This window comes from Electrona antarctica (assembly GCF_951216825.1).
Source record: "Electrona antarctica genome assembly, chromosome: 14".
Classification (NCBI taxonomy): Eukaryota; Metazoa; Chordata; class Actinopteri; order Myctophiformes; family Myctophidae; genus Electrona; species Electrona antarctica.
The window spans coordinates 39,399,217-39,543,395 of record NC_136795.1 but is presented as its reverse complement, the minus strand read 5'-3'; the positions used below and the strand labels follow the sequence as shown (position 1 = coordinate 39,543,395).

Sequence of the window (144,179 nt, the reverse complement as noted above, 5' to 3'; positions counted from 1 at the left end):
TGATGACCTCTCCCCCGGGGACTACGTCAGCACCACTCGTCGCCCCTTCGACGACCTGGATGCCATGGAAATACAGGAGCACCAGCAAGCCAGGGCTCCTGTCCCCCCGCCTCCTGTACCCCCCATGGATGACTCCAATATTTACGAGATATACAGGAAGGCTAGTGCACGTTGTAACCACACATGGCCTAAGTCAACTGTCAAGGTACTACCATGGGAAGGCAGGACTGATGAGTCCGCCCCCCCCCCTGCACCTAGAAGACAGAAGCTCCCTATGGCACAGGGCTTCGAGGAGGCCATGATGCACGCCTGGGACGAACCCCTCCTGAAGGTGGATTTTCCCAAGGCCAGCGCCAAGGGGCCCAACGACATACCAGATAAACAAACCCTCGCCATAGACTTCATGCCAGCTATGGACAAGGCTATAGCGGCCTACCTGGCCAACCCTGCAGCTCCTAGAGTGGATCACCACGTAAAGGAACCGCAGCTCCTGTCCAGCAGCGTGAGGGAAGCCTCAAAACTGAACAAGTGGCAGTATGCACACATGTCATTCGTGGCGAAGGCCCTCAATGCAGGAGCACTTCTCCAGGGTTCCATGAAGAGCCTCCTCATTGAGATGGGACAGAAGTCCATTAAAGTCCTGGCCGAGTTACGCCGCCTGAATCACGAGATGGCCACCCTCCAGAGGGACTCCACTCTCCACAACGCCAAGGCAATGGCATGTTCCATCCTCCAGGAGAGATGGCGTTGGGTCGATCAGACCAGCGCCATCTCCCTGGAGACAAAGAAAGAGTTTGTGGCTGGAAATATCCACCCAGACAGTATGTTTAAGGACGCTCTGGCCAAGATGTCAGAGACCATCCAACAGCTCGAGTCCTCCACCAAGACGATGAAGGCGCTCGAACCGCTGGCCAACCAGGCCGCCCCGGTAGGCCGCCCCAAGGCTAAGAAGGCACCCTGGAAGGCCAAGACCGATGACAAACCCAGGTCCCAGGACCGGAGCGGAGATAGACAGCGACAGCCTGCAGGCCGAGGCAGAGCAGACCGCCGCACCTCTCCGCCGCCCTACAAGGCCAGGAGCGCTCCCAGAGGCCGAGGCCAGGGGAAGCGCAAATGACCTGCCCGGGCCGGGTCATCTTCCCCACCACACTCAGAGTTCAAGGCCAGAGGTGGGGATCACAGATCTCACCTCAGAGCCTGCGCTGAAGCGCTTAAGGGGGCCTGTACACAGTGCTGTGAGCACCGTTGTACAGACCCCGAAAATTGTTATGTGCAATTCACATGTGTATGTTTTTCCACGTTGTTCAATAAAGAAAACAAAAAAACAAAAAACACAAAAAACAATAAAACCAACTCTGAAGGGCATAGGCCCAGTGGGAAAGATAACCCACACTGTGACAGGCCAAAAACTCCACGCCAATTTTTTCCAAACTCAATACCGAAAAAATTCACTAGAGGGAGACATTTCACACAAAGTAAGTCTTCCCCTAGGCAGGCCATGCACCACGCTGACAAGCACAGGGAACCCTTTGTCACGTCATCTGTCACAATGGCGGATATCCGGGGCTTCCCCGTGGATAATCCGTACAATTCAGACAGGATACAGGCTACAGTTCGCCTCGAAACCGCCCACTTCCAGGAAAATTATTTTCTCAGAAGCGAGCGGGCAAAAGGCCGCCATTCTGCAAGAGGAAATCAATTCATTAATGCAGAAAGGCGCCATCACAGAGGTGGCCCTCGACCAATCAATGAACGGTTTTTACTCCCGCTATTTCTTGGTAAAGAAAAAGGGGGGCGGACTCCGTCCCATTCTAGACCTGAGGGCATTGAATCGTCACTTAAAAAAGCTGCGATTCAAAATGCTTACTCCACCAGTCCTCCTACGCCTAATTCGCGAAGGGGACTGGTTTACGTCAATAGACCTGCAAGACGCATATTTCCACATTCCGATTTACCCGCCGCACAGAAAATTTCTGCGCTTCGGGTTCAGAGGAAAAGTGTACGAGTACACAGTCCTTCCCTTCGGAATGTCACTGAGTCCCAGAGTCTTCATAAAGTGCACCGCGGCAGCTATCGCTCCGCTCCGACAGCAAGGGATCCGTCTCGCTACATACGTAGACGACTGGATCCTACTTGCAGACTCTCCACGAGAAGCACTGTCGCACACACATCGTGTGCTCAGCCACCTCGACTCGCTTGGGTTTATAATAAACCACGAGAAGAGCATGCTTATGCCAACACAGTCAATAGACTCTATAGGCATAACACTGAACTCAATCTCTTACACGGCCCGCCTGAGCCAAGAGAGAATAGACGCAACACTGCAGTGCGTGGCGTCATTCAAAAGGGGACGCTCGATTCCTTTTCATGCATGCCTCCGGATGGCGGGGTTAATGGCCTCTGCGGTCTATTTAATCCGCCTAGCAAGGCTACATATGAGACCTTTCCAACGATGGATAGGCTCTCTACATGTACCAATGCACCGTCGGCACCAGAAGGTAACAGTAACATCACAATGCATACTAGCCCTTCAATGGTGGTCAGACAGGAAAACCCTCTCAGAGGGCGTCCCCATGGGAAAGCCTCTGATCAGGAAAGTCATCACTACAGACGCCAGCATGACAGGCTGGGGAGCCACGATGGAAGGACTCACAGCCAGAGGTTTATGGTTGGGGCCACTACGTGCCCTTCACATAAATTACTTAGAGCTCATGGCAGTCTTCCTCGCCCTGAAACACTTCGAGCAGCGCATCCTGGGTTGCCATGTCCTAGTCAGGACAGACAACACCACGGCCATGTGCTACATCAACAGACAAGGTGGACTCAGGTCCCCTCGTCTTCATCAACTGGCTCAGAAACTGATCCTGTGGTGCAACACACGCGTCCTCTCAATAGTAGCGTGTCACGTCCCAGGTCTTCTGAACACAGGGGCAGACCTGCTGTCCAGAGGACCTCTCCGCTACTCAGACTGGTCACTACACCCTCATGCAGTGGCCCAGGTCTGGAGCAGGTTTGGGAAATCCAAGGTGGATCTCTTTGCCACAGAGGAGAACACGAAGTGTCCCCTCTTCTTCGCAATCAGGGGACCATCAACGTTGGGGCTAGACGCTCTGTCACACCAATGGCCCAAAACCCTTCTCTACGCCTTTCCCCCGCTATCCCTCATCAGCCCCACTCTGGACAGAGTGAGGACTCAGGGTCTGAAGGTGCTCCTAATAGCCCCGTCATGGGGGGTCTGGAGGTCGGAAATAACCCCTCTCCTCTACGACCAGCCGTGGAGAATTCCCCTTCGAGCGGATCTCCTCTCTCAAGCGAGGGGGGAGATCTTCCACCCTCACCCCCAGGACCTAGACCTATGGGTCTGGCCCGTCAAAGGGTGATGTTGACTGCCGTGGGTCTACCTCCGAACGTAATCGAAACGATTCAGAAAGGCAGAGCCCAGTCAACAAGGGACCGTTACGACACAGCCTGGCGCGTCTTCGAGCATTGGTGCTCACGAAGACCAGACCAAACAGTCCCCTACCAGGCCTCAGTGATCGACGTCCTGTCATTCCTGCAGGAGCTCCTAGACAACGGTCTAGGCCTCTCCTCAGTCAAGGTCCATTTGGCGGCAATCTCTGCCTGCCACCCAGGCTTTGATAACCAGACGGTGTGGAAGCACCCGCTGGTAAAACAATTCATGAAGGGTGTACGCAGGGAACATAGGACATGCAGATCCCTCGTTCCCTCGTGGGATTTGTCCCTGGTTCTAAAGGCGCTGGCTACAGCACCCTTTGAACCACTACAAACCGTGAGCCTCAAGCTCCTAACCCTGAAGGTGGCTCTCCTGATCGCACTCACGACAGCAAAAAGGGTCAGCGACCTACATGCGCTCTCGATCTCTCCAGACTGCATGAGGTTCGATGAGGGGTCGACCAAGGTCACCCTAAAGGCAAACCCCGCCTTCATTCCCAAAAATGCTCTCTCAGTGTGTGTGCCAGTGAACCTACAGGCTTTCCATCCCCCGCCGTTCTCCTCTGACGAAGACAGCAGGCTTAATTGCCTCTGCCCAGTCAGAGCTTTACGCATATACGCGGATAGACTGGCTCCCTTCAGACAAGGAAGCCAACTCTTTGTGTCCTGGGGTGCCAGGACCAAAGGAAAGCCCGTCACGAAGGTCACTATCTCTAACTGGATAGTGGAAGCCATCCGTCTGGCCTACACTAGCCAAGGCGTGGATTCCCCTCAAGCCCTGAGGGCCCACTCCACAAGAGGTGTGGCAGCTTCCTGGGCACTCTACAAGGGTGTCTCCATTCAGGAAGTCTGCACAGCAGCAAGCTGGTCTACACCCTCGACTTTCGCCACATACTATAACCTAGATGTGGCAGCGCCTTCGCTAGCGCACGCGGTCTTGGGGGCCGCTGCTCAGTAAGGCATCAGGGCAGCATAGCGCTGCCTCCTGCTCTCCACAAGGACTAGGTTCTGGACCCAAAAGGGTCCGAGCCCCTCCCAAAAGGTTTACCTGGGACCCACTGGAAGTTCAGGTCACGGGAGTTCATAAAGTCCCATAAACGAAAGGTATTTCGTGAAATTTCTATATAATACAACGTTAAAGGTTACTTTAGTAACCACGGTTGTATATATAAATTGAACGAAATACCTTTCGTGGAACGCCCTTCTGTTCTCTAAAGCAGAAGAAAAGTTCCGAATGAGGGCTGACGTAGCCACGCAGGTATCTATACGGGATAGGCGTGGCTTCCTACGTCACCCTTAGAGCCCAGGACAGCGAAAATTCTAGAATTTTCTGTCCTGGGAGTACATAAAATAATGTTCTGCAGCTAGGTTTTGAAGGAAACCTACCCATAAACGAAAGGTATTTCGTTCAATTTATATATACAACCGTGGTTACTAAAGTAACCTTTAACGTTCCTGTTCCTTCTGAGTGCAGAGATGACCTGATGTGTTTGTAATGGGGGGTAGGATTGTTGTGTAGTGGCGAAGTTCTGTTTGAATTTATGGTGTAGTGGTTGGAGAGTATGTGAGAATGTAGTTATTAATGGGACTAGTGTTGTAGTGGTAGAGGAGCCGGTGGACTGTATAGAGTGAGAAGAAGAGTTGGAGAAGGGAGGACATAGAGGAGAGGGTAATGCGTGGGCCCCGTCCAGGTCCGTCCCTGTCCCCGCGCCAGAGAGAGGCCTCTGCTCCTGTTGCATGCTCTGATGTTGCTGGGGAGGAAAGCTAGGGCTGAGGTTAGGGTTAGAATTAGGGGTGGGAGGGTTAGGGGTGGGCGGCAGAGTGTTTGTGGAGAGTGACTGGGTGGGGGAGAGAGAGGCCAGGGCATTGCTCCTGATTGTACGCAAGAACCTCTTGCTGTAGCCTCTCCTTCTGAGGACTGTGAAAAGTGTCTGTGTGGCTTGATTAAAATGTTCCCTATTGGATGAAATCCTGAAAAACCGAATGATTTGTGATTTGATGATTCCTGCAAAGGTGTGCTTTGGGTGGTAGCTGTGTTTATGGAGTAGTGCGTGTGTGTCTGTGTCCTTAAAATATATTTTTGTCAGTAGTCGTTTATGTGTATGATCTATTGTATGAAAAAATACGGTGGTGTCCAGGAAGTTAATCTCTGTTGGATGAATGATGTGTTTGATGGTTATGGAAGCATGGTGTGTGTTCAAAATCTGTAAAAATGCATCAAACTGTTGTAAGGTGTGTGGCCAGAGCCCTATGATGTCATCTAAAAATCTGAAATACATGGTGGGTTGTAGTGGACACTTTGCCAAGGCCTCTCTCTCCCACTCACTCATGTAGATGTTGGCATAAGCGGGTGCAAATTTCTTGCCCATAGCCGTGCCCTCCATCTGTAAGTAGTGTTTGTTATTAAAGGTGAAATCATTGCAATTGAGACTGAGTTCTAATAGTTGTAAAATGGCATTGTCTGGTCTAGTGTTGTCCGGGTGTGTCTGGAAAAGATTTCTAACTGCCTGTAAACCAGTGGCTGTATGTATGTTGGTGTAAAGGCTGTCAATGTCTATGGTGAAAATGTATGTGTGTGGTGGCACGGCTATGGGCTTGATTTTTTCTAGGAAATCATATGTGTCTCTTAAATAACTGGCGTGTATAGTGGAGAGGGGGTTGAGGAAGTGGTCTATGTATTGTATGTATGTATGTATGTATGTATGTATGTATGTATGTATGTATGTATGTATGTATGTATGTATGTATGTATGTATGTATTTGGTTAAAATGGGTAAGGTTTTAAAAAAAGGCAAAAGCATGCTCTGTTGCACTGGCCTAAAAGTGGGTCCTCTAAAACTGCTTCAACTTCTGAAAATGTGTTTGGTTCATTAGCCACCAGATGGCATACCTTAAGTATGTATGTCTGTATGTCTGTATGTATGTATGTATTTAAAAGGGGGGCTTTTTTGTAAAATCCCAGCCTACAATACCTTCATATATTTAAAATCCAATGTAAGGTTACCAGTGAAGGGCAACCTGCCTATTCACTGGGGACTATGCACAATGCACATTACCATAATCCCACATGGCAGCAATGAGCCACCGTACATGTGTATGTATGTATGTATGTATGTATGTATGTATGTATGTATGTATGTATGTATGTATGTATGTATGTATGTATGTATGTATGTATGTATGTATGTATGTATGTATGTATGTATGTATGTATTTGGTTAAAATGGGTAAGGTTTTAAAAAAGGCAAAAGCATGCTCTGTTGCACTGGCCTAAAAGTGGGTCCTCTAAAACTGCTTCAACTTCTGAGAATGTGTGTTTGGTTCATTAGCCACCAGATGGCATACCTTATAAGTATGTATGTATGTCTGTCTGTATGTCTGTATGTATTTAAAAGGGGGGCTTTTTTGTAAAATCCCAGCCTACAATACCTTAATATATTTAAAATCCAAAGTAAGGTTACCAGTGAAGGGCAACCTGCCTATTCACTGGGGACTATGCAAGGCAGAGGCGTCCACCCCCCTGAGTCCAAGTTAGACTAGACCGCATACCTAACGTATGTATGTATGTATGTATGTATGTATGTATGTATGTATGTATGTATGTATGTATGTATGTATGTATGTATGTATGTATGTATGTATGTATGTATGTATGTATGTATGTATTTGGTTAAAATGGGTAAGGTTTTAAAAAAGGCAAATGTATGTATGTATGTATGTATGTATGAATGATATGTTGATCTATTGATCTGTTCTTTTAACAGAACAAGCAGATGCGAGACCCCTGAAACGCACTTCGAGTCAAGAAATATTCAAACCTGATAGTAAGTAAATGATTCAAAACCGGTATTTATTTTTTTACAATGAAGTGACACAGCAGATGGAGCAAAGTCAAGCTGATACATTTTGAGTACCTAACTGCAGTAAGACAGACTTTAAAACTCACATAAAATATAATATCTTACGATATCTAATTGTCTCCGCCAGGCCGGATGGCCAAAGGCTGGAGACTATGTTTTTGCACCTTGCATGTGTCTGTCCATCCTTCCATCTGTGAACAGCTTAATCTGTTGGACCGATCGGCTCGCAGCAGGTCAAACAAAAACCATTGCCCCATTTTTCAAATTTGCCTCATTGTGGCGCTATAACAGGCCTTTTCACGTTTTGGCCTATAACCTTTGAATATGTATATTTCCCTGGATGTCTTGCATTTGGACGCAACTCCCCACAGGGGAGGCCTTGTGTCAGATTAGGTTTTCTGCCATTTCACGTTTTCTTAAAAAGACACATTTAGCTAAAACTCTCTAAAAAATAAAACACACATATCACTAGACATTCTCTGAATTAAATCAAGATCTATCTGTCAGATCAGATGTTTCTGATTCCATTCCGACTACAATTGTCTTTTAAAGTTTGCGGGAGGGGCCTGTTTTTCACAAAATGGCACAAATCATGAATGCAGTCCGATTGAGGTGAAACTAGAAAAAGTGCCCCTCGAGGCACAGGTCTCCACCAGGCCAGGTCAGGTTGTGGCCTCCTGGTGGCGCTATAATAGGCCAATGTGAAAAGGGTGCCATTTGTTCTTACACCATTGATGGCAATTGGATGATTTGAGGTATTTTGTTCCAAAAATGTGTTTTGCAAAAATCCACCTGTTGGTGGCGCTATAACAGGCCAATGTGAAAAGGGTGGGATATATTCCTCAGCCTAGTAGGAAAGTCTGTGAAAGATTTCACGTAAATTGCATGCTGCGTTAATGATTTGAGGCGTTTTGTTTCAAAAGGGCCAATCCTGCAAACTTTGAAAGCCTATGTTAGCCAATTAGGATGGAATATGAAATATCGGACAGATCCATCTTGAACACATGACTATAGAGATAGTGTGTAATGATTTGCGGGATTTTTGGACAGAATCTGGAGGAGTACTATCAAAAAATGTGTTTTTCAAAAGTCGGCCTCCTGGTGGCGCTATAACAGGCCGTTCTAGAAATTCGGGCAGAGGTTCATCGTTGGCATCCAGGGAGTGTGTGTGCAAAATCTGGAATCGACCGGGTTAACGGTGCCGGAGATTAGCTGTTCACAGATGGACGGACGGACACACGGACGGACACACGGACGGACGGATGGAGTGCAAAACATACTCTCTCCCCATGCCTTCGGCCTGGTGGAGACAACTATGCATGTACTGTATGCTCCCATTAGCCCAAGGAAGATCGGGCATCAAATGTTTCAGGTCAATGCCTCATGGTGGTGCTCTAACAGCTTTCAACATATCCCTGGGTAGGCAACCTGGCTGGTTCTGTGCTCACAGTATGCTGTATCCAGAAATAATTTATCTGAGAAAGCCAATTATGTATTTTCTTCTATGAAATTTGAGCCATATCTGTTTAAACCATTCCGTTTTTAAATTAGGAATTATTCTGTTTCAGTGAGGATTGCTCTGCTGGGGAATAACTACCCTAAAAGAAGTCACATAGGCAACACTATACTGGGACGATTGGCGTTCGATACTAAGTATAATCAATCCCACTGTGAGAGAGCCAGAGGACGCATAGAGGGGAGAGCCATAACTGTTATCAACACCCCAAATCTGCTACAGCCCAACATTTCTAATGAAACAGTTGCAAAAGAAATCGAAAGCTGTGTGACGTTGTCTGCCCCTGGACCTCATGTATTCCTACTGGTGCTGCAATCTGAAGACTTCCATGAACAAGAAAGACTCAGGTTACAAGACATCCTCAAAAACATCAGCAAGGACTCGTTTGATCACTCAACAGTGATAGTTTTAACAAGCAAACGTGGCCGACGCCGTGCAGTAGAGAACCCGTACATATCTGAAACAGTTCAACAATGTAGGAACGGGAAAATAAATCCAGCTGATCACCATGTCCAGGGTAAACTGTTAGCACAGTTAGACAAAGTCATGGAGTTGAACAACGGACGACACATCAACTGTGATAAAGAGGACATACCTATGGACATTAAAGGAGCAGCATGGGATTATACTAAATTCATTGGTAGGTGCATCAATTCAACATATCGGTACTGTACTTTTCTGTGTATAAGGAAGGCTTGATTTAACTTGTTTTGTGCTTCTATAAATTCAGGTCCAACCAGCTCAGCATCCTCAAACACTAAAAGGAGTAAAAGCCAAGGTCAGTAAATATGTAATCATAACCATTTAACTTAAACAGTTGTATTACACATATGATTTGTGTATTCTATCGCAATAGTTTTATCATTAAGAAAAAAATGCTCTGAAGAGTATAATGAGATTACTATGATGTCCACTATTTGACATGGTATAACATAATGTGTTATTGCACCTAAACTTTCATTAACTTCATACTGGAAAATGTTATGAAACTCATTCAATTGATCCTATTTATATTTACAGAGTCTGAACTCAGAATTGTGCTGCTGTTCGGAACTGCCGAAGAACAGAATGTCCTTTGTAACTTCATTTTAGAGAAAGAGGATATTTCAAAGAAAAACAAACTGGCAAACTGGACAGCCTGTCAATCAACATGCAAGTCAATTACAGTGGTGGAGACACCAGACATCTCCACCTTAACGGTTGTCACCTTGCAGGATGAGATGAAAAAGTGGATGTCTCTTTGCCCTCCTGGGCCAAATGTATTCATGCTCTTACTGAATCCATCTGAGTTCACAGAAGAAAACAGACGCAACTTGATGTTCATAATGAACGTGATCAGCCCAGATGCCATGAAGCTTTCTTTGGTAATCACACCGCCAAGCTATGTAGCAAACAAGGCTGATCCTCTCTTCCATGTCATAAACAAATGTGGAGGAAGGCCGCATATAATGCAAACCATGGATGACAATTGCCATATGTTCCTAATGATGAACATAGAAAACATGTTAAAAGAGAACAGAGGAGGACATTTTACTTATGATGAAGGGACAGTTTCTGTGAACTCAAACCCCGCACTGAACATGGTTCTTTGTGGAAGGCGTGGAGCTGGGAAGACATCAGCAGCTGAAGCCATTCTGGGAAACAGCAGATTTGGCCCACCTGCCAGCCCTACAGAGTGTGTGAGGACGCAGGCAGATGTGAGGGGCCGTTGGGTAACTCTGGTGGAGCTACCTGCCTTGAATGGAACATCTCATGAGGAACTGAAGCGCCACACATTCAGTTGTGTCTCGCTCTGTGGTGCTGAGGGCATCCATGCCTTCCTTCTGGTTGTACCCGTGGGACCTCTCACTGACGAAGACAAGACAGAGCTACAGACCATCCAGGATGTGTTCACTTCTCAAGTGAAACACTTTTTCATGGTTCTGTTCACTGTAGAGTCAGATCCCTCTGCTCCCGCTGTTTCCAGTTTTCTCAAAGAAAACAAGGACATCCAAGAGTTCTGTGAAAGCTTTGGAAGTCAATACATTGTCCTGAACATTAAGGACAAAGAGCAAATCCCTGCACTGTTGGAGACTGTGGAAAGGATCAAAGCTGTTGGACCCAAAAGCTTCACAATGGAGACTTTTATTAAGGCACAGATGGATGAACTTCAGGATTTAAAAAAGAAGAGTCATGTGATTGGTAAGTATTTGACAGATGTCCTAAGTCTTTGATAGTGATTCAATGCTCTGCACTTGATGAAGGGGCAGCACTATCAAAGCTTCACTGTGATGGTGGATGTCCCTTCATGGTTTAAAATATTACCAAGGAATAATTATTAGTATATATTATTACCGGTATTATTATTATTATTATTATTACCCTTATTATTATTATTTCTTTTTTAGCAGGTGATGATGAATACCAGGCCAAAGAGAACATCAGACTGGTGCTAATAGGGAAAACTGGCAGTGGAAAGAGTTCATCAGGAAACACAATACTGGATAAGGATAAGGATAAGGATAAATTTGTGTCCAAATCCAGTGCGAAATCTGTCACCAAGTGTTGCCAGAAAGCCTGTGGTGAAGTTGATGGTTATCCTGTTGAAGTGGTCGATACCCCTGGCCTGTTTGACACAACCCTGACCCCTGAAGACGTGGAACAGGAGATGGTGAAATGCATCAGTGTTCTGGCCCCAGGACCTCATGTCCTGCTTCTGGTGTTGGCAATAGGGAGACACACACCAGAGGAGAAAGAGTCACTGCAGTTAATCCAGAGAGCATTTGGGAAGAAATCAAAAGAGTTCACCATGATTCTTTTCACTAGAGGAGATGATCTAGAGCATGACAAGCAGTCCATTGATGACTACATTGAAGAAAGTTGCGATGACTCATTCAAGAAAATGATCAAAGACTGTGGGAAAAGATACCATGTCTTCAATAACCATGATGTGAAAAACCGCAAGCAAGTCAACGAGCTGCTAGCAAAAGTCAGAACAATGGTGACGAAAAATGGTGGGGACTGTTACACAACACTGATGTTCCAAGAGGCAGAGGAAGCCATACGTGAAGCGGTGCAGAAGATTCTGAAGGACAAGGAAGAGGAGATGCAGCAAGAGAGAGAACGCCTAGCAATAAAGCACAAAGAAGAGATGCAGGCAATGATAAGACGTTTGGAAGAGGAGAATGATCGGGAAAGAGAACTTAGGGCTATCCAACTCAAGGAAAAAGAGGACCACATTAACAAAGAGAGAATGGACAGAAAGAAAGAGCAGGACGCCAGGGAAGAGGAAGACAGGATCAAACTGGTGGAGGAGCAAAAACAAAGGCAGGAATGGAAACAAAAAATTGAAGACATGAACAAAAAAGTGAAATTGGGATCACAAGAAAAGGAGAAAGTTGACAGAATACTGGAGATGAACAGACGACAGATGAACGAAGAACGAGAGGCTTGGGAGTTGGTGAAAAAACAGATGTGGGAGAAAAGGTACAAGGAGGACAATCAGAGGCGAGAGGAAGAGCGGTTAAGACTTGAAAAGCTGCAGGATGACTATAAACAGGAGAAGGAGAATGATGCGAAGAAAAGAATAGAAGAGGATCGCATCAGGAGAGAGCAGGAGGATAAGGAGCGTAAAGAGTTGCAGCAGATCTACAAGAAAAAACTGGATGACACGCAGAGAAACTATGAAGAGGAAGCCAGGAAGCAAGCAGAACATTTCAATGAGTTCAGAAGGAAATACACCAAGGACTTTACAGCTCTGATGGAGAAGCATGATGAGGAGATGATAGACCTCAGGAGGAAGCACGGGAAACAAAGCACAGAGCAAGACCAGGATCATGGCAGAGAGTATAGCCTCCTCAAAGAACTATCTGACCACAAACAAAATGTGCTAAAAGAAGATATGGAGCATTTGAAAAAAAGACAAGACACAGCCATTAATGACTTGAGAGAGAGTTACAAAAAGAAGTGCACAATCCTCTGATATCGGTAGCTAATGATAGCTTCTCAGGCAATATGTAAATACTGTATTTACATTTAGACAGCTAAATTGTTTTGTATGGGAGTGTGATTTCATGTACCACCCAGAGGGTGCAACACACTAACAGTATATGTCTTCTTTGAGATAAAGGCATCCTGGCTGTAATTGTTGACCTGCACATTCATTTTTGCAAGACATGTCAATCTTGTTTCTAAACATGAATACAAACAGCTTTCTACTAAAATACTGTGATCAACGACTGTGGGAAAGACTATTCAACAACTATGATGAGAACAACCACCGGCAAGTCAACGAGCTGCTGGCAAAAGTCACAAGAATGGTGAAGAAAAATGGTGGAGGCAGTTACACAACAGATTTCTTCCAAAGAGGCGGCATACGTCAAGAGGTGGAGACGATTTTGAAGGAAAAGGAAGAGGAGATGCAGCAAGAAGAAGAAACCATGAAGAAGATGCAAGCAATGACGAGACGATTGGAGGAGCAGAGATCTGAAATTGGATGGGAGAGTGACCTTAATGAAAAGGAGGACTATGTTAAAGGGTTAGTTCAGATTTTTGGACTTCAAGCTGTAGGAAATACATAAAAAATACATGAATCCATATTTCAATCCACAAAACTAGCATAATTTGTATTAAACTATTTTGCAACTTTCGGTCAACTTGGAACCTTCTGTCACATGGAACCCTCAGATCAAGGCCTCCTATGTGTTATTTTTGACCAGCACATTAATTTTGCCAAAGATATCACAAACACAAACAGCTGTTGAATGCATTAGTCAGCAGCTTCTAAAAACTCATCTTCACAAACTTTGTACTATATTGCATGAGTGCCTTGTTAACTGTATTGATGTGAATCTAATCATAATGGTTATTCTTATTTGAGCTGTATCTTGTATGTTGTGATTTGTTTTTTTTATGTATGTTTAATGTTTAAATGTGCCCATATTGTTTGTTACTTCTGTGATGAGGGAATACCATGCACTGGCCCCCTAAAAATGCCTACGACCTTGTTTATACTTATTATACTTATTTCTTACATTTGTGAAAATGACCAGCACAACCTTGTCTATTTTTTTAAATATGTTTTTGTTTCACATTTGAGATTCTCGCTTGCCTTGACCAGCATCTCCCACACTGGTGTATGGATGTACGAGTGCTTTCCAATTGAATGAAGGCTTCAAGAGCTGAAACGTCTGTGTTTTCACTTTTTTCTGTTCTAAATAAAATGATCATAAGTTATTTGAAGCCTCTATGGACCTGCTTTTGTATCATTATGTATCACTCAAATGTGTATTGGTTTATCACATTCAAAGATCATACGCATTTAATGTTTTTTTATTTGCACAATTTGGACAACATGTGGATCAAATAACAAATAGGGCTCCAAGTAATTAAATAAATGCTTCCATCTGCCATATTGAGTAGCCTGGGAGACAGGCGGTTAGTTTTTTACATATTGAGTGATATATGCCACCATGAATAAATGACTCGTATCACTGGAGATTGTTTCAAAACATATATAAGATATAATATATAAGAAAATACAAATGCAAAATAAAAATAAATAATCCTGCCCAAACAAAGTAGTGATTAATGTAATATTTTCCCAATTTAATTTATTTCTTACAACAGGATCATTATTGTTCAGGAAAACACACTGGGAGACATTGTGGTTGTGGGACAGGCCCAAGCAAGTTTATGCAGCTGATGTCTCATGGATTGCTGTAGTAGGCTATTATTGTCCGGCAGAAACCTTGTATCTCCATATTTCAATTCATATACATATTATATTTCATCAATAGTGTCACACAAAAGTAGCTAAAATAGCTCTCACAGTCACAACGCAAGCTCACAGATCTTGTAATATTTTGGCTATAGTTTAGAAAAATGTGAAAATGGTTTTGTGTGTCAGTGGGTTTTACATATACATTCAGCAAATTCAAAGGATTCTTTTTTCCTTTTTTTTTTACCGATGGCTTAATATGCTCATTGCTCACCCTGGGTCAAATCCGGCGATCTCGTAACTGTCCCCACCAGGTATTCCTAAATGTAACTTCAGTAAAATAAGCCTATAAATACTTATTACCTTATTCCAAAATGTAACCTCAGTAAAAGTATTCCTAAACCTAACCTTATTCCTAACCTTAATCTCAGTAAAAAAAATAATAATACAAGAGCCGCTCTGAGGGCGAGCGCTCGGCTAACAAAATGGGGGGATTGTGTTGTTTTGGACATACAAAACTCGACAGCGATGATATGTAAAATAAATAGATGATCCCTCGGATCCTTGACCTATTATTGGTTTGCATTTTTTTAATTCAAGAGTCATAATTCTTAATAAATAGTAGGCTACACCCTCCCCACCCAATGGCAGGCAGGCACACGCTGTTAAAGTACAGAGCTAAGCTTCCTTTATTTTTTGACGATGAGTTCTCAGATTGGTCTTATGGTTACTGTTCCTAAAGCATTGTAAACCTGCATATAGCCTCAGTGTGCTCTGTGCAGCTTTAGTGAACATACAGTATGTGAGTCTCACACACACACACACACACACACACACACACACACACACACACACCCCGAATGAATGATAACACAGCCCTACATGGCACAGCATGAAAATGGTCTTTTCCCTGCAGAACTACTCACTAGATCTACTGCAATGTAGATACTCTGTTAGAAGTAGAAGTCCCGTATACAAAATGTACTTGAGTAAAAGTATAAAAGTATCAGCATCAAAGTCAGGGGTCATTACATTTTTGCCATAGACATACAAAATGAGTAGACAATAATCTTACCAGAAACACATAAAGAGCTAGCCCTGAATGAACATAACAGGTCTGTAACTCTGAGTGTTAAGGGGGTCCTTGCAAATAAAACATTTGAGAACCACCAGTTGGACTCCTAATGTGACATAGTGTTATATCATACAACACACATATTCTATGGTATCCCATATTTAACCCATTAAATGTATGATTGCACACTCATCCGGACTATCCCACCAGACACCAGTCCCAGCTCCATTGTTCTGACTTCTGAGATCAGAGGGATCAATGTCACATTGGCACAAATTGTTATTATGTAACAAACAAAAAAATAAATCAATAATATAAAAGTGACTTGTAGCTAACATTTTCAAATAATTGTTGTGAAGTAAAAAGTACAACATTTTCCTCTGATGTAATAGATTAGAAATGAAATATATTTCACTATAGTCAGAAGAAACACACCATTGAGAAGGTTTAAGGGATTTATTGACAATGAATAAATTCATAAATGAATGAATTAATTAATGAAATCAGGTGTGTAGGTTCCGGGGGGGAGGGGGAGGGGGGGTGGGGGGTCGTATGGCGTTCGTCTTACAGTGCGCATAGACGGTCGCCCCCCAGCAGGAACCTGAGAAATGGGGGAGAAAGTAGGAGAGAAGAGAGTTTGTTATAATTGTTTGTTCTGCTTTAGCAATGTGAAAGTAGTGCTGATAAAGCTCCTTTGAGGGGAGCAGGGAAAGGAGCTATACTATGGAGATGAATGGGGTGGAGGTGGGATGCAAAAGCCTGTAGGAAAGTGGCTTGTGTGCGACGCAGTGAGGCGGGCGAAACATGGAGGATTCTGGGTGGTAAAGGGCAGGTATAAATAGGTACTGATTGGCGTGGAGGGCGGAGGGCGGAGGGCGGAGAGCGACGTGAAGGGCAGGGTCAAATATGTGTTTCCACACCTCCTAAACATTTGTTGTTCCAACTCCATTTTAAAAGATATAAAGTAAATTGAATTGATTGATTGATTGATTGATTAATTGATTGATTGATTGATTGATTGATTGATTGATTGATTGATTGATTGATTGATTGACGGATGTCGGGCCGGAACATCCGTCAGATGTATTTCCCCATATACAATATTCTTTCGACCAATCACAACACTTGTTTCATTCACGGAGATGTAAACAGATTTGTAAAGCGTCAACGTCATTTCCTTGAGCGGTACTTCCGCCCAAAAAAAAGTATACCGTCTACAGCGTAGGTCTTGTCCAGCGGGCCTCAGAATTGTACTCAAGTACAGTACTTGGATAAACGTAGCCTACTTACTACATAGCTGTCCCACGTACCACTGCCTCCAGGCTTAATTTTCAGCCAACTCGCCTCTCTGCCTGCATGCACATCCGTGGAATCAACATAACACCATCCATCAGTACACAGCACATTAAGGGTAATCCTACCCCACGCTGGCCTGCAGTGACAACTCATGAAAACCACACTCCCTCCTGGCTGAATGAACTGGAAGCCAACCTGCAGGTATCCTCAATGCACCTGCTCTTAGCAAGAGGCTGGAAACTTGAACCTAAACGCAGACCATGAAAGTGAGCCTGTATGCAGTGGTGGAAAAAGTACTCACATTTTCACATGGGTAAAAGTATTAACACTGCAACGTAGAAACACTGTTAAAGGTCTCAAAATGTACTTGAATAAAAAAGTATTGGCATCAAAATATAGGTAAAGTACCAAAAGTAAAAGTACTATACTCATTATGCAGATCTACAAGCTCACAGTGCATCGCTTCGCATCACTGAGCTTGTAGATATAGGCAAATTTCAAATAGTCCTTGTAAATATATAGGGCTGACAGACTGATCTTGTGAAACAGATTGGTTTTAAAAAAAAGAACTTGAAACTGCATAAAAAAACAAAAACAAAAAAAACATTGTAAAAAAAAAAAGCATTGTAAAATTGAAAATATTGTCCAAGGTTTATTGCAGGAAAGGAAAGTCAAATTATAATTTATGCTGACTACCTAAGTGTATTCGTTTTATACTTACTCTATAATTATTGTTGCCTTGTGATGTGCTTAGAGAGAAATAGCATTATTGGACATTTCACAGAAAGGGGGATGTGATGATCATGATCATTATCTATTATCTTTAACCACAAGGTGTCAGTGTCTGTAGTAGTGTGTCAGTAGTGAAATCCATATAAGGGCACACAGAGACAGGAAGTCAGATCAGATAGAGTTCATGTCAAGGACAAACCTTTGTATAACTGTTTGATTGAATAAAGAAGCCTTGGAGTCAAAGTACTTGGTCATCATTGAATCAACAAACAGCACAAAGTGGTTAATGTATGTTTTCGTTATAATAATCCAAATTTACAAAGTAACTAGTAACTAAAGTTCTCAAATAATTGTAGTGGAGTAAAAAGTGTAATATTTGCCTCTGAGATGTAGTGGATAAGTATAAATTATAAAAAAAAATTGACATACTTTAATAAAGTAAAAGTACATCAAAATTGTACTTAACAGTACTTAAGTAAATGTACTATCCACCACTACCCGAGTGGAAGTAGAACCAGCTGACTAACAGACAGAACGGTCGATAGGTCAGAGTAAAGTTGACCAAAGAGTCAATTAACCCTAACCGATAGATTACTCACTCATTCATCTATCGTGAATCTTCTAATCACAATCCAAGTCAAGATAGTCAGAATAATTAACACTAACAAGTGAAACAATCAGCCAAAGTCTTAAATAGTCCAGGAAGCTTATTGTGTCATCCTTAACAAGAAGTGCTTGTAAAAGAAATCAGAGCCATGGAAAACAGCGTTTCCAAGTTTACATAAACAAGCCTCGGGACCTTTTCACTTCACTTAGCGGAGAATAAACCTGTGATTTGAAGTTGATAGTGAACCGTGAACAACTGAGTCACAGAGAGAATGTGAGTGAGGTCAGCCAACATCTGCTCCCAGCTGCCAGGAGGCTCTCCCAGCTGTGAGCGAGGAGTAGAGAGGATGATCTGACTTTGATATCTTTATTGCTAATAAAACTAAATACATTGTCACACCATTATCAAAAGGATAGCCAGCGGCTTATTTCCATTGCTGTCTTTTAGATTATTATGTTGTGTTGACTTGCATGATGTGATGCATGTGTATGTTTGTAATTGCACGGCCAAAGCTGCCAAAAGTGTCCATATCACAGTTGTACAGGTAAAATATAGTGCTTTCTAACATCAGATATTGACAAGCCTTTTCTACAAAACTGTACAACTAAAAGGTTTTTTTTAGAAAGGTCCAAAAACACATGTGCCACAAGATACTGTATATAGGTGTGTGAGCACAGCAGCCGTACTGCGTACGGCTGCGTACTGAGCATTATGCACCCACAGGTGCAGGAAATGAGTCTGGGTGACGTGCCTTCCACAAGGTTCGACCTCCCGTTAGTTCGACCGGATTAAGGTTGGTGAGGGATGCGTTGCTCCCGTGCTTGCAGTTATGTTTAGGTTAGAGCTAGAGATAGGGTTAGTAATGGTCGATCTGCCTGGGCCGTGGCTCAGCGGTCCAGGCACCTTGGCTGGTAATCCAGTCTGGCAGTGTGCCGCGGGTTCGACTCCCGATCCCGACGGCCTTTACTGCATGTCATCCCCCCACCATTTCCCCTTTTCTCTCCCCACGCCTGATGACACATGATCCAACCAAGTTGCCTGTTTGAGTGTCTGAGCCAACATCATCAGGATGAATTTGTGTACATTCATTGCACTTGAGCTTTGTTCAGACGGTCGTAGGCAGATCAGTTTGTGTCTCAAGTCTTAGCTAGGACTGACTGTCCACGCTCTTATTTGCAACTCATTCGTTAATGCAGGCATCAGAGACCTAATAATGCATTGGTTGCTGAACCTGCTGTGGTAACGACGTGAAGACATATATACCACAGGTGTGAGTAATGCTTTAGTTTATACTTTGTCATTATGGCAGCGTTGCTTTCTGAGAATAGCCGATGTACAAGCTCTCAACGCGTTGCGATGCTTGTAGATCATCTATTCTCGGTGTACAAGCTCTCAACGCGTTGCGATGGTTGTAGATCATCTATTCTCGGTGAGCAACACAAGTAAAATCTGCCTTCACTGTCTGCGCATCCAGACTGATACTGATCTTTAGAAATCAGATTGTAGTTGAACTACAAACCACCTTGGTTGGAATGTGGTTCAAATCTGAAATCTGTTTCCATGGCATTGCATAGCATGGCATGGCGTGGCATGGCATATGGCGTGACATATGGCGTTGGCATGGCATGGTATAATGGCTGCCCTCTTCAGACTTGATCAAACTAATCTTATTTCAATCTGGACAGGCCAAATATCAGATTTGGGCGGTCAGTATGTGAACATAGCCTTGGAGACTAAAGATATTTCCACTCCAGTGAAGTGGTCTGCAAATAGCGGTGAATCCCATTTAATGGGAGGTTTTTGTTTGAAACCAAGAAAGGATGGATGTTCTTTCCACACACAATGTCCCGACAGACACTGGTTTACAACCAGCTGGGATGAGCTGTGTCAACACGCACGCACGCACGCACGCACGCACGCACGCACGCACGCACGCACGCACGCAGACAGGAAGTGACCCAGGAACAATGGAATCTCTATGAGTCAATGTGACAGAATGAACTGATGAACTCTCTCTCAGTCAGGCCTACTGTCAGATGTGACTTAACTACAGTATACAACACTGCTGCAACTATAACCATTATCTTATTCATGTTTATTCTATCCAGTAGTTTTTTTTTTATTCATCGAATAATTGAGAAGTAAGGTTTATTTAACAGCCGATTCTATACAAATGCCTTCTAAACCAGCTATAGTTCCCACACTTTCAAGATTTTGCTAAAAATGTAAAAAACATATAGCAGATGTACAAGCTCGCAGAGTCGCAGCATGGCACGAAGTGACACAGTGAGTTTTTATATCTGCTATTTTTTGAGTAGCCAACGCAAACATCTCAAAAACGTATGGTTTTAATGGGTTAATGATAGAATAAAATATATCAACAAATCAACAAAATATATATATTTTTTTATAATTGACTACATTGATTAGTCTGATTAACCACTTTATAGTTTGTTGTACAACAGTGTCTCTGCTATCCTATTTACTTTGTAAAATAGTCTGCCTTTGTCAATATGTGGAGAGCCACTATCTTTACAAGTTTCATTTAAAGCAAAGTAGCCACGTCACCCTCATATTCTGAATGTGTACAGAGCCCACCCAATCCAACAGTCACCATAGTATTTCAGATGAATAGACATTGTGTTATTTTTCTCTCTATTGCGACAGGAAACACAGAGATCAATTTATGCATCTATTACAGTCAGAACAGGCTAGAAGGCAACACGACTGGTACCTATTCCTTTTCAAATGCATCCACTTCAACTGCCCTTCATACCTGAAACAGTCCCTGAAACCATTCACATCCCCATACCCACTTAGACACACACAACATCCCTATCTCATGGTTCCCAACAGAATATTTTCGGTATCTGGACGCAGGTCATTTCACTACAAAGCTCCATCTGACTGGAACAACCTTCCACTTTCACTCAGATCAACTACCTCTCTAGGCCGCTTCAGGACTTCCCTATTTTCACATCTCCAAACAACCTGTTCATGCTTCTAATACTACTTATTCACATGTTTACTTCTTCGACACAGGTTATAGTACTGGTTTTCTCTATTTCCATATATAAACGAGTTGGGGGTCAGGGGTGGGGTGGGAGAAGGGGAGCAAGCTAACTGTACCTGTATGTGTATGTCCTGTGTATTTGTACTGTATGTCATGTTGTGTCTTTAGTACTGTGTACTTGCACTGCTGTAACATTGTATTTTGTATGTATAGGACCCCCTCTAAAACGAGATGCTACATCTCAAGGGGCCATCCTCTCAATAAAGTTCAAAGGATATAAAGACAGCATAAAGACAGTGCGCGTACAAAATGTGTAGTCTCTCTAAGTTATACAGGTCCATTTGGTTCCATATTTCACTCGATTAGGGGTGTCTGATTTAATTAATATATAAATATGGAATCAAGTAACTTAAAAGCTGTCTGACAGTCTGGGGTGATTACAAAGGTCTGAGTTTATGTGAAAATGAACACACAAAGTGAAACACCCCTTCAAATGAACACTCAGGATGTTACTGGGTAAGATAGGGCTGGCAGTCAAAATGTTAAGTCATGGAACTCTCAGGAAGGGACAAACGATTCCACATTCTGCTTTATTTCCTTTGTTTTCATTGGATAGAGAGGTGAAAAAACAGTTAAGGAGAAAGCTGTAATTGCTTAAGATGTCAAAGCTGACATTGTGCATTGTAAGCCAGGTTGCAGTGCCAGTGCCTATAAATGTCTTCTAAATCCATACCGAAAAGTAGTGCAGTGCGTACTGTCACAATGAAATGTTTGTTGAACCCAGATGCAAACAGGGAGGCAGACAGGATGAGGTTGCAGTTTTTAGAATATAGATTTATTCAGAATACTTTCGGAGAGCTGAGTGGCGAGAGTGTGTGGTAGTCGTGGCACATATAGTACACTTTGTGACAACATGGATATTTCCAGTATGCGGAATCTAGCAGGATGACATACTGTCCAGATTGTCTTTTGTGACCTATGTGACATGTAACATCTGATTAAATCTAAACAATGGACTCTTTTCACAAACCAGTCACAGCAGGTACCTACAGGCTTACAGCCACAGCTAATAAAGTTTCAGTCAGACAACTCTTAGAGTGAATTTAGAATATATATTTATTGAGCATAGATATGCATAGATTGGTTTCCATATTCATTCCCTGTAACATTAACATTTTAGTTAAATTATAAACCAAGTAGAATTACATGGAATGAATAAGACCCCCATGCTGCTCATGAAAAACTTCATGAGCAGCAGGTTAGCAGCAAGCGAGGCAGGGAGACAGCAGCAGTGGCGCACGACCGCACAGCAGGAGAGAAGCCAGGAATGAGCAGGTAGGTAGGCAGATAGGTTTAAATAGCCGCTCTGATCAGGTAAAGAGTGCATGAGACTAGTCACGTGATCAGGTAGGCGCGCTCACAAGTTGCCTGCCTGGCTCCGCAGGCTTCCCATCATGAATAAGTCTGTTTGATTTAAATGTGCCAAAGAGCAAGCAGTGGCAATGGTCAACTGGTAAATCAAACATACTCTATTACTAACTGCTGCAGATGTTCTTACAATTTCAATGTGCCCCCGGCTCATTGGCTTTCAAAACATAATGTACTTACATACATACTGTACATATTATATTATATTATATTATATTATATTATATTATATTATATTATATTATATTATATTATATATTATATTATATTATATTATATTATATTATATTATATTATATTATATTATATTATATTATATTATATTATATTATATTATATTATATTATATTATATTATATTATATTATATTATATTATATTATTATATTATATTATATTGTGGGAACTGGGAACTGTGCAACCCGAATGCAGGAAGAAATAGAGCAGGCTAGGCACTGAAAACTGTTCTGCATTCAGGTAAGCATTTTATTCATGAATGTCAGGGGGAATAAGTATAAAAACAAAGCCAACAAGGCTCCTACACTAACACTGTCCTTAAGTCTCAGAAAGTGAGTCAAATCTGACAACCAAACTGACTGAAAAGAGGCAAAACATGCTTTCAGAAAAAACATAACTTCCTGGTTTGATGATGATGTCACTCACATACCCACTATACCACCTCTTATCTCCATATTCTAACTTATTGTGTTGTGTTCGTAAATGAATGCCCTAAGAACCTGATCATCCTACAGCATCACACAAAAGCATGCTACTTTTGAATTTGCATTCTGAAAAGTAACAGAGCTTACCTCGTACAGCTCGTAGGGGTGATGATCAGTCCCATGGACAGTGTCTACGATGATGTCACTGGTGAACTCCTCTGAGACGCAGAGTGGGCAGAAACAGCACCATCTTATAATGAGCATTAGTGAGGACCAATTATATGAAGATTGAGTTTTGATGGCCCTTAAGACTAAACATACTAGCCATTAAGGTATCCATCAAAACAACAACAGCAATAATAAAAACTAATATGGCATTTTAGAATCCCAAAAGTTTTATGTTATTATGCTTTGGTAGTGTTTAAGTGTTCTTGCACCATTTCTGAACCGGTTTTACCACTTTTAATAGATTTTAATTGATCCACGTCTTATTACTTGTGAAACTATTAGCATTACTGTAGCAATTATTGTCAAACTGGAATTGAGACGTTGATGTATTTAGAACACATGCATCAGGTTGTGTTCACATGCATACAGGATCAGACATATCCACCTGTCCTTGCACTGAGTCAGGTTACAGTCAAGCAGCCATAAGGAATTATTGAGTTTCTAACCTATTGTGTGTGTGTGTGTGTGTGTGTGTGTGTGTGTGTGTGTGCGTGCGTGCGTGCGTGCGTGCGTGCGTGCGTGCGTGCGTGTGTGTGTGACCCACATACGTTCAATCTTCTCATTATAGCTGCACAGAGCACACTGAGGCTATATGCAGGTTTTAGGGATTTAGGAACAGTAACCATAAGACAGCTAATAATATCTGGCTCTGCACTTTAACAGCACTCACATTCAGTGGTGTAAAGTCACTAAGTAGTACATTTACTGAAGTACTGTACTTATAAGTACAATTTTGAGGTATTGTTTTTTACAAGTATTTCCAAATGTCAATACTTTTACTTCTACTCCACTACATCCATCTCAGAGGCAATATATATACTTTTTACTCTACAATTATTTGACATAGCTTAGTTACTTTGGCGATTTATTATCATAAAATAACATACATTAACCACTTCAGCCGTATACCTGTATATATTCCGCCGATTTGAAAATAGCCAATCTCACAATGAGTCGCGATGTGACACGTTGTGAGTTTACGTAGATTGTTTTTAATACATTTTGAACTTGTGAAATGGGACATTCTGCACAATGAGTATATTTTGATGCCCGAGTATAGCCTATATTTGAATTACTTGTAACCTTAGGCCTCACTCACACCTTTCGATCTAGCATACAACATTGATGCATGCTTGTTGTATGAATGTTGTGAGTGTCATGGCCTCCCCAATGCACATCCAATGGAAGTCACATGGTTTGTAGTCCACGAAATGCATTGGGGCAAGATGTATCACACCCTTTGTATACAACAAGCATACATCAGTCTGTTGCGAAGGTGTGAGTGAGGCCTTAGAGTATTTCAACATTGCAGTACTGATACTTTTACTTAAGTACAACATGTGAGTACTTCTTCCATCACTAGTACTGCTCACATTGTTGCTATATTAGCCCTGGGACTCTGGGAGATGTGCTGTTCCTGTCCCTGTAATGAGGTCTGGCTTCAGCCTGCTTAGGCTGCGTTGTGGGTCAGTTGGGCGAGAGCACACACGTGGCTGTACTGCACTCATTATCTGTAAATATTAAACACATCAGAAGCTATACTTATTCAAGAAATCTCTTAAACCAATATTAATGAGAGAGATCACATGACTGCAATGATCAACATGATTGTATACATGATGCTTGCTTAACCTATATGTTCCTATATTGTTACACGTATCAAAATATCATTGGCATTTTAATAGTGTAACTTCGGCCTACACTAACTAATATAGTGTACGGCCGGACCGCACCAAGTAGGTAATGTGGATCCGAATAAAGAATAAAGTACTTACTTCACAGTAAAAAACTGTCAATTTAAGGGAGATCTTTTCACATATTGACCTTTTTAAATGAACCAAACCCAGTCCTCCAGTCTTTGAGTGGACCGAGACGAGGACCAACAAAAGAACAAGGTTGTCTTTATGTTCACATTGTCAGTTCATTTGAAAAGAGGACTCGTTTCTCTTCAGCTCTGATGGAATGGGCCCATGCAGGACAAATGGATTAACACTGTGATAGGAGAGGAATGTTTAGAATGCCTATATATAATAAACAGCCCTCTAAAGGAAGTTGTCACAATCTGTCTCACTCCTGTTTCATCTGTCTCCTATAGAGAGTATGCACATGCATGCTTTTCCCATCAGGACACGTACGCCCCCCTCATCTAGACTGAGTGGCAAAACATTGAGCAGCATGGAGTGTTGGAGTTTGGAAGCGCTCATTGGAAATCACTCAACCGTCCTGCGTACCACCTGTTTCTAAATGTCACATAAAGACATAATGCAGGAGGCAGCAAAATGTTGTGTTATTGAAAACAAGCACTTCCAAACTCTGACACTTAGAAAAATAATCAAATGCAGGGCATTTCTTGACAGAAAGTAGCTCATAACGTTTCTATGGTGGATTTTTATGAAACAAAAACTTTGCAGATAGAAAGAGGATAATTCAAGCTTTTCGTACAGCTGCAATGTTGGTGAGTTTAACATTGTTTAATGCAATCAGACAGGACTTTTTTGTTTGGATGAATGGGCTGTCAAGGCCAGAAAGTAGTTTTTTGCCACTCAGTGGGCGTTCCCGCATAACTTCCAGGTACGATGATGTCACACGCATACCCTCTATTCTGGCCACTCCAACATTCCATGCAGCTGAGCTCATTCCCATCATATCTGTTACCTGTCCATCTATACCTGGTTCCTCTTACCTTACCTCGTTAGGCCTGCTGCTATAAAGACTGGTCACTTCCCACTCACTCTGCCAGATCCTAAGCACTGTTACATTGTGTTCCCTGTGTTAGCTATTTTTGTCTGCATTTTCCTGTATTCTGTTCCGTGTTGGTTTTCTGAGTCTTGTCTCGGATTTCCATTTTGCTTGCATTCTGTGTCTTTGACATTTTTCACCAACTCCGGTGGAACTCTGGACATGGCCAGCATGGAAGGAGCGCAGGTGTCCATCACAACACGTTTAACACTGTTCTAAATCACTGACTGTTCTAAATCCTGAGAGTTTTGCTGTATGCTGTATGCAGCAACATATTTTGTTTTTTCTCGGCTTGATTACTGCAATGCACTTTTTTCTGGATTGCCTAAGAAAACAACTGACAGATTACAACTTGTCCAAAATGCAGCAGCCAGAGTCTTAACTAGAACTAAGATGAGAGAACATATTACTCCCTTCTTGGCTTCATTGCACTGGCTTCCGGTTGTTTTTAGGATTGATTTTAAAATTATTTTACTTGTTTATAAAGCTCTCAATGGTCTCGCACCTTCCTACCTACATGACTGCCTGCCGAAATATGTCCCAAACCGCCCCCTAAGGTCTGCTGGCCTGCTCGCTTTGCCTAAAAAAATGGCACCTAAAAAATACGGGGAAGCAGCTTTTTGCTTCTACGGGCCGACGGCGTGGAACAAACTCCCACTGTACCTTCGACAGGCAGCCTCTGTAGACATTTTTAAAGCTCAGCTCAAGACCCACTTCTACACCCTTGCTTTTAATTGATTTATTTGTCTTTTAAAAAAAAATGTTATTCATGTCCTCATTGTATTGTTTATGCCCTGCCTTTCTTTTCTTTTTTTGTGTAAAGCACTTTGAGCTGCATTTCATGTCATGAAAGGTGCTATACAAATAAAGTTTTATTATTTTATTATTATTAGTAGCTATTATATGGGAAGTGGGAAGTGAGGACGCTGGCGTCGACTGTTCGCCGCTTCACCTCCCAATGTATGAATGAATGAATCATCGTAAGCGCTTTGAGTAGGCACGTAGTACATAGAAAAGCGCTATAAAAATGCAATTCATTATATATAGGCTAGCTCAAATAAATGACACAGATGCTTTGCCATTTTAATGAGTTAATAAATTCATTGTAGGCCTACTTGAATCTGCCTCCTCCGTCTGCACTTGGCCGAGTCCTTATCACACATCTTGACAGGAGGAGACGTATACATTACTGTATACAGTATATCTGTGACCTTTGTTATGTCATTGTCCATAAGAAGAGAACAACACCATGGCAACTTTATAATGTCAACCAATCTGATCAGTGCAGACAGGAGGTCAGGCGTGTAAGTGGGGTGCAGACATTCCTGCTGTATACAGCAGACACGGATCAGCAGGCTGAAGCCTGATTATACAGTACTCAATAATACATTTTAACTGAAGAACTCAATGCGCCGTGTTATGTTTTTCCCCTTTGTTTGTGTGTGTGTGTGTGCATGCGTGCGTGCATGCGTGCGTGCGTGCGTGCGTGCGTGCGATAGACTGTGCATGTGTGCATGTGTGTGTGGCATCTATCAAGCATTGTAGCAAGGCTGAAAACATGATACACATCAAATATGGCCTTCAAAAAACATAATACGACATAAAACTAGAAAAAGTGCCCTTCTGGGCACAGGTCTCCACCAGGAGGATAGGAGTGTGTGTGATGTTTGGCAAAATGTTTAGGAGTGATATAAACATGTTTGTTTGTTTTTTGCAACAATTGTCTTCATTGTGTTGAGGAAATGCAGAGTCAGATCACTCATAGCATCTCTGAGGATAGAATTCTGGATGGAGGACATGTGCAGCATTTTGTACAAAACGGGCCACTCCCGAAGACTTTGGAAGGCAATCTTAGCCAATCAGTGTAGAATCTGAGAAATCAAACAGACTCGTCTTGATCACATGACTACAGAGATCATGTATACCGATTTGCATGAGATTTGGAGGAAATCTGTGCGACTAATATAAACAATGTGTTTTGCAGAAATCGGCCTCATGGTGGCGCTATAACCGGCAGATGTGGAGGGATGCAGGGAAAATGTTTTTCCATGCCTCTAGGGAGTGCACATACAAAGTTGTACACAGAACGATGCAGTTATAGGTAAAAACAGGAATTGCCCTGTTATAGCGCCACCATGAGGCTGGTTTGGAAAATAAATTGTGTCATGTCGTCCTCAGCCTAGTGGAAATGTGCGTGTATAATTTCACGGAAATTGCACACTGTGTTTGTGATTTGTGGCATTTTGTTCGAAACGGACCAATCATGTGAGCTTTGGAAGTGAATCTTAGCCAATCAGGAAGGAAGATGGGAAATGGTGCAGATCCGTGTTGATCACATGACTATGGAGATAGTGTATACCGAATTGTGTGATGTATGGATAAAATGTGTACGAGTAATCTACAGAAATGTGTTTTGCCTAAATCGACCGCATGTTGGCGCTATAACAGGCCGTTGAGAAATATTTGGGGCAGAGGTTCGTCGTTGGCATCCAGGGATTGTGTGTGCAAAGTTTGGCATGGATCGGGCCAACGGTGCCGGAGATTAGCTGGTAACAGACGGACGGAAGGAAGGAAGGAAGGAAGGACGCACACACACGGACGGAGTGCAAAACATACTCTCTCCCCATGCCTTCGGCCTGGTGGAGACAATGAGCATTTCAGTGTGGTTAAAATTCTCTGTGCTCCATCTGAACAGGTTTATGACATGGTAATCAAATGACAAGTTGTTCATTCCAAGTCAGGTGCTTATTATGGGGGCAAGTGCGATGCTGTCCATGGTGCTGAACACTGTCATGTTTGTATTGTTATATTTCATATTATTGTATTGTCTCCCGAGGTAATGGGGAGAGAGTATGTTTTGCACTCCGTCCGTGTGTGCGTGTGTGTGTGCGTCCGTCCGTCCATCCGTCCGTCTGTTACCAGCTGATCTCCGGCCCCGCTAACCCAGTCGATTTGCACACACACTCCCTGGATGCCAACGATGAACCTCTGCCCCACATTTTCCAGAACGGCCTGTTATAGCGCCACCAGGAGGCCGACTTTTGTAAAAAACATTTATTGATATTACTCCTCCAGATTCTGTCCAAAAATCACGCAAATCGTTACACAGTATCTCTATAGTCATGTGTTTAAGACGGATCTGTCCGATATTTCAGATTCCATCCTAATTGGCTAACATTAGCTTTCAAAGTTTGCAGGATTGGCCCGTTTTGAACAAAAAGCCTCAAATCATGAACGCAGACGCATTCACGTGAAATCTTTCATGGACTTTCCTACTAGGCTGCATGAGGAATATATCCCACCCTTTTCACATTGGCCTGTTATAGCGCCACCAACAGGTGTATTTTTGCAAAACACATTTTTGGAACAAAATGCCTCAAATCATCCTATTGCCATCCAAGGCGTAAGAAGAAATGGCACCCTTTTCACATTGGCCTATTATAGCGCCACCAGGAGGTCACAACCTGACCTGCCCTGGTGGATACCTGTGCCCTGAGGGGCACTTTTTCTAGTTTATTATTATAATGGTACACGGTTTGTTTCATCATCTGACTGTGGAGATTCTGGAGACTTTCCAAAAGATCCCACAGTGGACAAGCCCTACATTTTGACATAAATTATTTTGACAAAGGCAAAGGAGAAACCTATCCAAAATCAAATGAATGATTTTCCCATTCACAAAACGGACAATTAGGAGGAGTCACACAGCATCACACACAATGTGACTTGTTGCTGTTGTTATCAAACCTATACACTCTTTCTTTATTTAGTTGCAGTAGGTTACCACACCGCACTGCCAACGCCCTGGTAGGCAGTGTACAAAAGAAGTAGGATGTGTCTGCGTGTGAAAAGAATCGGCGACAGTACAATCCCAATCATTTTAATAAAAGGAGTTCCCTCCCAGGCGAAGTAAAGGGTGGAGATTCGTTTCTACGCTCCTCACGTAGGCGCACATAGTCACACACAGACAGCAGCCAGCTGATCGGGGACACACACCGACGGACGGAGACCCGCGGCTTCACATCCCAGACAGAACAGAACCGGAGAGGAGAGAGGGTATAGTGGGTGGAAGGAACTGCCTATTCGGAAAAAACGTGTCAGGGGCAGCGGGGCAGGCCAAGAGGAAACGGATCTCTTGGGAAGAGAACTTCAGAGAGAAGAGAGCAGTCAGAGATCGAGGGGCTTTGATCAGTCGAGACGCATGCAGTGAGTGACAGACAGGGTGGAGTTTCTTTATGACTTTTTAAGATATTCCCGTGTTATTGTTGCACCGCCAAAAAAATGGAGGACGGCAAAGAAAATGCCACGGATAATAATATCACCGGGGATAAAACCCCATCGATCGATCCCGCAGTGCCGCAGCAGCAGCAGCGGATCACCGCAGAAAACTGCTACGACCTTCTGACAAAAGCCAAGAGGCAGCGGCTGGCGGAGCTGAAGGAGGACGTTTACAGGTACATGAGCGACAATTTCCTGCACGTTCTGAGGACGCCCGGCGTCTACGGCCGCCTGACGGGCGCCGAGAGAGAGGAGATCCTGGCGCGGAGGATGGAGGGGGGGAACAGGGTGTTGGCGGTGGCCGAGATCAACGAGGTGTACGACCGCGTGCATGGGAGCAGCAGCAGACCGCCGAGCCGGGAGAGCAGCCGCCCCCAGAGCCCGCTGTCGTCCTCCTCCTCCTCCCAGTCCTCGGTCAGCGTGGAGGAGACGCAAACGCACAGCCGCTGTATCTTCTACTACTGCAGCCAGACAAAGGAGTGGAAAGTGCTGACCAAGATGCCGGAGGAGCTGCTCCACACAAAGGGAGCCGGGATGTGCACCATGTACAACTACCTCTTCGTGGCAGGTGGGCTGGCTGGCAGTGGTGCTGCCTGGAAAGTAACTAAGTACATGTATTCAAGTATACGCCTACAGTGTTGAGGTCTTTCTGTATACACATTACTTAACTTGAGTATATTTCTAATTTCCAATACTTTTACTTCTACTCCCACTACATCTCAGAGGGAAATGTTGTACTTTTACTCGACAACATTTATATGAACTTTAGTTACTAGTTACTTGCAGATTTTGATTATTATTACAAAACATACATTGCCCACTTTAGCTCTATATACATTTCAGCCATTTTCAGCCATTTTAACTAGCCAATATCTTACAATAAATGCACCACATGTAATGTAATGTCTGTCACATGATTAATGTCTGTAATCCACATCGTAATTAATTCGAGAACCGGTTGCCCCACCGACTTCACACCAGACACCACCACAGGGAGTGCAGTGCCCGACCTTGAGTCGGTTGTATGCAGAAAAGGCTGGTCAGGCTCTGCCAGTGGACTTAATGAGAAGTCCCACACCTGTGCAATTTCCAGGCTCTGCCTGAGCCAATTGATTGCCATGGCAACCCCTTATTCCCCACACCTGCCATTTAGTCTATCCACTTTTCGCAGTCAGTTTGCAGTACTCTTCAGACATTCTCCCACACATTCTCCACAGACGTTTACCACTGCACAGGGACTTACACAGACAGACAGTTAAGTGGTATGACAACGGATATAACAGACCGCATACTAGTGTGGGGTATGTAATGCCGATTTTCATTGTTCCCAACTTGCATCGTTCCCAAGTAGGCCGGTGCCTGATGGGCACAGGTCTGTACATGTACTTAAGTTTTACACAAGTAGACTCAAATCACCCAGGTTTAGTGTACTAGGGTTAAAGGCTCATTCATAGTCTGGATTTTTGGTGGTGAGGTGACCACCGCTCTGGTGGTGAGGTGACCACCGGAGCTGAAATAACGTTGAGCGGTGGTGAGTAAAAACAGAGAGAAGGGCGGTGGCGGTGGTTTGCTCTTCACCGCGGCTCGTGACGTCATGTTGTCACCGAAAATCCAGACTATGAATGAGCCTTAAGTAAAACATTTGAGTGCTTTTCCCCCCACCGTCCACTGCAGGCGGGATCAGAGGCACGCAGCAGCAGCAGGCTGACAACAACAACAAGAGCAGCAAGGTCTCGGCCGCGGTGTTCTGCTACAACCCGGCCACGGACCACTGGAGCCAGGTCCGTCCGCTCACGCAGCCCCGCTCCCAGCTCAAGCTGGTCTCCATGGAGGGACACCTGTACGCCATCGGAGGCGAGTGCCTGTTCACCGTGGAGCGGTACGACCCGCGCGCCGACAGGTAGGGCTGTCAACAAGTACACCATTTAAGTTGATGATGAATTGTCACACAGATAATTGCGATTTAACGGTTTTAATTGTGTTTTTGGCATTGGAAATTTTAACATTGGCTTTTAGGATTCATAATAAAAAAGTGCACAGGGCAGATATGACAATGAACTGAAATATACCAAGAAATTACTGGCATTTTTTTTTAATTCATTTTAGACCTGATGTAATCTATAAGTTTGTTTGTTATACAGTACCTTTCATGCCGGGAGCTACCTCTGTGTTTCATACACCTCTGTGTCTCATATAGCAACATGATGATTAAAAAACTAATTCAATAACAATGTGAAGGATTTCATAAAACCTTTTAAAAGGTGTTTTTGGAATTGGCCTCAGGTCTAAATGGGTTAAAAAAAGGTGAATAGAAGAAAAACATGGACACGATTATGACAAAATAATTGCGATCACCTCAAATAATCGCCATTAGGCGATTATGTAATAATTGTGGCAACCCTATGTGGACAGGTGGAGCCCCGTGGCGCCGCTGCCCAAGGGCGCGTTCGCCGTGGCTCACGAGGCTGTGGCCACCTGCCACGGGGAGCTGTTCGTGTCCGGCGGCTCGCTCTTCTACCGCCTGCTGCGCTACGACAGCCGGCGCGACGAGTGGGAGGAGTGCCCGTTCAACAACAGCCGCAGGAAGTCCACGGACATGGTGGCGCACAGGAGCTTTGTGTACCGCTTCGACGTGAGCCGCGAGCAGCAGCAGCAGCAGCAGGAGGGCCACGCCGGCGGGGTCGTCACGGTGCACAAGTACAACACGGTGGTGAAGGTGTGGCACGACGGCGCCTCGTTCCCCCGCGACAGCCCCTCGCCGTTCCGCTGCGCCGTCATCGGCGACCGCATCTACTGCGTCAACAAGACGCAGACGTTGCAGTTTGCCATCGAGGAGGACAACGAGCGCTTTCTAGAGGAGGCGCTCCCGGCGCCGACGGAGGCCCGGGGGCCCCTGGTGCCGTTCGTTCTGACTCTGGATAAAAGACATTGAGATGTGCAGAGGCATATTAGTTGGACAATCGGACGAAGTTATTTGAATTCCAAGCCACACAGGGTGACACAGACTTGATCATGACAGAGTATAGCCTAGCCCTGTCGTTATCAAACTGTTTTAATTTCAAGGATCCTTGACTCTGAGAGTGTTCAAATTACACTTACACTCTCAGAGTTACAAACCTATAAGGGTCCGTTAAGGAACCCTGAGGGTCCCTCACTTTGAGAACCACTGTCCTAGCCTATAAATAATCCAGGCAAAGCAAACACACATCCAATTAGCGAAATATATCTATCTGAAATGCAAGGTAATTACAATAACATCTTAATGAATTAGCTAGAATAGTCAGTGCACACAGTGCGTGATGTTGGTTGAAATGCTCCTAATAATCTGATTTCATGTGCTTTGTGTGCCACTATATCTCCGTGCCAAATTAACGCAATCAAAGGAAAATGCATGATAAAGAGTTCCACTTTCATTGTCGGAACATAATAGCCTGCACTTTCTAATTAAAATGAGTCAGCAGATAGATAGAGGTTCATTCATTTATCTCAAACTCATCCAGGGAGGTTTACACTACACAGTGAGTAAGCACTAAGCAGGTATAGAGTTCAACTCGAGGACATTTTAATAGAATACGCTTTGTTGGTTTGTGACCTGCTTCCTAGCTAGGACACTCTGACAAATAATGTAGGCCTGTTTCTCAGAAGGAGAAATGAGCTGTCATGAACAAAACCCAACCATTGTCTTTGTTGTCATCCTATTATTTATCAGAACTAACTAAAGTTTGTACTCGCTAAGGTTAGTTTTGTACTAGTTAAGGTAGGGGTTAATAATGTGTTTGGTTGTGTAGCACCTTTCATTCATAGAATGTTATTCACCTTAAGCCCTGGGAGCTGCCCTGACCCAAAACAGACTGATTATCTGTTGGGCCACTAAGCAGCAGACAACTGAATGTGAAGTGCCTTATGTGCACTTTAATTGTAAATGCCAACCACGATTTTCTAAGCTGGTAGATAGAGGGATTCAAGTCTCCCTCTCTAAGCCAGGGGTCCTCAAATGTTTTTTATGCCAAGGACCCCCAAATTAAGATGCATTAACCATAGGAAATTAAAAAACATCTACAAGCCCACAATGTGTCACATTGTGATGTGTTGTGAGCTTGTAGATCGGCTATTTTCAAATAGCCTATTCATTGGGTTAAAGTGGTTAAACTGATTTTGATTTCCCACTGAGAGCCACTGCTCGAAGGCAAACAACATGCTATTAAAAACGACAACACAGAATGAATGAAAATATATCTCATCATCCTGGAATGATGTTTAGGCAGACTAGCAGGCAGCTGTGCCTGTGATGCTTTGACAGTTGTCTCCATGAAAACATGCACTGATATTAACCTTTTTTTTTAAAGATTTGTTTTTGGCTTTTCTGCCTTTATTGATAGTATCACGTGAAGAGAGAATGGGAGAGACATTCAGCAAAGGTGGTCATGAACGGGACTCGAACACGCGGCACGCACCGCTGTCAGGCCAAAAGCCTACAGTTGGAGGCCATCGATATTGTCCTTTTCTTTTTGCTGAGGTTTGCGTGATCTGCGCAAAAGGACAGTTAACCCATTTTGGGCGGGAACCCCTTTTGGTGTTTTAAACATTATGTTATAATTTAGCTATTGAAAAATAGCAGATCTACAAGCTCATAGCGCGCCACCGAGTGGCGCGCTACGAGCTTGTAGGTCTGCTATTTTTGAAAAATCGTGAAAATATTTATTTCAGAAAACTGGAGGATTTAGAAGGATTTTTTAAAATGTTGAGGTCAGGCCTAAATGGGTCAAATAATAAGGGACAATATCGGTGGCACCCAACTGTATATGTGGCATGCGCCTCGACCACTTGGGCAGTGGGCGCCCCGGTATTAAGCTCTCTTGATCTGAATTCATATCCTTTCTGTCTAATCTGTGTTCATCCTTGGAAACATTTGACATGCTCTTAAATTACGCTAATTTGTGCTGTACGAAAGCAAACGGCAATATATCGTGTGGAAGGAAGGCACGGGAGCAGTCTCGGAAACGACAACGTTTCGATGTCACTACAGCATCTTCGTCAGGTAGACCTGACAAAGATGTAGTGACATTGAAACGTTGTCGGTTGTCTGAGACTGCTCTAGCGCCTTCCTTCCACTACTGTGTATATACCAGTCCTGTTTCTGACATGCACCGGACCAGCCTAAAATAGGCTTGAGGCGCGATCGAACCCTGTTGTGCTTAGTATATCATGTTTTTGTCTCACTGGGCATGACCAGGGATTTGATTTCATATATACAAAAAGAATGCTATACCACATTTGGTATCAAACATACATGTGGCATACATCTCTCTTTTTTTCTCGCTTTTTCTCTCTCTTTTTATGTGGCATGTTGCAGCTTCATGTACTGTATGTACATGTGGCAGGTTGCAGCTTCTCGTGCTCTGCAGCACAGCATACCGTCTCGTGACATTGCATTTTCAAAATGTCTGGGCCTAATTTCATAATCCACACAATCCTGGAAAATTCTAATGTTATTATAATGCCAGATTAAAGGGAATGCAAGCAGCAACTTGTAGCAAACCAACTGTAGCTTGTTATATTGCCAAAGATTTAGATTTAGAGAAGTAAATCTATTACATCTTAGTGACTGTGCTGTTGTCCATTATACAGTAATGGTGACACTGGTTATATAAAGAGACTATATCTTAGCAGCATGTTAGTTAGTTAGGAGTATTGTAAAAACCGTGCCACCGAAAACCAACAGTGCTTCCTGGAAGAATCTTTACTGGATTATTTCCATCCAACATAATATAAAGTGCAGCACTATTACTGAGGCTTAAACTGTTTCATAAAAGCTGCTTTTGGGATTCAAGGCTCTGGTCTACTCAGCGCAGATGCCATTTATGCTTGGCCGTGCCCCACTATCGTACGCCGGAAATAGAAGATCTACAAAACACAGCGCGGATGCAATGCACTGTGAGCTTGTATATCCTTGTTTATCAGTATAAATCAGTCTTTATAACACCCCAATGCTCTGTCTATTAAATACCCTGACATTGTATATTGTCTGCCGGGTAGAAACCTCATTCTGTATGTCCAAAACTGTTACTTTTCAGGATTTCAAATTCAAAAACGGCAAATGTTTTGCTACTTTTGATGCTTTCGTGTGGTGACGTAGTATGATCAAGTAGGGCATTAAAGGTATATTCAGAGATTTTACTTAATTCAAATATCACCTTTTTCTTTTTTTCTGGATAATCCTCCCTACTATAGAGTGTGCTGACCATATAAGGAGTTCCTCCCTGTCCCCAGTGAGCCCCTGGGGTCAAAAAACCCTAGTTTCAGTTTTGGTGGCGGGTGGCAAAGCCTTCATCCAATCAGGATGAGAGGGGCCTTCCGCCAATCATGATCGACTGGGGTGCACATGCTGTTGGCCTGTTGCACTTCCCCCCACTGTAGAGCGTGCATGTGCACATTTTGTTACCGGGGAGGACTGGGTGGTTTTCCAAATCACCCAAATCACTGAATGCTCCTTTAATAGAGTATAGCAGTGGGTGGTGGTTTTCTGGACCCACTGAAAAATCGGCCATTCCTTTTTCTCATAGAGATTTACAAAAGTATTTTTTCACAGAATCAAAGGTGTTGATTCACCATGGTCCTGGATGGCTGGATTCTAGGCTTAAAATAATTGATATAAATATCTTTGTAAATCTCTATGGGGAATTTTTTTTTCAGTGGGTCCAGAAAACCATGGCCACTGCTGTGCTCTATTTATAGAAAAAATAAAACATAAAAGGTTAGAATATGGAGATAGGTTTCTGCCCGACAGCAACGGTATCCCGAAATACCAATCTTTGGTCACTGTTGTATAGCGTTTGTTGCCTTTTTCTAAGGATCCAATGCTGTGGATTCTTCAGTACCATACCAGCCAACACAGCCTTCTTGTATCCATGTTGTCGCCTGTTAAGATCTGTCTGTCTTTAATGTTTTCTGTGATTCTCCGGTCTGGGGGCCTTTGTTTGCAGCCCGCCTGTATGGACAGCAGGGCTATAGAGCGTCGCAGTCCCGCCTCCTACCATGGACCAGGAAATGATTCTCCTTTCAATTTCCTCATAGACATTTCAGAAAGTATTTATTTAAAGACGTTTACGCCGCGGACAAAGCCAACTCGAGTCGTGACAAATCATGACAACAAACACAATTTTTGGGGGCGAAAAAATAATTAGAAAGAAGAAAAAAACGGCAGGTTACAACACTTTTTTGTTGTTGTTTTTCTTCTATGTAATTATTTGTTTGGTCCAAAATATTGTGTGTGTTGTCATGATTTGTCACGACTCGAGTTGGCTTCGTACGACGCTTAAAAGGTCTTTAAATAAATACTTTACGAAATGTCTATGAGGAAAATGCATTGGGATTCATTTCCTGGTCCAGGGTAGGAGGCGGGACTGCGACGCTCTATAGAGCTGTCTGTCTGTGTCACAGTGGTCTGTATGTTTTGCTGCTTTCAAACATTTGAAATATACAAAGCCTTGAACTATTCCGTGTTAACTACCTGCAGGTCTCTCTCTACTACGCACACAGACATATAATCACATATTATGATGGATGCATGGAAATGCTGTATGTACTGTATCTTTATGGATATATATAGGCCTACTGTCTCCCTGTCTGTATACGTGTCATTGTATGATGTGAATGCACTATACCGGTATCATGGTTGATCTCCTATTCAGCTGGAAGAGCTGCCTGGCAGTCAACTGAACTTGGTTTTGATTGCTCATCGGACACGGTATTAAGGTTACATTAAAATTTGTATTTGTTACTCTGTAGCCATTTATTACAAACATATTGTAATTTTTATCAATGAATGCCTTGCGTGATCATACTACAGCGTCTCAAAAGTAGCAGATCCACAAGCTTGAAACGTGGTGTGAAGCGACACGCTTTGAGCTTTTAGATCTGCAATTTTTGGCATCCTGAAAAGTAACAGTTTTGGACATATCTCAGTTGACTCAGTTCAGTCAGTTGTGTCATCTGTTTAATTTTAATTAATGTGTTTGCTTTGACTACTTTGCCATGATAATATTGGCACGAGGTTGAATTATAACGACTAGAAGCTCGACCGGCCGCACATTATAATGTAAGCATAAAAACACATTGCCTAATTTAAATTATAATATCTACATGTGTGGCATGTGGATGTGTGTGTGTGTGATTCTTATTTTTATTCTCGGTGAAAAACTGTCCCTTGTATTTGTTATTTTTGTTTACCCTTTGACAGTGACCAGTCTGTCCCATCCTATCATGCTGTTCTGAAAACCATTTCCACAGACTGTTGGTTATGAGTAATAAATATTTGAATAATAAAAACAATTGTAATTCCAAATCTGACTTGTATCTTGTATCTCCTTGGCCTTACTATTCATGCAGGTGTATTAGTCTGCAGGGTGATCAAAGCGCTGAGTAGAGAGATTTATAGCAGAGCTAAAGTGCCTCGGGGGGGCTCTGTCTGTCTATCTAATCCAACATACACTTTACTTAAAAGGGCTGCCTGGTGTCAATAAATATTGTACCAGAACCAAAGTTCTTCCTGCTCGGTCTATATCCGGAGGGACACAAGATAAAGCGTAATGAACAATTGTTTATAGATATATGTATTTTACAAGCTAAGAGAGTGATAGCATTGACCTGGAAGAGGCCAGACAAACCAAGTATTACACAGTGGTTCAGGGAATTGTCTTTATGTTTACCTTTGGAAAAGATTGCATACATTCTTAAGGACAAACAAGAAATGTTTCAGGAGGTGTGGGGCCGTTTTATAAGATACATAAAGAACAATAATTTGTCACATTTAATGGATGGAGCTGAAGAGGAGTAGTGCTGTTTTTGTTTTGTTTTGTTGTTGTTTTTGGTTATTGTTGTTTTGCTTTTTTTATATCAGTAATTGTCTTGTACTGTTCATTGTTTTGTTTTTGTATATTTGTATTGTCATTTGTGTGTAAAAAAGGAAAATAAATACATTGTTGAAAAAAAAAAAAAAAGGGCTGCCTGGTGCATAATTACACCTCAGCAAAGGCAAAACAGGAGCAGCTACCTTTAGTGTAAATATCACAGATCTTGAATAGGGGATTTCATTATGTAAGCAATGAATATACCAACATGAAATGACATTCTATCCACCTCTGCATCAGTGAAGAGTACACCATGTCTGTGTCACTATAGTGTGATTTTTGTAGGTTAGATACGTTCGTAAGTCAAACTCAAACCTGTTCTGTTGCCTTGTGAAATTTAGTTTACACAATTTGACTTCTCAGGCTATTTACAGTGTAAATAGCCTGACAAGTTAAACCGTGTAAACTTTATTGGAAAATCCTGGTTATATGCATTCTACTCGCGGTGGTACATGTCGCGGTGGTAGGCCTACATGTCCCACAGACCGGCAACCGTCCATGTACGGGTGGTTGGGAACCTCTGATTTACACAACACACTGTGAGATGACGGGTCTTCTGCCAAAATGAGACATCTGACTGGTATTACCTGGTTTTACTATTGGATTTTATTCAACGCATTTACTGACGGTGACAAATTGGTAACTTTCCGTGCTCTTTCACATATTGAGCAATGAGCATATTCTGGAAATTATATATTGAGCTTTTCGAATGAACTCCCTCAGTAGATAGTACACTAGAGCCAATGTAATGTAATTCACTGGTCACTGAGCATAGAATCCATGCAGTGCACACAGGTAATAGGAGAGAGTATAGGTTACCATCTGACAACAGATGTTCCTGAATCATGCTATGAGTAAACTTATACATAACAGAGCAGTGCAACCTGCAATGTAAAGAAATTATTCTAGTCAACTATTTTGATTTTCTTTGGAGATATAGTTACTTATACTTACTAACATGTTTTTGTTATTTATATTTGGGCATGTTAAAATTTTTGTTTAGATAGCATATTGTTTATACAAATTCTAGGTTTGATGTTCACCCAGTTTCTTTGAGGCACTGCATTGTTCTCTTTGCATTCTACAGTACTCATGTAACTATATACCATGTTGTTGGTTGTTGTGTTTGCTCTGCTTAATCTAACTTGTAAATTGTTTTCCTAAGTTTTTTCAGAAAACTCGGGATTTAGAAGGTATGCCTTTTTATAATTGTCCTCAGTTCTAAATGGGTTAAGACAGGGAGTGACAGCATGGGCGTCAGTCCCTCCCAGGTTTATGTCCTCTGTGACTCTGTGTCACCCTGTGTCCTTTTGTCCGGGACAAAGACAGACAGGATCATTTACCCCATGCAGCCTCCAGGGACATCGGCCTGCCAACATCAATGGAACTGTGTCAATGTGCACACCTGCTCAGTGCTCACACATTATGCATTGTCAAATCCTACGTGGTTTAATATTTCTTTTAAAGGAGAATTCCCGACTAGCCGTTTTCTTACAGAATTCAGATGTTATTGTGGTAAAAGACAAAAATAAATCTCTTTCACACACACACACCCACACACACACACACACACACACACACACACACACACACACACACACGCACAGCCTGTGTGACCGTGACCTATTGACTAGAGTTGGCACCAACTTGTTGCCAGGTCTTGGTGAGTCCATATGCTCAAGGCTTGGCTGTGAGGGGCTTCTCTCTAGACCCCCCCATGGTTCCCTTTATTACATCAGTGTGCTGCAGCCTCGATTTACAAATCAAACAACCACTAGCACTATGTCCACACACCTGTGTCTACTTTACACATCAACCCTGGTGTCCATATTCATGACATAGCCTATATAGTAGCTAAACATTTGGACATAAAATAGACAAACATTTGGCAAAAATAGCTGATCTAAAGGCCTATTCATAGTCCAGTTTTTGAGGTGACCACCGAAACGGTGGTTGGTAAAAACAGAGAGAGCATTGTGTGAGCAGTGACCACCGCAGCATGACATCATGTCTGTGCGTGTGCGTGTGCGCATGCGTGTGTGTGTGTGTGTGTGTGTGTGTGTGTGTGTGTGCGTGCGTGTGTGTGTGTGTGTGTGTGTGTGTGTGTGTGTGTGTGTGTGTGTGTGTGTGCGCGCGTGCGCGCATGCGTGTGTGTGTGCGTGCGTGTGTGCGTGCGTGTGTGTTTGTGTGTGCAAACTTGTACCCATATGAGAAGTGTGAGACAGTTTTCATCTGTTCAGAGTCAGATTCTTATCACGTAAAACGGTAAAAGGGTAGTCCCAAGAGAGAAGGAGAATAAGCCATTGCATGCTCTGTTGTGAGACCCTCCCCAATGTATACATCTCTCTCCCTCTCTGTCTCTGTCTCTGTCTCTGTATCTGTCTCTGTCTCTGTCTCTCTCTCTCTCTCTCTCTCTCTCTCTCTCTCTCTCTCTCTCTCTCTCTCCGTCTCTGTCTCTGTATCTGTCTCTGTATCTCTCTCTGTCTCTCTCTCTCTCTCTCTCTCTCTCTCTCTCTCTCTCTCTCTCTCTCTCTCTCTCTCTCTCTCTCTCTCTCTCTCTCTCTCTCTCTCTCTCTCTCTCTCTCTCTCTCTCTCTCTCTCTCTCTCTCCGTCTCTGTCTCTGTATCTGTCTCTGTATCTCTCTCTCTCTCTCTCTCTCTCTGTCTCTCTCTCTCTCTCTCTCTCTCTCTCTCTCTCTCTCCACAAATTAAATGTAAAGCTTCAGAGTTGAGCAGTGTTGTTTTGTCAAGCGATAACTCACGTGCCATACTGCCATATTTATATATACCATCACTCATTTTTGTGTTTGTGCTATCAATAACTTTAGATTCATAACTCAGTGTTTGTTTGTGTATCAATAACTTTAGATTCATAGATCTGACATTTTTATAATCCTGCATCGTGGATCTCTGGATGGAACTCATAACCTAATGCACTTGCTGGCCGTTTATTGTGGAGATTTATAATCTTACTTAGTGAAATTGACTCTCTCTATAAGGAAACCAGTTCTCTGATTTTCTTTCTGCATCTGTATTTCATATTTCTGTTCTGAAAGACCTTTAGTGTTCTTATAGGACACATCCTCCATGCATCTTACTGTAAATAAAAGAAACCGATGCAAAGGAATAAGAAATGGTAAGAATTATTTAAAATAAATAAATAAAATAAGTAATAATAATAGCCTATAAGTTTGAAATAGTGCTACTGTAGTTGTTATGAAAACATTTCAAATGAAAGCCATGCCCTGGTCCAAGTCAATAGCCTACAAGGTGATTACTACGGTAACCGGAGAACTTGCCAGTTTACCAACTCGCCGCGTAGTTTTACTTCACCTTCATTTAAATTGCATTGAAGAGAGAGAGAGAGAGAGAGAGAGAGAGAGAGAGAGAGAGAGAGAGAGAGAGAGAGAGAGAGAGAGAGAGAGAAAGAGAGGGGATAGTTGTTTAGAGTTAACACTAGAGAAAGTAGGAATGCTAAAAGTTTAAACATCAAAGTACCGAAACAATTCATTAGTAAACATAATATGTTTACTAATGAATTACATTGCCGCCGCGAAAATTCTTCTTCATATTATGATGAAGAACTTTCGCCGCGGCGACTTGGTAAACTGGCGAGTTCTCCGTTATCCATTACCGCATTGTAAGGTTGTATAGATATCTGGTATTTTTGGCACAAAACCGTCGTAGGACTGTGGACGTACAGGTATGGCCCCCTGCGCGCAGGGGGCCATACCTGTACGTCCACAGTCCACTGTACGTCCACGCAATCTGGCAACACCGCGGTGTTGCCAGATTGCGTCTGAGAGCAAATACAGTAGGGGGTTGAACATTGAATGTTTCTGTAACACCACAGTCAGTGTTAATGCACAATTGTATACACATTCATTATAAATTCCTATTTTAGGCATGTCATTATAGGCAAAAAAGCTTCCATAAATGTACACACATATAAGATTTCGAAAAGAAAAATAGTTCCAATATCCAAAATACATGCCATTTTGATTAGGAAGAAAACCCGGACTGGATCCGTGGATCCTGATCCAGATCTTCAAATTGTAGGCAAGGTAACTACACAACCCAAACCTCTACCAAAGTGGTCTTGCACTTTATGTAAATCATTTGAGTGCTTTTTCCCGCCAGTGCTCTGGGGGCCTGTTGATGTTGACCACCATCCGTCTAGGGCCAGTGATGTTGACGTTGTCGTGTTGTTCGAAATCATCAGGATGCAGCCGAGACCCGCGATAACTCATGACCTCTTTATCAAGTCCCTTTTTACAGTGGTGGAAAAAGTATTCACATGTTGTATAGCCTACTTAAGTAAAATTATCAATACTGCAATATAGGCCTACTGCAATAATAGGCCTACTCCGTTACGAATTCAAAATGTACAAAAATGTTTGACAATAGCAGATTTAAAATTGTCTAAATGTATAGAGCTGAAGTGCATGGGTAATGTATGTTTTGTAATAACTATCTATAAAGTAATTAGTAACTTTAGTTTTCAAATAATTGTAAAAGTAAAAGTACAATATTTGCCTCTGAGATGTAGTGGAGTAGGGGAAATACTAATAATAATTTAGAAAAAGACAAATCCTTAGGTTTCTTTGGCAATGAGCTTGAAACGAATATCTCAATGGGTGACCTTCTTGAATCGTCACTGTAGTGTAGAAGGACTAAACTGGAAAAAGAGCACACAAACATCTTTTAGAATTTAGATTTAATCAATATACACAGTTTATATTTTTGTGCTTTGATTAAATAATCTAAAAAAGAAGATTCTCTGAATTCGTCATTTTACAGTGAAGTTACCCAGAAGTCTATTTACAGGCAACCTATCTCGCAGCATCATGTACGTGCAAGGAGGTGTGAAAGTAACACCCATGACTATCATCTGCTTACAAGGCATTTGATATTCTATACGGATGTTAGTGACTATAGCAAATTATTATAGAACATATTGTATAGAACATTTTCTTTTAATGATAGGCCTATATCATAACACTGACCTGGAAGAGATCCAGTAATCCGGTGGTCGGGGGACCCCCAGGGGTCCATGGGGGATACAGGGGGCATTTAGGCCTGATGTCGAAATTTAAAAAATGTCTTCTACATCCCGACAGTTTTCTGAAAAAGCTATGTTTCTATGTCAGTCGTTCTTCGATTTTTCAAAAATAGCAGACCTACAAGCTCGTAGCGCGCCACTCGGTGGCGCGCTATGGGCTTGTAGATCTGCTATTTTTCAATAGCTAAAGCATAACATAATGCTAACACCAAAAGGGGTTCCCGCCCAAAATGGGTTAATACATTTTAACTCCTTGGCTTTATCCATATTTTATATATAAAAAATACCAGATAATACAAGCTCACATGCAAGCTTATACATGAGCTATTTTTGTAAGTGTTTGTATGGTGTTTGTGATTTTTTTTTCTTTTTGTATAAAAATATAATTTAGTAAATGTATTTTTCGCTTGGCCATGCTTCCTTCAATGCATGAGGAGTGAGCAGGCCGTTTCTTTCCCCATCAACAATAAATCATTACATACTGTAATCCAACAATTATTTTTCTGGTTGATCAAAAAGGAATATGGGTTGAAGCGTTACTTTCCTGTTTTTATAGAGAGCAGTTGCAACAAATACAAGTTCATCCATGAGTCTGAGAATTGCTTGCAAACAACATATTATGGTATATGTATTGACATTCAACATGAACATCGCGTGCGTGCGTGCGTGCGTGCGTGCGTGCGTGCGTGCGTGCGTGCGTGCGTGCGTGTGGCAGGGCGGGCGGGCAGTAGGCAGGTGCATGGATTGTGCGTGCAAGAAATGCTGGTTTCCTGTCTAAATTTCAGGAAACCACTTCCTGATGAAGTGATAATGCTACATGTTTTTGCTGTGGGGCAGAAAACTCTTATCTCCATATTTTAACTTTTGAATTAATGCCCCCAATTCCAGCCTGTCAGCGTGTTGTGGGTTCGAGTCCCGATCCCGACGTCCTTTGCTGCGTGTCACCCACCATCTCTCTGCCGATTCCCTGTCAGACTACTGTAATCTATCTAGAAATGCACCAAGTCTCTGTACAGTATGTACGTACTGTCGTACTCTATCTAGAAATGCACCAATTAAGTCTGTAATCCACGTAACTCGAGAACCGTTCGCCCACCGACTTCAAATTCGACACACGGTGTCGAGTCCGTCGGATAGCCGGTTGTCCAGAACCAGCACAAAAGCCTCTGCCCGGGCTCTGGACCTGATCACCCCTATATTTCCATATATGGAGCTGGCCTGTTCTGACATCACAACACCTTGGGCATGCCTGACACAGAACTGACATCACAATGATGTTCTGACATCTGCATATAGACTCCAAATTTGGGCATAGAAGGGACACAGATGGAGCTGGCCCGTTCTGACATCACAATGATGCTCGACCTCGCCCACGCAGACAGTTCTATAACTCCTGTGGGTGTACAGAATAGAATAGATGATGTCACGTTCCGACATGGCTCTGTGATAATCAAGCTCACGGATCGACTTCAAACTCGCTGTGTGCATCGCTGAGGGCCAGAGGGAGTGGTGCACGGTGAGGACCAGAGGGAGTGCATGGTGCACGGTTGAGGACCAGAGGGAGTGGTGCACGGTGAGGACCAGAGCGAGTGGTGCACGGTGAGGACCAGAGGGAGTGGTGCACGGTGAGGTCCAGAGAGAGTGGTGCACGGTGAGGACCAGAGGGAGTGGTGCACGGTGAGGACCAGAGGGAGTGCATGGTGCACGGTTGAGGACCAGAGGGAGTGGTGCACGGTGAGGACCAGAGCGAGTGGTGCACGGTGAGGACCAGAGGGAGTGGTGCATGGTGAGGACCAGAGGGAGTGGTGCACGGTGAGGTCCAGAGGGAGTGCATGGTGCACGGTTGAGGTCCAGAGGGAGTGGTGCACGGTGAGGACCAGAGGGAGTGGTGCACGGTTGAGGTCCAGAGGGAGTGGTGCACGGTGAGGACCAGAGGGAGTGGTGCACGGTGAGGGCCAGAGGGAGTGGTGCACGGTGAGGACCAGAGGGAGTGGTGCACGGTGAGGGCCAGAGGGAGTGGTGCACGGTGAGGACCAGAGGGTGTGGTGCACGGTGAGGACCAGAGGGAGTGGTGCACGGTGAGGACCAGAGGGAGTGGTGCACGGTCAGACGGTCAGATAGCTGAGGGCCAGAGGGAGTGGTGCACGGTGAGGATCAGAGGGAGTGGTGCACGGTGAGGACCAGAGGGAGTGGTGCACGGTGAGGGCCAGAGGGAGTGGTGCACGGTGAGGACCAGAGGGAGTGGTGCACGGTGAGGACCAGGGGAGTGGTGCACGGTGAGGACCAGAGGGAGTGCATGGTGCACGGTTGAGGACCAGAGGGAGTGGTGCACGGTGAGGACCAGAGCGAGTGGTGCACGGTGAGGACCAGAGGGAGTGGTGCACGGTGAGGACCAGAGGGAGTGGTGCACGGTGAGGACTAGAGGGAGTGCATGGTGCACGGTGAGGACCAGAGGGAGTGGTGCACGGTGAGGACCAGAGGGAGTGGTGCACGGTGAGGACTAGAGGGAGTGGTGCACGGTGAGGACCAGAGGGAGTGGTGCACGGTGAGGTCCAGAGGGAGTGGTGCACGGTGAGGACCAGAGGGAGTGGTGCACGGTCAGACGGTCAGATAGCTGAGGGCCAGAGGGAGTGGTGCACGGTGAGGACCAGAGGGAGTGGTGCACGGTGAGGACCAGAGGGAGTGGTGCACGGTGAGGACCAGAGGGAGTGGTGCACGGTGAGGTCCAGAGGGAGTGGTGCACGGTGAGGACCAGAGGGAGTGGTGCACGGTGAGGACCAGAGGGAGTGGTGCACGGTGAGGACCAGAGGGAGTGGTGCACGGTCAGATAGCTGAGGGCCAGAGGGAGTGGTGCACGGTGAGGACCAGAGGGAGTGGTGCACGGTGAGGACCAGAGGGAGTGGTGCACGGTGAGGACCAGAGGGAGTGGTGCACAGTGAGGACCAGAGGGAGTGGGTGCACGGTTAGGTCCAGAGGGAGTGGTGCACGGTGAGGACCAGAGGGAGTGGTGCACGGTCAGATAGCTGAGGGCCAGAGGGAGTGGTGCACGGTCAGATCGGTGCTGCTCCAAAGCCGCAGATACGACATAAGCCCGGCATACAGTATAGGCAAATTATGGAGAACCGCCGATCTGACTGATATGACCATATACATGGGCATGTATGCAGATGCATGGATTGTGCAGCTTGTATATCTGGTATTTTTATTATATATAAAATATGGATAAAGCCAATAACACCTTTTGCCCCCTGGATCCCCCATGGACCCCTGGGGGTCCCCAGAACACACTTTGAGAACCACTGGATTTCTGCTCAGTGTTATGACATAGGCCTATCATTAAAAGAAAATGATGTAACATAAATTTGCTATAGTCACTAAAATGACGTCCGTACTATAGAATATAAAATGTTGTGTCAAACTTTTAATTCCTAATAAGCAGATAATAGTTGGGTGTCATTTTCACCTTTCCTAGCACGTACATGATGCTGCAAGATAGGTTGCCTGTAAATAGACTTTGGCAACTTAGGCAACTGCAGCCACATGCAGTCAATGGAACATGATTCAGGCAATCAATATATGCAGTTTATGTTTTTGTGCTTTGATTAAATAATCTAAAAAAGAAGATTCTCAGAATTAGTCATTTTACAGTGAAGTTACCCAGATTGTTTTATAAATGTATCTATATCTCTATAAAACAATCTGGTTAACTTCACTGTAAAATGACTAATTCTGAGAATCTTCTTTTTTAGATTATTTAATCAAAGCACAAAAACATAAACTGCATATATTGATTAATTAATCTAAAAGATGTCTGCGTGCTCTTTCTCCAGTTTAGTCCTTCTAGGACTAGTAGCATGCCATAGTTTGTGCTATTGCCATTGAGAATGCATTGGGCGTTTAAGTTAAATAACTCAGAAACTACAAATCATTTCAAAGTAAAAAGGTCCAGCATGTGTCTCCACAGTAAACTGAATTATAAAAAGTGTGAATGGAGTTTCTAGGTGAAAGTGCTTTTTTGACGTGCCAATATCTGCCGTGAATTTCTCAAATTTGAAAGCACTATATTTCTAAAACTATGAAACATTTCAAAGATTTATTCTCAGGCAAACATGTCCACCGTAAGATGAACCTAAATAGGTTTGAATGGGGTTTCTAGGTGTAAGTATGTAGGACTAGTAGCATGCCAAAGTTTGTGCTATTGCCATTGAGAATACACTGGGCGTTTAAGTTAAATACGGGGGGGACATATTTTGACAGCAGAAACTGCCTGTCATAATTTCTCCCCATTCCCTATTCCAAAGCCCCCCCAGGTACATTATATATTTAAACTATTTTCAGCAATGGTACACTTATTTTTTCAGTGGGTAGATCTTGTTGAGCTGGTCATTTTGAAAGTAGATCTCACGTCATAAATGTGTGGGCACCCCTGTTCTACGGCGAAGATTCAAGAATGTTACCTATATATTCGTCCATAGTTTCATGCTCATTGCCAAAGACTCCTTTAGGGATTTATGTCTTTCAGGAAATTCTAAATGACAGAAAATATGTATGCAGTCGATAGGTCCTTTATGGAACCAATGGACCAATTGCTTCACCTCTTGATGACATACTTGATCTTCAGATACAATCTTTCAGATTTACTGGAAGATGTGTCAATGCTGACAGCTTCCTGTCAAAATGTCAGTAAGAAAACGTTGGCGTTATATAGAAACCACATCCTGATGAAGAGATTAGAATCAAGAGAAAAGCTGATGTTTCAACATAGACATGATTGAAGACAGCTGGTCAGCTTGTTCAGTGAAGGTCCAGTTCAGACACGAGTGACTGAATCCTTTAGACGCAGAGATGAATCTGTTACTGAAGCTGTTGATTCTGTTCTGGTGCTCAGGTAGGACTCTTTTTGAGGGGCCCTCCCCCCTCCTATACACAGGTTTAATGTTTGTCTTTAGTTCAATGTTGTTTTTGGTGTTTTAAGCCTTTATGTTATACTTTAGCTACTGAAAAATAGCAGATCTACAAGCTCATAGCGCGGCACCGAGTGCCGCGCTACGAGCTTGTAGGTCTGCTTTTTTTGAAAAATCGTGAAAATGTGGAGCAAATCTTTGAATATATATTCTTTCACAGCGAAGGTTTTTTAACTCAAATCTTTGCTTCTGGGGGGTCCCTGGAACAACATATTTTGAGATGGGGTCGGCGGCCAATTACATATAATTCTAGGGGTCCTTGACATGAAATAGTTTGAGCACCACTGACATATAGAAACATAGGGTTTTTCAGAAAACTGTCATGATTTAGAAGACGTTTTGTAGAATCGAGCTCAGGTCTAAATTGGTTAAATTAGCGCCCCTCACTTCACACGGGTGTGATTTTTTTATACTTTTGGGTTGTCACTTATATATATATATATATATATAATATTGCTGATCTCTAAATCACTCAATCTTTTAGAGAGAGAAAAAAGTGATTATGATTATGATATTTGACTTAACACAGCTTTGTGTTATATGAATATTAGAATTCATGAGTTCTCACAAGTTAGACATTTGACTGACATTATAATTCTTATAGTTGTATTTGATTTGATATATTTGAAAACAAACAAACAAACAAACAAACAAGAAAGTCCAGGGACTTATTTCCATTTAACAGATTAATAAGGTACAGATATACAATACAAAAACATATGACATTAACACATACAGTACAGGACATAAAAACAAGCGCTGCCCTTATCTATCATACACTAATGACCCTCTATAGGGGAACCTTTTCCAATAGACATGTTTCTGTCTTCTGTTAAAAAGATTGGTTATCAGTTTGACACTGTTTTCGAGGTTGTTGAGCCCTGTGTAAGTAAATTATCCTTTGCCCACATTAATCTTAAAAGCAGGAGGCTTCACATAATAATAATAATAATAATAATAATACATTTATTTATACAATATTGCGACCACAACATATTTGATTTTTTTGGACCATGGTTAATCTGGCCATGGTGGATTGGGAGCCAGTTGAGCTCTCTGAACTGGTTATGGGTTCTGGACCCCATCCCTAATATAACTCTGATCAGTCTATTCTGACTGTAGCTTGGTACTGAGGGATTTGATTAAACCCTCAAACCAAGATGCACGTGCAAAATCTAAATGGCCCAAAATAAGGGAATTGACCAACACCAGTTTGGTCTCCCAAGTATACCTTGTTGTCTGAGCCAAAAACTGTCAGTGCGGAGACCTTGCTCAATACCTTGCTGGCCATATTTCGGCTGTCTAAATTACCCTCTCCAGAATGCAACCCAGGTATTTTACTGATCATTTTGTTGCTATGTATTCCTTGTAGGAGAAAACTTTTGCACACTTAGAAATCAGGTGTATGCACAGGTGCGTAGGCCAGTGGACATCAATGAAAGCAATAAGGTACACCCGCACATGGTGTATTTGCTCGGCACATGAGTATTGTCTTATTTAATGAAGCTTCATTAAATAAGACAATACTCATGTGCCGAGCAAATGCACAGTGTGCGGGTGTACCTTATTGCTTTCATTGCGATGTATTCCGAATTGTGTTTTGACCTTGTCTGTGCTCCTTTCTAATTTGATTTTGGGGCCAAACAGAATTGATTCTGTCTTCCCAAAGTGTAAAGATAACTTGATAATTGATATGCCAGGAATTAACATTGGCCACTTCCTCACTCAGTAGGCTCTCTCTGTAATATTATAATAACTAAAGTGTGCATGGGCAGGTCTAAGTCATAAGTGGTTATTGGGTGCTTTAATGTAAGTAATTACACTCCTGAACGCAGACTTCAGTGTTGTTCTTGCATAGAGTATTTGCTTGTATTTATATTTAATTATTATTTAGTTTGAAGAACTTGTAACATACTGTCAAATTTAGCTTACACGTGCAACTCATAAACTATCAATTCTAAATCAGTTTAATCTGCAATGGCACAATACCCACAATACCTTAACTTGGATGTCTGTCACCTTGCTAAAATAATGTCATTTTAATATCAATAAAAGTTTGACAGATCATCATTTCAATATAGTCATACCGGTATATTGTTATTTAAACGTATTGGGTGAAATGATTAAGAAATATAATATAGTCCGTTTTGGTTCAGTTCTTTCTGTTTTCAGAAAAAACAGCTGACAAAATGACAGGGCATTATTTTAGCAAGGTGACGATGTTGTATAGAACAATTGTACCGGTGTTCATTTTGTTGACCACGACTAAAAGATGAAGGGCTATATATCTTTATATCTTATCTATATACACCTTACCCCTTATCCGTAAACTTATTCGCCATTTTTTACAATTTTTTAAAAACCTTTTAAAATAGTTCAAGTAGCTGATCTATAAGCTCACAACGTGTAGATGTATCGGCTCATTGAAGTATTTTAAAAGGTTTTTCAAAATAGTAAAAAATGGCAAAAAAGTTTACGGATAAGGGGTAAGGTGTGGCTCAAGATAGGGTCCTTAAGACTAAGACTAAATATTTTGATTTACCATAGTCAACTAAGAGTAGACTAAGACTAAACAATTTCAGATGACTAAAATAGGTCTGTTAATCACATGGTAAATGCCAGTTAATTGTAAGTAAATTATCCTTTGCCCACATTAATCTTAAAAGCAGGAGGCTTCACATAATAATAATAATAATAATAATAATAATAATAATAATAATAATAATAATAATAATAATAATAATAATAATAATACATTTATTTATACAATATTGGGACCACAACATATTTGATTTTTTGGACCATGGTTAATCTGGCCATGGTGGATTGGGAGCCAGTTGAGCTCTCTGAACTGGTTATGGGTTCTGGACCCCATCCCTAATATAACTCTGATCAGTCTATTCTGACTGTAGCTTGGTACTGAGAGATTTGATTAAACCCTCAAACCAAGATGCACGTGCAAAATCTAAATGGCACAAAATAAGGGAATTGACCAACACCAGTTTGGTCAGTGCGGAGACCTTGCTCAATACCTTGCTGGCCATATTTCGGCTGTCTAAATTACCCTCTCCAGAATGCAACCCAGGTATTTTAGCCAGTTGAGCTCTCTGCGGAGACCTTGCTCAATACCTTGCTGGCCATATTTCGGCTGTCTAAATTACCCTCTCCAGAATGCAACCCAGGTATTTTACTGATCATTTTGTTGCTATGTATTCCCTGAGGGTTGCTATGTAACCCTCAAACCAAGATGCACGTGCAAAATCTAAATGGCACAAAATAAGGGAATTGACCAACACCAGTTTGGTCTCCCAAGTACCTTGTTGTCTGGGCCAAAAACTGTCAGTGCGGAGACCTTGCTCAATACCTTGCTGGCCATATTTCGGCTGTCTAAATTACCCTCTCCAGAATGCAACCGAGGTATTTTACTGATGATTTTGTATGATGTATTCCGAATTGTGTTTTGACCTTGTCTGTGCTCCTTCCTAATTTGTAATTAAACTTTCCTTAAAGTGTAAAGATAACTTGATAATTGATATGCCAGGAATTAACATTGGCCACTTCCTCACTCAGTAGGCTCTCTCTGTAATATTATAATAACTAAAGTGTGCATGGGCAGGTCTAAGTCATAAGTGGTTATTGGGTGCTTTAATGTAAGTAATTACACTCCTGAACGCAGACTGTGTTGTTCTTGCATAGAGTATTTGCTTGTATTTATATTTAATTATTATTTAGTTTGAAGAACTTGTAACATACTGTCAAATTTAGCTTACACGTGCAACTCATAAACTATCAATTCTAAATCAGTTTAATCTGCAATGGCACAATACCCACAATACCTTAACTTGGATGCTGTCACCTTGCTAAAATAATGTCATTTTAATATCAATAAAAGTTTGACAGATAGCATAATTTCAATATAGTCATACCGGTATATTGTTATTTAAACGTATTGGGTGAAATTATTAAGAAATATAATATAGTCCGTTTTGGTTCAGTTCTTTCTGTTTTCAGAAAAAACAGCTGACAAAATGACAGGGCATTATTTTAGCAAGGTGACGATGTTGTATAGAACAATTGTACCGGTGTTAATTTTGTTGACCACGACTAAAAGATGAAGGGCTATATATCTTTATATCTTATCTATATACACCTTACCCCTTATCCGTAAACTTATTTGCCATTTTTTACAATTTTTTAAAAACCGTTTAAAATAGTTCAAGTAGCTGATCTACAAGCTCACAACGTGTAGATGTATCGGCTCATTGAAGTATTTTAAAAGGTTAAGGGGTGGCTCAAGATAGGGTCCTTAAGACTAAGACTAAATATTTTGATTTACCATAGTCAACTAAGAGTAGACTAAGACTAAACAATTTCAGATTACTAAAATAGGTCTGTTAATCACATGGTAAATGCCAGTTAATGGTGCATTTATATAGCGCTTTTATCCAAAGACTAAGACTAAATCATAATGTGCTGTCAAAATTAACATTGAATTGTACAACTTCATTAAATAGCAACGCACTGGGACAAGCTTTTTATGGAGACTCAGGTTTGTGCATTTAGTATGTGGTATGTATGTATTGGATGATGTCGTTCATATGTGTGAGAGTCACATATCGACGCTGTCCGGCAGAAACCTCATATCTATTTCTTTTTTTCTTTCTTTACTGTTTTTGTTTTGTATGTTAATGCCTTACTTTGTCATGCTACAGAATACAGTGGCACACAAAATGATCTGATCTGGGCTGGGCCGTGGCTCAGCGGTCCAGGCACCTTGGCCAGCAGCCCAAGCCTGGCAGTGTGCCGCGGGTTCGACTCCCGATCCCGACGGCCTTCACTGCATGTCACCCCCCACCCCTCTCCCCATTTCCTGTCAGCCTACTGTCTGTCCCTCTATAAAAGAATAAAATAAAATAAAGGCGAAAGCCACAAAAAAACATTATCTGATCTTTTTAAGTGATAGTGAAAATGTTTATAAATCTGCCACACACAGATTGCTGTATCTATGTAAGAAGAATGTAACAAAATCATTTCAAATATGCACACACTAAAGCAGAATGATAGCAACATGTAACACTTATTTTTGTGTGCGTGGCTGTGGGTGAGACAACCGCTCACAGTCAGCAGGATGCACACAGGTCCAACTCTGCACAGTATGGTGAACAGCAGTGCTGGAAAGTAACTAAGTACATTTACTTAGACCTACATCTACATCTACATTTACAAATGCCTTCTAAATCCTGACAGTTTTCTGAAAAACCCATGTTTCTACATCAGTGGTTCTCAACCTATTTCATGTCAAGGACCCCAAAAGATATGTAATTGGCCGCTGACCCTCATCTGAAAATATGTAGTTCCAGGGGACCCCACAAGAAGCAAAGATTTGAGTTAAAAATGAAATGAAAGAATATATATGCAAAGATTTTCAAAATAGAAAATCGATCTGCTATTTTTCAATAGCTAAAGTATAAGTATAACATAATCAGTATTTGTATATAAGTATTTGTACTTTACTTGAGTATATACATTTTTCAGTAGGCCTACTTTGACATCTACTCCACTACATTTCAGAGGCAAATAGTGTACTTTTACTCCACTATAATTATTTAACAACTTTAGTTAGCCTACTAGTTTCTTTGTAAACTTTGACTATTATTACAACATACATTCATCACTTTAGCGCTATATACATTTTGGCCATTTGAAAATAGCCGATCTGCTTTTATCAAAGGATTTGTATATATTTGACATTCTGCAAAATGAGCTTTTGGTACATTTCGATACCAATACTTTTGTACTTCTATTCAAGTACATTTTTAATTCATTACTTTTACTTGTAACGGAGTATTTCTACATTACAGTATCGATACTAGTAAAACATTTGAGGACTTTTTCTACCAGTGGTGAACAGACTACTCTTCATTCCTCTTGGAGGACCATGTAGGCCTACTGTTACAGTGAACCCCATTTGGTTTGTGATTTTTCTCCTCAGATCTCCAGGCGAAACAAACACACTCCACTGCAGGTATAAACAAAGATGAAAATAAGAAATGATTATTATAGATTCTAGACTAAAATCAGACCAGTCTGAAGTGAGTGGTGCAACAGCGCCCCCTGTTGGTACTCTAAACATAGGGACATTGCTGTTCCTTGGAGTGGTTGCACCACTCAAAAATCTTCAAATTAAAGTCATACAACTATTTGATCACAAACACGCACGCACGCACGCACGCACGCACGCACGCACGCACGCACGCACGCACGCACGCACACACACACACACACACACACACACACACACACACACACACACACACACACTTGTCTTGTCTCCTCTCTGTGTGTTTATCTGCCTCTGTCTCTCTCTCTCCAGGGTCTGTGCGGTTGGTGAATGGGACTAGTTTGTGTTCAGGCAGAGTGGAGGTGAACTCTAGTCAGACATGGGTCTCAGTGTGTGAAGGTGACTTTGACCAACAGGATGCAGAGGTGGTCTGTAGGGAGCTTGGCTGTGGGTCTCCTTCAAGCCTTCAGGGGGCGCTGTATGGACACATGAATGTGTCGATGTGGACCAAAGAGTTCCAGTGTGACGGCAATGAGTCGACTCTCCTGGAGTGTGAAACCTCAAACTCAACTAGAAACACCTGCTCACATGGCAAGGCTGTTGGACTCACCTGCTCAGGTATACTGTTACATTGCAGAAGAGAAAGAAAACAAGTAAAAGTAACTCAATCAGAAAGACATGTATTTATTTATTTTTAATTGGGAGCTGTTCCTTGCATGTTTGATGATCCTATTCCAACATCTTTCTCTGGCATCCTCTCTGACTCTTTTTCCCCCTCTCTCCCTCTCTTTCCTTCTCTATCCCCCCACCTCTCTCTCTCACTCTCTCTCTCTCTCTCTCTCTCTCCAGAATCTGTGAGGATGGTGAATGGGACTAGTAAGTGCTCAGGAAAACTGGAGGTTAAGTCTAATCAGTCGTCGTGGGTCTCAGTGTGTGAAGGTGACTTTGACCGGCAGGACGCAGAGGTGGTCTGTAGGGAGATTGACTGTGGGGCTCCCTTGCGCCTCCAGAGAGCGCCCTACATTGACATCAACGCTACAATGTGGCCCAAAGAGTTCCAGTGTGAAGGCAATGAGTCGATTCTCATGGACTGTGGAACCTCAAACTCAACTAGAAATCCCTGCTCACCTGACAAGGCTGTTGGAATTATCTGCTCAGGTAAAAGACAAAAACATTTTTGTTTGGAATATGATTTTATAAAGAAAGTACATTTAAAACTTTACTGTTTACTATGTCATTTCTGTACAGATCCTGGTGAAGTGAGGTTGGTGGGAGGAGCCAGTAATTGTTCTGGTAGACTTGAGATGAAACACCAGAGAGAGTGGAGACCAGTGGATGGGTCTGACTGGAACCTGACGTCATCAGCTGTAGTGTGTACACACCTGGCCTGTGGCTCTGCTGTTTCAATAGAAAGGCAACCTGGTTTTACAGATCAACCTGTATGGATGATTTCATCTTCCTGTGTTGGGTCTGAGTCTTCATTGAGGGAGTGTGCAACAACTAATACTTCCACTGACAGATTGGATGTAAAGTGTTCAGGTAACCAAAACAATGACTTCAACAATTAAAGTAGTCTTTACAGTGTCTAATTTCATGTACTGCATCTATCACATATATGTCCACCTCTCTCTCTCTCTCACTCTCACTCTCTCTCTCTCTCTCTCTCTCTCTCTCTCTCTCTCTCTCTCTCTCTCTGAATTCTCTTATTGAATCTGTTGTAGCCGATATCTCTCTTTCTGAAGTATCTTATTGAATATGTTGTAGCCTATATAGATCTATCTATATTTGTATTATGTCCCTCACTCAAGCCCCCCTCCCCCTCCCTCCCTCCTCCCCCTGTCTCAATCTTATCTCTTTCTCTCTCCAGAATCTGTGAGGATGGTGAATGGGACTAGTAAGTGCTCAGGAAGATTGGAGGTTAAGTCTAATCAGTCGTCGTGGGTCTCAGTGTGTGAAGGTGACTTTGACCGGCAGGACGCAGAGGTGGTCTGTAGGGAGATTGACTGTGGGGCTCCCTTGCGCCTCCAGAGAGCGCCCTACATTGACATCAACGCTACAATGTGGCCCAAAGAGTTCCAGTGTGAAGGCAATGAGTCGATTCTCATGGACTGTGGAACCTCAAACTCAACTAGAAATCCCTGCTCACCTGACACAGTGGTTGAAATCGTCTGCTCAGGTAAAAGACAAAAACCTTTGGTTTGTAATATTATTTTATAAAGAAAGTTCATTTATAACTGTTTACTCTGATGTTTCTGTACAGGTCCTAGTGAGGTCAGGTTGGTGGGAGGAACCAGTAACTGTTCTGGTATACTGGAGATGAAACAAGAGAGAGAATGGAGACCAGTGGGTGGTACGTCTGACTGGAACCTGAAATCATCAGCTGTAGTGTGTCAACAACTAGACTGTGGCTCTGCTGTTTCAGCAGCAAGGCATTCTGAATCTACAGATGAACCTGTATGGAGGATTACATCTCCCTGCGTTGGGTCCGAGTCTTCACTGAGGGAGTGTGGAACAAAGGAGTCTCTTAATTCCACTTACAGACTGGATGTGATCTGTTCAGGTAATAATCACTAAAATCACTTCACCCTTTTTGCAAAGAAATATATGTTAATGACGTTTAGAAGATTACAATTCCCATGATGCTTTGGTGCACTGCTCCTCCTTGTGGATAGGGGGGGGGGGCTGTCTTACGGAGGCAACATGTAGTCCAGGAAGTAAGTGAGCCCAGTGTCCATGACATCAGAGACACTGGGCTCACTACTAAAATCTAAAATATCTAAAACCACATATTACACACTTCACCCTTTTGCAAAAAGGGTGAAGTTTCCCTTTAAGAAATGACATCTGTACAGTCTCCTATTGACTATTGTATCTATGTATATACACTTATGTCTTCTCTCTCTCTCTCTCTCCCTCCAGAGTCTGTGAGGTTGGTGAATGGCACTAGTGTGTGTTCAGGCAAAGTGGAGGTGAAGTCTAATCAGTCATGGGTCTCAGTGTGTGAAGATGACTTTGACCAGCAGGATGCAGAGGTGGTCTGTAGGGAGCTTGGCTGTGGTCCACCTACAGTCCACCAGGGGGAACTCTATGGAAATGCGACTTTGCCAATGTGGACCAAAGAGCTCCAGTGTGAAGGCAATGAGTCTGTTCTCCTGGACTGTGGAACTCCAGGTTCAAGTAGAAACACCTGCTCACCTGACAAAGCTGTTGGACTCACCTGCTCAAGTAAAAGACCAACTTCCCTTTTGGTTTGGATTATTTATATTTCATAATGAAAGTTATATTACATGTGTAGTGCTCTTGTCTCTCTACAGAGCCTGGTGATGTCCGGTTGGTGGGAGGAGCCAGTAACTGTACTGGTATACTGGAGATGAAACATCAGAGAGAGTGGAGACCAGTTGGTGGGACATCTGAGTGGAACCAAAACTCATCAGCTGCAGTCTGTAGACAGCTGGACTGTGGCTCTACGGTTTCAGCAGAAAGGAATTCTAGTTCTACAGATCAAGCTGTATGGAGGATTCCATCTTTGTGTGGTGGGTCTGAGTCTTCACTGACGGAGTGTGGAACAATGGAGTCCCTTAATTCCACTGGCAGGCTGGAGATGATCTGTTCAGGTAACACTAACAATCACTTAGGAAATCTGTACAGTATCTTATCGAATCTGTTGTATCTATGGATCTATCTATGCACTTATTATGTGCCCCCCCCCCCCCTTCCTCTTTCCAGAATCTGTGAGGTTGGTAGATGTGACTAGTATGTGTTCAGGAAGACTGGAGGTGAAGTCGAATCAGTCATGGGTCTCAGTGTGTGAAGGTGACTTTGACTGGCAGGGCGCAGAGGTGGTCTGTAGGGAGCTTGGTTGTGGGGCTCCTTCAGACCTCCAGAGGGCGCTCTATGGAGACCTGAACACTACAATGTGGACCAAAGAGTTCCATTGTGAAGGCAGTGAGTCGATTCTCCTGGACTGTCAAACCTCAAACTCAACTACATACCCCTGCTCACCTGACAAGGCTATTGGAATTATCTGCTCAGGTAAAAGACAATTTTTTTTTTGTTTGGAATATGATTTTATAAAGAAAGTACATTTAAAACTTTACTGTTTACTATGTAATTTCTGTACAGATCCTGGTGAAGTGAGGTTGGTGGGAGGAGCCAGTAATTGTTCTGGTAGACTTGAGATGAAACACCAGAGAGAGTGGAGACCAGTGGATGGGTCTGACTGGAACCTGAAGTCATCAGCTGTAGTGTGTACACACCTGGACTGTGGCTCTGCTGTTTCAATAGAAAGGCAACCTGGTTTTACAGATCAACCTGTATGGATGATTTCATCTTCCTGTGTTGGGTCTGAGTCTTCATTGAGGGAGTGTGCAACAACTAATACTTCCACTGACAGATTAGATGTAAAGTGTTCAGGTAACCAAAACAATGACTTCAACAATTACAGTAGTCTTTACAGTGTCTAATTTCATGTACTGCATCTATCACATATATGTCCACCTCTCTCTCTCTCTCTCTCTCTCTCTCTCTCTCTCTCTCTCTCTCTCTCTCTCTCTCTCTCTCTCTCTCTCTCTCTGAATTCTCTTATTGAATCTGTTGTAGCCGATCTCTCTCTTTCTAAAGTATCTTATTGAATATGTTGTAGTCTATATAGAATCTATATTATAGATCTATCTATATTTGTATTATGCCCCTCACTCAAGCCCCCCCCCCCCCCCCCCTCTCTCTCTCTCTCCCTCCCTCCCTCCCTCTCCCTGTCTCAATCTTATCTCTTTCTCTCTCCAGAATCTGTGAGGTTGGTGAATGGGCCTAATTTATGTTCAGGTAGAATTGAAGTGAAGTCTCAATCATCGTGGTTCTCACTGGATGGAAGTAACTTTGACCATAAGGGTGCGGAGGTGGTATGTAGGGAGCTTGGCTGTGGGGCTCCTTCAGTCCTCCAGCAGTCACTCTATGGACACGTACAAAATGTATTGCAGACTAAAGAGTTCCAGTGTAAAGGCAACGAGTCTGTTCTCCTGGACTGTAGAACTAGTCGACTACACTACTACAGCTCAACTTTATGGTCTTTTGGACTCACCTGCTCAGGTCAAAGATAAACTAAACTTTTGTTCTGATTATTATTTGATTATGAATGTTATGTACATGTCTTGTTTACTATTTACTCTCTTGTTTCTCTATAGTGCCTGATGATATCAGGTTGGTGGGAGGAACAAATAAATGTGCTGGCCGACTGGAGATGAAACAAAAGGCAGAGTGGATACCAGTTGTTGGGCCTGACTGGAACCTGAAGTTGTCAGATGTAATGTGTAGACGACTAGACTGTGGCTCTGTTGTTTCAACAGAAAGACGTTCTACTTCTACAAATAAATCTGTGTGGAGGCTTACATCTTCCTGTGTTGGGTCTGAGTCTTCCCCGAGGGAGTGTGCAACAGCTGGTACTTCCACTGACAGCCTGGAGGTGATATGTTCAGGTAAGATAACACAAACAATGACAAGTAATCCTTAGTCTTTTATTTAATTTACTGTATCTATTTATATGCTCTGTCAATCTCTCTCTCGCTCTCTCTCTCTCCAGAGTCTGTGAGGTTGGTGAATGGAACTAGTTTGTGTTCAGGCAGAGTGGAGGTGAAGTCTAGTCAGTCGTGGGACTCAGTGTGTGAAGGTGACTTTGACCAGCAGGATGCAGAGGTGGTCTGTAGGGAGCTTGGCTGCGGGTCTCCTTCAAGCCTTCAGGGGGTGCTGTATGGAGACATGAATGTGTCAATGTGGACCAAAGAGTTCCAGTGCAAAGGCAATGAGCCGGCTCTCCTGGAATGTGAATCCTCAACTAACATCTGCTCACATGACAAGGCTGTTGGACTCACCTGTGCAGGTAAAGGACAAACTACACTTTAGGTTTAGATGATTATTTTGTAATGGCATTTCTATTTTTACAACTTACTCTTGTCTCTTTAGAACCTGGTGATGTCAGGATGGTGGGAGGAACCAGACACTGTACTGGTATACTGGAGATGAAACACAACAGTGAATGGAAACCAATGGTTGGGTCTGACTGGAACCTCAAATTGTCAGCTGTAGTGTGTAGACAGCTGGACTGTGGCTCTGTTATTTCAACAGCAAAGAGGTTGAGTTCTACAGATCAACCAGTATGTAGGATTCCATCATCCTGTGTTGGAAATGAGTCTTCACTGAGGGACTGTGTAACAACTGATACTTCTACAGTGTTTGACAGAATAGAGGTGATCTGTTCAGGTAACACAAACAATGACTTGTCTTAAATAATACAGTTAGGGTCTCTACAAACTACACAAGAATCCATCCCATGTCATAATTCTCTTATGACACAAGAAAGAAAGTTACTTTTGATCTTTCTTACTCATTTAGCCTACTGCCAACTAAACAGAGGTGATTCCCCTCACCCCCCCCCCCCCCCCCCCCCCTCAGATATCTGATGGAATTAATCACAGCTGTGTGGCTTGCTCTGTCTCGAGCGCTTTAGCAAGTTTGTACACATCTAGCGTGGATATTGTAATATTTAGATATCGGATATTTGGACATTAGGTAAAGACATTTAAGTATGCTGACCAGGTGACAACTGTAGGTGACCACCGATATTAATGAGATTGATGTAATTTTGTAGTTATCACCTCACCCATGAAGTTTGGACGGTGGTAGTATCCTTTCTTTCTTTCTTTAGTCTTGGCAATGCACATTAATGAACATTCCATACATGGAAGTGATTAATCCGCTGATCATAACATGCTGGAAGCTCACTTCCGTACGTAGTCCCCACATATAAGACACAAAATACCCTTTGTATTTATCTTTATAGTGTTATTTCATCTTCTGTATCTTTGTATCTGCGTACAGTATACTGTATGTCCATCTGTCTCACTGTCTCTGTCTGTCTGCCTGTCTGTCTGTCTCTCTCTCTCCCTTGCTCACCCATTCACTCTTTTCAGAGTCTGTGAGGTTGCTTGGTGGAAGTTTGTGTTCAGGCAGAGTGGAGGTGAAGTCTAATCAGACGTGGGTCTCAGTGTGTGAAGATGACTTTGGCCAACAGGATGCAGAGGTGGTCTGTATGGAGCTTGGCTGTGGGGCTCCTTCAGTCTTCAGGGGGGAACTGTATGGAGATATGAATGTGGCAATGTGGCCCAAAGAGTTCTTGCTCAAAGAGCCTGCAGGGGATGTCAGGTTGGTGGGAGGAGCCACTAACTGCACTGGTAGACTGGAGATGAAGCATCAGAGAGACTGGAGACCAGTGGATGGGTCTGACTGGAACCTGAAGGCATCAGCTGTAGTTTGTAGACAGCTGGACTGTGGCTCTTCTCTTTCAACAGAAAGGACTTCTGGTTCTACAGATCAACCGGTATGGATGATTACATCTTTCTGTGTTGGCTCTGAGTCTTCACTGAGGGAGTGCGCAACAATGGTGTCTCATAATTCTCATAATCCCACTGACACAATGAAGTTGACCTGTTCAGGTAACGCAAATGATGACTTCAAAAGTGACAGCAATCATCACAGTCTTGTTTGATCCACTATATCTGCTATACTGTATCTATCTAATTTCATGTTTCCCTCCCACACTTTCTCTATCTATATTTATTTCTCTCTCTCTCTCTCTCTGTCTTTCCCTATCTCTGTCTGTGTCCATCCGTCCCCCCTTCCCCCTGCATCTTTATCTCTCCAGAGTCTGTACGGTTGGTGAATGGGACTAGTTTGTGTTCAGGCAGAGTGGAGGTGAACTCTAATCAGACGTGGGTCTCAGTGTGTGAAGGTGACTTTGGCCAACAGGATGCAGAGGTGGTCTGTAGGGAGCTTGACTGCGGGTCTCCTTCAAGCCTTCCGGGGGCGCTGTATGGAGATATGAATGTGTCAATGTGGACCAAAGAGTTCCAGTGCAAAGGCAATGAGTCGGCTCTCCTGGAATGTGGAATCTCAGTCTCAACTAGCAACACCTCCAAATGTGACAAAGCTGTTGGAATCATCTGCTCAGGTAAAAGACAAAACCTTTGGTTTGGATTATAATATTAGTAGCATAGTCATCATATTACATCATAGTATAATATCATTATTATTTTACATTTGCACTGTTTACTCTGTTGTCTCTGTACAGAGGCTGGTGATATCAGGTTGGTGGGAGGTGCCAGTAACTGTACTGGTATACTGGAGATGAAACACCAGAGAGAGTGGAGACCAGTGGATGGGTCTGACTGGAACCTGAAGTCATCAGCTGTAGTTTGTAGACAACTGGACTGTGGCTCTGCTGTTTCAACAGAAAGGACTTCTGGTTCTACAGATCAACCGGTATGGATGATTACATCTTTCTGTGTTGGGTCTGAGTCTTCACTGAGGGAGTGCGCAACAAAGGTGTCTCATAATTCCACTGACACAATTAAGTTGACCTGTTCAGGTAACACAACTAATTACTTCAAAAGTGACAGTAATCATTACTCATTTGATCCACTATAGCTGCTACATGTACTGTATCTATCTAATTATCTTTCTCTCTCTCTCTCTCTGTCTTCCCCTATGTCTATCAATGTCTCTTTCTGTCCGTCCGTCCATTCATCCATCCGTACATCTGTTATTGCCCCCCTCCCCCCTTGCTATCTCTCCAGAGTCTGTACGGTTGGTGAATGGGACTAGTTTGTGTTCAGGCAGAGTGGAGGTGAACTCTAATCAGACGTGGGTCTCAGTGTGTGAAGGTGACTTTGACCAGCAGGATGCAGAGGTGGTCTGTAGGGAGCTTGACTGCGGGTCTCCTTCAAGCCTTCAGGGGTCGCTGTATGGAGACATGAATGTGTCAATGTGGACCAAAGAGTTCCAGTGCGAAGGCAATGAGTCGACTCTCCTGGAGTGTGAATCCTCAGTCTCAACTAGAAACACCTCCTCATGCGACAATGCTGTTGGAATCATCTGCTCAGGTAAAAGACAAAACCTTTGGTTTGGACTACTATTTCATAATTATTAGTTGTTTTACATTTGCACTGTTTACTCTGTTGTCTCTGTACAGAGCCTGGTGATATCAGGTTGGTGGGAGGGATCAGTAACTGTACTGGTATACTGGAGATGAAACACCAGAGAGAGTGGAGACCAGTGGTTGTTGGGTCTGGCTGGAATCTGAAGTCATCAGCCATAGTGTGTAGACAGCTGGAATGTGGCTCTGCTGTTTTAACGGAACGTAGATCTGATTTTACAAACCAAACTGTATGGAGGATTACATCTTCCTGTGTTGGGTCTCAGTCTTCACTGAGGGAGTGTGGAACAAAGGAGTCTCTTATCTCCAGTGACAGACTGGAGGTGAACTGTTCGGGTAAAATAAATAATGACTTAAAAACGTTATTATAAACTTGTTTAATCTACTGCATCTCTTTCATATAATATCTACGTCTCTACTTGTGTGTCCACAGACAAGACCAACAATGTCCTCTTCCCAGGTAAGTCCTGCCCCATGCAGGATTTACTATTTCCATCGACAACGCCCTGGTAACTTTGGTTCCAAGGGCCAAGAACCTTGGTGTTTTCCTGGGCAGTCAGCTCTCATTCAAGACACACATTGCAGCAGTCACTTGATCCTGTAGGGTTACACTCTATAACATTGGAAGGATCAGACCCTTCCTCACCCAGGAATCAGCCCAGGCCTTATCCAGATCTCAGTCATAACTTGACTACTATAACTCGCTCCTTTCTGGCCCCCCAGCATGTGCACATAAGCCCCTCCAAATGATCCAGAATGCTGTAGAACGCTTGTTATTCAACAAGCCAAAATGTCCACATGTCACATTGACCACCATGCAGTCTTATGTAAAGGTTAAAATGTCATTTAGATACCATGTCATTTAGACAGATGCCAGGCTTACTTGTTGACCAGGTTGACCTGGTCCTATATAGTTTCAATGTACATATTGTAATTTGTTTGATATTGTAATGTTTAGACTGATGTTATAGGTTCTCGGTTTACCTATGATCCTAGATTACTGAGACATTGTATTGTCTATGCATTTGATGTATTACAGTACCTTGTGTTTACCTTACTGGAAATGCCTAAATGCCTAAATTGTATGTGTCAATGTCTCACTGCCCTCTCTCCCTGTATTTCTTTCTCTCTATCTGTCTCCCCCTCTCTCTATCACTGTGTGTCTCTGCAGCCTCAACTCGAAATACCTGCTCTACACCTGATAAGGCTGTTGGACTTTTATGCTCAGGTAATAGACAAATTACACTTTTGGTTTGGATTATTGTTTCATAATGTTATGCAAAAAACGAATAGAACACGCACATCGCTTATAGTTGAGATGCTGGGTTGGAAAGTGACATCAGAAATCTGCTCCAATGTAATTTATTGACAACGTTTCGAGCCAAGGCTCTTCATCAGGTCAAACTCCTTGGGTTTGTTCTTTAATGAATGTTATATACTGTACTTACATTTATCTCACTCTCTTGTCTCTGTACAGAGCCTAATGATGTCAAGTTGGCGGGAGGAGCCAGTAACTGTGCTGGAATACTGGAGATGAAACACCAGAGAGAGTGGAGACCAGTGGTTGTTGGGTCTGACTGGAACCTGAAGTCATCAGCTGTAGTGTGTACACAGCTGAACTGTGGCTCTGCAGTTTCAACTAAAAGGACTTCTGGTTCTACAGATCAAACTGTATGGAGGATTACATCTTCCTGTGTTGAGTCTTCACTGAGCGAGTGTGTAACAGGGGAGTCTCTTAGCTCCAGTGACAGACTGGAGGTGATCTGTTCAGGTAAAACAAACAATGACTTAAAAAGTGACAGTCTTGTGGGTGATTCTGGGAATTCGGCTGACACTCAAGACCCAAGGTCTTTATGTGGTGTTTCAGATAGCCAATCACCTCTGTCTTGTTACAGATCTGCTGTTTAAGCCAAACATTGCTGTCATCGCTGCCATTTTGGAAGGGAGCGAGCAGCAGGGGTTCCATGTGTTAAATGATTATGGATTTAACATCAACTGCTCAATCCAGCCCCAGTACCCAGGGGGCTCCTTCCAGCTCAGCTTCACAGCATACGACAGAACACACACCTACATCATGCCAGCTGTCAATCACTTTGCCAACTATGAATTTCCGACGGCAAACGACACCCACCAAGGGAACTATACATGTCTTTATCACATCAATGTATTTTCTCACAACTTTTCCTCTGAGAGCGAGCAGATCCATCTCACTGTCAGAGGTAACCTTAATGAAATTAACTCTTATTGTCACAATATGAAACTCAATCAGACTTATCTGACAAACATGACCGTCACCTCAGAATTCTGAAAATGGGGAATTGGATCAAATTGAGAACTTGGTTCTTATTCCAACATATATTTCTTTTACAGCCATTCCACGAGGTAACATCCCCCGAGTTATAGTCGCAGTGCTGCTTCCACTGCTGTTAATGCTGTTATCCACAGGTCTCTATCGTCTTTATAAGGTACAGTAATGTATACAGTGTACAGTATGTCTGTATGCAATGCAATACTGGAATATAAATGAGGAAGTTAGATTGTTGTATTTTAGAGTGTCTGATCTGTAAGTTAAAGTGGGTTTGTGGGCTGTGTTTCTCCAGTACACCAGAGTGAAGAATGCAGGAGTGGAAACCATTGAGATGGAATATTATTACTACGTTGGCGCGTCTCGTTTTGAAGCCAGGCGTCAGGACATAGACGAGGATCATCTCGCATCCATCACAGTGTTAGCAGAAGATTTTTTTACGAAGTTTAGCTTAACATTCTTCATGAACTTGTTCTGATAAACTATATCAATTGTTTGGGGTTAGGGTTAGATTGTTCAATTGTTGTGTGTGTGTGTGTGTGTGTGTTTGTGTTCAGCACAAGCACTTGTAAAAGTACTATACTATCTATTCTCTGTTATGATTGATCTGAATTACCAACATTTGCCTTAACATTCTACACATTGGAGCAAAACAAATCCAAGCATTGGAGCATAATATAAGGGAGAATTAAAAACAACAGGAGCAAGTAAACATGATTTCAAAATGTGATCATCCCCTATTTCCATCAGGGAGAGTCGATTGCTTCCTTCACAGCCACAGGCCAGCTGTGTCTACATGACGTGTCCAAGGTCCAAGGGTCAGCCTATTAACATCCAGGATAATAGGTACTTTTGCTATAGTAAATATTATATCACTACCTTTTAATAGGCACAACTACTGCACACAATAGTAAAATAATTATGCTATAATAGCACATATAGGCCTGTATACTGTCTGTCCCACTAACTTTAACATAATGTTCCTCTGTTAGGTGGTACCGTCCCAACATCACAGGTGTGCAAGCAGAGTACCTCTTGTTGACTCATGGAATGGATGGAAGCTTTGCGGTCAGGCGCAGTAAGAGAAAACCTGGAATCTTCACTTTATCTGCACGGTAAGTGTTGACACTAAAGGGCAGTATTATGCATGTCTTAAGTACCAGGTCTTATTACTTAACTTAAGACCTGGAGGCGTGATCAATGCCATTTAGCTATTCTGAGTGGCCAAACAGCATTGACCTGGTACTTAAGACACGCATAATACTGCCCTTTAAGTGCGTTGTGGCGCATTAAGGATTTTTGCACATTAATTCCTGAATGGATTCCTGAAGAGTAAATGCTCTCCCCCGGTGATAGTACATTGATCATGGATTAAGTTAGATCGGTGAATATATTTCTCCAAAACAACTCGGAATGGATGAGGGGAGACTAGGAGTAAACAATAGTATAGAAGCGAGCTCAACATGGTCAAAATGAATTCACGCTCATCACGCCCATTCACAAAAGTCGTAGGGGTCCCTCGTCCCTGTGCTTGAAAACAAAACCTAACCACCCCTGTCAAGTCAACACTAACCTCGTGTCACCAGGCTTTCCAAGTCAACACATGCCTACTGTATTTATTAGACAGCCTGATTGAAAGACAGCCTCTGGACAGGATAGAGGACTTGCAGCCCAACAAGGCAGTATGTGTATAATATTTTTGTATAGCCTAAAAGAACGTCAAAAAGTAAAATAAATGTCAAATAATGTGTCTCACTTGACTGGCAAAATAGCACCACCTACTCCTTATTTCATGAACTTATTTCATTTTTCCCAGTGGATGGAAACGGGGAAAAATACGCTTTTACATTCCCTTCCTATGCTTAAAAAAATGCTTAAAGGAAATGCACTTAGAGTCAATTACAGTCAGTAATCCTTATTTCACATATAATCTGATACTAATGTAATTTATCTGAATATTTATTACATTTTATTTTATTATATTTACAGTCATAATGGAGCAGTCTCACACATTAAGATCCAGAACACAGGAGAGTTCTATGATGTCGATGGCTCGGATCATCAGTTCGCCACACTGTCTGACCTGGTGGAGTATTATATGGAGCATCATGGCCAACTTAAAGGGAAACATGGAGATGTCATCAAGCTCAAATATCCACTGCGCTGTGCAAACGCCCTGGGTGAAAGATGTGAAAACTTTTCAAGGTATCAAAAAACGGAATAAAACGGAATATTTTAGAATACAGCTGATCATACTATTTTTTTATTTAGATTCATATCAATGTACCCTGGTAAGATTTAGTGTAAGGCTACATTTTACTGAATTTCACATAACTCTGTTAGGTGGTACCGTTACGACATCACAGGCGTGGAAGCAGAGAGCCTCTTGACGACTCATGGAATGGATGGAAGCTTCTTGGTCAGGCCCAGTAAAAAGAGTGAACCTGGAGTCTTCACATTATCTGCACGGTGAGTGTTGACAATGCCAGTAATCCATACAGTACATGTTGCCTGTCTTTCACAAATAATGTTTTGTCTACTTTTTCTTCTTGCTTTATCTTTTTTCTACAGGCAAAACGGAGCAGTCACAAACATTAAGATCCAATACACAGGGAAGTACTATGATATTGGCGGGGAGCAGTTTGCCACACTGCCTGTCCTGATTGAGCATTGTGTGGAGCATCATGGGCACATCACAGGGATAAATGGAGATGTTGTCGAGCTCAAGTATCCACTAAATTGTGCAGACTCCCTGGGACAATGTTCCCCTGTCAGGTGGTACCGTGCCAACAACCCAGCGTATGTGGAGTACCTCTTGTTGACTCGTGGAATGGATGGAAGCTTCTTGGTCAGGCCCAGTAAGAGTAAACCTGGGGACTTTATTTTATCTGTACGGTGAGTGTTGAAAATGTCTCTGTCCACAGCCAGTAATCATTATTTCAAAGCCAGTTGCATCTTTCACATATTACTAATTTGTAATTTCTTCTTCTTCTTCTTCTTCTTCTTCTTCTTCTTCTTCTTCTTCAGGCATAATGGAGCAGTCACACACATTAAGATCCAGAACAAAGGAGAGTTCTATGACATTGATGTTTGGGATCAGTTCGCCACACTCTCTGACCTGGTGGAGTATTATAAGGAGCATCCTGGGAAACTTAAAGGGGAAAATGGAGATGTTCTCGAGCTCAAATATCCACTGCACTGTGCAGACTCCCTCTCCCTGGGTCAAAGACATAAAGGCTTTTCAAGGTATCTAAAAAAACAAACAGCTGTTTAGAACTCTAGTTTCCGCAGGGACAGGTATCAGTCAAAAGGGAGACATCGAAGAGGAAGGACGGGTGGGGTAGGATCAACATATGGAATGTCAGAACCGGTCAGCGGTCAGGCTCCATATATGGAGATCAAAGGGTTTAAGATTTGAGGTCAGATTGCTGGCCGGCTCCATATATGCAGATCTAGGTGATGATCCAATCTTCTCCATGTATGGCTATCCAGGATTTGACGAGGTCAGGGTCGTGATGGAGACGGCCATATATGGTGGCGTGATGTGGCACGAGGCGTGTCACGAGGCGTGACCATATATGCAGGCGTGATGTCACAAGGCTACTGTATGTGCCTATAATGGCACATAGGCCTACTTTCTGTCCCACTAACAGAGTACCTCTTGACGACTCATGGAATGGATGGAAGCTTCTTGGTCAGGCCCAGTAGGAGTAAACCTGGGGACTTCACTTTATCTGCACGGTGAGTGTCAGTGCCAGTATGCCCGTAATCATTATTCCAAAGCCAGTGCATGCTGCCCTTTCACATATAATCTTATACTAATATGTAATTTCTCTGAATGTTTTTATTTGTTTTGTTTTGTTTGCTAAATTTGTTTCCTCCTTCTTTTTGTTACAGTCTTAATGGAGAAGTCACACACATTAAGATCCAGAACACAGGAGAGTTCTATGATGTTGATGGCGGGGATCAGTTCGCCACACTGTCTGACCTGGTGGAATACTATATGGAGCATCCTGGGCAACTTAAAGGGAAATATCGAGATGTCATCGAGCTCAAATACCCACTGCTTTGTGCAGACTCCTTGGGACAAAGATTTGAAAAATTTTCAAGGTGTATAAAAAAGCAATTACAATTTTCCTAAATTTTCCTTTCATGTTTGTCAGAGTGTAAATGGCTATATTTATATTTGACTTGTTAGAGTTCTCGGTACAAACATGTGCATCTGAGCCTTTCTTGTACTATGCCAATATATTTAACTTAAAACCGAGATTATTGATCATCGTAGCTGAACTTAAATTACTTATATACAGTACTGTACTTGAGGGAGAATCCCTCAAAGACCCCCTTGGGTCCCCACACCACACGTTGAGAACCAGTAGTGTACTGATCTTTCAGGCTTGATTGAAACACCATCAGTGTTAACAACAGCTATGTCCCACTAATAACACATAGGCCTACTGTCTGTCCCACTAACATTACAATTTAGGTATTTAGCAGACGCTCTTAATCCAGAACGATTTACAGTAAGCAAGAACAACACATGTAATCCATCAAGTAGCCTACATAAAAAATAGTCATTAAGAATCATAAGGAAGCCAAGAACCTAGCATCTAGCTGTCTAACAGTAGAAGTAGTACAGTAAGGATATGAGTATAAACTATAGAGTGCTTTGTCTACAAACGTACATAAATTACTACCTAAATTACATAGGTTTAACCTTTGCATATGCCTGTAAGGTCCTCAGTGCAAGTGCAACGGCAAGTGCTACGGGCTAAAATGGAGTCTGAAGAGGTGGGTTTTCAGACTACGGCAGAAATGTTAACATGATGTTCCTCTGTCAGGTGGTACCGACCCAACATCACAGGCGTGGAAGCAGAGTACCTCTTGTTGACTCATGGCACTGATGGAAGCTTCTTGGTCAGGCCCAGTAAGAGTAAACCTGGAGTCTTCACTTTATCTGCACGGTGAGAGTTGACAAATGTCTCTGTCCACAGCCAGTAATCCTTATTTCAAAGCCAGTGCAGGTGGTCCATCTTTCACATGTAATCTGTTACTAATATGTCATTTTATCTGAATGTTTTTTTTACAGTCATAATGGAGTTGTCACACATATTAAGATCCAGAACACTGGAGAGTTTTATGATGTTGATGGTGGGGATCATCAGTTCGACACACTGCCAGACCTGGTGGAGTATTATATTGAGCATCCTGGGCAACTTAAAGAGATGAATGGAGATGCCATCGAGCTCAGAGATCCACTAAATTGTGCAGACACCCTGGAACGTAAAAGCTTTTCAAGGTATCGAGTAAAAACGGCAAATGCAATTTGATAAAATGGGTTGTTGCAATAACATACTGCCTTACGCTGAGTCTATGAAAAATGTCTTTAACTTGAGGTTGTTTTTTTCTCTCAGTCAACAAAACAAAGTTATTGTATTTTAATGTTAAATACTGTTTTTAAACCAAATGACAATATTTAAGAGTGGATCTTTGAACCCCTCACACTAGAGGATAATCATGCCCAAGATTCGCTCCCGATGTAGGCTGAGGTATGGCACGCGCCTAAATATTGATTAAATGTGATTCCTTATAAAGCAATATGAATAATGACTCCATTACTAGCGGCAATATTTTCCATTGAGCTATCTTAAGTCATGAAACTGTATGGAATAAATGTATAAGATATTTTAAATGTGTTTGCTAGCCAAATCGCTTCCATGAAATGGCCCCTACAGAGCATACAGAGACGCAAATTGTGTGTGAGGCCGTGCAAGCCTCTCCTCTCCTCTCTATAGACTCTAGTATGGAAGTGAATTAAGTTCAGCTGGCATACATTGAAAATAATAACTTTAAAATATCTGAAAGGAAAATATGATTTCTGCTAATAACATTTCTTGAGTCATTATCGCCGGAGGATTCCCTTTTAATTCATATTGTGGGCAATGTAGGCTGTAGTGATATTCAATTATTCAGGGTAACACAATCTAATTCAGTGTAAGGGCACCGTCACACTGCACTTTTATTCTACCTATGAGGGTGGATTCTGACAATGCATTTCAATGGGAATGGAGCGGTTTGCTGCCATTTGCAGATTTCAAAAAAAAAAGCCAAAGCTCAATTCACATTGAAATACATTGGCATATTCTGCCTTGTTAACCTGCCCTAACACCAGTATTTTGTATACAACAACTTTGTTTGGTTGTCCCAGAGAGACAAAAAACTAATTTCAAAGGATTTTATTCCCAGTATAAGGCATCTTACTGATCCTTCAAGTGAGGCTTGATTGAAACACCATCAGCATTAACAACAGTGATGTCCCAGTCCTACTAAGAAGTTGAACACATAGGCCTGCCCTATACTGTCTGTCCCATTAACTTTAACACAATGTTCCTCTGTCAGGTGGTACCGTCCCAACATCACAGGCGTGCAAGCAGTGTACCTCTTGATGACTCGTGGAATGGATGGAAGCTTCTTGGTCAGGCCCAGTAAGAGTAAACCTGGAGTCTTCACTTTATCTACACGGTGAGCTTTCGACAGAGACATTATCAACAAAGCATGTTCTTTCACATACTACTAAAATATTAAAATTATTTTTGTTTTGTTTTTCTCTCTCCTTTTGCTTTTACAGACATAATGGAGCAGTCGTACACATTAAGATCCAGAACACAGGAGAGTTCTATGATGTTGTTGATGGTGGAGATCAGTTTGCCACACTGCCAGACCTGGTGGAGTATTATATGGAGCATCCTGGGCAACTTAAAAGGAAAAATGGAGATGTTCTCGAGCTCAAATATCCACTGCACTGTGAAGACTCCCTCTCCCTGGGTCAAAGACATGAAGACTTTTCAAGGTATCAAAAACAAACCCAGCAATTACAAATCCTGAAAGAGATTTATGTTCATTGTTGTGAAAATGCTCATATAGTATCTATACTGAATAAACTGATAACTTTCATATGAATGAATGTACCCTAGTAAAGTAGAATTCAGTGATTATAAAGTATAATGATCATTTTTAACAATCATAATGTTACATAATATACTGCGTACACAGAAATATTACTATCCAGGAAAAGGCATTATTTTATACTCCAAAACAAAATGTTTTGGAGTATAAAAGTAACAAACTTACTAGCTTAGGCTTAGGCATGGTCATACTTGTTTCTTGAGCAACCCTAAAGTTTACTGGACTAATTGTCCGACAGTTTTGGCAGCACGCACTTGAGCCATATGTATATCGGGAATCGTGTGCTTGTAATTTGCCAAGAGAAATGTTGTATAGTTTAATTTATATTAATTTATTAGTGAATAATTTTTTCCCATTGACTTGAATGGGAAAATGCGAAAACTCAACATTCAAGTATTATTTCCTCTGAGACCGTAAGGGCTATAGTTACAAAACTTGGAGGGGAGGTTCATAATAATTACATCGGTCGGCCTCATGGTGGCACTATAACAGCCCACTTTACATTTTGGCCTATAACTCTTGAAAATAGATGTAACCGTTCGTTGCAAAAACATGATTTTTGTGGGATAAATCCCCTCCGAATTACTTACACATGAACACAGGGGTGTTCTCTCGGTCAACAAAATAAACTGGGGTCCCCAAACCACATGTTGAGAACCATTGCTATAGTGTACTGACCCTTCAAGTGAGGCTTGGTTGAAACACCATCAGTGTTAAGTTACAATTTTACAATATAGGAATTTAATTTAACTGCGATTTACAGTGAGCAAGGTGAACACTACTGTAAATACATCATATGCATAGAAATAGGTAAACTAAGAACCTATTAGCAGTCTAAACTATATAATATTAAAAAAAAACTATAATCTTTACATTGAAACTATACACACTACTATAGGATGCCAGGTCTGCAAATGAACCTGGCATCTGTCTACATAACAATCTCATGCTATCTATAACAGCTACTGTATGTCACATAGGCCTGCCTGTCCCACTAACATGATGTTCCTCTGTTAGGTGGTACCGTCCCAACGTCACAGGCGTGGAAGCAGAGTACCTCTTGTTGACTCATGGAATGGATGGAAGCTTCTTGGTCAGGCTCAGTAAGAGTAAACCGGGGGACTTCACTTTATCTGCACGGTGAGTGTCAGGGCCAATATGTCAGTAATCATTATTCCAAGGCCAGTGCATGTTGCCCTTCTTTCGTATATAATCTGCTACTAATATATGTCATTTCTCTGAATGTTGTTGTTGTTGTTTTGCCTTCTTTTTTATAGGCATGATGGATCAGTCACACACATTAAGATCCAGAACACGGGAGAGTTCTATGATGTTGATGGCGGGGATCAGTTCGCCACACTGCCAGACCTGGTGGAGTATTATATGGAGCATCCTGGCCAACTTAAAGGGAAACATGGAGATGTTCTCTTGCTCAAATATCCACTGCATTGTGCAGACTCCCTGGGACAAAGATGTGAAAACTTTTCAAGGTATAACTGCAATTACAATTTCCTAAAAGGGCTTTTATGTTTATCGGAGTGTAAATGCCAATTTATATTTGAGAAGATAAAGCTGCAAATATTATTGCAGCAATTGTTTTGTACCTGAGGAAGGCTGAGGCTGAAACTTGTTGGCGTTCTCGATACAAAAATGTGCATATTATCTGAGGCTTTCACCGCTAATTCGGTGGCAAACACATTATCTTATGTTGAATACCTCACATTTGATGTGTCAGGGGTACAACTGAAAAGCTGTTGGTTTGTTACAAAAACTCACTGCCTTAGGGCGCAGTCACACCAAACTTTAATTTGCCGATGAGGGTGGATTCTGCCAATGCTTTTCAATGGGAACAGTTTTTGCGGAAATCCGCAAATGCCAACAAACCATTGATTCCCATTGAAAAGCATTGGCCTGCTTAGGTAGAATTAAAGTTCGGTGTGACCGCATCCTTACACTGAAGGTATTGGAAACATCTATGACAATATATTAACTTAACATTTGAGATCTGCCTTTTTTTTCTCTCAGTCAAAAAAGGTTATTTACTTTAATATAAAATGCTGGTGTTAAACAGAATGACAATATTTTGATATCCTGAATGGCAAATATCATAGAACACAAATATTGATTAAATGTGACTCCTTGAGCAATAACGATATTGACTACATGAGCTATTATTTGGCAATAATATTCCTCTGTTAGGTGGTACTGTTCCAACATCACAGGCGTGGATGCAGTGTACCTCTTGTTGACTCATGGAATGGATGGAAGCTTCTTGGTCAGGCCCAGTAAGAGAAAACCTGGAGTCTTCACTTTATCTGCACGGTGAGTGTTGACAATGTCCCTGTCCACAGCCAGTAATCCTTATTTCAAAGCCAGTGCAGGTGGTCCATTGTTCACAAATAATCTATATATCATTTATATTCATGTTTTTTTCTATAATTTTCTCTTTTTTACAGGCATAATGGATCAGTCACACACATTAAGATCCAGAAGACGGGAGAGTTCTATGACATTGATGGGGATCATCAGTTCGCCACACTGCCAGACCTGGTGGAGTATTATATGGAGCATCCTGGGCAACTTAAAGAGATGAAGGGAGATGTTATCGAGCTCAGATATCCACTAAATCGTGCAGACACCCTGGAACGTAAACGCTATTCAAGGTATCAAGTAAAAACGGCAAAATGCAATTTCCTAAAAGGAGTTGTTGCACTAACATAGTGCTTTATACTGAATCTATGAAAATATCCTTAACCTGAGGTTGTTTTTTCTCTCAGTCAACAAAACAAAGTTATTGTATTTTAATGTTAAATACTGTTTTTAAACCAAATGACAATATTTAAGAGTGGATCTTTGAACCCCTCACACTACTAGAGGATAATCATGGCCAAGATTCGCTCCCAATGTAGGCTAGGGTATCATGGCACACGCCTAAATATTGATTAAATGTGATTCCTTAAAAGCAATATGAATAATGACTCCATGAACTATTTATTACTATAGCGGCAATATTTTCCATTGAGCTATTTTAAGTCATGAAAATGTATGGAATAAATGTGAACGATAAAATGTGTTTGCTAGCGAAATCGCTTCCATGAAATGGCCCACGAGCTACAATGCATACTGAGACGCAAATTGTGTGTGAGGCCTCTCCTTATTAGACTCTAGTATGGAGGTGAATTAAGTTCAGCTGGCGTACATTGAAAATAACTTATACTTAGAAATATCTGAAAGGAATATGATTTCTGCTACTAATAACAGTTCTTGAGTCATTATCATCGCAATGATATAAACATCCACGGTACATGGTGTATTGTGAGCTGTAGTGATATTCAGGGTAACAAATGTAAGGGCACCGCCATGCACACCGCATTTCTATTCTACCTATGAGGGTGGATTCTGCCAATAGATTTCAATGGGAATGGAGCGGCTCGCTGCCATTTGCGGATTTCTGGGAGAAAAAAACTCTCCAAAGTGGGGGAAAAAACTCTCCAAAGCTCCATTCCCATTGAAATACATTGGCATAATCTGCCCTCATAGGTAGAATAGAAATGCGGTGTTAACGTGCCCTAACACCAGTATTTTGTATACAACAACTTTGTTTAGTTGTCCCAGAGAGACAAAAAACTAATTTAAAAGAATGTTATTCCCAGTGAAGGCATCTTACTGATCCTTCAACAGTATAGGCCTATACTGTCTGTCCCACTAACTTTAACATAATGTTCCTCTGTTAGGTGGTACCGTCCCAACATCACAGGTGTGCAAGCAGAGTACCTCTTGATGACTCATGGAATGGATGGAAGCTTCTTGGTCAAGCCCAGTAAGAGTAAACCTGGAGTTTTCACTTTATCTGCACGGTGAGTGAATAATTACTGGCTTTGGACAGGTTTGCCACTATCAACAAAGCCACTGCATAAAATTAAAGATATTTTTAAAAATGTTTTTTTTCTCCTTCTTCTTCTGTTTTTACAGTCATAATGGAGTTGTCACACACATTAAGATCCAGAACACAGGAGACTTCTATGATGTTGATGGTGGGGATCATCAGTTCGCCACACTGCCAGACCTGGTGGAGTATTACATGGAGCATCCTGGGCGACTTAAAGGGAAAAATGGTGATGTCATCAAGCTCAAATATCCACTGCTTTGGGAATAGTTTGGATTGGAAAGGAAAGGTTTCTCTTTTGACATGTTGTCACATGGTGCCATATTTTTGGTAACTGCAGAAACATTTCACACAGTACAGACAGAAAACAACAGATGATTTAAGTGTTCTCAGACACTACTCCTCAGAGATCAGCAATCGTATCACCAATGCAATAGTCCACAGTCTTTGTAAATATTTTTGTATCACGGCTAATGAGCATTCATTGCTATATGCAATGTCTTTATTTTTATCCAACATTAACGTAATCTTAATTTCTCAGTGTCCTGTGTTTCAGTAGCCAAGCTTCAAATTGTCATGGATTTGGAGGACGGTTTTCATTGAATTAATTGAAGAACCTAATCAGGAAAAGGATATTTGTGTATAGAAATGTTTAACATGGTTTGTCCACTTACTAGAGAAATAACTTGTGAACGGATGATCACATTTTTATTAAATATGGTGGGGGATATTATGTAGGCTTAAAACGTGATTTTAAAATGTAAAAACGACTTATCTCATCTCAGTAGAGAAGCAGAACATATAGTTGTTTGCATTCTGCTTTCATTGAGTGAAGCAACTCATTGATGCCAAGGCAGTTGTTTTTTAGAGAGATTCCTTCACAGCAGTCATTTTGATGGTTAAACACAGCTGAAGTTAATACCATTATTTGTACATGGGTTTTTAGGTGTATCTTTGCCCTGTGTTTACATAATAAAATACTAATAAATATAATTTTACCCATAATTTCTAGATACCAGCACGTTTCTCGGCTCTTAACTTAAAAAATCACACCTGTGTGAACTGAGTGGTGTAATATAGCCTGTTTGACGTAATGAAAGCACACCCGGGTGAACAGGGTGAACATAGCAACCATGCTAATTTTTTCTGCACAGAAAAAAAAACCTGTTCACCCGGGTGAACATAGCAACCATGCTCATTTTTGCTGCACAGACTAACAAAATCATGTCTGACGTAATTAAATCACACCCGGGTGAACAGGGTGAACATAGCAACCATGCTCATTTTTGCTGCACAGACTAACAAAATCATGTCTGACGTAATGAAATCACACCCGGGTGAACAGGGTGAACATAGCAACCATGCTCATTTTTTCTGCACAACAAAGCCAGTTGTAGGAGTGGTTTACACCACTCAAAAATAGGACTTAAAGCAGCACTAGTTTGGGGTACCACTGCACCAGTGTGGCCACTTTGGACACAAATAACATGGCAGTCAACGTCTTTGACTTCATTACCCGAGAGTCTCTGCCTGCAAGCATGTCCAGCGAGGACGTCCTGTGATTGGCCAGTCTTCGCTTTGACTGGCAGTTCTGCCTTTGGTGCCTTGGCAAATGACCGTAATTGCCCCCGTTTCATGTTTGTTTTGATTGACTGGCTGTTCCGCTTAAAGTTCCTTTGTAATTTACCCTGATTTGATCATTTAATGTGTATGTAATGCATGTATCTTGATTTGTATTGTGTTGTATTATATTGTAACCTCGGCTACATTGAAAATGAGAGCTTGCCCTCAATTGTACTCCCGAGTATAAATAAAGTTGATAATATGATGAAGTGTTTGAGAACCCCTGGTGGAGGACACCTCCGTCCAGTGTTGATTTTGTCGACTAAGGGCCGATTCATACTCCTATTTTAGAGCCGAATAAAAGTCGGTTCGGCTCTGTAGAGCCTACAATGTGACGTCATTTGAGGTTCGGGGGGGCGGGTACCGTCCTAAAGTCGGCTCTTCGGTGCTACTGAAAATGTCTGACGAGCCGAAATCATTTCGGCACTACAGCGCCGAAACAGCGGTAAAATAGGAGTATGAATCGGCCCTTAGGGCCGATTCATACTCAGGGAATACTCAGGGAAATGATTTCGGCTCGTCAGAAATGTTCAGTACATAGACTACATTTTACCAATGGCCAAAATGAAATTGAAACTAAATGAAAACTAAGCTACGATAACTAAAACTAAGACTAAATATACTGACAATTTTCTCAACAAAGCAAAACTAGACTAAAATGTGAGGGAGGGACTAGTGGAGAAGTAGTCGTTTTATGTTTGGTTGCACGCAGGTGTCACGTTTGTGAGCTTGTAGATCAGCTATTTTCGAACACAAAAAACATTTCAGGTGACTAAAATATGACTCAAACTAAATTCTTGTTGGAATTATTAAATATAAAATGAGCAATATATTTATTATGGTTTGGCGATGAATTGAATCTGTTTTTTAGGTGTTCTGATCAAGCACATCAGTCCCAACCATAGGGACTCCGAATCCCCCGTACCTAAACAGCAGATCCAAAACGACAGGTGGTAGCTGGGGTGGAGTAGGGTGAGCAGCAAAAGTTTAAGCAGACAGCAGCGCAGCAGTATCATTATGCAGCAGCAAGCAAGCAGGATGAGCAGTGCAAACTTCCAGTTGAAATAGCCGGTATGAAGATGGAATGAGTGTGACTGGAGGAGTGAATCATCATGTGAATGAGAACGTGATGCTGAGGCGTCCGAATGAACGGCTGGCAGTAACTGCACTGAGTTTCGTGACTGAACTTGCTCTGCGCATGTCTGTGACAGGTGCGATGCTCATTGAAGTTCCATTCCAAAGACTATATAACTAAAATAAAATACAAAAATTGCTGTCAAAATCAACACGGCCTCCGTCCACGTACTGCAGTGAGATTAGAAGCATGCAGAGTCACCTCCTCTGGATGCCACGTTGGCCTCCATTCTTTGGACAGCGTTCAGCTGTGGTGGAATTAAATAAGTACTACATTTCTTGACTTAAGTAAAAGTATCAATACTGCATAATGTAGAAACACTCTGTTCCAAGTAAAGGTTCTGGCGTGGCGGTAATACAAATGTACTTGAAGAAGAAGTACACAAGTATTGGCATCAAACTATACTTAAAGTACTAAAAGTAAAAGTACTCATTATGCAGAATATCCTGTTTCACAGGGTATCAGAAAATGTATTATAGGCTAATAAGGCTAAAGTAACTGAAGTTATCAAATAATTGTAGTGGAGTAAAAAGGAAAATTACACTATTTGCCTCTGAGATATAGTAACTAGGAAATACTCCAGTAAAGTAAAAGTAGTCTACCTCAAAATTGTACTTAAGTACAGCACTTGAGCGTATGCACTTACTTTACTTACTTAAGGTGTTCAGAACTGATGACATCAGTTGCAAATCATCAGGATGCAGAGGAGACACCTCTGATAAGTTATGACCTCTGACTTATCAAGCAAATTCTTCATGATAAGCACAATATTTTCCACACTGGTTGTCGTAATTCTCAGAGTGTGTCCTCAGTCTACCATTTGCTGCTACCAGATGCAGCCTGTGAAGGTCAACAGAGTCTTGAAAAACAATTATTCGTCACTACAGTATATTAGCCTATGTACTCAATCCTGCCTTTGAGCTCTAAGCCATGGTTATATTACCATGGAGGTTGTGCAAAATCCATTGACACTCTATGCCATGCATGGGCAACTGGCGGCCCGGGGGCCACATGCGGCCCCCACCTTCACTTAATGCGGCCCGCATGTGAATATCGGAATACTGATATAGTATTGATTACAATTCCAAACCCGCTTTAATTACTTCATGACTAGTATTAAATGACTAGTATTAAAATGTTATTGTCTTTTTGTGTCCAATGTAGTTATGTTAACAGTTCATAAAGTTAACATAACTATAACTAAATGCATTTGAAATGCAATAAAAAGGTTACTTTTCAGGATTCCAATTAAAAACAATAGCAAAAAAATATTCTGGTTTTCAATTCAAATATAGCAAAAATAGCCGATCTACAAGCTGAAAACGTGTCGCATTGCGGCGCGTTTTCAGCTTGTAGATCGGCTTTTTTTGCTACGACAGTAATATGCACTGTGGCCCCTCTGGAGTGAGTGTGGAAATATATTGGCCCTCTCCGTCGTCGAAGTTGCCCAGCCCTGCTCTATGCCATGCTATAGCATGGCATAGAGTGTCAATGGAATCTCAGGTGAATCTGTTTTCCTAGCGTGTGTATACATGTATTTATGCCGCACACTTGCATGTACTATCAAAGAGGTGCAGATCGACTGCACAGCAATAAACAGCTGGTTACTGTGTGTGGAAAAGAAAAAAACCTGTCGGTCATGTTTAGCTCATTTCAGAATGGTTGTCACTCAGTAACTTATGAGAGAGGAAATGTTGCTGGCTTACATTCCGAAATTAGATCATGTTCCCATTTTAAACGCATACTGTCTGAGACACTCTCTGACAAAATAGAGCAGTGATTCCCAACTTCTTTCAGCTCAACATCCAAAAGAGGTCTACATATATTTTAATCTTTTGGAAAATTAAATAATAATTTATTCACAACCCATTAAAACCTCCACACCCAAAAAGGTGATGATGATATGAGACACTGAGACAGAGCCAAGCTGGATCACAAAGCACTGTTTGGTAATGTCTTGCAGTTTGAACTTGCATAGTACGTGTTTTGTTCTTGTTTATGTCAGGTATCCATAATGACATGGTTACCACAGCACATCCATCACTGATCTCATCCCCGTGTCATTACACAACTATCTTCCTGGAAACCCCCCACAGGCACTTTCACACTTCGTCTCTGTCGGGTGGAAACCTCACATGAACAAAACTGTCCTACTTTTCAGGATTCAAATTAAAAAATAGCAAAAGTAGCAGATTTACAAGCTCAAAAATGTGTCGGAGCTTGTGGATCTGCTACTTTTGATGCTTTTGTGCGACGCTGTATCATCAAGTAGGGCATTCATTTACGAAAAAACAGAGTTACAAAATAAACATCAATGACTTGCATTTTCAACTCAGAGTAAGTACAAAAGCAGTGGTGGAAAGTACTGTACATACAACTTGTACAATTGTGCTGTACTTTTACTTTACTTGAGTATTTGTTTATTTTTGCTATACTTCCTATTTTCTACTCCAGTACATCTCAAGAGACAAATATTTTACCTTACTCCACTATTGGACAGCTTTATACCTTTGTTTATGTCCTTTCTGTTCACTATTTATTTTACTTTATCATTTGTTTCTATCTATTTTTTGTTCTTTGTTTGTATTTTTTTGTTTTTAATAATACAAAGTTCAAAATGCATGTAATGTAAATGGTGAGGATCTCATATAAGCCTCTCTAGGGTTTCACCTCACTGTGTAGGCCTATACCTGTCAACTTTCCCTTGGAAAGAACTATAGCATATTAGTATGCATACGGTATGTAGACTATAGGCCTACATGTTCTGTTGTGCAAAATAAAATAAATCAAATCAAGGCTGAATGTGCTTGCAATGTCATCAGTGCTTTAGTTTACAATGTGCTGAATGATTGACACAACAGGGGAATACAGCTGTAAAGTTTGCACAAGTAACTCATGATGATGACAGTAGCAATGAGTCAATGGTGCCATCTTTTGGTGACGAAGAGAATTGTCAGTGTGGGTGAGGATGTGTACATGCATGGTGTTGAATGTTTGTCACTCACTCACTCACTCACTCACTCACTCACTCACTGCCACTACTTTGTGATAAGAAATCATCCAAGTATGTGCAGGGTGAATGACGTGTGCGTGCAGTGTAGATGTTAATAATAGCTCATTTGTAATTATACCCCATGTCTTATTGAATTCCATGTAACTATAAAACACGCACGCACGCACGTTCTTACTACATCTACACAAATTACGTTCCTTTTCAAACACTGAGAATTTAAATAGTGTAGCTACACACTGTAGGTAAAGTTAATTCATAATCATGTCAATATGTAATTTTGAAAAACAACTAAATGGAGAAATATGTGATGGCTGATGTAACCACAGTAACTATACAATATCATTGTGTTTGTTGTGTTTAAAGTTAAATATAATCATGCAAAACTGAAAAACTTAATACCTGTATAGTCCACAATCCCTAGTGTGTCTATGAATCTTTGCAGAGCACTGAGAGCAGACTGCCTCCCCCTGGTCATTGGTGGTTTTGCTAGTGTAAATATTGTCATCACCAAGAATTAGGAGAATTTATGAGATAGCTGTGAGTTCAGTGGAGGTCAAAACAGGGCGCATTTGCAAAGGCTGCACAAACAAAGAAATGAGCGGGAAGACAGAGGAGAGAAGGGAGAAGTGAGCAGCATGTCCAGTTAGCAACTTCTAACTGGACATATAAGCTTTGCTAACTGCTTAGTTTTTTTGTAGTATTATTTTGTAGTATTATTTTGTATTATAAGTATTATTTTGGTGAGACAGACAAGTTTACATTTTGATGTAGGCTTTGATTTGAGGAAGGAACCTGTGCTTAAGTTATATTGTAACATCTGTGCCCAGAGTCACTATGTATATGTTTCTATGTATTTACTATTTTTGTTTCAATTTTATTGTGCTTTGTTATTTTCTGTTTAATCTGATGATCCATGAAGCCATTGAGTTATTTATTGACTGAGTCTAGCAATGTTTGGAAAACCACTCCCAGGACTCACCTATCAGGCTAGCTAGACTGATTGAGTTATTGGCACTCACAATGTTTGTGGCACCTGGAGAGTGTGGGTCTGGCATAGCCTGGCTAATAAACCAGACTCAAATCACACTGGCATTTTTTTTTGCCAACGGCTGATTTGGTCTGCCAGACTAGGTCTGGCAGTCCAGAGGCTGAGCAGACTTTGGGAGCAAGAGGATTATTTCCCAAGTCTTGCTAGTTTCTATTGGATTTTATTAGATACCACCACTGGATTATTGGATTTCTTGAATCAAGACTTTCTATTGAAGGACAAACTGTGCGAAAGAGTTAAAGGGTGTAAGATCACGGCATAGACTGGTTTGCAATTTGCTTTATTTTGGACATTTGTGTTCTGTTTTGGACAGTGCCAGCCCAGGACTTGATTTTCAGTTATATTTTATTGTTTTAAGTGAATATTTTGTTATTTGAAGCTATATTTGCTTTGCTGTTTAATAAATCTCAGCTAAACTTATTTACTGATTCTTTTAGTGATTTTGTTCTGAACTGACCCACCACCTCCCTCATTTTTGCTATAATTGGTACTTCAATTATTATTGATACCCTTCTTCCCAGGGAGAGGGGGAAAAAAATCCTTGTTATGAGTAGTACACGGTGAGTGAAGTGTATTATGAATACCAGGCCCTGTCAAAACAGGAACCTCTCACAGCACTGAACACGGCTGTCACAGGTCCTGTCATGTTACCATGTGACCATGGTGGTACCATGCTATGTTGGGTCCTGTCAAAGTGTAATATGATACTGACCATGATGATACTTGCATGATACTGACCATAATACTGTCATCAGTATCATGGCATGTTGGCAACGTGTTGAATCGTGATGACAAGTTGTGACAAGTTTCTGAATTGTGTGCTTACTTACTTACTTATCCCCATTACGCCGGCTGGCGCATAGGGCAGCAACAAAGTTCCTCCACTTGCATCTGTCTTTGGCCATCTTCTCTATGGTCCCCCAGCTCTGATGTTGTTGCTGGAGCTATGTGTGCAACTATACACAATTCAGAAACCATGCCTCGTATAACAGAAAGGTCTAGGATGAAATGAAGAAAACGTGCACATCAATGTATTAACTCTCCCTCCCAAGAGCCCATCAGTTCCCCCCTTTAAAAAATATTGCTTCCAGCGCTCCACAGGCTTCTCTACGCCCCCGTTGAGAAACACTAATGAATTATAAAGAGTTCCCATGCACTGCAGCTACACCATATGCTGGCTGTGACAGCCCTTTTCTTAACTTACGTCTTTACTGGGAAAGTGAATTAAAATCTAAACACGGGGCTTGTTTTAACAAATTTGTTGTTCATACTAGTTCCACACCTTTTTGAATGTGTTCAGACGCATCAGACAGCCAGCTCAACGAGAGACACCACAAAAAGACTGCATTTGAGGAGGATTAACAAGCTACTCCCCCCCCCCCCCCCCCCCCCCATTTCATTAATTCTTAGTTTCAACTGTTCTTAAGATTACACACACTGACACTAAAGAACATTACTAACATTGGTGCAATTAGATATAACATCAGAGTTTTGGCTAGTCTCTACCTTTGCAACGAGGCTCCTCCATCCATCTCCCTCTTGCTGCATGGGGAGGGCCCAGATGGAAGCAATTACCTTCAGCAGAGAGAGAGGGGAAATTACAGAGAAACCCTACAGAACTCTAGCCATGATTCATAGAACCACTCATTCATTCACCAAGATTAATATGCAGGCACACAGATTTATACCTGTTAATATACTGTTAGTATACTCTTGGTGCACGTTGGCCCTGATCATCATGCAACACACAGTATATTATTGCTAAGAAGTTTACATTTGTCAGGGGTCCTGAAACCTATTTTTGTAGGTTGTTCCATATTTTATTTTTTATTTTTTTTATTTTTATTTTATTTTTTGCCAAATGCAGATTGAATATAGATTATAATCATAAACAAATTGTTCTGAGATATAACAATAATTTGTTCCCCGTCTTTAGGGTGTTATTTGTCACTGTATATATTTGCACATGGACGTGAAACGTAAATTTTAATTTGACCCATCCAAGGAGCAGTGAGCAGCCAAGTTAAGTGTCTTGCTAGCTTGACACTTTGAAACATTTGCCTTCCCATTCAGCTATGGCCCCCTAAATCATGACCTATAAATGTCATATTTGATATTTTTGTTACAACCACACCTATAAATCCTAATCCAAAAACTACTGTAAAACTCAAAATCCCTATCCTGAAAATCTCTAAATTTAACCTCAATCTTTTCTTAACTAAAATAAATGGGGGGACCGTTTCCCCAATGGGGACCAGACCAATATTGATTGATTGGAATTACTATCCTCCACAATGATGGCACATGGTGTACTGTAAACACACACACACACACACACACACACACACACACACACACACACACACACACACACACACACACACACACGTTCCCTCACAATCATATGCCCATGATTATCTCAAGCGTAATACAGGGGCCCAAAATATCTGTCGTGCAGCTGTCTGTAAGTCTCTGTGCAACAGCTGGACAAACTCTGGCCACTCTGCCTTTACCCTGAATGAGAGGAACCAATGGCCGAGTGTTAATTCAACTCCCAGAGTTGAGTAAAGACTCTTTTCTTTTGCTGTGTAAGAAGTTTGTTTGAAAATACATGTTACAGCTTTTGCTTTGCATTTGCACTGAAGACATCGTAACTTGCTAGTATGCAGGTGTGTGTGTGTGTGTGCTCACGGTCTTGTCAAAGCCACATTCTAAAGCAAGTGGTCTGAGTACACAACATGGGCAATAGAATTCCAGACAAAAGTTGCCCAAACATCATTGTATTACACTCTAATCATTCAATTATTGTAATATATTGTGCGGTTGTACTTTCCACACATTTACAAAAAAATAAAAAAGATCAGTCAGAATGGCAATTCTTTCTCAGATACTTAAATTCAGCCCTCTTTTCTATTTTTAATTCATGAAATAGGCTGAAGTCTGAAGACAGTGGGAGTTTTTTGGGAAGTGTTTACTTGTGTTTTGACATACAAGGTAGTACTTGTTAAATTATAGTAAATTGAAGTACATAGCCTGCCCTATACAGACAGGGCATGGTTTTACGTTTCTCAAATAATTGGTATCTGAATGCTAGATTTCATGGAATTATAGGATCATACTTGTCAACACTTGTTTAATCACAAACCCCATACGTTGTTGAGTGGAGTCCCTCAGGGCTCTAGTCTATTCTATTGTCTTTTCTGTTTTCGCCCTACATGAAATATCTTAATACAGATGCTGGGGCCCCACAATTGGTTCAGGGCCCCCTCCCTCCAAGATATGAACTGGTATTATTTCTTTATTTGTGCAAATTAATCTAATACACAGTATACACAACCATATTTTTTAAAGCAATTACGATTGTATAACTCAAACAAAATCTCAAATACAGTAGGCCTATCTAATGTAATTGTTTTCTTAATGAATATTTAATGCAGCTACACTATATCTACATTAGTGAATTGTTATGCTTTATTAATAGGCAGATTGGTTAATCTAAAAATAACGTAAACCGAAGCTAAACTCACAAAACTACACAAACCGCAAATAGTTGTAATGGAGTGTTTTCCATGTAGCATTTTCTTTGTTGATGTTATGCAGAAGACTGGAACATTTTTTTGAATATGACCAAGAGCAATCCTTAGTGATTAGGCCTTAAATAGGTTTCTTCTCGCCCCACAAGACAGACCAAGAAACGTAAAATTGCGTATATCTGGGACTTCTTTCATGGACGTTTACATTTAGTGGATCCAAAAGACAAAAAAACTTCAGTGTATTGTATGAATGTTGTACAGGGATTCGGGGACAAGCATTTTGTGTCTAGATAGCCTGTATCAACCGTTGAAACTAAATGCACAAATTTTGAACCTCCAATCTCCTGCCAACTCTCTTGTCTCACTCCCACTTCAAAGTGGCTGCCTCTGGAATAAATGATAGGAGAGGGATAGGGAACATATTGCACTTCCTGTTGGGATTTCAAAGGAGAAGCGCAGCAATAGATGTAGTACTGTGTTCTGGATAATCTCAAATATTGCACTATAGTTAGTATAATATGCTTAATCCAGCTTCAGACTTCAGAGCACTGGTGCTGCTATAGGTCTCACCCCCCCCCCCCCCCCCCCCTAATTTTACTTCATTCATGTATATTTTTACAGTCCATTTACAGGCATGAACAATGGTTCCAAAAAACACACATCTGACAAACACCCCTTCTTCCAATGATGATTGGCTCCATATTATCAACATTTTCTGCCTCGCCTCAGTCTTGGCTTGTCCCTTCTTGCCCCCAAGCGAGAGGAAACCGCATGCTTTAACTGAGATCCAAAATCAAGAGAGGTTAGGTGCACGGCCTCAATCATTTAAAAAAGCAGTAGCCTAAACATCTGACTCATAAGACATCAACCCCTTTTTGGGCTATTTAATGATTTCACTTTGATATAGCCAGGTCAGCTAATTATGACATACAGTATAATAATAAGTTGTATACATAACCTTCCAAAAGCCACGTCTGCCTTCCATGTAGGCTACACATCAAACTCCAGTCCAGAGTTTCTGTGTAATTTCCATAACCAAATTATGATGGTATAAAGACATTAGAATATTTAACATAAAAGGGAATTTACTGGCAAAAGTGAAACTCTGATAAATTAATCTGGGAATCTGATTCCATTAGATTTTCTTTCTCCAATAGCTTCACAAAATCCCCCCTTTCCCCCTTTCTTTGTTGTTTTTCCTTAGAGAGAGACAAAAGCAGCCAAATTACACAGAATTTTCCATTCCTCCCTCCAATTTCTTCCTCCCCTGTGTGCACTGAGACAATTTCACTCATTTTACCTCCAGCACCCCACCCACAAACATCCCGCTTCTCCTTCACTCTCCTAGCTAGTCCATTTGTCTCCCCGCTTCACTGCAAAGCCAAACAAGCCAGCCATTAAGTTGAGTTAAGCGCAGGAAGCGGGCCTTCGGGCCAGGCGGTACTGTTTACAGGGACCTCGTCGGGTTTCAGCGGCCCTTTGAAGCGAGCAGCGCACAGGAGACTGTCTGTCACTGGACTCTCACTCACATTCCATCCATTCATTCATCTGAGCAGAAAGAGAGATGGAGAGGAGGGCTGCTGCAGCAGGGGCAGTCGTGGACAGTAACAAAGTACATTATTTACTCGTACTGTAAATATCTTGAGTACCATGTACTTTACTTGAGTGTATTTTTCAATACTTTCACTAACAGGTCAAAGACAGATGTTGTACTTTTGACTCTGCGACATATCTTGGAAGGTAAAAAGTACATTATGAATCAACCACTTAAGTACTTTGTCCACCACTGTCCAGTGGGGAGGGGGGATAGACAGATAGATAAAAGAGACAGATAGATTTAGTGGATTTCCCCCTAAAACACAATCTTTTACCAACCTTTCTGTTGTTAATGTGCAGAACTCTGCTCAACCCTACATGGAGACAAGAAAGACAACTTTTTGAGTGCTATATACAGCTATGTGTGTCCCTGGGTCTGTCCCTGGCTGGCTGGCTGGCTGGCTGGGTCTGTCCAAGCACGAAAATAGCTTTTGGTTCGTTTTCACAACCAAGTGTCACTGTTGCGCAGCCTAACACACACACACACACACACACACATATTAACTGTATACCGGTATATGATGATTTGGGGTGTTACACAGTAAAGGGGCCTCCACACGGTAACTGTCATTTCTCAACCATTCCGGACGCGGGGCGGCTCGCCGGAACCGGGCTGGCCCCCTGGGCACGTTCCGGGGACCCCCACACGGTAACTGTCATTTCTCGACCGTTTCGGACACGCCGCAGCTCGCTGGAACCGGGCTGGCACCCTGGCCGCGTTCCTGTGGGTCTGGAACTTCCGGGGACCCCCCGGTGACCCTCAGACTGAGTTGCACCACTCACTTCACACGGTTGTGATTTTTCCCTTCTTTTTACTCTGTTGAAACTATTGCAGTTCAATAAATATAGGCCTTCAAATTTAAAGCACTCAATGTATTGCAGACACCCGCTAAATATGTCCTGTAACTACATGCAGTATGTCTGGGGACAAGTATTCCTCAAGTACCTACTTGTAGCCCAGAGCCACTGACTGTGCTGGGACTAGAAGAGTATCTACTTTCTGCATTGCTTCTAGTCTAGTTCATGACATCACACAGATAGATTTCAGCCATGTATCAGTCAGGGGATTCCAATTTGACACTGCATGCACCATACAGTGACTTCAGACAACTTAAAAATGCAGCACTGAATGCCCCTTAAGTTTCTCTTGACAAACATGACATGATGACTAAACTGTCACACCCTGCACACACACGCACGCACACACGCACGCACGCGCACGCACACACACACACACACACACACACACACACACACACACACACACACACACACACACACACACACACACACACACACACACACTTTAGAGGCAAATTCTGGTAAAATCAAACCCATTTTAGGTTCAGTGAAGATTACATTGATGTCCATTTAGCATTTGTGGTGCTAAAATCAGTTGGGAACTGGGAACAATAATTGTATTGTGCCAAACAAATCTTAAATTATGAAAAGGCAAACATATGAACATCTGAATGCAGAAAGATGAGGTTTGACTTTGATTACATATTAGCCCGTTTCTCTGAGGAATTAAACGCCGACTTTATTGTCACATTACATCATGGGTTTACAAGTGTCAAAAAGTGGGTAATTTTTTTTACAAGCTTCCATCATTTGTAGTTTTAAGGAAAGAAGGGATAATAGAGGTATAAAGCAATAAAAAGGAAAAAGGATTGTAATTGTCTAGACTTCATTGGCCTGCTACACAGTCCACCAGATGCTTAGGTGTGACTCAAATTCAAAAACATTTTCAAAGGCATTATTGCAGCATGCACAAACAAAGATAATATATAGTTCAGAATCAGATGTAGAGGAAACAGTTTCCAAAAAGCGGAATTGAGACAGAGGCACATTACAGCCTTTTGCTATTTGCAATATATTACTACTGTGTAATGAAATGGCCTACGTGTGTATGTAGCAGTGGCCCAGAGCCTCTGCCTGATGGCCTCAAAAGTCTAATATCTCCCCCAGTCCAGAGGGGTATCCCTTTGGTCTAGTGGTTAAGATATTGGACTTTCACGTGGGAGCCCTGAGTTCGAATCCCGGGCATTACATATACAGAGACAAAAAATGTTTACATATGCAAACTGTTACTGTTTCTTTATGAGGAATTTAAGATCAAACAACCAAATGAACATTAAATGGGAGCCCTATAGAAAAGGCAAAGTTAACAGGAATGTTTTCTTATCAATTGCCAGGATATGATGAAAAGGACAGGGAGTCTATGTGATATTCTTTCAGTGCAAATGTGAAACAAGCACATTATCCACTAAGAACTTTTTCTTACTTTCTTTAAATACATATAAATACAATACAAATCCTACATGGCCATCACTGCTGTCACAGCCTGTCAGTTCAATTCAGGCTCACAGTAAGTTTATGAGGGATATGAGGAGAGTATTTCAGCACATGGCACCCGTATCCATGTTTGTTTGTGTTTCAGACAGTTTGTGTTTTTAAAGCCTGTCTTTTGTGTGAACTCTCACTCGGTGAGCAGCATGCACACTATGTACAACATCAACGCCACATAAGTTCTGATAAAATATGAAAGATGTCCCATGGATTGGTGTCACGCTACACCGCAGTCTCTCCATGTTTGCCATTTGTGAACCTAACGTAGAACTTGTGCCAGGCGTGCAGCGTCTTGCTAGACCAAATCCAGAATCCAGAGGTGATGCCTACTATGAGTGTCATGAGATATTTGATCATGTAGACGGTGAAGTCAGGGGTCATGCGTGGAGCACCCTGTGCGGGACAGGGGATGGCCAAGCTTTTACAGTTATGGCTCACCCAGCTGCGCTCCCACTGATGCCGAAACGCCTGCTCGTAGAAGAAACAGGCGATGACGATAGTCGCGGGGACGGTGTACAGCACGCTGAAGACGCCGATCCGCACCATGAGGCGCTCCAGTTTCTCAGTCTTGCTGCCGTCATGCTTCATGATGGTGCGGATGCGGAACAGCGACACGAAGCCGGCTAGCAGGAAGGAGGTCCCAATGAAGAGGTAGATGAAGAGTGGGGCCAACACGAAGCCACGCAGGGGGTCCGGGTTGCTGACGCCGATGAAGCAAATACCACTGAGCACGTCGCCTTCGATCTGCCCAATGGCCAGGATGCTGATCGTCTTGACCGCGGGCACGGCCCAGGCCGCCAGGTGGAAGTACTGGGAGTTGGCTTCGATGGCCTCGTGGCCCCACTTCATGCCCGCTGCTAGGAACCAGGTCAAAGACAAGATGACCCACCAGATGGAGCTGGCCATACTAAAGAAATAGAATATCATGAATAGGATGGTGCAGCCCTCCTTCTTAGTGCCTTGGACAACGGTCTTGTAACCCTCAGGGATGAAACTGTCATTGCACACCACCTTGTCCCCCAGAAAGTAGCCGGCTATGTAGGCTATGGAGACCATGGTGTAACACCCTGACAAGAAGATGATAGGCCGCTCTGGGTATTGGAAACGCTGCATATCCACCAAGTAGGTGGTGACAGTGAACAGGGTGGATGCACAGCAAAGTACTGACCAAATAAGAATCCATAAACGTGCAAAGTATATCTCCTTGTCATTGAAAAACATGTAACCCCCACTCCTTGAGTGTTCACATGGGGCCGCACAGTCAGTCTCTTCCAGGAACTTATAATTTAGATAAGAGGGGACCTTGAGGACGGAAGGACACTGGAATGGCTTGTCAGCTGTGGAGGAGTAGACACGGACGCCCGGGGTTCCAGGGACCGGCATGTGAACCACGGGCGGAACAGTGGCAGTGGAGGAGGAGGATGATGAGTCGTTTTGGCCCACGCAAATGTGATCGTGTCCCAAAACGGGGAAATTCTCGCACCGGAGACGCTCCGGCCACTGAAAGCCAAACTTGTTCATGAGCGCCTCGCAGCCATGCTTCGCCCTCTCGCAGATGGAGCGGCACGGGGGGATTGCTCTCTCCAACACTGTACACACTGGCGCATACATTGAGCACAGAAAGAACTTTAACTCCGGCGAACACTGTACCTTGACCAGGGGGTAAAACTGATGCACCTCGAGTCCAGCGTCCTCTTGGTTGTAATGGCCCACTAAATTGGGCATAATGGTCTGATTGTAGGCTATGTCCGTACATAGTGGTATTGAAATAGGTTGGCAAAATCCATGTTCTGGCGTAACAATCCCGTTGTCCCCTTGGTAATGTGCCGATGTCACCAGAGGCGACGTTAGAAAGAATGCAAAGGTCCAACTTTGACAAAAGTTCATTTTCACAAGGATGCTTTCAGTTTTGTGCTATATTATGGTTTCAACAGTTTCAAATAAAAACAGCCTACTTTGGCGTGTAGAATCAGGACCTTTGTAGCAGCAACATATCTGTCCCGTTTGTGAAGAAATTATATCCTTTTTTACTCCTCACCAGGTTGGCTCGCTGTTGTTAACTTGTCTTTGATCCTTTGTGCAGCAGTGTGTGTGTGTGTGTGTGTGTGTGTGTGCCGCTGATCACACCACTGCATGTGCCAGATGAGACTGTTTCAAGTTCCCCATCGGCAGATGGAGCCTTGAATCATCCCACCCCTAAATATGACGACCATGGGTGTTTTTGGACCCCCCGCACGCACGCCCACACACACACACACACACACACACACACACACACACACACACACACACACACACACACACACACACACACACACACACACACACACACACACACACACAAGGCTGCCTTTTTAATTCATGTTATTTTACTTTATCATAATCCCTCAAAAACAGATTCCGAGCTGCGCTAAACAAACAGCAGAGAAACTGCTGTTTCCCCCCTTTTTGTCGATGGGTTCCCAGGTTGATATTACAAAAATAATCTGTTTTAAAGTTTAGCATCGTTTTTAATAACTAATGACCATATGTCTTTGTAGCTGGTTTTGGGGGTTTTGTAGGTTTTGCTGGGGATTATGCAGTTTCATTTCATCCCACACTGCTTTGTAGAGGAACGACTGTAACGACATATTTGCCAAAAAGAACAGATAAAGCTAAGCTAACAACTGCTCGTTCGTTGTTATAAAGACCAGATCTAGTAATAGCTAGGCGTATTCTAGATCTCTGTTCTTTTGGCGCGCGACACCGTCGTATATAGGCCTATAACTATAATATAAGCAGTAGTAGTAGTAGTAGTCTACTACTCATATCAAGGCAGATTCATTTTGAGGCGCCACGGACCACCGTGCAGACCCAAAACTAAAGAATATGTCCACAATTCCATGCTGTATTGTATTGTCATTGATGTTGTACTTGATTGGTACCAGATACAGGCAAACATGACTTCTACAATCTACATTCTCTAATTGTGTAGACTTCTTGTAAATTAACTTAACTAATGCAGATGTTTAACAACAATTTAACTCTTGAGACTGTAAAATGATACCAAATGGACCCTTACGGGTTACCAACTCTCCATCATTTAGCTGGGGACCACCTGGAACCCCCTCAAGGACCACTGGTGGTCCCCGGACCACTGGTTGAAAACCACTATACGAAGTTTAAGCATCTTGACCTAGGCTGAACTTGATAGGGCGGTGCGGTAACGTGATTGGTTGCCATGCCGTCCCATCCCATCCCCCACAGGGACATCGTGATGATCGTGGGAAAGTATCTCCTTACTTCAGTTCGCGGGTTCGGCGCGAGGCGGATGGACTAATTTTCATCAGGTAAGGATGGAGTGGATTTTTCCATTGACATTTTATCCGATAAAATAAACAATTGTGCACTTTTTTTTAAATACACGATGGGTTACACCTCGCCCCAAAACGTTTTCGGTCGGCCCGTGCATGGAGAAAACATGGCTGATGTTAATATCAATTGAAACATCTTACTTGTTAAAGTTGACTAGAAGTCAAGATGGTGCATGGCTTTGGACACACCGACTTATTTGTGTATCCCTATAAGTCAAATTTAATAGCCTTCGTGATTTTGGGGGATAAACAATTGCATCAAGAACATATTTACAATTGGTGTAATATCACTTATTTCCCGTTATTTCTTTGGCTGACCAGTTGAAACACTTTTAAACCCAAAATATAAGCCATTCTTCCCCGTAGCTACTGCTCTTTGGCTTTGTACTGTAGGGCAGATCAGCTAGCTAGGCCATCCATGTGGGCGAATGTACATTTCAACCCTGAACACCCTATTCCGATCGATCGAGGTTAACTTTTGTACTGCACATTTATAGGAAATCCACCACATTGCAAATATGTGACTATTAAAGCTGTTATAAATAACCAAATTGTCCGCTTCTGTTTGACCAGGTCAATGATGCAATAACTCCGAACTCGATAAGGTTAAGAAGAGAAGCCATGATGATGGCGTTTGATCAGTATTCTCTCTTTTCATCCAAGCGTCATGAGGTAAGTAAGATGGCGTGGACTCGTGGAGAGTGAGGTTCCAAACGTGGCTAAAATGTCACCTTAACTTAGCAAAATGACAGATGTACATTTGTCCATTCATTTGTAATGTTAATGTTTCACTAACATTTCGACACAATAGGTCTTCTTAAGGTTATGAATCATTTTGCAAACATCAGCAAAGTAAATTTAGGCTAAACAGTTTCCTTTCCATCAGTTTTTCTGAGATCTTTGTGCTCAAATGATGATCGATGACTGCTAAAACATCATATATGATTTTTGACCATTTAAGACAAGCTCTATTTTATACTCTGAGCTCCAAGCTGACCTCTCTGAGCTTATAGATCATTATCAGGTTTTTTTTTTTAATGTTGTAATATAAGCCAGTACATGTACAACATGTCCAATAAGGACACCAGGTTCAAAGTGGTCAGAACTTCCTTCAAGCAGCAGGGCTGCAAGGAAGCAGAGATGTCTTGTAAATCATTTGTACAAGTTTTGCATCCTTGAACACTGTTACTCAACTTTTATAGGAATCTAAACAAGCTCTTTGCCTATTACAGACCAGTACAACAATTGGAGTTATGGGAATCAATGGCAATCTGGCAAATGCCTTCACTCCAATTCCCAATGGCTCTCTGCCAGAACAGGACACCTATGTACCCTGGTCTCGAAATCCTGATGATGACGACCCCTACCAACTAATTCAATATGCTAAGAAGACCATTAAGAGGTATTCATCCAACTATAATAAAGTTTCAGGAAAGAATATTGACATTTTGTACTTGACAAATTAAAAAAAAGTGCTAAAAATAACTGGAGTTTCAAACTGGACATTGTGAACTTGGTGCTTGGTACTAATTATTGCACAGAAATTCTCAAATAATAATTCGCCTGTAATAACATGGTGTAAGAAATATTTTTGTAATATTTCTTTCTAATATGTCTTTCTTTCTTTCTTTCTTTCTTTCTTTCTTTCTTTCTTTCTTTCTTTCAAGGAATATCGATGATGAAACTGAACAGGGGACTGGTCCAAATGGACTTGTGTCCAATATATTGGAGGGCACTAATTCCTTGGACAAATACTTCACAGAAGGGTAAGGGCTGAATGTATTGAAAAAAAGTTTAATTTGTGGGCCATTTCGCTAGTGATAAAAAAAGTAATTTGGTAAAAAGTAACTTTTGGTAAGAAATTCATGTTAATTTAATAGAATGTGCTACATACTTGGTTTGTTTGGCCTCCATGTCCAATATATTCACACGGCAGCCATTTAGCTATTAATGAAATGCCACCCTGTTAGGGTGGCATTTCTTCCCAACCCATAATATAGTCTATAGCTGCTTAGGTAAGTAACTAGGTGTGCAGTTTGATAATGATTCAGTTAAGTGGGTAGTTTGAGAACAAAACTGCTCTTCAAATATAAACATTAATAAGGACACCGTTTGAAATATTGAATAAATGTTGCCTATAATGATCCTACTCACATCAATGCAGACACCATTCATGTAATATTACCCAAAATTATCCTACTCAATCTGCTCTTACCCAGTTGTTGTTAGAAAAAGTAGTTCCAGTGCAGTCCCTCTGTCTAGATTATGGGATATAAACGCAGGCATACATACAAACCCTGTTTTTGATGTCTTGTTCTATGGCCATGTCATACAAATCATGATAATTGCCAATTTATATGGTTGCATAGATGCTAAAGTTCTCCACTGTCCTTTTAGGAAGTCTATCTGGTCCCCCGATACATTGAGAGAGGATGTTCTGCAGTATTGTCATTTTGAAAAAACAGATCCCCACCCTGCCGTAATTCCAAACCATACACATCCTGAGCCTTTCAATGGCATGCAAGAGAAGTCAATGGCCAATGGTGTTGAGGAGTTATATCAGCAGTTGAATGGCTTTGAAATCAGTGAGCAGTGGCCTTTTCCTTCTTGCAATGGTGACAAGGACACTTGCACCTCTCAATCTCAGATATTGCCCAAGCCACCAGGTCTACCACCAATGTCCAATGGCACACACACCTACTTGTCAAAGATGAGGTCAAGTGAACATCACTACATATCAGCTAATGGAGATTGTGAATCTATAAATAATGTTCCTGCCACAAGTGATTGCTTTGCACCTCAAAACAAGATGAGCAGCCTGTATGTTGATCCTCACGACGAAGACCCCTCAGAGTCAGAACGAAGCAGCATTATGCCCATTGTAAACGAGCAGCACAAGCAAGAAGAAATCAACAGATTTGTCAGCCATTTTCAGAATGTAATGGCCGGGAAAGAAGATAGCTTGCATGGTAGAGAACTTCACAACACAAAGAGGCAGGCTATGGAGATGCTCTATGAAGACAGCTTGGCTGAACAAAGAAAATACACCAGCCCTGAAATGTCAGCACACACTGCCCCTACAATGCAGATTCCAAGAGAGTTGCTGGAAGAGTTTGGGGCATGGCAGAGGGAAAGAAATGGAGTGAGGAAGCAACTATTCCAAGGGGATGTAAATGGGTTTGGTCCTCAAAACACAGAATACTTCCAGAAACCAAAACCCAATTCTCCATGGTTTAATCCCACTGACTCATCACAGTATAACATAGCCTCACCAAATGGCAACCCTCTCCCGTTCAACCTGAATATGAATGTAAACCAGCACTCTGAGCATCACATTCACAGCCAACAGAGCCAGGACCATATCAAGCTCAAACAACCTATGGCCGCCTGTGAGCCCTCTAACCCGCCCAAAATTGTATCGCCATCTGTACCTGAGTTTGCATCTCAGAATTCCCACCAGCTGCAGAGAGGTCTGTTTCAAGAATACAGTCATGGAGATGGGCCATCTACTCGCTGCTGGCCAGGAAGGAACCAGGTGGGGATTGGTCTGGACAGCATGGTGAGGGCTGCTAGTGACTCAGGGATGCAGCTGGACAAGAACAAAATGCTCAAAGCTGCCGTTCTTGCAGAGGCTTTTCTTGCACAGGGCTTTGATGGCAACCCAAGGCCCCACAACAGCATCCACATGAGCAATGGAGACAGGAAGCAGGGACTCCCACAAAACATGTGCCACCAGGGAAACATGTACAACCCTCAGCAATTCAGAGGACACAACACTAACGGTGCAAGGAAGAAACTGCAATCGCTGCCTCTTATGTATCCTCTTTGTGACCCAAGACAGAGCTCTGGGCAGATTATTTTTAGGCCTCCTAACTTCAACTCTAGATCAACTCTAACCTACACAAGTGATGCACCTCTCATGATGCCAGACACAAAATTTACATCATTCAACCCCTATGCCAGTGACCTGATGGGCTGGCAAGGAGAGATTTATCCTGGCATGACATCTCTCTTGAGGTCCCCGAGCATGGTGAAGAACCAAGAACGACCTATGAGTGAGCTTCACTTCTACTCGGACAAATGCTACGAGGAATGGAGGAGTTTAGAGACCGAGAGAAAGCAGGTAAGCAAGGATAAGTATAATTAATTTTGATACAGATTTCAAGAGTCGACGCCACTGTATTTCATAGTCGACGCTTTTGCTTTGACATATTGGTAAATAAATACCTCTTAATATTTTCTGTTACAGACAGAAGTCATCCTGACTGAGACATTTCCTGCGAAGCGGATTTCAGTGGTGACCAACAGCTTCCTGCCCAAGTCACCACCAAATCCCTCAAGAGTGGACCGCCTCGTTGCTGATCAGATGCGAGAACAAGCTACGGTGAGAAATCAGCCTGATTTACCATGGTGCTACCCAACAGGTTCATTTTGTCATGTTATGTTTTTAAAGTGATATTGGTAGTCTTGCGGTAATTTAAGCCTACTGGAGACATGCAGGTAGTCGGAATTGGGACTCGAACCCGTGACACGCATTAGAGCCTAGGTGTTGATTATTTTTGACGCACAAACAGTAATGTTTTATTTATTTATTTTCATTTTCGAGGTATAAAAAGTCCTGAAATTGTCACTTTAGAAATGTGTAGATACCCTGTTACTGTTGAGTCAGAAAACAATGTTGCACATTCATCTGGGGGGCCAGGCATAATAGGCCTATTCATTTATTTTTCAACTTGTAACATGAATTATTTTGTTTCAAAGGTGGCAAGCCTTCTTGGCCAAATGGAATGTCTGCGCAGCATCCCATTCCATGCTGATATAACCTCTGCGATTGACAGACATCATGAGGCTATTTGGATTACCAGGGCCAGACGCAAGGAGGAGTATGTCAATACAGGAGGGACTGTTTTCGGAGAGGACAGAGGTAACTGCTCAACACAATGTTAAGAACAAGCTGAAACACTGCCAGGCAATGTACTGAATGTTCAGAATCAGTATGATCTATATGTAATATTTTAAATAATTAACATGAAAAAGTGTCGAGATATAGACAACAACGTGAACATAGATTCAAGTCCTGGCTCCTTTCACACGCTATTTCATAAATCTCACATTGGCCTAACAACATTTTCAGTTTGCTGTGAGATTTATTTTTGCTTTAATCTCTGCGTAAAGCAAAATAAAAGTTATGCTCCATTCTCAGTTGCTATGCCTATAACACGAGTTATTGAGAATTCAGTAAATAAGGACATCCAACAGGGATGTACATTGTGGAAGTTTAGACAAAGCTCATTCAAACGGAGACATTGAATATAAGTGTTATGACGATACTGCCCAGCTTTTGTCCTAAACATTGCTTCCTTCTGACAGGCTTCCAACTCCTGGCCATGGCACTGAAGGACTTGAGTGGCACCACAAGGGCGTCCCGCACAGCGCTGTGGTGTGCCCTCCAGATGACCATGCCCAGATCAGTTGAGCATCTTGACTACCCCGTTGACAGCGATGATGCTTGTGAGGAGAGCAACACAGGGAAAAGTCTGTTGCTCTATGGAATAATTTAGCAGACACATTTTAAATTGTACCAAGACACACCCAAATTGTTAAATTAAAGTGAGACTCAGTGGAGAAAAATTCACATTTTGCGATTGTAACTAGTCAATTGGAAGCTGATCAAATATTTATCGCCCAAGCAAAACAGCATTCAAGCCTAAATAAAGGCCATAAAAGGAGCATCCCCCAGAGCATAACATTTCTGACATGGATTGAAATGAAAATAAATGAAGCATTCATAATGTTTCAATCTGGAAGCCAATGTTGAAATTTAAACTCTGCAGATGACAGTTGAAAACAATTTGTATCCCTTGGCTATACATTTGACTGGACATCTCAATTGTATTATGAATTGGCTCAAATTCAGCCCCCGTTCGGTAGATTTTTATCAAATAGTTTGTCTGGTCTGTTGCTATCACTGAACACAGTATTGCCTTCATCTAAGCTCTTTCAAGTACATCATCGTGAATAGTTGAATTAATTAGGAGTTTGTGTGAAATGTGATTTCCCTGCCATACAGCATATCTAATTGTGTTAATGTGAATCATTCTACATAAGTCTTTTACTTTATTTATTGGCCATATTTATGCTAAACATTTACAGTAAGTGAATGTTTTTTACTTACTATTTATTTGAATGTAGTGTGTCCCGATGTTCTTAAACCGAATCATATCCTGTTCTTATGAGCCACCTTTTAGCTTTGCATTTTTCCTCCTTTAACAAAGTAGAAGACTAATCTGTCATTATAACTCCACTGTTCAGGAGAAATTAATTGTGTTCACTGTCATTTGAAAAGTACATTCTTTTCAGAAGATATCTAAATGAGTAATGTTTTATAATAGTGTGTAGGCCAGGTTCAGGGCATATCTTAATGTTCACCAGTATACAGTGTATATATCACCTCACTGCTTCTGGATTCATTTGATTTTCTGAATGATATGAACCCTGCTGTTTCAAACTGTTTTTAATGTTCTGGTTTGAAATTAATTCTAAATGTTTACTCATAGTAATTTTGTTCCATCAACTGAACAATAAAGCAAGTAATATTCAAAATGTTTCTTTATTTGAAAAGCTGTTGAAATGAACCCCATTGAAAACACACAATCCTAGTACATGATATAGTTGAGGTATAAGGTAGATTGCTTTGTTCTTATTCTCATACCAATGAATGTACATAGACTTGTAAAATATAACCGATGCAAAATAAACAATACAACGGATATGAACATGTGTTTTGACAAATGTAGGAGTGCAGACACAAGGAAGGCATTGGAACCAAGTGTACTGGAACTTTTCAGCTGATGACTATTTTGATCATTTTAAGGGACATTGTTACTTGACTGGCTACAATATTCAAAATATGAGATTGACAGACTTGAAACCATAAGGATAACATTTTTTTACTGAACAAAGAAAAGGGGCATGTACAGTTTGGCAACTTCGTCCCTTGTTTTCCACAGTCTTCAATAATATTAATAGCCCAATCAGCATAAACATTGTTATCTATAGACAGTCGAATTAATTAATTGTCCACAAAAGTCTCAATGAGGTTTAGATAAAAAGAGGCATCATCTCGGTTCCTTTTATTTTTTTCTGGTAACAAAACCTTTTACGTACGTAAAAGGTACGTACAGTTGGAGGCCATCGATATTGTCCTTTTCTTTTTGCTGAGGTTTGCGTGATCTGCGCAAAAGGACAGTTAAACCATTTTGGGCGGGAACCCCTTTTGGTGTTTTAAACATTGTTATAATTTAGCTATTGAAAAATAGCAGATCTACAAGCTCATAGCGCGCCACCGAGTGGCGCGCTACGAGCTTGTAGGTCTGCTATTTTTGAAAAATCGTGAAAATATTTATTTCAGAAAACTGGAGGATTTAGAAGGATTTTTTTTTAATTTTGAGGTCAGGCCTAAATGGGTCAAATGATAAGGGACAATATCGGTGGCACCCAACTGTACGTAAGTGTAGTTTTCTTCTTTTATCTTCTTTTTTCACCTTTCTGTGTACGCTTTTTCTCCTTCTCCTTTCTATCCACCTTGGCTAGTTTATCCTTCTCACGTTGCATCTTGTCGGTTTCTTTCTTCTTCTGAGAATCATCCCGAGCCTGATCTCGTTTTTGCTTTTGTCTGTTCATGACCTCCTCCACGTTGGTGTTCTTGAACAAGGCTGAGACTTCCAGTGAAGGACAGTTGCAACGGAAATCAATAGTTATAGAACTTATTACTTACATTACTAAAGAGATGTCAATTATTGAATTGTCATTAATTATTTATTTACACAACACTATTAGACTATTGCATGGTCACTTGTGCAGAGCACAGTTTTTAGAAAGGATACATTTATCACTAGGAAACGGTGGTCCTGCTGGCTCCTCTTCTTCAACTTCCGTGCTTATGTCAAGGAAAAGACTGACAGACACTTATTAAAGCCTGTCCAAATGTTTTTTTGAGTGGTGTAAACCACTCTTACAACTGGCTTTGTTAGTCTGTGCAGAAAAAATTTGCATGGTTGCTATGTTCACCTTGAGTGGTGTAAACCACTCCTACAACTGGCTTTGTTAGTCTGTGCAGAAAAAATGAGCATGGTTGCTATGTTCACCCGGGTGTGATTTCATTACATCAGACATGATTTCATTACGTCAGACAGGTTATATAAGACCTTACACCACTCAGTTCACACGGGTGTGATTTTCTTATATACCGGTAGATGACAATCTAAAGTAGATTTTTTTTATAAAGAATGTAAGCACGACTCAAGAATCACAGATTAGTCTCTTATCTAGCATTACACGACTCAAAGCACAAAGATCTCCAGCACTTGTGATATGTCCTTCAGGTACTTTTATTCTGATCGTCATGGGCAGCATGTGACACGGACATTTCAGCAAAGCCATCGGATTACAGAATGTTGACATTCGGAGCTAGGCCTGTATATTGTACATGCCAGACTTGCCTACTCAGACTGCTTTTTGTGTTTCACCCTGGTCACTATGGCACTGACACAATGTGTCAGTGCCATATGTTGCCCAGGCTGATCGGAATACAAAAGTACCTAAATAAGATATGGAGTGCTGGTGACATTTTTGCTATAATCTAAAACAGTGGTTTTCAACCCTTTTCATTTCAAGGCCCATTATTTATTCGGCATTTGAGCCACGGACCACCATTTGATGAGATTTAGCCTCTCAGAAGTCAGAACCAAAACTAACAAATATTTTGTTGCCGTTGATCAAAATAACAATTCTTCTACATTCTCTAATTGTGTAGAATTCTTGCAAATGAAGTAATGCCGATGTTTAACAATAATGTAACTCTTGAGAGCGTAACATGAAACCAAAATGGACCATTTTGGTTTCATTTTACACTCTCAAGAGTTAAAGATCTATACAGTTCCATTTGGTTACCAACTATCCATCATTTACCTGATGGGGACCACCTGGAACCGCTTCAAGGACCACTGGTTGAAAACCACTGATCTAAAACACACACACTGATCGTGCTGATGGGAGATAATGCAAGACTCATTTAAATCAAACCAAAAGGATATTCTTCTCCATCCGAGACGTTGGCATATTGAGCCAGGAGTGCCTCTTTCCTCTTCTTGGACTCCTCGGAAACCTCCTTCGGTTTAACCACAATCTGAGCCTGTTTCTCTATCAGACTGGCAATCGCCTGTACCTCAACTATGGCAACAGGAAAAACACAAAACACCTGGCTTACCAAAAAGCTTACAAAAATAATATTATAATAAACATGTAGTAACTTTGTTCTTGGCATTAGAAAACACCTGAGGTTTTAAATATGAGGCCACATTATAGTTAGAGCTTAATCACAGAGACAAATCAATGTTTGAAATGGGTGGAATTAATTAATTCATACCATCACCATCGCTCTCCCCCTTTGATCGTGAACGACTATCTGTCCACTGCTTGATGATCTGTCTGCAGACGTCTTCAAGAGCATCCTCCTCCTCCTGCACACAAAGGACAGTTACTTCCAGACACTAGATATTCTGTTTTTGTTTGTTTGTTTGATTGTTCAATGCAATAGCCAGCACAAACAGCACCATATGTGACACCTCCTGACTGTTGACATTACAGATTATGATTAGGACCGACCTAAGATGGTTAAGACGCATGTTTCTATATAGATCTTAAATAATTCTGCACAGATAACTGCATCGAATAGTGGTATACATCTTTAAGCTAATAATAGACTATCAGTGGACGCTGCGCTGTCAACAGTACACCTGCTACAATCTGCCAGACTGCCTTGACAGCTCAAGCTAAAAGGGACAAGATTATAAGTCTAAGAACCCCATTTGACAACACATGGTCATGCTACTGAATATCACCACAACAACTAATGAATGATCACTTGTTTAAGAGACAAGCGAGTCTATAGCCAGACAACAACGTGTTGTTGTTGGCAGTAGCCGAGGAAGGCATGCCATGATGCCGCTGCCTGTGGATATTCACCAAAAACGCGGATAATATTTCCTGCAGCGCCTCTCCCTTCTCCTCGTCACTCTCATCTTCTTGCAGGATCCCTAGAATATACGCTCCGTACACCTCTCGGTCAACTTCCAAGCTGTCCAGTCGATCATTGAGCCAGCTTTCAAACTCCCCGGCGTCTGTCACGGGCGCAGCCATGTTGGCCGTTTGGGGTCCTTCGATAGTGCACGACAGTGTCCACACGCATTGCCTGTAAAGTAGCCCTCTCGTTTCTTGAGTTTGGTATGGCATTTTAGTGTTTACTGTTTACCTTTGAAAACTTGTGAAAGTACATTAACAGCCTCGATATAGATACAAATATTAATACAACTTGGCAAAACATGTTTTATTTTATTTGCTAAGGATGGACGGATGGATGGCGTAAAGTAAGCCACACGGTGGCGATAAAATACAGCAAACAACGAGACAGCGAGCGAGAGCGCCATGTGTGTAACAGTGAAAGTGTAACAATAACTTTTGTGCGTACTAAAGAGGCTTTCCTTGGATTCATCCTTTTAGCCTAGCCTACCTTATATTGTACTGTACTTGCTTCAGGTTGCTTGTCCATGCAAACTGTTAATATAGTATTCAATTAATCAAAAACAGGTTGGATTCCCTGACCTGACGGCCTGGCAATGTGTTGAGGTGAGGACTGAGGAGGTGTCCCTGAGGCTGAGCAAGACAGTCAACCTCGCCTGGATAAAGGGCTACAATTTCAAATGGAATGCCCGTCCAGAAGCTCAGCTGATGTGTAGCACTGCATGGCTGCTCTGTTTACTTTTTTTTAAAGAAGGTGAGTACCCTGAGTTAACCCTTCTGTCTTCCAGTCTTCCAGGCATTCACCCTACTCTAGGTGTAGACCAGTGGTTCCCAAACTCGGGGTCTACAAATGATTTTTGGTGGTCTCCAGATGATTGTCACTCAACAGTAAACAAACCATCATGGGTATCTGCACATTTCTAAAGTTACAATGTAAGGACTTTACAGTTTGGTCAAATTGTAAAATATTACATAAGAAAGAGGCAAACATTGTGAAAAATAGCCAACTTACAAGCTTACAACTGCTCACACTGCAAGGTGTTGTGAGCTTGTAGTTTGGCTATTTTCACAAATTTTATCTGTGGAACTAAGTCAAACTAAATTGAATGCCTCATGGCTACTAGTACTACTCAATTTCAATTCATTGTCAGGATGGGGGGTGGGGGAACATAATGATAACTAGAAAAAGTTCCCTTTCTGGGCACAGGTCTCCACCAGGAGGATAGGACTGTGTGAGATGTTTGGCAAAACGTTTAGGAGTAATATAAATGTTTTTTTGTTTGTTATTTTTTTGTGCAACAATTTTCTTCATTTTGTTGAGGAAATGCAGAGCCAGATCACTCATAGCATGAGGATAGAATTCTGGATGAGCAGGACATGTGCAGCATTTCGTACAAAACGGGCCACTCCTGAAAACTTTGGAAGGCAATGTTAGCCAATCAGTGTAGAATCTGAGAAATCCAACATCACATGACTACAGAGATCATGTGTACCGATTTGCGTGACATTTGGATGAAATCTGTGCGACTAACATAAGCAATGTGTTTTGCAGAAATCGGCCTCATGGTGGCGCTATAACCGGCAGATGTGGAGGGATGCAGGGACAATGTTTTTCCATGGCCTCTAGGGAGTGCGCATACATAAGTTGTATACAGATCGATGCAGTTATAGCTAAAAACAGGAATTGGCCTGTTATAGCGCCACCTTGAGGCTGATTTGGGGAAGAAATGAGTGGCATGTCGTCCTCGGCCTAGTGGAAATGTGCGTGTATAATTTCACGGAAATTGCACACTGTGTTTGTGATTTGTGGCGTTTTGTTCGAAACGGACCAATCATGTGAGCGGAAGGAAGGACGCACACACGCACACACACACACACACACGGACGGAGTGCAAAACATACTCTCTCCCCATGCCTTCGGCCTGGTGGAGACAATCAGGCGATATTTGTAGAATGTAGCATACTGTAGCAGAAGATTGCCTATTTTCAAACCAAACCGATACACCTGGAAAACACAACTTGGTTGGGTGCATTAGGAGAGTGACATTATGCTTTTTGGCCACAGGAGGGAAGTAGACGTCACTAATTAAAGCCTTCTTGCTTTTCATTAGAGATGAGTATTACTTTGTCTCTGCCCTTTTCATCATATCATGGTTCATTATTTATTCTGCATTTGAGCCACGGACCACCATCTGATGAGATGGTACCCCAATATTATTTTTGACAGGGGTCACGGGCCTCACAGCCTTGCCCTACTCCACTGGGTGTCAGACAGAAGTCCTGCTGGCACCTTAATCCTGCACTGTTTTACCAGAGCTTTGCAGTCGTAGGATATACAGCTACTGTTTGTTCTAGTCCTTATATTATTGACATTGTTAGGATAGGGTTTGTTATCCTGACACCACCATGATGGCTGGGCTGTGGCCTCCTCCTCTTTGTAGGTTGTGTCATTGTTGTCTCTTAATCAGATCGATGACAGTGGTGTCGTGTGACTCGTGTCATATGCAAATCATAGGATGGAGTTTGAGCTTGTGTGTGGCGACTCAATTCATGAGTGAACAGGGAATACAGGAGGGGGCCGAGCCTCCTCTAGAGAAGTACAAAAAGGTATCACGGACGCAAGTCTCTCTCTGAGTCTGTTTCGCTCTCTGTGTTCGCCTGCTGCATGTGTGTACACTAGAGTGTGTGGGTGTTTGTCTAGACAGTGTAATGTTTTGTTAACAATCAATAATTCATTTGCTAACCATGTAAAGTCCTCCGAATGGCATGATAAAAATGATGGTACAGTAATTGAAACATAGCCTACATGCTGCATATAGAGTGTCAGAGTCTGGACTCTGTATGAAGGCAACAAACTACCTGGCCAGAGCTAATCTTTTTTTTTTTTATCCCACGATTTTGTAACCCATTTTTCACCCCTGTGTCAATTATCTAATGTGATCCTGGGCTCTACACACCCTCCGCCAACCTAGTCCCCATATATGGGGGACATGGGGACATTGGGGAGAGCAACGGACTTGAACTCATGCTTCCTTCATGCCTGAGTGTCCAAGTTGCTCCTTTACACCTGACAGGGGGGAGTTTCCCTGGTTGGACGTAGCGCGTGGAAGGAACATGTTATTCCAACCAGTTCCTTTCCCCTCCATCAGGCGCCCCGGCTGGCCAGGGGGAGGCAGTTTAGAGACCAGGATTACTGCATGTTTTTGTGAGGGTACCTACCCTAGGGGACACGGGGAGAACATGCAAACTCCACACAGAAAGGGCCTTTCGCCAACCTCGCCTTCGGGTATGGGCACTGATGACGCGGGGGAGGAAACACGCCGCCAGCACCCACAGCGTCCTGAGCGGAAATCGAACCCAGGACCTTCTAGCTGTGAGGCGACAGCACTACCAACTATGCCACCGTGCCCCTGGCCAGAGCTAATCTAAGCTGAAGTTCTCTTTACCTCTTTATCTGTCTCCAGGTTGTTGTTTATATATTGATGTTCCAATGTGGGCTTGGTGAATACCATTATGTTTAACATTTGCATAATGAAGGATTTCAAAGATGCACAGATGTCACAAGATGATACCTATATTACAGACTATCTAAGCAAGTTGTGACAAAACTGACATACTGTGCAGTGTGCAATGCATAAACAGTAATTTCAGACTCTACTAGTATCCTACTATCCTCACTCTGACGCATCAGGTGACTGTATTTTCTTGGTGGCATTTAGTATGCCATTTGGCATTTGTTTCTCTTATTCAATAACCAAACAGGGGATAGTCAATGTGATATTTAACTTACACAAATGCATGCTACTGTACAGAAGCTAGGTCTTTACCGTTAGTAGGAGGGGGTGATGTTGTCTCTGCTAGACAATGGTAGCCACTGCTGTGCTTTAGGACGTATAGAGTTGCGTTCTGGAACCAGAATGTCCCCGGTTTGATTCCTGGTTCCTCCTGGCCTGTGTCGACAAGTCCTTGAGCAAGAAACGGAACCCCTGCTCCCAGTGAGCAGCTTCATGCGAATGGGTTAATGTGAAGCACATGGTAGGAAGGAATGGGTTAATGTGAAGCACATGGTAGGAAGGAATGGGTTAATGTAAAGCACATGGTAGGAAGGAATGGGTTAATGTAAAGCACATGGTAGGAAGGAATGGGTTAATGTAAAGCACATGGTAGGAAGGAATGGGTTAATGTAAAGCACATGGTAGGAAGGAATGGGTTAATGTAAAGCACATGGTAGGAAGGAATGGGTTAATGTGAAGCACATGGTAGGAAGGAATGGGTTAATGTGAAGCACATGGTAGGAAGGAATGGGTTAATGTAAAGCACATGGTAGGAAGGAATGGGTTAATGTAAAGCACATGGTAGGAAGGAATGGGTTAATGTAAAGCACATGGTAGGAAGGAATGGGTTAATGTAAAGCACATGGTAGGAAGGAATGGGTTAATGTAAAGCACATGGTAGGAAGGAATGGGTTAATGTAAAGCACATGGTAGGAAGGAATGGGTTAATGTAAAGCACATGGTAGGAAGGAATGGGTTAATGTGAAGCACATGGTAGGAAGGAATGGGTTAATGTAAAGCACATGGTAGGAAGGAATGGGTTAATGTGAAGCACATGGTAGGAAGGAATGGGTTAATGTGAAGCACATGGTAGGAAGGCATACAGACCCTTTTAATTGGATTATTATTACGTAAGTTTAACTGCTTATTGTCCGTATCAGTCCAGCATCAAGGGTGTCTAGTCCCCTTAATTGGCACTATTGCTGAGGTGGATCACCACACCCACCGCACCAGCTCCCAGTACTTACAGTGGACATTGTTTACTAATGAATTACATTGTTTCGGTACTTTGGTGTTTAAACTTTTAGCATTCCTACTTTCTCTAGTGTTGACTCTAAACAACTATCCTCTCTCACTCTCTCTCTCTCTCTCTCTCTCTCTCTCTCTCTCTCTCTCTCTCTCTCTCTCTCTCTCTCAATTCAATGCAATTCAAATGGAGGTGAAGTAAAACTAAAATGCACAAAATTGCGGCGACTTGGTAAACTGGCGAGTTCTCCGGATAGGCTACTCATACACCGAGTACAAGAGGGACTGGTGTCCAGAATGTCCAGCTGTCCAGAATCAGAATCAATCTTTATTGTCACATCACATTACTTGCTTGCATATTATTACCAATCTGCATGATACAATTGTGAGTGCATAATAAATAAATAAATAAATAAATAAGTCATGAATGTACGTGTATAAAGTTCTGACTGCTAATGATGACTTCAAGAGAAAAATCCTGGAACTGTCACCTGCTCAGAAGAGCTGTCAGTAAAAAATAAAAAATCAGATTTATTTTTTTCCTCTTGTTGACGACAGAATTTAATATACTGTTGGACAAATTTAGTTCATGTTCCCAAATACTGTTTGAAGTGTGGAGAATGTATTTGAGCTTGGGACATAAAAGTGTCTCTTTTAGGCCCATTTGTTAAAAATATTAACCACATGAACCACCATAGCGTCTCTATTCTGTGTCCAAATAGGAAAACATGGAAAAACAGGTGAACATTTTGGGAAAATAGCAGCTCTCTCTAGGTCGTCCTCAGACGAGCCCTCCATCGTTGCTTCCAGTCATCCTGGTTCTCCATACATCTGGCCAGTTTGTTGGTGCTTTGCGCTCCCGCATCTTTCTTGAGCACATCCACATATGTTAATGTGGGACGTCCTCGTGACCGGTGCCCGTGTGTTGGTTCCCACAGCCCTACTTTGCTGGCTGGCAGCTCTTGGTGTCTTTGGCAGTGTCCTGCTAGTCTCATTCTCATGGCTGCTATTTTCTGGCTCACCCTTGGCATTCCATCATAAAGCATTCTGGTGTAGCATCCATCTAGAGAATGGGGATGTGGGGGGGGGAAATATATGTGAATAATTGTTTTGAAATTACTATTGTTGTTGTAAAGAAAAATCAATAAACATATGTTTAAAAATAAAAATAAATCTAGAGACTTCCGCGGGGTTGGCTTCAGGGTCCAGCATTCACTGCCGTATAGAAGAACAGACTACCGTTGCATAGAAGAAGCTGAGTTTGGTTTGGTGGGGGAGGTTGGAGTTCCATACGCTGGCCTTGCCGTTCAGGGCCCTCCATGCAAGTGCCTTCCTCACTCTAACCCATTTTGGGCGGGAACCCCTTTTGGTGTTTTAAGCATTATGTTATACTTTAGCTATTGAAAATAGCAGATCTACAAGCTCATAGCGTGGCACCGAGTGCCGCCCTACGAGCTTGTAGGTCTGCTATTTTTTAAAAATCGTGCAAATGTGGCGCAAATCTTTGAATATATATATATTCTTTCAGAGCCAATGTTTTTAACTCAAATCTTCTGCTTCTGGGGGGGTCCCTGGAACAACATATTTTCAGATGGGGGTCAATTACATATAATCGTGGGGGTCCTTGACATGAAAATGTTTGAGAACCACTGACATAGAAACATAGGGTTTTTCAGAAAACTGTCATGATTTAGAAGACATTTGTAGAATCGTTCCCAGGTATTTGAAGTCCTTGACTTCTTTCAGAGCAGCGCCACCTGTTGTTGTCAGAGGTGGATGCTCTGATGGGATGTTATAGGTGATAACTTCAGTTTTCTTGGCGTGATCTGTACAGATCCTGCGTAGAAGCATAGACCCCCACTCCCCCGGTCAATGACGAATATAGGGTTTATGGTTAAATAAGTAGAAGTGGCAAGATTCTGTGTTTAGATTCCATTCTGGAATCGGTATAGATAGCCAAGATAAACATGCATCTTTCAGCAAGAACAACACACATGCATGGTAACATAAAAGAAGAGGATCCAAGGCACTCTGTTCCAGTGAGGTGAAAAAAAGCCTTCTTTATTGGGTTTAAGGCATGGCAAAGAACATTACAAAAAGGACCAACGCGTTTTGTCACTCAGACCCTGACCTCACTGGAACAGAGTGCCTTGGATCCTTTTTTTTATGTTATAATCTCACCTCGCCAACGAGCACCTGTATTCAGTTCAACAAACAACGGACCACGGCAGCACTCCCCTCTTCTTCTATTCAACACATGCATGGTGGTGTAAATAACGTTATATGATACTACAGTATTTGAAGAGAGGAGAATCCTGATGTATAACCGCAGCAACCATTCAGCATTTATCCTCCAATTATTGAGAGGGATCCCCTTTGCCGCCAGAGTTACGCAGTGAGTTCTGAAGCCATGCATGGAAGTGCTGCACTGTAATAATCAGCTTTCTGGAACAAAGGAAGCTAGCTTGCTTTGGCCGAGCCAGAGGTTTGGCAAATAAGAGCATTGTTCTGCAGTTGGACCATCTGCCTGGTTAGCAAACAGTAGACAGACCTTTGTGCAGGGATGGAACGACTGGATGAGTAGGTGGCCGGAACTATTTTTATACTATATTTTGGTTCCATTTGGATTTAGTCAGCCTTAGGCCCTACATCTACGGGATTGGAGACAAGAGAGACTGCTGAAGGACCACTCTTCCATGACCTCTCTCTCTCTCTATCTCTCACACACACACACACACACACACACGTCACACACAATTGCGTAGATCCTTAACTTAAAATAGAAGCAATGTAAGAACGATAGAGGAGGAGGAGGCTGCATTTTTCAAGAGGAATTACTGGGTTACATATATTTATTAATAAGTGTGAAACTTAACCACCAATGTACAAATCAACGTAAGATAAAGTGTGTGTGTGTGTGTGTGTGTGTGTGTGTGTGTGTGTGTGTGTGTGTGTGTGTGTGTGAACACAACTTGGTGGGGTGCATTAGGAGAGTGACATTATGCTTTTTGGCCACAGGAGGGAGGTAGACGTCACTAATGAATGCCTTCATGCTTTTCATTAGAGATGAGTATTACTTTGTCTTTGACTCAATGTGGTCTTATGGCACTATTCCAGTAGTTTCCAACCCTTTTCATATCAAGGTCCATTATTTATTCTGCATTTGAGCCACGGACCACCATCTGATGAGATGTAGCCTCACAGACCCAAAACGTAGAAGATGTTGTTGTCGTTTGATAAGATTTCGTCCACAATGCCATTCTGTATTGATATTGGTACCATAAGAGAGACAACAGGCACATGTTGATAAAAAAAAAAGTGTGGACTTACCGTCCACACTTTAACAATAATTGAACAAGAGTTAATGATAAGTGTCCACTTGGTTACCAACTGTCCATCATTTATCTGGGGACCACCTGGAACCCCCTCAAGGACCACTGGTGGTCCCCGGACCACTGGTCGAGAACCACTGCTCTATTCGTGCGAGTGTTTTATTAGAATTGTCCCTTGCGTGTACATTAGACCTAGTGTTAACACTGGTTGACACATAAGCAGAGTTATGGTGAAGTGGAGCAAGGAAATGTCCTGCCCGGCGTGCCCGCTGCATGAGACAATCTTCTGCTAACCAGTTTACCCGCCGTGACATCCCTGTTTTGAGATATCATTATCGGCGAAAACAAAACAAAAAAGTCCCACTCCAAAATAGCAGATCTACTGTACAAGCTCAGCTCAATGTTTTGGCAATATGTGTTGTTGTGAGCTTGTATTTTGGCTATTTAAAAAAAAAAAAGAACAGGGTTTTAGTGGTTAATGTTGAGACTGACAGGGCCTCCCAGTTGTTTGACTATATTAGGAATGGTTTCCGGAGTGGACATTGTATTTTGGGTGTCAGTTGTGCCCTTGCCTCCTCCTGTTACGGCTCCTATATACCGTAATGGTATCACACATTGCTGGCCTTGCTGTAATGAAGTGTGAAGCTTCTACAATGCCACAGGGAAGCTTCCATGTGGAACTCTACTCTAAATTTTAGTGCGCTCCCTCTGTTTCGTACTAGCCCCAAATACATTTGGTTAAGTTTGTCGAGTGTACTTTTTGAGGGGCGCTAGCCCCTCCTATAGCCAGCTTTCTGTGTCTGTGTGTCACGGAATTGAGGATAAAAAGTGAGGACGCCAATTGTGATTGGCTGGAATGTGATGGTGTATGTATGATGATAAGAGCACATACTTCACACATTCTGAAGGTAAAGGGGCAAAACAACTTTCACCAGACCGCACAGATGCTATTGCCCGGTATTTGGCTACAATGCCGATGTATCTGGAAATCATTCTTGCAAAATTAGATTTGATTCAAGTTTCATAAACATTTGACTTATTCTAGTAAAGTCCGTATACTCCGTAGAAAGTAACCAAGCATAAAATGACTTGTCTTTTAGTTCTACTGGATCTCTTCTACCACTAGTCCCTCCCTATAGTATAGCTATTTCAGTCTAGCCTTTATGTGTTGACGAAATTGTCAATATATCTAGTCGCAGTTTAAGTCATCATAGCTTAGTTTTTATTTATTTCGTTTGTCAGTGGAAAAACAAGGTATAGTCGAGGGAATGAACACTGCGTCATAGCGGACTGGCATGAGCGTATTTGAATCTGAGAGAGGCCCAGGGTTGACCCGCGCCGTAGTGCCATTGCGTCTCACTGTGCTGCAGTGCGTATAGCTTTAGGATGCCTGTCCTATTTATACTGAGAGACTGTCTGTGGATTGATGCAAAGTGACGAGGGCCGCGAGGCCATGGGGAGTGCACAGGAGTATCCACATGCTCGCCTCCACAGGCACAAGCACAGCAGTCACGCCGTGCACACACACACACAGCCGTGCACACACACACACACACACACACACACACACACACACACACAGTCTTGCACGCAATCTCTCACGTGCACGTGACGAGTGCATGCGGGCGGACGCACACACACGCGCGCACGCTCGCACACACACACACTTCTGTCTGCGTGTCCCCATGCCATCAGCCTGAGAAAAGCCCTACAGTCTCGGTGTGCAATGTCCTCTCTCTGTCAACATATCCTCTACCCCAACGACGTCAATGTGACAGAATATAACCAGCCAGCACCACCCAGAAGACACAGCCAATTTACTGCAAAAAAAAAGAAAAAAAGAAAGGAAAAAAAAAATCCTTAACATTTGCTACCATCTCACATTGTAGCTTTGGGATATAGTAAATAGAAGTGAGTATAAAGACATAATGTTTTGTTAAATAATTAATAGCGTTTGACCCAAACACCTAACCCTGTATATAGTAACTGTATGTGACGGTATTAATCCTTAGATTGGAACACTCACATGTTGTATGTGGTTAGTTCATTGCTTCAAGAACATAGCCATAATGGTTAAACCACTGACTGTGTAACGTATACAGGGGCTGAACTGGAAGACCCCGCAGTCATTAAATTAAAAATGTTTTCATTATTCATCATCATTTATGATCATTATATCAATATTTTCTTTTAGTTTCCGACTTCAGTGCAGTTGGCTGGCTAACCTCTGTCTTATAGAACCCACTCAATCCAGTGATGTCGACGTTGTCTTTTTGGCGGGAAATCAAAAGGTTGGTGAAGTTGATAGGAGGACGGTAATCTGTAATGAGATTGTGTGTGTGTGTGTGCGTGCGTGCGTGCGTGCGTGTGCGCATGTGTGTGTGCGTGTGTGGAGGAGGTCCACTCCACCCCCATATCTCTCACATCATGGACGGTATTCCCTCACGTCCAGTTTTCATTCTGAACGGTAGCAATTAAAAACCTACCATGTGAGCAAGCGTGGAAAAGAAAAAGATGTCATGAATATGTAACAGCATGTCCACCGAGACCACCCGTTGGAGTTCTGACTTCTGAGGATTCCGTTCCTCCAAATCAGCATGAAGCACAAAGACCAATGCAGTTTGACAGGACTTTTTATTGTCCCCTCAACTCCCTCCATTTTGGTTCCGCTGAGGTGACGACTCCCCCCAAACGGCAGCCTCAGAGTTTTTTTTATTTTTTTTATGCGAAAGCCATTCTTTACAGGTTGGTGAACTTCCGCGACCTCCCCCATAGCCGGGAGAAACTTTTTTTTCATGGATCCCTGGCAGCCTGCCCGACCGACCATGGCCGACTCTTGCTACTCCTGCCTGTATGTGTGTGTGTGTGTGTGTGTGTGTGTGTGTGTGTGTGTGTGTGTGTGTGTGTGTGTGTGTGTGTGTGTGTGTGTGTGTGTGTGTGTGTGTGTGTGTGTGTGTGTGTGTGTGTGTGTGTGTGTGTGTGTGTGTGTGTGTGTGTCAGTGCGTGTGTCAGTGCGTGCGCGCGTGTGCGTGCGTGCGTGTGTGCGAGGTGTGCGTGTGGAGGGTTGGTTGGGGTGAGTGGAGTAGACAAGTCTAGACAGCAAAGTGGACGAGGGCAAATATTTAGCCCTGCCACTTGGGGAGGAGATCCAGGCCTCCTCCCCATGCTATAGGAGTATAGGGCGTGCCTCTTGGCCACCGAACCAGGCCATGTACCCCCGTATACCGCTCCCTGGCCGCGCTGCCCCCCCCCCCCCCCCCCCCCCCCCACACTTGGCATTCAGGGTCACGGATCTCATTTCTGGGATAATATTTCAAGCCGGTCTGGGGCGGATGGGGAATTAAATTGAAGACCTGGCGAGGTGTTGGGGGGCGTCAGGCAGGGATGGGGGACAGAGAGAGGAGAGGACAGGGGAAGGAAATTGATACTGTGGACTTAGTTGTACTATGGGGGGGGGGGTCTCTGTAAATTGATTTATGAACACCTCTTAGGTTGTGTACAGTATATATACCCCATAGTCGTCTGCACCCCCCCAGCTGCCATATGTCATCTAATTTTTAGCACTGATTGCTGCTAATTGTGCTTTCATTCTCAATCTTTAAATATTTTCCCCCCGAACGAACGCATGTGTGGCATATCAAAATGATCGCCATGGATTTTATTTAACAATGGATCTTTCTCCTCGCCGATATGTCACAATTGAATACGTGTCCTCCTAATCTGACAACGTGGAATAACTCGTAATCTAACAAGGCTACACAAATTAAGGACAATTAAAACATTATGGACAATGAATGACAGCACCATGATGACTGTAATTTCCATGCAACCAATGTTGCACCACTTAAGTACAATGTTGAGGTATTTGTACTTTACTTGAGTATCTCCCATTTCCAATACTTTTACTTCCACTCCACTACATCTCAGATTCCAAATATTGTAACTCCACTACATTTGTTTGAGAACTTTAGTTATATAGATCCAAAATGTATATACTGTATAGGGCTAAAGTGGTAGCCTGATTGTCAGACTCTGAGAGCAAAGAACCAGTGCGCTCAGTCGAGTGGGTGGGGTCTATGGGCTGGAAACCAGGCTACTAAAGTGGTGTATGTACGTTTTGTAATTGTAAGCATTGTGAGCTTGTAGATCTGCTAATTTTCAAAAGAGTTGAGAACTTGAAATGGGACATTCTGCATGATGAGTATTCTTTCTTTCTTTAATTACATTTGGATGCCAATACTTTTGTACTTTTACTCAAGTCAATTTTATATTCCATACTTTTACTTGTAACAGATATTTCTACATTGCAGTCTTGCTACATTTCTTTTTTTTTATAATGTTTTTTTTTTTGTGGCTTTCGCCTTTATTTTATATATTTTATGGAGGGACAGACAGTAGGCTGACAGGAAGAGATGGGGGGGAAGACATGCAGTAAAGGCCGTCGGGATCGGGAGTCGAACCCGCGGCACACTGCCAGACTGGATTACCAGCCAAGGTGCCTGGACCACTGAGCCATGGCCCAGGCCAAGGTGCCTGGACCACTGAGCCATGGCCCAGGCCAGTAGGTGCCTGGACCACTGAGCCATGGCCCAGGCCAGTATTGCTACTTTTAAGCAAAACATTTGAGTAATTTTTTTCCCCACCACTGATTGTTCTGGACATATGGAACGTCGTCCGGCTCGGTGCTGCTCTGTGCCACGTCTGGACATATGGAACGGCGTCCGGCTCGGTGCTGCTCTGTGCCACGTCTGGACATATGGAACGGCGTCCGGCTCGGTGCTGCTCTGTGCCACGTCTGGACATATGGAACGTCGTCCGGCTCGGTGCTGCTCTGTGCCACGTCTGGACATATGGAACGTCGTCCGGCTCGGTGCTGCTCTGTGCCACGTCTGGACATATGGAACGTCGTCCGGCTCGGTGCTGCTCTGTGCCACGTCTGGACATATGGAACGGCGTCCGGCTCGGTGCTGCTCTGTGCCACGTCTGGACATATGGAACGTCGTCCGGCTCGGTGCTGCTCTGTGCCACGTCTGGACATATGGAACGTCGTCCGGCTCGGTGCTGCTCTGTGCCACGTCTGGACATATGGAACGTCGTCCGGCTCGGTGCTGCTCTGTGCCACGTCTGGACATATGGAACGGCGTCCGGCTCGGTGCTGCTCTGTGCCACGTCTGCGGAGCGGCACGGCGGGCCGGCATGCGGTCAGCGCTGCTCTGCTGGTAGCCGTCACTCTGTCACGCAGGCAGCGAGCAGACAGCGCGGCCCGGTCTCACGCCACCTGTGCTCTCTCTCTCTCTCTCTCTCTCTCTGAGCGTTTTAATCTCTGACGATACAAGTCTACGATGGCTGCCTCCTCCTCCTCCTCCTCCTCTGCATCTGACCCCACTGCTCTCAGATCTCTCATCTCGTCTGATCCCTCTGCCCAGAGCCAAGGAGGAGGAGAGATTTCCTGAGTCTCTCCTGTTCCGTTTAGAGGGAGGCAGCGTACCACTCACTTTCTAGTGTTCATGATCCACCTAACAAAAACAGCCCATCGATGGGCTAATAGAAACTGCAGGCTTACTATTCCTGAACAGTTGCAATGCGAAAATTGATTAAAAATACATCAAATGTTTAAAAAAAAATCTGCTTAACGATGATGGGTTTCTGAACTGCCCACAGCCCTCCCATGAGACACAGACTGAGTAGAAGAAAAAGCTTTTTTATCATGAACATCACGGAGACCAATTATATGAAGATAGGTTGAAAAGTGGTGAAGTGGTCCTTAACCCATTTTGGGCAGGAACCCCTTCTGGTGTTAGCATTATGTTATGCTTTAGCTATTGAAAAATAGCAGATCTACAAGCTCGTAGCGCGCCACCGAGTGGCGCGCTACGAGCTTGTAGGTCTGCTGTTTTTGAAAAATCGAAGATCCACTGACATAGAAACATAGCTTTTTCAGAAAACTGTCAGGATGTAGAAGACATTTTTAGAATCTGATCTCAGGTCAGAATTTAACGCCACGTGGCACATGCTGCATGCACATTCACCTATTAGAGAGAGTTTGACGTCTTTCAATGGCACAGTCATCTCGATTACTGCTTATTAGTACCAAATACCAGCAGTGACAACATTTATCAGGGGAAACATCTCTCGCACCTCTCCGTAATCATCCCCCTCCGGGCCCCTCGCTGTCATGTGTGGGCCGCTATCGACAGCTCAGCAGCAGTCATTAGAACATCACACTCGGTAAGCCGAGTAGCGGGGGACGTTTTCCAGGCGATGCGTCAGCTCCGATTGGTTAATTTGATTTGAGCGGAGAGAGAGACATGGTGTCTGTAGATGACTATGGTATATTTTGATTCAACTGAGAGTGAACTGAAGGTGTTCCAGACAGACACACACACACACACACGCGCACACACACACACACACACACACACACACACACACACACACACACACACACACACACACACACACACACACACAATGTGCCATTTTTCACTATTTTGAAAAACGTTCTACATCGACATGTTGTGAGCTTGTAGATCGCCTATTTCAGAGGGCTGCAGGGGCTGTTGGCAGTGGTGTAAAGTAACTAAGTAGATTTACTTAAGTACATTACAATTTGTACTTACTATTTGTACTTTTTCCGATTTCCAATACTTTGACTTTACCTTTACTCCAATACTTTTACTTTACCTGGTACACTATACATCCAAATATTGTACTTTTACTCCCCTACATTTATTTGAAAACTTTAGTTACTAGATACTTTATAGATTTGGATTACTATTACAAAACGTGTATTACCCACTTAATTAGCCTTATACATTTCGGCCATTTGAAAGTAGCAGGTCTACAAGCTCACAATGCCGCATTGTGAAAGTACATGTGAAAGTAGATCTGCTGTACTTTCAAAAGATTTTTATACACTTGAAAACGTGTGAAACTGGACATTCTGTACAATGATTACTTTCTACACCAATACCTTTTACTTTCTAACAAAGACTTTTACTTTGTAACAAAGTATGTCTACATTGCAGTATTGCTACTTTTACTGAACTCAAACACGCAAGTACTTTTCCCACCACTGGAGAGACCGCAGCAGAGTCAGAAGCGTGTGTGAGAGAGCGACTCGAGTAGCTGATTTGCAAGTACAATAGATCTCTCTAGTCACTGAGTGAGTAGCCTCGATACCCAGGCTTTCATTTCTGCTTCTGGTCGACACAATAACAGTGCTGCACTGGGGGGGAGGAGAGACCGGGGCTGACGGACAGATCGGTGAACCAATGGTGGGGGTGCGTAAATCTGAGCCCTCCCATCTAGGCCAGAAAGGTCTAGCGTTAGCTCAGGCTACTGAGTGAGTGACAGTAGCTGATATGCAGGTAGATCTCTGGTCACATAGAGACTAGTAGATATACGAGTAGCTGATATGCAGGTAGATCTCTCTGGTCACATAGAGACTAGTAGATATACGAGTAGCTGATATGCAGGTAGATCTCAGAGTCACTGAATGAGTGACAGTAGCTGATATGCAGGTAGATCTCTGGTCACATAGAGACTAGTAGATATACAAGTAGCTGATATGCAGGTAGATCTCTGGTCACATAGAGACTAGTAGATATACAAGTAGCTGAAATGCAGGTAGATCTCTGGTCACATAGAGACTAGTAGATATACAAGTAGCTGATATGCAGGTAGATCTCTGGTCACATAGAGACTAGTAGATATACAAGTAGCTGATATGCAGGTAGATCTCTGGTCACATAGAGACTAGTAGATATACGAGTAGCTGATATGCAGGTAGATCTCTCTGGTCACATGGAGACTAGTAGATATACGAGTAGCTGATATGCAGGTAGATCTTTGGTCACATAGAGACTAGTAGATATACGAGTAGCTGATATGCAGGTAGATCTCTGGTCACATAGAGACTAGTAGATATACAAGTAGCTGAAATGCAGGTAGATCTCTGGTCACATAGAGACTAGTAGATATACAAGTAGCTGATATGCAGGTAGATCTCTGGTCACATAGAGACTAGTAGATATACAAGTAGCTGATATGCAGGTAGATCTCTGGTCACATAGAGACTAGTAGATATACAAGTAGCTGATATGCAGGTAGATCTCTGGTCACATAGAGACTAGTAGATATACGAGTAGCTGATATGCAGGTAGATCTCTGGTCACATAGAGACTAGTAGATATACGAGTAGCTGATATGCAGGTAGATCTCTCTGGTCACATGGAGACTAGTAGATATACGAGTAGCTGATATGCAGGTAGATCTCTCTGGTCACATAGAGACTAGTAGATATACGAGTAGCTGATATGCAGGTAGATCTCAGAGTCACATAGAGACTAGTAGATATACGAGTAGCTGATATGCAGGTAGATCTCTGGTCACATAGAGACTAGTAGATATACAAGTAGCTGATATGCAGGTAGATCTCAGAGTCACTGAATGAGTGACAGTAGCTGATATGCAGGTAGATCTCTCTGGTCACATAGAGACTAGTAGATATACAAGTAGCTGATATGCAGGTAGATCTCAGAGTCACTGAATGAGTGACAGTAGCTGATATGCAGGTAGATCTCTCTGGTCACATAGAGACTAGTAGATATACAAGTAGCTGATATGCAGGTAGATCTCAGAGTCACTGAATGAGTGACAGTAGCTGATATGCAGGTAGATCTCTGGTCACATAGAGACTAGTAGATATACGAGTAGCTGATATGCAGGTAGATCTCTGGTCACATAGAGACTAGTAGATATACAAGTAGCTGATATGCAGGTAGATCTCTCTGGTCACATAGAGACTAGTAGATATACAAGTAGCTGATATGCAGGTAGATCTCAGAGTCACTGAATGAGTGACAGTAGCTGAAGCTGTCTGGACGTCTGGGCTTATTGTCTCTTTTAACGCACTGACACCGGGAACGCAATATCTGTGTTTTTTTTGGTTTTTTTGGTTTTTTAATCCTTTATTTACCCAGGGTAGTAGCTGAGCACAAGTGCTCATTTTCAGCAACGCCCTGCACATAGAAACACACACACACACACACACACACACACACACACACACACACACAGACACACATTAAAACCTGGGAGCTGACCAGTACAACCACAGTCTTATACTGTTGGCCACTAAGCAGCTCCAGGGGGAGCAGTTGGGGGTTCAGTGCCTTGCTCAAGGGCACTTCAGCGGTGTTGGGTGAGTGATGACAATCACTTCCCCACCCAGATATTTCCTGCCACTTTAGATTTTATCCACAACCATTATTTTAAACTTTGGCTACTCAAAAGTAGCAGATCTACAAGCTCATAGCGCGGGACCAAGTGCCGCGCTATGAGCTTGTAGATCTGCTATTTTTGAAAAATTGTGAAAATGTGGTCCGAGCACCACTGACATAGAAACGTATACGTTTAGTAGTATCGGCCTCCGGTCTTAACGGCTTAACAAAAGCGTTTTGTCCACTACACAGCGGAGCTGTCTGTCACTTTCAGTCACTGATATTTCTCGTCTTTTGTGCGTGTGTGGCCTGCGCTGTGTGGCCGTGACCCGGCGGCTTTGCACCTCGGTATAAACGTGTGATCGAGGTGATTGTATGTTAACCCATTTTGGGCGGGAACCCCTTTTGGTGTTAGCATTATGTTATGCTTTAGCTATTGAAAAATAGCAGATCTACAAGCTCATAGCGAGCCACCGAGTGGCGCGCTACGAGCTTGTAGGTCTGCTATTTTTGAAAAATCGAAGAACGACTGACATAGAAACAGCTTTTTCAGAAAACTGTCATTTTCAAACAGACATTTTTAGAATCTGATCTCAGGTCAAAATGGGTTAAGCGCGCGCGTGTGTGTGTGCGCGCGCGCTTGTGTTCGTGTGTGTGTGTGTGTGTCTGTGGTATATGGCTGTGTATCTCTGTCGTGAGATTTTGATCTCCCGTCAGGCAGCATTGTCCCCGCTGCTGCTGTGATGATACCCTCTCACTCCACCGCCGCCTCCACATCCTCCACAGCCAAACCTCCAGGGACTGACGGATAGACATCAGACTCTGACTGTCTGAAATCTGACTGTGCCGGCATGGTGCTCTCAGCAGCTGTCTGCTCGGCGCTCGCACACATACAGCACTCTTTGAAAAAAGGGCTTTACCTCTAAACCATTGGTATCCCAAAATGTTTTGCCCGAGAGAAATTCGATGCCTCCTCGGGACCCAAGCTAGTGAAAATAGCCGATCTACAAGCTCACAATGTTGTGAGCTTGTAGATCGGCTAACTACTTAAACATCATGTTTTCTAATTTAATGGGATTTCTTTAGATTTTTCTTTTATTTCTTCGTGAAATTACTAGGGGAAAAAAATCTGTTTTTGTTTTTAATTCATGAAAAATGATACTAAAAACAAAATGTACGAAACAAAAACTAAAGGGACCCATGCAAATGTGTCCGCGACCCACAAATGGGTCCTGACCCAGTGTTTGGGAACCAGTGCTCTCTAAACCCCCCACCCACCCCCACAGGGGGGCTCAGGGGAGTGGCCGGTGGAACAGCTGGATGGATGGGAACCGTGTGAGGTTAGTGTCGAGGTGTCCTTGAGCAAGACGCTGAACCCCTTAATTGCTCCCGATGTGCTGGTTGGTGCCTTGCATGGTTTCCTCCGCCATGGGTGTGTGAATGGGTGAATGTAATGCACAATCTATATATGTAGTGCCTTGGATAAAGGCGCTAATAAAATAATGCACCAGTTTTACCCCCACCCCCCTCTCTCTGCCACCTGCAGAAGCCACTGGGATATCATATTGCACAACCCGACCAATTTGCCCCAGCGTTGTTCCCCCTCATCCTCTTCATCAGATGCTCCAACACACAGACGTTCATTTTTCACATGGCGTTATGGAACGCCGTGTCCATTAATCATGCTTTTTCTTCAATCGTTCTGGTGTTCAGGCACAACTTTTCTTCCCTGCCAATTAAAGGCTATGATGTATATCTGGAATAAAGGCTGAAGTTGGAAAAGCATCTCTCCCTCTCTCTCTCCCTCTCTCTCTCTCTCTCTCTCTCTCTCTCTGCGCCTTTTGGCTAGTCTAGACCAGACTCACATTGGCAGAGGATAATCGCAGTTCTCACACAAATTATATAAAAAAAAAAGGAAGGAACTAAGGCAAAGGAAAGGATTTGCTCGCATCCTGCCCGTTGGGCAACCAATGAAGACAAGGGAATTATGTTGGCAGCGACACTAATGTGGCGATGGTTGCCGTTTCCTAAACTGATTTTCTTAATCCACCACCATGCTCTGTAAACACGGGGGCTTGGTTTCTGTTATCTGGGAGAGGTCCCTTGCTATAGCTTCGTCTCACGGACGACAACAACACTCGACGAGCACGCTCGCGCACATATCCCTGTGCACGCGCTTGTATACACACACACCCACGCACCAACACACACACCCACGCACCAACAACACCCCATCCCTCTCTAACCCCTTCCTAGTCAGCCGGTGCCCTAATTAGTCAGAATTAAGACGAATGCCTCGGCCTCCCGCGATCAATTGGTATTGAGCGGACCTTCGCTCGCCCCTGCTTGGGGGGGCTCTCTCGGCCGGCAGATCATTTATATCAATCGCTTTTGTTTTTCTTTCCTCGCCTCTTTTCTACCCCCCCCCCCCATCCCCATCCCCATCCCACGCCATCTATACCATTCCTTGATTCTGGCCAACGAGCAGCAAGGTCTCCGCGTCTATTGGTTTCTCGTGCGAGAATGGAAGCCGAGCAAAATGGGAAATGCCTGCTGCGTTAACCGCTGTGGTGGTATTGAATTGATGGCACAGGGCCTGGCCGGGACAAGGTCCCCCCCCCCCTGGCCGGGACAAGGTCCTTGGGAGTGGAGCCAAGAAACATCCCCCCCCCCCCCCCCGTGGTTGGTTGCGTATTATGGACGGATGCATGCGTATGCGTGATAATACCCATTTGTGGGAGCGTGGTGTGATCGATTAGTGAGTTGATGGTGTGTGTGTGTGTGAGTTCCCTGGTCCTCTTATATGTCGTCCCTATAGCGGCGCCGGCCGCGCTAACAAGCTCACCCTTTAGAAGCAGGAGTCTCTCCGCTTTGCCCTTTACTCCTTTCATAGGCTTCACTGAAATATTTCCTCTCGCCTCCACTCCCCTCTCTCTCTCTCTCTCTCTCTCTCTCTCTCTCTCTCTCTCTCTCTCTCTCTCTCTCTCTCTCCGCCTTTTATTGTTTGTTGCTCCCAGAGAGGCGAGTTGTTCCGTGTCTTTATTGATTCAGTCCATCTGGACAGATATCACATATCGGGTGTTGAAGGGGGTCTATCTATACACATACATACATACACACACACACACACACACACAACACACACACACACCACACCCCTCCTTATGGTACCGCTCTCCCATTTCCGGTGCCCTTCTTAGTACCATGCAGCACCATGTGAGAATAAGAACGGGATATCGGAACATCTTGAATGTGGAGCGGCACGAAGAGTATATATACTCACATTCTGTACTTCAGTAAAAGTATCAATACTGTCTGCAATACTCTGTTGCAAGTAAAAGGCCTCACTCAGACCTTTAAAACATTGATGCATGCTTGTTGTATGAATGTTGTGAGTGTCATGGCCGCCCCAATGCATTTCCAATGGAAGTCACATGGTTTGTAGTCCACATTTTGGACTACAAGCTGTTGTATGGCTTTCGGCTGTGTTTCGACTGCGCCCCTCCCCCTCATACAACACAAATGTTGTGTCAAACCATGTGACTCCCATTGGAAATGCATTGGGGCAAGCTGTGTCACACCCTTTGTATACAACAAGCATACAGCAATCTGTTGCGACCGTGTGAGTGAGGCCAAAGTCTGGAACTCAAAATTCACTTGAGTAAAAGTACAAAAGTGTTGGTATCAAAATGTACTTGAAGTACCAAAAGCAGAATGTACACTTCATGCGGAATGTATCATTTAAAGTTTTCAAATGTGTAACATCTTTTGAAAATAGCAGATCTACGAGCTCGAAGCATTGTGCTTCTAGATCGCCTATTTTCAAGTGGGTAATGTAATATAAGCTTTGTCATAATAATCTAAATCTACAAAGTAACTAAGCTGTAAAAGTAAAGGTCCCTGCACAGTGCACACTGCTGCCTTTTTTCGGATTTTTAGCAGCGTTTTTTCCGGTGGGTTTTTCCGAAAAAAACGCGTCCAGTCTGCAAGGACATTACATGTACTAGCAGAAAAAAAATAGCAGACCTACAAGCTCGTAGCGCGCCACTCGGTGGCGCGCTATGAGCTTGTAGATCTGCTATTTTTCAATAGCTAAATTATAACATAATGTTTAAAACACCAAAAGGGGTTCCCGCCCAAAATGGGTTTTAACTGTCCTTTTGCGCAGATCACGCAAAACTCAGCAAAAAGAAAGGGACAATATCGATGGCCTCCAACTGTATACGTCTTCAGGACTATGGGAGATTGAACCCTCTGCTCCCCAGGCCATCTCTCTCACGATTGCTCTCTCCATCACCCGTCTTTCTTTAAATGACTCTCAAGTCAAAACCACTGCTTACTAGCAGGTCATATAAGCCATTTTAACCTACTTTTCTATTTGTAGCCCCCCCCCCCCTACCCCCCTTCTCTAGTGTTCGCATATCGACTGCTGCATGTGATGCGTGCTGGAGTCTAGTGAAGTCTATAACAGTGGCACTCAACCTTTTCAGGCCATGACGCCTCGCATAAAAGCGAGATGTTGTGAGCTTATAGATCGGCTATTTTCAAAATGTTTGCCGCCTCCTGTTATTATTTGACAATGTTTGACCAGTTTTAAGAAGTATATTTTGTTGATTTGACTTTTGATGCAGTAAAATGCTCATTTTCTTTTCTTTTTTTTTTTCAATTTACGTTTTATTGAATTTTAATCGAACATACATCATGTAAACAAAACGACTGACAATTGACAATGCATTCAACCCAAAACAAAACAAAACAAGACAAGACAATATACGTACAATACACACAAGGGGAGATATCTGCCTCAAACAGGTGCATATACAGGTTAAACAGGTTTAACTGAATTTATACAAAATCAGGTCTTATGGTAGAAATATGAGTAGTCCATCTAAACCAGTTATCTGTGAAGACTTCAACTTGACCTCTAAAGCTGAATGTAATTGCTCATTTTCTTTTCTTTCGTTTTGTCACTTCTTCACTGTCCTTTGGGGACCCCTCCCCAAAAACATCTTTTGAGGAACCATCCTGTGGGTCCCGACCATAGAGTATATATATAATAGAGACTGAACTGGCGCGAAGCTCCGCCCCCCCAGCTATTCATGTCAGTGGAAGTTGCTCAGTGGCGTTTTGAAGCACCCGGAAGACTGCCGGAAGTACCGTCTGAGAACGTCTACTTCCGCATTTGACCACCAAATTTTGGTGGTCAAATGCGGAAGTGCAACCGAGCGCTCAATGTTAAAGCCCAGCTGCACGGGGTTTCCCGGTCATGAATCCACGGGTCCGCCTGTAGTCCCTCCTCCTACCACTAGGGAGGAGAGCTTCAACGTTGGAAAGCCTGCCTGCCCCCTTGGTCCCGACCGACAGGTTGAGAACCACGTGCTCTATAATACTAAAGTGTGACTTTCTTGTGCTATTCTTGTGTGTTATTAGGTCTGTGCCATGCAGGCGTTGCTGCTGCTAGCTGCTGCTCCATAGGGAAATTCATTATAGGACAAATTAAATTGAGAAGGGGAAAGAGCACATGTATTAGTCCAATTTCCAAGGTTAATGGTACAGCGGGCGAAACCGCGGCTCGTGACAGACGGCGATCCCCGCTGACCTCGGCGTGTCTCCATGGGTCACTGCAGGTCCTGTACGATCCCCGTTGACCTCGGCGTGTCTCCATGGGTCACTGCAGGTCCTGTACGATCCCCGTTGACCTCGGCGTGTCTCCATGGGTCACTGCAGGTCCTGTACGATCCCCGTTGACCTCGGCGTGTCTCCATGGGTCACTGCAGGTCCTGTACTTTGATATACTGTGTCATGTGGTGGTATAATGCGTGCGAGTGTTGCACGCTGATTGCCAGTACCATACATACCCCCCCCTCGGAGACAACTGAAAGTCTCAGGTCAGCTGCCTTTTCTTGTGTGCTGCGTCCTACGCTTTGTGTGCACCGACTGCTGGACTCGTGCTGTTGCCACTTTTTTGTATTATTATTATTTTTGTATTCTTTATTTACCCAGGGAAGTAGCTGAGCACAGGTGCTCATTTTCAGCAACGCCCTGCACATAGAAACACACAGACACACACACATTAAAACCTGGGAGCTGACCAGTACAACCACAGTCTTATACTGTTGGCCACTAAGCAGCTCCAGGGGGAGCAGTTGGGGGTTCAGTGCCTTGCTCAAGGGCACTTCAGCGGTGTTTGGTGAGTGATGACAATCACTTCCCCACCCAGATTTTTCCTGCCCGTCCGGGGAATCGAACCGGCAACCTTTCGGCAACAAGGGCGCTCCTCCAACCCTTAGGCCACCGCTGCCCCCAAAAGCTACTAGCTACAGACCGCTCGTGACATTGCTGCGTGATGCCAAACTTGGACACTAAGCAGCTGTCGTATATTACAGAGCCACATCGCGATGAAATATCCATATAATGTTGTATAATGTCATATGTTGTTGTGCTCAACAAACCTTCACTGACTGAGTTTCTGCACGTGAGATCTGAGTCTGATATTGGTTCGTCTAGTGCCACATTCCAAGAAGGGCCTATGTGATCAGTTGAAATTGTAAAGGCTATTGAATTGAACCGTGGATACCATTGTGTTAATAATCTATAGAAGTGACCATCTACTTAGTATGCGGTGGTCTAGACACATTTGGGGACGCACATGCACGTGCGTACACACATACAAGGGCTTTGGGGTGCACACCCTACGTGCACTATTTGGATAATTATAAAAGGGTCTCAAATGTGCGGAGATCCAGAATCCAAGGAGAATCCACAGAATCCAGTCAGAGAGGTCAGTCGAGAATCCAGTCAGTCAGAGTGAGATCTATAGCCAGGTTCCAGATGAGATCGGGGACAGCTATGATGGGACTGCTCTAGGATGGCTCTGGAGTTGACTGATCATGAATTTGGTAACTAAGCTTTGTCCTTAATAAAATGATACAGAAATAAGGACATGCCTGGCCTCTCCAATCATTTATGCAACAGGGTAAAAAGTGCTTCCTGGACACTCAATATACGACAAATAATGGCAATACACTACACAGCATTGGTGGAAAGCATACTCAAAATGTTTACTTTACCCATTTAGGCCTGACGTCGAAATAATGAATATATATATATATATAATGAATATATATTCAAAGATTTGTGCCGCATTTTCACGATTTTTCAAAAAATAGCAGACCTACAAGCTCGTAGCGCGCCACTCGGTGGCGCGCTATGAGCTTGTAGATCTGCTATTTTTCAATAGCTAAAGTATAACATAATGCTTAGTTAAAACACCAAAAGGGGTTCCCGTTCAGAATGGGTTAAGTAAAAGCATATACTGTATACTGCAATGTAGAAATACGTGAGTGAAAGTCTGGAATAAAAAAATCTGTATCAAAATGAAGTACATAAAGTACCAAAAGTAGAAAGCAGTCATTATGTAGAATGTCCCATTTCTCAAGTGTTCAAATGTATAAAATGTATAAAAATCTTTAGAAAATCAGCAGATCACAATGTCGACACATTGTGAGCTTGTACTTTAGATCACCTTGTTAATCACCTGAGCTATTTTGAGCTCCAATATGGAAATTATTCCACAAATTGGGAAAAACAACATAAATGTAAAGTATTTTTGACTCGTAGTCAACGAGCTAAACATGCAATATGGTCCTTTTTAATATCAATTATGATGTTCACAGTTTTTAATCATGTGGGAGTCAGAATGGAAGCTTGGCCAGAGTGTCGTGGATATGTTTTTTGCTGCTTTAATGCGATTTCAGCTCGGTGCCACCGAGTGGCGCGCTACGAGCTTGTAGGTCTGCTATTTTTGAAAAATCGTGAAAATATTTATTTCAGAAAACTGGAGGATTTAGAAGGATTTTTTTAAATGTTGAGGTCAGGCCTAAATGGGTCAAATGATAAGGGACAATATCGGTGGCACCCAACTGTAGCATGATGTTGTGTGCAATCAATGTGCGTACTGTATATACTGTATGCACATGGAAAAGAGAGCATGCATGCATGTGTGGTGTTTACAGGTGCAGATAGTGGACGCTTTTATTGTGAGTGAGTGGTCTCGGTATATAGGTCCTAATCTCAGTGACTTGTTGTCCCTGAGGCCATGGCGCTGCCCTGGCACTGCCCTCACACTATCTCCTGAGGCCACGGCTGTCCTGGCACTGCCCCCCCCATCCCCCCCCCCATCCCCTCTCTCTCTCTCTCTCTCTCTCTCTCTCTCTCTCTCTCTCTCTGTGTTCGTGTCCCCCGGCTCTCTGCCTCTGTAGTTGTGTGTTGCTGTGCCACCTGCTCTGCAGAGACCAGGCCTGACAGATGTCAGCAACACTGTCTCCTTCTCTCCAGACAGCGTGTAGTACACAGCGCTGGAAAAGCACTCTCCATCTGCTTCTAGATCACTGCTTTCATAGGCAATGGTGGAAACTGGAAAGTAACTCGGTACATTTACTTAAGTACTGTACTTGAAGCTGCTATAAGCAATAATATGTCAACATTTGTATGAGTAAACGCTCCCCAATAGAGGGTATGCGTGTGACATCATCATCAAACCAGGAAGTTATGCGGGAACGCATACTGAGTGCCAAAAAATTACTTTCTGGCATTGACAACTCATACATCCAAACAGAAAAGTCCAATATGATTGCATTGAACGGTATTAAACGACATTAAACTCACTTTGCCACTCACTTTGCCACTCACTTTGCCACTCGATTTGCCATTCACTTTATGCATGCGCATACCCTCTATATAGTCTCTGTGACCGTATTGTCCTGAATATAAGACGACTCTGATTATAAGACGACCCCCATTTTTCAAGACTCATTTGTGGAAAAAGAACATTGAATGTCAAATAGTCAAGTCCTTGAATTGTAATACGACCCTGTTTTATAGGATATTTCCATTGGGAAAAAAACGGAGGTATTTTATTTATTACTTGAGTATTTCCAATTTCCAGTACGTTTACTTCTACTCCACTACATCTCAGAGGCAAATATTGCACTTTTACTCCACTACAATTATTTGAAAACTTTAGTTGCTAGATACTTCGTATATAGATCTTGATTATTAGTACAAAAGTATTTCTATGTTGCAGTATTGATACTTTCAATTAGGTAAAACAAAGTTAAGTAAAAAAAAAAAAAAAAAGTGAGTAAGTTTCCCACCACTGCTGTACAGCACTAGAAATCAGCTTGGAGATCATAGTTTTCGGGGAGATGAGGAGGATGTTATGGTGGAGCATTCAGGGAGGGGAGGAGGATGTTATGGTGGAGCATTCAGGGAGATGAGGAGGATGTTATGGTGGAGCATTCAGGGAGGTGAGGAGGATGTTATGGTGGAGCATTCAGGGAGATGAGGAGGATGTTATGGTGGAGCATTCAGGGAGGTGAGGAGGATGTTATGGTGGAGCATTCAGGGAGGTGAGGAGGATGTTATGGTGGAGCATTCAGGGAGACGAGGAGGATGTTATGGTGGAGCATTCAGGGAGATGAGGAGGATGTTATGGTGGAGCATTCAGGGAGACGAGGAGGATGTTATGGTGGAGCATTCAGGGAGGTGAGGAGGATGTTATGGTGGAGCATTCAGGGAGACGAGGAGGATGTTATGGTGGAGCATTCAGGGAGATGAGGAGGATGTTATGGAGGAGCATTCGGGGAGATGAGGAGGATGTTATGGTGGAGCATTCAGGGAGATGAGGAGGATGTTATGGAGGAGCATTCGGGGAGATGAGGAGGATGTTATGGTGGAGCATTCAGGGAGACGAGGAGGATGTTATTATGGTGGAGCATTCAGGGAGATGAGGAGGATGTTATGGTGGAGCATTCAGGGAGACGAGGAGGATGTTATGGTGGAGCATTCAGGGAGACGAGGAGGATGTTATGGTGGATCATTCAGGGAGGTGAGGAGGATGTTATGGTGGAGCATTCAGGGAGATGAGGAGGATGTTATGGAGGAGCATTCGGGGAGATGAGGAGGATGTTATGGTGGAGCATTCAGGGAGATGAGGAGGATGTTATGGAGGAGCATTCGAGGAGATGAGGAGGATGTTATGGTGGAGCATTCAGGGAGACGAGGAGGATGTTATTATGGTGGAGCATTCAGGGAGATGAGGAGGATGTTATGGTGAAGCATTCAGGGAGACGAGGAGGATGTTATGGTGGAGCATTCAGGGAGACGATGAGGATGTTATGGTGGATCATTCAGGGAGGTGAGGAGGATGTTATGGTGGAGCATTCAGGGAGATGAGGAGGATGTTATGGTGGAGCATTCAGGGAGACGAGGAGGATGTTATTATGGTGGAGCATTCAGGGAGATGAGGAGGATGTTATGGTGGAGCATTCAGGGAGGTGAGGAGGATGTTATGGTGGAGCATTCAGGGAGACGAGGAGGATGTTATGGTGGATCATTCAGGGAGGTGAGGAGGATGTTATGGTGGAGCATTCAGGGAGATGAGGAGGATGTTATGGTGGAGCATTCAGGGAGGTGAGGAGGATGTTATGGTGGAGCATTCAGGGAGACGAGGAGGATGTTATGGTGGAGCATTCAGGGAGACGAGGAGGATGTTATGGTGGAGCATTCAGGGAGATGAGGAGGATGTTATGGAGGAGCATTCAGGGAGACGAGGAGGATGTTATGGTGGAGCATTCAGGGAGATGAGGAGGATGTTATGGTGGAGCATTCAGGGAGACGAGGAGGATGTTATGGTGGAGCATTCAGGGAGGTGAGGAGGATGTTATGGTGGAGCATTCAGGGAGACGAGGAGGATGTTATGGTGGAGCATTCAGGGAGATGAGGAGGATGTTATGGAGGAGCATTCGGGGAGATGAGGAGGATGTTATGGTGGAGCATTCAGGGAGATGAGGAGGATGTTATGGAGGAGCATTCGGGGAGATGAGGAGGATGTTATGGTGGAGCATTCAGGGAGACGAGGAGGATGTTATTATGGTGGAGCATTCAGGGAGATGAGGAGGATGTTATGGTGGAGCATTCAGGGAGACGAGGAGGATGTTATGGTGGAGCATTCAGGGAGACGAGGAGGATGTTATGGTGGATCATTCAGGGAGGTGAGGAGGATGTTATGGTGGAGCATTCAGGGAGATGAGGAGGATGTTATGGAGGAGCATTCGGGGAGATGAGGAGGATGTTATGGTGGAGCATTCAGGGAGATGAGGAGGATGTTATGGAGGAGCATTCGAGGAGATGAGGAGGATGTTATGGTGGAGCATTCAGGGAGACGAGGAGGATGTTATTATGGTGGAGCATTCAGGGAGATGAGGAGGATGTTATGGTGAAGCATTCAGGGAGACGAGGAGGATGTTATGGTGGAGCATTCAGGGAGACGATGAGGATGTTATGGTGGATCATTCAGGGAGGTGAGGAGGATGTTATGGTGGAGCATTCAGGGAGATGAGGAGGATGTTATGGTGGAGCATTCAGGGAGACGAGGAGGATGTTATTATGGTGGAGCATTCAGGGAGATGAGGAGGATGTTATGGTGGAGCATTCAGGGAGGTGAGGAGGATGTTATGGTGGAGCATTCAGGGAGACGAGGAGGATGTTATGGTGGATCATTCAGGGAGGTGAGGAGGATGTTATGGTGGAGCATTCAGGGAGATGAGGAGGATGTTATGGTGGAGCATTCAGGGAGGTGAGGAGGATGTTATGGTGGAGCATTCAGGGAGACGAGGAGGATGTTATGGTGGAGCATTCAGGGAGACGAGGAGGATGTTATGGTGGAGCATTCAGGGAGATGAGGAGGATGTTATGGAGGAGCATTCGGGGAGATGAGGAGGATGTTATGGTGGAGCATTCAGGGAGATGAGGAGGATGTTATGGAGGAGCATTCGGGGAGATGAGGAGGATGTTATGGTGGAGCATTCAGGGAGACGAGGAGGATGTTATTATGGTGGAGCATTCAGGGAGATGAGGAGGATGTTATGGTGGAGCATTCAGGGAGACGAGGAGGATGTTATGGTGGAGCATTCAGGGAGACGAGGAGGATGTTATGGTGGATCATTCAGGGAGGTGAGGAGGATGTTATGGTGGAGCATTCAGGGAGATGAGGAGGATGTTATGGAGGAGCATTCGGGGAGATGAGGAGGATGTTATGGTGGAGCATTCAGGGAGATGAGGAGGATGTTATGGAGGAGCATTCGAGGAGATGAGGAGGATGTTATGGTGGAGCATTCAGGGAGACGAGGAGGATGTTATTATGGTGGAGCATTCAGGGAGATGAGGAGGATGTTATGGTGAAGCATTCAGGGAGACGAGGAGGATGTTATGGTGGAGCATTCAGGGAGACGATGAGGATGTTATGGTGGATCATTCAGGGAGGTGAGGAGGATGTTATGGTGGAGCATTCAGGGAGATGAGGAGGATGTTATGGTGGAGCATTCAGGGAGACGAGGAGGATGTTATTATGGTGGAGCATTCAGGGAGATGAGGAGGATGTTATGGTGGAGCATTCAGGGAGGTGAGGAGGATGTTATGGTGGAGCATTCAGGGAGACGAGGAGGATGTTATGGTGGATCATTCAGGGAGGTGAGGAGGATGTTATGGTGGAGCATTCAGGGAGATGAGGAGGATGTTATGGTGGAGCATTCAGGGAGGTGAGGAGGATGTTATGGTGGAGCATTCAGGGAGACGAGGAGGATGTTATGGTGGAGCATTCAGGGAGATGAGGAGGATGTTATTATGGTGGAGCATTCAGGGAGATGAGGAGGATGTTATGGTGGAGCATTCAGGGAGGGGAGGAGGATGTTATGGTGGAGCATTCAGGGAGATGAGGAGGATGTTATGGTGGAGCATTCAGGGAGGTGAGGAGGATGTTATGGTGGAGCATTCAGGGAGATGAGGAGGATGTTATGGTGGAGCATTCAGGGAGGTGAGGAGGATGTTATGGTGGAGCATTCAGGGAGGTGAGGAGGATGTTATGGTGGAGCATTCAGGGAGACGAGGAGGATGTTATGGTGGAGCATTCAGGGAGATGAGGAGGATGTTATGGTGGAGCATTCAGGGAGACGAGGAGGATGTTATGGTGGAGCATTCAGGGAGGTGAGGAGGATGTTATGGTGGAGCATTCAGGGAGACGAGGAGGATGTTATGGTGGAGCATTCAGGGAGATGAGGAGGATGTTATGGAGGAGCATTCGGGGAGATGAGGAGGATGTTATGGTGGAGCATTCAGGGAGATGAGGAGGATGTTATGGAGGAGCATTCGGGGAGATGAGGAGGATGTTATGGTGGAGCATTCAGGGAGACGAGGAGGATGTTATTATGGTGGAGCATTCAGGGAGATGAGGAGGATGTTATGGTGGAGCATTCAGGGAGACGAGGAGGATGTTATGGTGGAGCATTCAGGGAGACGAGGAGGATGTTATGGTGGATCATTCAGGGAGGTGAGGAGGATGTTATGGTGGAGCATTCAGGGAGATGAGGAGGATGTTATGGAGGAGCATTCGGGGAGATGAGGAGGATGTTATGGTGGAGCATTCAGGGAGATGAGGAGGATGTTATGGAGGAGCATTCGAGGAGATGAGGAGGATGTTATGGTGGAGCATTCAGGGAGACGAGGAGGATGTTATTATGGTGGAGCATTCAGGGAGATGAGGAGGATGTTATGGTGAAGCATTCAGGGAGACGAGGAGGATGTTATGGTGGAGCATTCAGGGAGACGATGAGGATGTTATGGTGGATCATTCAGGGAGGTGAGGAGGATGTTATGGTGGAGCATTCAGGGAGATGAGGAGGATGTTATGGTGGAGCATTCAGGGAGACGAGGAGGATGTTATTATGGTGGAGCATTCAGGGAGATGAGGAGGATGTTATGGTGGAGCATTCAGGGAGGTGAGGAGGATGTTATGGTGGAGCATTCAGGGAGACGAGGAGGATGTTATGGTGGATCATTCAGGGAGGTGAGGAGGATGTTATGGTGGAGCATTCAGGGAGATGAGGAGGATGTTATGGTGGAGCATTCAGGGAGGTGAGGAGGATGTTATGGTGGAGCATTCAGGGAGACGAGGAGGATGTTATGGTGGAGCATTCAGGGAGACGAGGAGGATGTTATGGTGGAGCATTCAGGGAGATGAGGAGGATGTTATGGAGGAGCATTCGGGGAGATGAGGAGGATGTTATGGTGGAGCATTCAGGGAGATGAGGAGGATGTTATGGAGGAGCATTCGGGGAGATGAGGAGGATGTTATGGTGGAGCATTCAGGGAGACGAGGAGGAGGTTATTATGGTGGAGCATTCAGGGAGATGAGGAGGATGTTATGGTGGAGCATTCAGGGAGACGAGGAGGATGTTATGGTGGAGCATTCAGGGAGACGAGGAGGATGTTATGGTGGATCATTCAGGGAGGTGAGGAGGATGTTATGGTGGAGCATTCAGGGAGATGAGGAGAATGTTATGGAGGAGCATTCGGGGAGATGAGGAGGATGTTATGGTGGAGCATTCAGGGAGATGAGGAGGATGTTATGGAGGAGCATTCGAGGAGATGAGGAGGATGTTATGGTGGAGCATTCAGGGAGACGAGGAGGATGTTATTATGGTGGAGCATTCAGGGAGATGAGGAGGATGTTATGGTGAAGCATTCAGGGAGACGAGGAGGATGTTATGGTGGAGCATTCAGGGAGACGATGAGGATGTTATGGTGGATCATTCAGGGAGGTGAGGAGGATGTTATGGTGGAGCATTCAGGGAGATGAGGAGGATGTTATGGTGGAGCATTCAGGGAGACGAGGAGGATGTTATTATGGTGGAGCATTCAGGGAGATGAGGAGGATGTTATGGTGGAGCATTCAGGGAGGTGAGGAGGATGTTATGGTGGAGCATTCAGGGAGACGAGGAGGATGTTATGGTGGATCATTCAGGGAGGTGAGGAGGATGTTATGGTGGAGCATTCAGGGAGATGAGGAGGATGTTATGGTGGAGCATTCAGGGAGGTGAGGAGGATGTTATGGTGGAGCATTCAGGGAGACGAGGAGGATGTTATGGTGGAGCATTCAGGGAGATGAGGAGGATGTTATTATGGTGGAGCATTCAGGGAGATGAGGAGGATGTTATGGTGGAGCATTCAGGGAGGTGAGGAGGATGTTATGGTGGAGCATTCAGGGAGACGAGGAGGATGTTATGGTGGAGCATTCAGGGAGACGAGGAGGATGTTATGGTGGAGCATTCAGGGAGATGAGGAGGATGTTATGGTGGAGCATTCAGGGAGATGAGGAGGATGTTATTATGGTGGATGTTCTGTTCCCACAATGTGTTGTATACATCCAGTATGTTAACGAAGTTAAACAGACAGCCAAACTCGTTTTTCACAAGCCAGGAAGCGAGCGGCCTTGCTCCTTTAATTAACAATCTTCGACAGGTGAAATGTACGTGTAAAACTGTAGCAAACAGAAAAACAGAAAAGACACAAATGCCTTAGATATCATCACATTATGAATTTAAGCTGGCAAATAAGTGTTAATATGAAATGTAAACACAATTACATGCAATCATATGCTAGTCAAACATAAACATGTAAAGTTGCCATTATCATCATCATTTTTAACCAATGTGAATTATTGTCCAATGTCCATATGCAATTGCAAATAAACAAATCAAAACTGTTCACAGAAAGAGAATCATGTTCAAACTTACAGCCATTGCTTTCGAGGGTATGAAAAAAGGTAGAGATACAACAAACACGGTCACCATGTGCTTCTCTGCTTGTTCTCTAATGGAGTCTACATTCAGTACACTGTGTTCTGAAGCTTCTTCTACCCACAATGCATTGCTAACTTCCTGCTACCAATGTAAGCCTATCAAAATAAAAGCATTCATCAGTTGACTACAAACAAGCAATATAAACTTAACATTTAAACATGAACTAAAGCATGAACTCAAACTGAGGGCAGAACAGTGGAGCATTCAGGGAGGTGAGGAGGATGTTATTATGGTGGAGCATTCAGGGAGGTTAGGAGGATGTTATGGTGGAGCATTCAGGGAGATGAGGAGGATGTTATGGTGGAGCATTCAGGGAGATGAGGAGGATGTTATGGTGGAGCATTCAGGGAGATGAGGAGGATGTTATGGTGGAGCATTCAGGGAGATGAGGAGGATGTTATGGTGGAGCATTCAGGGAGGTGAGGAGGATGTTATGGTGGAGCATTCAGGGAGACGAGGAGGATGTTATGGTGGAGCATTGCGGGGAGAAGAGGAGGATGTTATGGTGGAGCATTCGGGGAGGTGAGGAGGATGTTATGGTGGAACAGGGGCAGACGGTTTTTACTGGGGGAGATGAGGAGGATGTTATGGTGGAGCATCATTATGTGTTAAGGGGAGGAAAAGTGCAACTATTAATCCCTCTCTCCACCTCCGCCCGCACCGCAGAGCGTACACAGCATGATAGAGACAAAGTGCCATGTAAATATTAACTATCCTTTTACAGTTTTGCCCATTCACCTATATTTTCTGCTTATTATCCTCTCTCTAATGAGTCTCTGTGGAGAGAACCAAAACATTTCATATATTACTGCCCCCCCCTCTCTCGGTTTCTATACTTTCCTGTGTGTGTGTGTGTGTGTGTGTGTGTGTGTGTGTGTGTGTGTGTGTGTGTGTGTGTGTGTGTGTGTGTGTGTGTGTGTGTGTGTGTGTGTGTTGTGTGAATGTGTGTTGTGTTTGTGTACATGTGCATTGTGTGGATGTGTGTTGTGTGTGTACACGTGCTTTGTGTGAATGTGTGTTGTGTTTGTGTACATGTGCATTGTGTGAATGTGTGTTGTGTGTGTGTACACGTGCATTGTGTGAATGTGTGTTGTGTTTGTGTACACGTGCATTGTCTGGATGTGTGTTGTGTTTGTGTACACGTGCATTGTGTGAATGTGTGTTGTGTACACGTGCATTGTGTGAATGTGTGTTGTGTACACGTGCATTGTGTGAATGTGTGTTGTGTACATGTCCGTTGTGTGAATGTGTGTTGTGTACACGTGCATTGTGTGAATGTGTGTTGTGTGTGTGTACACGTGCATTGTGTGAATGTGTGTTTGTTGTGCTTGATGAAGTGGGACGGTTGGCAACCGTTTGCACCTGATTCTGCCTTTTGTGAACACGATGGAGTGAAGTGGTACGACTTGTTATGTTCTCCCCCCGACTCGCTGCTGCTGTGCTAACATCAGAGAGAGAGAGAGAGAGAGAGAGAGAGAGAGAGAGAGAGTATTCACATGTTTTGCTTAAGTAAAAGTATCAATTCGGCAATGTAGTAATACTCTATTACAAGTGAAAGTCCGGAATTCAAAATGTACTTGAGTGAATGTACAAAAGTAATGGTATTCAAAATGTACAAAAAGAAGAAGGAAAAAAATGCAGAAAATACTCATTATGCATTATTCAGAAATTTATAAAAATTTATAAAAATCTTGCAAACAAAAATAGCAGATCTACAAGCTCATAATGTGTCCCATCGTGAAGCATTGTGATCTTGTAGATCGTCTATTTTTCAAATAGCCAAAATGTGTGGTTATATTGGGCTGACGTGGTTAATGTATGTTTTGTAGTAATAATTAAAATCTACAAAGTAACTATAGTAACTAAAGATTAAATAAATGTAGTGGAGGAAAAGTACAATATTTGGATCTGAGTTAGAAGTATTGAAACTCTAAATAATGTAAAGTACCAATACCTCAAAATTGTACTTAATAAGTACAGTACTTAAGTTTCATGTACTTGGTTACTTCCCAGCCACTGGGGAGCAGGAGAAGTGCTTTAAGTGACGAGCACACATGGGATGCTGATGAGGCAGGATGTAGAGAGAGAGAGAGAGAGACTAATGCCTGGCCTCCAGGTGACGTGACTGCCACAGTGATGGTCCCTGTGGGACACTTCACTGATACCCAGTCAACCATCAGTAGGTAGCCTGCCCTGAACCCCCTGCCATGCCCACTGGCCGTCCAAGTGGTTTGCAGATGGCTCAGAGAGGCACCAACGTGGCAGGGACAAGCTCATGAGTGAAATACAGAGATGTACTATAGGAAAGTCTGCTCCTTGGAGCAAAGGTTGCCGTGGCTCAGGGGTAGAGTGGCCGGTAGAGCAGCTGGATGGGAAAACCGTGAGGTTCCCAGTTCGATCCCGGGCTCCCCCAGAGTTAGTGTCGAAGTGTCCTTGTGCAAGACCCTGAACCTCTAATTTGCTCCCGATTTGTAGGTTGGTGCCTTGCATGGTTTCCTCTGCCATCGGTGTGTGAAAGGGTGAATGTAATGCACAATCTATGTAAAGCGCTGTGGATAAAAGCGCTATATAAATGCGCCATTTACCTACCCAGGGCTGTGTTGTGTGACCTGTTACAGCACCACCATGAGGCCGATTTCATCTTCCAGGTCTTCGGAACCGTTCCGATTGGCTACGACGATTGCATTCCAAAGTTTGTGTGAGGGTGCCCCGTTTTGCCACAAAATGCCACAAATACATTTTATAAATGTTGTTTTTTTACTTAAGTAAAACATTTGATTCCACCGCTGGGTGAGGGTGCATGCAGTGGATGCTGTTGGACTGTTGCGTCTGTCTACCGGGAGATTTGTGCGGATGCTTAGGAGAGAACGGGGACTCGGGGAGTGGAGACGGTGTCAGGGCGATACCCTTGATGGTGATGTGATTGAGTAGACAGCCTGTGACCCCCCCTCCTCACTTCACCCCACCCCACCCCACCACCCATCTTCTTCACCCCCACCCCACCACCCGTCTTCTCCACCCCTCCTCTCTTCACCCCATCCACCCCACCCATCTTCTCCTCCTTTCTCTCATAGCCCCACTCCTCTCCTTAGACCACAGCTCTCAGAGAATGAGCGATCACTTAAAACAGCGCTGGTTATTATATGTAAGCACATCCTAGTAATTTATGCATGATTGCCTCTGCAATCTGAGGCAATTCATCATCCCCCGTTCCTATCTTTCTTTTTTTAATCTGTTGGCGTCTTGTTCCTCTGGAGTTTAATCTATAGGGCTATTAAGAATGCCTGTGTAATAATGGCTCCCGCTCAGGTGACAGTGTGACATTGGCAGCATCACTTCCAAGGGTTTGGGAGTCGTGTGAGAACACTGTCTGTCTGCAGGCAACCTGCGAGGCGAGAGGAGAGGAGAGGAGAGGAGAGGAGAGGAGAGGAGAGGAGAGGAGAGGAGAGGAGAGGAGAGGAGAGGAGAGGAGAGGAGAGGAGAGGAGAGGAGAGGGGAGGGGAGGGGAGGGGAGGGGAGGGGAGGGGAGGGGAGAGGAGAGGAGAGGAGAGGAGAGGAGAGGAGAGGAGAGGAGAGGAGAGGAGAGGAGAGGAGAGGGGAGGGGAGGGGAGGGGAGGGGAGGGGAGGGGAGGGGAGGGGAGGGGAGAGGAGAGGAGAGGAGAGGAGAGGAGAGGAGAGGAGAGGAGAGGAGAGGAGAGGAGAGGAGAGGGACACTGACTTTTATGCAGTGGTGGAAAGTAACCGACTACATTTACTCATGTACTGTACTTAAAGTACTGTACAATTTTGAGGTATTTGTACATTACTTGAGTATGTCCAATTTTCAATACTATTACTCCACTACAATTATTTGAAAACTTGATTTACTAGTTACTTTGTAGAATTTGCTTATTATTACAAAACCTACATTAACCACTTCAACCCTATATACATAGCCGATAACAAGGAGAAATTGCCAGTCTACAAGCTCACAATGCGACGCATTGTGAACTTGTAGATCTGCTATTTTCAAAAGATTTTTAGACAAGACACGTTCTACTTTGAGTACTTTAAGTACACTTTGATACCACCAACACTTTTGTACTTTCACTCAAGATTTTTTTAAATCCCGGACCTTCACTTGTAACGGGAGTATTTCTAACGTCGCAGTGTCGATGCTTTCTTTCACTTCAGTACAAAAAACGTGAGTGCTTTTTTCCACCACTGTGACTTTTATGGCTGCATGGGGGCCAAGTTGCGGAGCGGCCGGACCATCAGCCGCACTGCATGGGTACGAGACCTTGGCTCTCGTGGGCAGATGGGAAGGTTCCAGCGTGGTGTAAAAAAGACCTTGGCTCTCGTGGGCAGATGGGAAGGTTCCAGCGCTGGGTATAAAAGAGTGAGAACACACCGTGGTAACTGTTCTGTCAGGCTTTTCTCCTTGTTTGATGTGATGAGGCCATGTGTCTCTATGCAGATCTGGAGGGCTCTCCTGGGGGCAGTATAATGCACGGTGTTCACAGTTGCCCTTTAAAATGTAAGTGCACGCGTGTGTGTGTGTGTGAGTGCACGCGCATGTGCGTGTATGTGTGTGCGCGAGCATGTGTGATTGTTTTATTTGTGTTAAGGTGGTTTATTGGTATAGGGTTTGCTATGTAAGTAGGCTAGTCAGTATACTTTATGGTGGTGTGTATGCATGCCATATAAACTAAATTCTATACTATTTAAAGACTATTGTTTAAATCGAGTGACATTGTCATCATTTACAGAAAAGCTATACATTTATTGTATTAATTGTATTCAAAACATTTTAAGTTGAGTGATTGTTACATTGGCATTGTTACAGATGAGTAAAAGACACTTTTTGCACGTGTGTGTGTGTGTGTACATCATTATTTGAGGGGTGCCAGTCCCTCTTACGTCTCTCTCTTTCCGGATTTACGTCATATGGAAGCTAAGTCTATGGACTTTTAATGTTTGTTTAGAGCACTAAATGTGACGTCATGTGGCAGCTAAGTCTATGGACTTTTCTTTAGAGCATGTCCATGGCTCCCGCTCATGGCTTGCGCTCTTTAGAGCACTTTCAACGAAAATAGTGGCAGCCAAGTCTATGGACTTTTAATGTTTCTTTACAGCAGTTAAACAAACATTACCAGGCGCCCCTCACTTCACACGAGTGTGACTTTTGTTTATTGCATTTCTTCATGATTCTGTGCACATCTGCATTCATGATTCTGTGCACATCTGCATTCATGATTCTGTGCACATCTGCATTCATACATATGTCCCAGACATCCGACAGAGGCAGCAGCAGCAAAGCGGGATTGACCGAGGCTTCGCCTTCTTTGCCTCTCTCTCGTGGAGTTCTCCATCTGTGGCTGCGACACGTGGCTAATGGATGCCGACCTTCTGTATCACTTCCGCTCAGTATCTATCAGCCCAGGGAAGCGTCGTCCCCCTGCTCTGCTCTGCTCTGCTCCACTTCATGCTTATGTGGAGGAGTCGAAGCGCCAGAGTGCACCTTGGGCTGTTTGTTTCATAACATTTGAATCCACCTTGGTTCTGCAGGAAGCTAAAATAAACTAAAAGAACTCAACAGAGAATTAGGGATGTACCGATGAGACATTTTGGCCGATATCGATACAATGAATTGCTCTTATGGCCTGTAACCGAGGTCGATATGATCTCATTCTGTATT

General features: G+C 43.0%; 6 protein-coding genes across 6 annotated transcripts; 4 read left to right on the top strand and 2 right to left on the bottom strand.

Moving 5' to 3' along the window:
* The first annotated feature begins 30,229 nt into the window (after positions 1-30,229).
* On the top strand, positions 30,230-34,048 carry LOC306937498 (kelch repeat and BTB domain-containing protein 11-like). The gene is made up of 3 exons (XM_079521322.1): positions 30,230-31,152; positions 32,259-32,484; positions 32,997-34,048. The coding sequence occupies exons 1-3, from the start codon at positions 30,588-30,590 to the stop codon at positions 33,514-33,516; spliced, it is 1,311 nt and encodes a 436-aa protein (XP_079377448.1). The 5' UTR covers positions 30,230-30,587; the 3' UTR covers positions 33,517-34,048.
* Positions 34,049-49,399: 15,351 nt separating this feature from the next.
* Positions 49,400-63,067, top strand: LOC306937190 (scavenger receptor cysteine-rich type 1 protein M130-like; the record flags this gene model as incomplete). Its single annotated transcript, XM_079520856.1, has 9 exons — positions 49,400-49,442; positions 55,892-56,197; positions 56,429-56,647; positions 57,447-57,665; positions 58,002-58,139; positions 58,499-58,636; positions 60,760-61,050; positions 61,155-61,451; positions 63,051-63,067. 9 exons carry the CDS (start codon positions 49,400-49,402, stop codon positions 63,065-63,067), a joined length of 1,668 nt encoding a protein of 555 aa, XP_079376982.1.
* Positions 63,068-64,379: 1,312 nt separating this feature from the next.
* Positions 64,380-78,753, top strand: LOC306937189 (uncharacterized protein; the record flags this gene model as incomplete). The annotated part of the gene is made up of 24 exons (XM_079520855.1): positions 64,380-64,509; positions 64,599-64,898; positions 64,996-65,022; positions 65,734-65,790; positions 66,040-66,333; positions 66,458-66,781; positions 66,933-67,027; positions 67,163-67,287; positions 67,618-67,713; positions 67,860-67,982; positions 68,857-69,072; positions 69,211-69,336; positions 69,439-69,762; positions 69,895-70,113; positions 71,709-71,831; positions 71,957-72,166; positions 73,267-73,389; positions 73,496-73,717; positions 74,851-74,973; positions 75,111-75,323; positions 76,033-76,155; positions 76,290-76,496; positions 77,568-77,690; positions 77,806-78,753. 24 exons carry the CDS (start codon positions 64,380-64,382, stop codon positions 77,987-77,989), a joined length of 4,107 nt encoding a protein of 1,368 aa, XP_079376981.1. The 3' UTR covers positions 77,990-78,753.
* A 12,434-nt stretch (positions 78,754-91,187) lies between these two features.
* Positions 91,188-94,074, bottom strand: fzd2 (frizzled class receptor 2). The gene has a single exon (XM_079520644.1). The coding sequence runs from the start codon at positions 93,901-93,903 to the stop codon at positions 92,239-92,241; it is 1,665 nt and encodes a 554-aa protein (XP_079376770.1). The 5' UTR covers positions 93,904-94,074; the 3' UTR covers positions 91,188-92,238.
* A 4,599-nt stretch (positions 94,075-98,673) lies between these two features.
* Positions 98,674-101,810, top strand: moto (minamoto; the record flags this gene model as incomplete). Its single annotated transcript, XM_079520854.1, has 4 exons — positions 98,674-99,492; positions 99,619-99,753; positions 100,131-100,293; positions 100,740-101,810. The coding sequence occupies 4 exons, from the start codon at positions 98,674-98,676 to the stop codon at positions 100,928-100,930; spliced, it is 1,308 nt and encodes a 435-aa protein (XP_079376980.1). The 3' UTR covers positions 100,931-101,810.
* A 155-nt stretch (positions 101,811-101,965) lies between these two features.
* Positions 101,966-105,611, bottom strand: ccdc43 (coiled-coil domain containing 43). The gene is made up of 5 exons (XM_079520645.1): positions 105,396-105,611; positions 104,797-104,890; positions 104,465-104,600; positions 103,256-103,305; positions 101,966-103,084 (listed from the first exon to the last, which is right to left on the bottom strand). Exons 1-5 carry the CDS (start codon positions 105,567-105,569, stop codon positions 102,897-102,899), a joined length of 642 nt encoding a protein of 213 aa, XP_079376771.1. The 5' UTR covers positions 105,570-105,611; the 3' UTR covers positions 101,966-102,896.
* Between the last annotated feature and the right edge of the window lie 38,568 nt (positions 105,612-144,179).

Bases quoted from the DNA above. Each gene is read 5' to 3' on its own strand.
- LOC306937498 (XM_079521322.1), top strand. From the start codon at position 30,588: ATGGAGGACGGCAAAGAAAATGCCACGGATAATAATATCACCGGGGAT. The intron at 31,153-32,258 runs GTGGGCTGGCTG...CGTCCACTGCAG, and splicing joins CAACTACCTCTTCGTGGCAG to GCGGGATCAGAGGCACGCAG. The intron at 32,485-32,996 runs GTAGGGCTGTCA...CTATGTGGACAG, and splicing joins TACGACCCGCGCGCCGACAG to GTGGAGCCCCGTGGCGCCGC.
- fzd2 (XM_079520644.1), bottom strand. From the start codon at position 93,903: ATGAACTTTTGTCAAAGTTGGACCTTTGCATTCTTTCTAACGTCGCCT.
- ccdc43 (XM_079520645.1), bottom strand. From the start codon at position 105,569: ATGGCTGCGCCCGTGACAGACGCCGGGGAGTTTGAAAGCTGGCTCAAT. The intron at 103,306-104,464 runs ATATCCTTTTGG...TGACATAAGCAC, and splicing joins AACGTCTCGGATGGAGAAGA to GGAAGTTGAAGAAGAGGAGC. The intron at 103,085-103,255 runs GTATCCTTTCTA...TGGAAGTCTCAG, and splicing joins ACCGTTTCCTAGTGATAAAT to CCTTGTTCAAGAACACCAAC.